We start from the raw sequence: 118,999 nt of genomic DNA on the forward strand, positions 1-118,999 counted from the left end.
TGATTTGCATGAATATAATATGCATGTGCTTGCTGCTCCTACTTGCAATTATTATGAGAGATAAACTACATCTCTGGCTCTCTATGTTTCCAATATGATAAAATTGCAAGAAACTGTTTATACTATGCATTGGCCTTTACTTGATGTGCATGAATTGTTCTTTTATGACATGCCGATGCATACAAAGAGAGTTAGACTTTGTCATTGCATGATATGTGTTTCTTTGTGCTCACTACTAAATCACAAATCATTGTTAATTAAAATTGTCTTTGATATACCTTGGAATCCGGGTGGATCATTTACTTGAGCACTTTATGCCTAGCTTAATGTCTTTAAAAAAAGCACTGCCAGGGAGACAACCTGGAAGTATTAGAGAGAATTTTATTCTATTGTGTGCTTTTAAAATGTTTTAAAATAAAAATAATGTAGAGGGAAACCTGCAAATTTTCAAAAAGAAAAGTGAAAGTGTGAAAGACGAACACCGTTGAAGTGGGGGACGTCCTTGAAATTTATTCATGCCCATGGGAACTTTGTGAATCTTGAGTTATAGAAACTTTTGAACAAAAATAATTATCCCCTTGTACAAATACATTGTATTTTTTAAATAATGTGCCAAGATTTGCCTTAGCATGTTTAAATTGCTTGTTTGGTATGTGAAGTACAAAACAGAAACTTTGGCTGTAGTGCGTCAATTTACATTTCTTACTGGAATGTCAAAAGTTTCTGAAATTATTACACAGTACTGCTATGCAAATTTTTTTTCCCTAATTTTTCAGAATTTTTTGAGTTACATAAGTATATGCACCATCTGCAGCTTTACAGACTGCCGTGTTTTCTTAGATTGTTGTTAGAGTTTCATTATTTGCTTATGTTTGAAATCTTGTTGAGCCCCGTTGACTTGGGAGACATAGAATTGTGATAGCATATAGTGGATAATGTTTGATTATAATTATACAATAATGTTACAGTAGGACATGATGGGACTTGATGTTATATGTACTAACCCCTCTAATAAAAAGTTCTCTTAAGTTTAGTGTTGATCAAGTGTTCGAAGATCGGGGAGGTATCAATATGAGGAGAATAAGGAGAGGCAAGAATTCAAGCTTGGGGGTTCCCAAGGCACCCCAAGTAAATATTCAAGGATACTCAAGCGTCTAAGCTTGGGATGCCCCGGAAGGCATCCCATCTTTCTTCAACAATATCGGTATGTTTCAGTTTTTGTTTTGTTCACATGATATGCGTAAATTATTCGAGCGTCGTGTGCCTTTTATTTTTATTTTAATAGTGCATCATGCTGGTACGATATAGTCCTTGGTTGATTTACAGAATGCTTCATGCACTTCACTTGTATCTTTTGAGTATGGCTTTATAGAATGCTTCATGGGCTTCGCTTATATCGTTTGAAGTTTGGATGCCTGTTTCTCTACATATAGAAACCCATTATTTGTAGAATGCTCTTTAGCTTCACTTATATTTATTAGAGCATGGTCTTTTGTAGAAGGAATTAAACCCTCATGCTTCACTTATATCTATTTAGAGAGTCAACATGAATTGGTCATTCACATGGTTAGTCATAAAATCTTACATAAAACTTGTAGATCACAAAATATGATATGTTTGATTCCTTGCAATAGTTTTGCGATATTGGGATGGTAATATATGGAAGGTACTAGTGAATAATTGTGGTTTAGTAATAATATTGGTGCTAAGGTTTTTGATTCCCGAAGCATGCATGTATAGTCTCTAGTTATGCTAAGAAGTTGGAGCATGATTTATTATTGATTGTCTTCCTTATGAGTGGCGGTCGGAGCGCGTGATGGTCTTTTCCTACCAATCTAGCCCCCTAGGGGAATGCACAGTAGTACTTTGCTTTGAGGGCTTTCTCAATAAGTATGTGAGTTCTTTATGACTAATGTGAGTCCATGGATTGTATGCACTCTCACCTTTCCACAATTTGCTAGCCTCTTTGGTACTGTGCATTGCCCTTTCTCACCTCGAGAGTCAGTACAAACTCCGCCGGTGCATCCAAACCCCGTGATATGATACGCTCTATCATGCATAAGCATCCTTATATCTTCCTCAAAATAGCCACCATACCTACCTATCATGGCATTTCATAGCAACTCCGAGATATCTTGCCATGCAACTTCCGTCATCATCATATATACATGACTTGAGCATTCATTGTCATATTGCTTTACATGATCATATAGCTAACGCAGTATTTGTGGCTCAGCCACCGTTCATCATTATCACACATGTGACGCTAGCATCATTGTACATCCTGGTATACTGCCAGAGGCATTCATATAGATTCATATTTGTTCTAGTATCGAGTTATAATGTTGAGTTATAAGTAAATAGAAGTGTGATGATCATCATTATTAGAGCATTGTCCCAGTGTGGAAATAAAAAAAGGCAAAAAAAGAGCTCAAAAAAGAAAAAGGGAAAAGAGGCCAAAAAGCGCCCATAAAAAAGAAAAAATGACAAAAAATGAGAGAAAAATAGAGAAGGGGCAATGTTACTATCCTTTTCCACACTTGTACTTCAGAATAGCACCCTGTTTTTATATAGAGAATCTCCTATGTTGTCACTTTCATATACTAGTGGGAATTTTTTATTATAGAACTTGGCTTGTATATTCCGATGATTGGCTTTCTCAATTGCCCGAGGTGTTCATGAGAAAGCAAGTTGGGTGCACACCCACTTAGTTTTCATATCGAGCTTTCATACACTTATAGCTCTAGGTACATCCGTTGTATGGTAATCCCTACTCCTCGCATTGACATCAATTGATGGGCATCTCCATCCCGCTAATTAGCCGCATCGATGTGACACTTTCTTCCCATTTTGTCTTCTCCATATTAATCTCTACCAGCGTATTCCATTTCACCCGTAGTGCTATATCCATGGCTTGTGCTCATGTATTACGTGGGAGTTGAAAAGACTAAAACGCGTTAAAAAGTATGAATCAATTGCTCGGCTTGTCATCGGGTTGTGCATGATAAATAATTTGTGTTAAGAAAATGGAGCATGACAAGACTATATGATTTTGTAGGGATAGCATTCGTTAGCATTTTTATTCTAAAAAGCATGACTTTTTGTTGGGATGCATGAGTATTGATGTCTTTATATCAAATTATAGACTATTTCTTTGAATCACTTGTATCTTAATATTCATGCCATGATTAGATTATATGATCAAGATTATGCTAGGTAGCATTCCACATCAAAAATTATTTTTTTATCATTTGCCTACTCGAGAACGATCAGTAATTAAGCTTGGGGTTGCTGATACGTCTCCGTCGTATCTATAATATTTTATTGTTTCATGCCAATATTCTACAATTTTAATATACTTTTGGGAAGATTTCATATTATTTTTGGGACTAACATATTGATCTAGTGCCTTATTCCAGGAACAGTTCATGTTTGTTGCATATTTGTTTGTTTCACAGAATATCCATATCAAATGAAGTCCAATCGCGATAAAAATTTATGGAAATTTATTTTGGAAATATGTGATTTTCAGGACGGTGCCCGAGGTGACCACAAGCCACCAGCGCGTGCCAGGGGGTGGGCGTGCCGTGGTGGCTTGTGACCCCCTCATAGGTTGGTTGATGCCCTTCGTTCGCCACAAGAAACAGAATATCCGGGAAAAATCATGTTAAAATGTCAGCCCAGTCGGAGTTATGGGTCTCCGGGAATTTAAGAAACGGTGAAGGGCCAGAAAATAGAAGCGCAAAACACAAGGGAAACAAAGAGAGAGATCCAATCTCGGAGGGCTCCTGCCCTTCGGGAGCCATGGTGGCCATGGACCAGAGTGTAAAATCTCCTCCCATCTAGGGATGAGACCAAGGAAGAAGAAGAAGGGGGGGCTCTCTCCTCCTCTCTCCTGGTGGCGCCGGACAGCCACCGGGGCAACCATCAAGACGGCGATCTACACCAACAACTTCGCCGCCATCAACACCAACTCTCTCCCGCTCTATGCAGCGGTATAACACCTCTTCTCCCCGCTGTAATATCTACTTAAACATGGTGCTTAATACTACATATTATTATCCAATGACGTGTTGTCATCCTATGATGTATGAGTAGATTTGTTTTGTCCTATGGGTTAATTGATGATCGTGATTGGTTTGAGTTGTATTGTTTATTTTGGTGCTATCCTATGGTGCCCTCTATGTCGCGCAAGCGTGTGGGATTACTGCTGTAGGGTGTTGCAATATGTTCATAATTCGCTTATACTGTGTGGCTAGAGTGACAGAAGCTAACACCTGAGTAAGGGGGTTGTTGCATATGGGAGTAAAGAGGACTTGTTTCTTAATGCTATGGTCGGGTTTTACCTTAATGATCTTTAGTAGTTGCGGATGCTTTGCTAGAGTTTCAATCATAAGTGCATAAGTCCAAGTACGGAAAGTATGTTAGCTCATGCTTGTCCCTCATATAAAATTGCAATAATCATTACCAGTCTATTTATCGATTGCTTAGGGACAAATCATTCTCTTCTATTACAAAAATCTTTCTACTAAAAAACTAACTTTTATTATCTTGCAAATTACTCCTAGTTTTATTCTCACTAAGTACATCTAGGTTTATTCTTGCAAACTTATCCTTACACCGACAAAGTAGTTTCATACTTGTTCTAGGTAAAGCGAACGTTATGCATGTGTAGAGTTGTATGGGTGGGCGATAAAACATGAAGGGAATGTTCTACCTTTAGCTCCTCGTTGTGTTCGACACTCATATTTATCGAAAAAGCTACAATTGATCTCCTATACTTGTGGGTTATCACTGTCCTAGGGGCTACACCCTTACGGTTGGGAGGTTGTAAAATCCTTGTTGAAGGGATCTGTACCAATGATCTTCACCGACTCTCCTTCTGCTGTTCTTCGAGCCAGTAATGATCAGATCAAACCTTGTATGCATATTCATAGTGGTCCTAGGCTTGATCGTAGTGTGCATTTTCTTTTTATTTTCTGATGGCAGGCACGACAGCAATGTCAGAGTAGACGGAGGAGGACAAGGGGCAGGGTAGTGGGGGGAGCCGCCAAGGACCACGGAGGGGGCTCCATCGATGAAGGGGAGAGGGGAAGGGAAAGTGATCACATGGGAGGGGGGGAGGAGAACCATCGATTTGAGATGGAGGCATTTGTACCTTAACCATAGAATAATTGCGATCATGTGGTTCTTGTTTTTGCGAAAATTATTAGATCTATTATCAAAGTTTACCGGAAGTAAAAAAGCATCTCCAACATAATAAAAACTACATCAAGATTCCGAGACAGCCGAATGGCCACTACTGCCGCCAGAACTAGGAGCCGACACGCCGTTTCGCCGCTCCATACCGGAGTCGGCTTGACCTAGTCGATGACAGTCGGGACGTCTTCATGCACGTGCCCCTAAAGACCAGCACTTTGGAGTCGCGTCGGCGCCATTGAACCCATGCATACATCTAAAGCACTAGACACCAAATCTCGCCCTAGGACGAGAAACTATAACCTCACCCTTGAGGAGACGGCGGGAATCTACAGCGGACATCTGTGGATTACGTCCGACCGAAGCAACTCGAGGAGGATCAAAGTCCGAAAGACAAACTCAAAGAAAAAGCGCTGCCATACACCCGAGAATCGCACCTGCAACGACTAATATATAAAACCTAACTTAAACTACTAACCGGAGCGAAGACACCGGGATCCCCCCCCCCCCCCCCCCCCCCCCCCGCCATCGGCCGCCGGAGCAGCAAACTGAGCCCTAGGGCCTAGGGTTATGGAAGAAAATGAGAAGTCTCACCGCTTGTTAGCGAATGGTTATGTGGTTCTTTTGATGTGTCTTTCTAGGATTAACGTGAAGGCTGTATGGTGCCTCCAATTATTAAGTATAAAAAATATTTCTTGTAAACCTCATGTACGTATCTGCATATGTCTTCATGTATCAGTCTTCCTAAGTCTCAGTCGTCTAATACTTCGTTAAGTCTCAGTCGATGCTATATTCATGAGATCTAATATTTAGATCAGTGCAAAATTTTGTTTTCAATTTTTCTTTTTCTCTTTTGCATGTTATGTCATTTGACTGAGACTTGGTTAAATCTCAGTCGACTAAGACAAATACATCTCTAAAAAGACTTATACAGTATTTATAGGAACGGAGGGAATATTTGTGTGTTTATTTTGCCAACCAAAGAGGCCCTGACACTCCTCCATAGAAGCATTCCTCCACGTATCTAGCAGACTCGGGACGTGACAGAAGAGCAGCGCCCCGGATTACCGCGTCCTCATCCCTGATTAGCCCCTACCATTGAAGTAATCCTCGAGGAGCCGCCCAACCATGGGGATCCTCCCACTACCACCGATGAGAATGACCTCGTCGATGGCTTCCTTGCGGCTCTGCATTTGGGAAGTGGGAGCACCTCCCATCACCACCGTCTCCACTATTTCCATTGCTCTCTCCATGAGGTCATGGTTCAGCTCCTCGAACTTGGCTCGTGTGAGCTCCTCGTAGATATCTGCTCCTTTTTCAAGAACCAATCCGATGTTCATAAGAACGCCCTCTCGGTCGCTCAGTAGCTTCTTGGCCCTCTCACAATCTGCCCTCAGCTTCCTGAGAGCGCCCTCATCCCCACGGATGTCCCGGTGATGCTTCTCCTTGATCAGCTCCACGAAATAGTCCACAACCCTGCCAGTGAAGTCCTCACCTGCACAAAATGAATTCAACCAAAATTTTAGCTTCTTCCATTATTTGTTGCCTTGAGATCTGTAATACAGTATATGACTACGTACCGCCTAGGTAGGGATCATGGCGTTCGTCCAGGAGATGGCCCGAGCCATCCTTGAACCTGAACTTGGCGGCGTGGCAGGTGCGGCCACCGAGATGGAAGACGAGGATGACCTTGCGGTCGCCCCTCTTCTCATGAAGGCGGTACGCAGCCGCCGCCGCGACCTGCTCGTCGACAAGCTTGGCAGTACGGAAGCCACCACGCCACTGGGCAGCTTCCATGACGAGCGAACTCCGTTGAACGCCGTTGAAGTGCCCGGGGACAGTGACCACGGCGTACCTGATCTTGCGGCCCAGATGCGCTTCCGCCATTCGCTTCAGCTCGGCTACAAGGATGCTGGCGACATCTTCGGGGAGGAATCTCTTCACGTTGCCTTCCTCAATCTCGATCTCGATGCCGCATCTTCCGAGCTGCTCGGTGAAGTGGTATGGCACTAGCTCGGCCTCTTTCTTTACCATCTCGTTGTACATCCTACCAACAAAAGAATCGGGATCGAGAGTCAAACCAAAGGATCCATCCTACCAACTGGATCAAACAATTGTACCATGCAAGCTAAAATCTACAGCCAACCAAAGCAAGGAAGAAAACTACTTGCCTGATGCCGAGGAGGCGCTTGAAGCCGGAGACGGCCGTCCCGGGCCTGACGGCCGCGTGGTTCATGGCGGCCTCTCCGACGAGGGTACCGTTGTCTGTGAAGGCGACCCAGGAGGGGATGCAGAACTGGTACGCGGTGTGCGGATCCAGGTGGCCCCCGTAACCCGCGACGCAGGACTTGGTGTTGCCGAGGTGGATAGCCGTCGTGTTGCCCGTCATGAACGGAGAGACCGTGTCATACGTCCGGAACACGGAGGCGCAGTGCCCGGGCCTCAGGCCCCGCGGTAGGCCAAACGCCGCCGCTCCCGACGTCGTCGATGCCGCTGGATGTCATGAAAATCAAATAACGAATTAGGCGAGAACGCAGCCGGAGTTCAATCGATATCAGAGGGAGATGAGGCAGACCCACGGCCAGGAGCAGTAGAACGCCGAGGTAGATCCGACGAGTCGCCGCCATTGGAGTTTCTGTTTCTCGGCGTGTTTTGGCGGAGTTATCAATGCCTCTAGCAGCGATTGTGCGTGACCGGCACAATGATCCATGTCACCGCGTCATCGAGGACCGTAGGATCTTTGCAGGCCGCGTCATACTCCAACACCAATCTGTAATCAATCCGTCAGTTCAAGCAAAACTAGTAACGTTGAAACCTACATCTTTATAAAAATCTAGGAGGACCCAATCACACCGGGAAAGGACAGCAGCGAACCCCCCCTCCCCCCGAAACATCGAGAAACAAGAATGCCAGTGATCCTCCCGGCTCCTCAGCCGTTTGGGATTCCTGGCCGTCGGATCGGCTGGCTTGATCGGATCTGGGCCGTCAGATCGACCGCGTGGAAGCCCTCGGCCGTCGGATCAAAAAAAGATACTGCTGGAATGAATAGTTACTCCCGTTTCGTGTCACCGCGCGTAAATAGCCTGCCCCGCCGGGGGCATTTCCGTCATTTCACTATTGGATATAAAAGCTCACCAGCTCCCGTAGAACCCTAGCCGCCTCCTCGATGGGGTCCTTCTCTCCCCTTCCTAGCCGCTCGCCCCGCCCTGCCGTCTCGCCCGTCCCGCTGCCCCGCCGTCTCGTCTGCCCCGCCCCGCCCCGCCCGTCCCGCTCGCCATGGCCGTGGCCGATGACCGCGGCCCCGCCGTCCCGCCCTGCCCGCCGCGGCGGCCATGGACGAGCTCGAGCTCGACGGGGGAGCAACGGGCCGCCCCGCCCGTCCCGCTCGCCGTGGCCTTCGCCGATGACCGGGGCCCCGCGCAGCACAGCACCGAGCTCGTCTCGCTCCGCTGCGTCCTCTCCTCCTGCAGGATTCGCCGCTCACGGCCACCACCGCTCACCTGCGACCCTGCCTCGTGGTTAGGGTTTTGGGTGTTGGCTCCAACATCGGCGGCCATGGGGTTGCGCCTCCTCTCTGCCTCTGGTCGGTTCATCCCCTCCCCCTCCTTCCTCCTCCTTCTCTTCCCGTCTATCCCTTTCTAATCCCTCTCTTCTTTTGTAGCAGCAGAGGAGAGGAGAGGGGATTGAACCTGCAGCTCCACATGTGCTTCAATTCGATTTGGAGTACCTACAGCTGCTGCAGAAGATAGGATGGACGAGAGCACATCATTGCAGGATTATTGTTGATGGGGTGTCGAGACATGTGACTGATGAAAGAGGGCAGGTGGTCGACCTCCTTGATATCCATGCCAGTAAGGATTATATATGTCTGTTTTAGCATTTTGTTCATATATATGCCATCAGTAATAACTGCAGTCTTGAGATATGGATTCAAGGATACTGCAGTGTGTGCTCTATGCTGAATATTATAATTTGGTATGAGGTGTTTGTGTGTTTGGATGCTCTTCAACTTTTCTGGTTATACCAGATACTAATCTACAATTCTATATGTGCCATGCTATTCGGCTTTTCATTTTCTTGATCTACCTGAATTGGTACTATAGAGATGTCTGATGTATGCGCGCATGTATGTTTAGGCAGTTTAGCCTCCTATTAGTTTCAACGATTGATTTTGAGTTTAGGAGAATCAAGGAGGTTCTGCTAGGAGAACTTGCTTTTGTTTTCCATGGTTAATTAATCCTGGAACTATTCAAAAGCAGGCCATCATTGCTATTAGGAGAATCAAGGAGGTTCTGATAGTCCTTTCTGTTTAGTGTACGATGGTCACATTTGTATTGACATCAAAATTCAGATTTAGTATGTTTATTGGGAGACCTTAGTTATATTACCGAATCATGAATATCATTTGATATTCTAAGCAATAGTTCTCCTGAATATTCCAAGTTATACCTGCTCATACATCTGTTATATTACAATTTATTTGCTTGTCAAATGTTCGTGGTTTCAGATTAGAAGTATGCAGTAGCATCCATATCCAATGTAACTAATGTGTTCCAGGCTTTAGTGTTTTATTTTGATGGACCAATGTGCATCTTCTCCCAGAAAGAAAATTAGGGGGAGTGATAGCTCTTGGATAGTTAGCCATTATGATAGAATAATAAATAAAACTGTCGGTTAATGGCTTATAGAACTGGTCTTAATAATAGAATTTCAACCAAGTCGTTGATGCGGTGAGAGCTCGGTGTCGTGTCCACCTGCTGAGTAGCAAGCCGAGCTACAACTCTCTAAACATGGTGGTTCTACTGTGAGGATCTCATGCCTCTCACTCTGTGTATCTCTCATCAGCCCGTTCCACTTTTTGCTAATCATTCATGCCCTTCATGATCACTAAGGCTTTTCTTGGTTTTGTAGTTATGGATTGTGATTAAGAATGATGACCCTGGTTAATTGTAGGATTTACCATGAGAGCATGCGATCTTTGCACCTGTATGTCTTACCTATTAGTCATTCTGCTAAATAGTAATTACTAAATAATTGTTTCTGATAAATAACGATGCCTTTCTTATACATGTTTTTTGGTGCGTTTGTGCTCGTCGGCGGGAAGGTGCAAGGCGCAACTCCGACGCGGTTCCTTGCCGATTGGACGGCGTTCACGCGCAACCCCGGCATGCACTGAGTACTGCCTCGGCTACAACCTCCTTCGGTGAGATCCATCTTCCTCCTGCTCCTCTGCTTCGGCTACTGTATGGGACATGGCCATGGCTATATTGATCCATCCATCCATCCAGAAATAAGAGATGAAGCATCCACCGAGCTCTCTCAGAGCTCAGGCTGCTTCAGTTTGCTCTTCCCACTCTCACTTACCTTCCCTCTCATGCATGTGCTTGGTTTCTTCCTCATGCAGGCAGGCTGGGTGGGCTCCTTGTTAGCGTCGGCTTTCCCTGCCTGCCACTCCTCTCTGATGGAGCGGACCTTTGGATGCTCCTGCGCCTCCGGTCGTGGGCTAGGTAACTCTCTTTCTTTAATGTGCTCGTGGATGTCATAGGATTTTAGTGCAGATTGTCATGGGACAGCTAAAACAAAAAATCTTTAAACCTTTCCTGGGCATTATAATTGAAAAGTAACCTAAAATCCTTAATTTCATCAAGCTTGCTATCTAAAAAATGCTTAGAACTATTACTAATATACCATCCTACGGGTGCTTAAAGATCTACCTATGAATCAGCTGCATTTTCCAATAGGCCAGCTCCTAATCTACGGCTGTTTCCGCTATTGGATCAGATATGTTTAGTACAGAGTAACCGCATCGAATAAATGTGTACAGAGCATACAGATTAAATATACTTTATAAATGAATATGGGTTAAGCAATGTCGGTTAGGTAATACTCCACTCTTGCCCACTGAAGGACAAGCTCGCTCTTGGGCTACCGCTAGGTGATCTAATTGACTCAGGGGTGTCTTTTCTCAAAAAAAAAGAGGCTCAACCATGAGAGCATGCGATCTTTGCACCTGTATGTCTTACCTATTAGTCATTCTGCTAAATAGTAATTACTAAATAATTGTTTCTGATAAATAATCATGCCTTTCTTATACAAGTTTTTCGGTGCGTTTGTGCTCGTCAGCGGGACGGTGCAAGGCACAACTCTGACGCGGTTCCTTGCCAGTTGGACGGCGTTCACGCGCAACCCCGGCGTGCACTGAGAACTGCCACGGCTACAATCTCCCTCGGTGAGCTCCATCTTCCTCCTGCTCCTCTGCTTCGGCTACTGTATGGGACATGGCCATGGCTATATTGATCCATACATCCATCCATCGAGAAAAAGAATGCCAGTGATCCTACCGGCTCCTCAGCCGTTTGGGATTCCTGGCCATCGAATCGGCTGGCTTGATCGGATCTGGGCCATCGGATCGACCGCGTGGAAGCCCTCGGCCGTCGGATCAAAAAAAGTTACTGCTGGAATGAATAGTTACTCCTGTTTCGTGTCATCGAGCGTAAATAGCCTGCCCCATCGGGGGCATTCTCGCCATTTCGCTTTGTCTGTGGGGGTGGTGTTCGTGCTAGGGCGATGATGATTAACTGTGGCTGGAATGAGTGTGCCTTTGAGCAATCAAGGCACCTATGGGTATCAAGTTGGATCCTCCATGTTGTCTCTATAATCCTTTTTGATCATGTGATGCCTATTGATCTGTCCTTGGATGGTCATTCTTGTTGAGTGATAACCAGGGCAGCTCCATTGTATAAACAGATTGATCTGGTGATAAGAGATGATGGGGGTAGGTTATATGATCGAGAAAAGGCGAATCTGAGCCCACTATGCAATGAACTCTAGACCCTTTTTTACTTGTATATCTAAAGGTGTTGCTTATTTATGCTCTAGTGTTTATAGCCATCTTCCATAAATCTGAGTCATTGAGTGGACATTTACTTTTGTTTTCTTTGGTTTGTTCTGAAGCTTTCCCCAATTCTATCTGTCACCACTGCATTTTGTGGATCATGCACCAGACTAAATGTAAGTGAACTTTGAAGGATGCATGTGTTGTTAGCTTTGTAACTTATTTCCTTGCTAAGTAAGCATTTGGGGTTAATTTGTTTTGTTGTCACCTTCTTTTTACATATAGTTTTGCATCAATTTGCCTTGCACTCTTCTCGACAAGCTTGTAATAGTGTTGAACTTTGTTCATTTAGGCATAGCAACTATTTGAATTATGAAAATTTGCTGCCATTTGGTTACCACCAGAAGTTTGTCTATTGATAAAACATGGTTCAGGAAGGCATTTTGTCTTCTATGTTTTTTTAATAGAATTCTGATTTGGGGCAACGATGATTGACCACTGCTAATATAAGTACTTTCTTGAGCAATCAAGCAATTTGCTGATATAAAACATGGTCCAGGAAGAAGACGAAGAATACAACTGGTTTCATATGTACTTTATGATCATTCCTTTTAATCTTCGAATGATATAGGAGATTCTGTTGGTGCTCTATTAACATGATTGTTGTGTGCGTTTCTGTTACGTAATAATATTGTTGACAAGATATTTCTGAAATTACGATCAGAAGTTGCTGCCCGCCGGGTTGGTCTGCAAGAGGATGCCTCGCTCTCTCTCTCTTGCTGCGTAATTAACATGAATTCAGCTAGGCGTTAATATGCAGTAAGAGGCAAGGTACCATCTCTCTCTCTCTCTCTCTCTCTCTCTCTCTCTCTCTCTCTCTCTCTCTCTCTCTCTCTCTCTCTCTCTCTCTCTCTTTCTGATATGATCTATTTAAGCTTCTATGTCTTAATCAGCAATTAGATTACCACAAATTAGGTATGCATTTTGAGGTTATAACGCTGCATGGTTCTGAGTTTTAGATTTAATTAGTCACTGTTGAACTATACATATTTTAGATCTTGGTTCTACTTTTCATTTCAGAAAAGTGTTATCTTTTAATTTATATTTATTGTTTTAAGAATGTGATATTTCCCTTTTAGGAAGAGTTGATCTCAGCTTCTTCCAAGTATAATGTGACTAAAAAGTAAAAAAGTGAGTGTCGTGTTTCTTAAATGGTCGCCATATTTTACTGTACTGTTTGTCATGTGAATAGAACAGGAAAGTTAAAGCCAAGCAGGTCAGATTCCACATGAAGAGTAACCTGTTGTTCTATGAAATTTCTGCCAATAGCAACTACAACTTTGAGAAGCCCTTCCTTTACCTCGCAAGGAAGCTGGCTAATTCTCTCTCCCCCCCAGTTCTTTCTCTTGCCCGTGACCTTGAATAATATATTCCTTTTTTATGTTCTTACTGATTATTATTTATCTTAGACGGTGATAATGATGCCAACATTCACTTTGTCAAAGCAGTGGCCCTTAAGCCTCCGCAAGTGACCTTCAACTTGGCCATGAGGCAACAGTAAGTGGCTTTCTCTGTTTTCTATCATTTGATTTGCCTTATGCTGGGAATGTGGTGTCAATGCTCCTCATGCTTAGGTTTAGTGTTTTGTTTCAATGAACACTTGGATTGTTGATTTCCCTTTGATACAACCTGTGCAGGCATGATTCTTTAGGACAATTATTTTGGTATCATTTATAATTTTTGTAGTACTGTAATGATACCCATGAGAAAGTTTATATGATGCTCCTTATTATCATTTTTCGAATTTTTCGTATTTTATTCAGTTAAAAACAATCATGTAATCTAATGTTCACTTTTCTTGCAAGGTCGATTCAATCCCCGGTCGATCACTTCATTGTACCAAGGGAAGGCTGTAGACACGCGCATGTCTGCCGCAAATGAAGAACAGTTAGTGAGGTTCTCATTATGGCCATTGTCGAGAAAGAGGTAGGCTGCTATTTACCATAAAGTTGAGCTATATATTGGTCCATGCTTACTTGCTTGGTCGTCTTGGCTGCTACTCATTAGATTTTTGTAAATTTTTAATACTTTTTTAGGGTCCTATGCTTATTTTGCTGAAGTAAAGAGACACCAACTTATTTTAGTTCTTGAGATTTTTCATAGGAATGGATTAATAATCTGCAATAATGCCCATGCTTCTCACATTTATTTGCAAGAGTGCTCCTGTTTTTTGTGTCGTTAAACAAAGCACGACATCTGCGCCTTTTTGGATAATCGATGATGTAGTACACATTCATTTTAAATGCTACACATGTTCTCAAACTAGATCATATATGTTTGATGAAGGTCATCTTAGTCCAGATGTTAAATGCCACACACTTATTTGATTACTATTGCCATATAGCAACCTAGCTGAACTAAAGCTAGACTACTGATACTTGTGTCAGTCATGTTTTGCTGGGTGGTTGATACTGATGCCTTATGCGGTTACCATGTTTGTTTAAACCATTATATTCAAAGCTCAGTCATGAATGTCAGTAAACCATTACCTATGTCCGGACTTGCCCCTGATAACAAAAAATGTGTCGAGTGTTTGCCGGTTCAATTCTGCCATATTACATTACCATGGATAACATGTATTAATCTGTTAAGCTTTTCTTGCTGCATAGGACTGCTTGTAGACTCGGTATGATTTAGTTGATTGTTGGTTCTTGTGCCTAGGACTAGATCGGTCCTTTGCTGTTGTCTGTGGCTTTAGTAGCTTAATATCTCCACCTATTCCTTTTATGGTGCATGCCCTATGTAGAAAACGTGTGTAAATGTATACCTTGCAAGGTACTGTTTACTCATGGTTCGGGTTGAAGAAGTGGAGCAAGAAGTGGAGCAAGCCATGTGAAGAAGTGGAGCAAGAAGAGTGAATCGGGAAAACTGGGAACACGTCTATTTTTTATGGCTTATCCTTAGGTTGTATTTGTTGTGGCGAATTGACCGAGTTTTCTTACCGCTGTCGATGCTGGCCAATAATGAATCATTGAGGAATGTTGAACCATTAAGAGTTGAATTAGGGTGTACTTATTGTCGTAGTATTGTATAGTTTTAGCATCTCCATTTCCTGTTGTTCTCTTATTAGCTTTTATAATCTCATCATGATCGTGTTGAATGTTTCTTCTTTCTCTCATATACCAGAAAACAATTGTCATGTCGAATACATGTGGTAAACTTACCTTTTTACTAAAGCATCATGCCATGTAATCTCTTGACTGTACTGAACCCAATGTTGCTTGCTTTTGTGACAGATTATATTTTATAATCTCATGACCGTGTTAAACTTGATGTTGTCTTGCATATGGTGCAGAGTGAATGATGATTTTTTATCTTGAACCATAAAATTAGTTCTTATGTTGAATAAATGTGCTAAACTTGCCTTCTCACTAATGCTTGATCTTTAATAATCGCTTGACCATGTGTTGGAACGGGCACCCGCGCCAAGGCGCGTTACCGATCTAGTTTGTGCTACTGAACATCTAAGTCCTATATATGTTATTGATTTTACAAAGAGATTTTTGTAGGTACTTCATTCTTCCTTTTCTTTTTCTTTTTATGCCTGATTGGGTCAATTAGGTGTGTGATAAATAGGGTACATCCAGATGTTCCATAGACAGACCCAGAATAGAAATTGGCATGTTATGTTCAATAAAACTGCCATAGTGTATATAATGAAACGAAAAGACTAACGCCCGCACGTGTGGGCGTCTGGCAACTCGCCCACACGCATGAATCCTCGTCCAACCAATTCTGCACGAATCTTGGCGCGTTCTAGCAGTTTTTGTGTGCCACGTAGGACTGGGCTAGTGTGTGGGCATTCATCCGGTCACCCACATGTCCTTTTTCACCACACGGGGGGTTGGTGTGTGGGCGTTTAGCAATTCGCCCACACACCAGTTTTCACCCACGCAGAGGGGCTGGTGCATGGGCGTTTATCACTTCGCCCACACGCCCGTCTCCTCACCCACACCCAAAGTTGTCAGTTGCCATGTGTTTCTGCAGGGTACATGGAAACTGCCCTAGCTTTGCTTGTAAGCAGATGGCAACTCTCTTTTACCCGAGTTGCCATGTGTTTTTGTATGGTATATGACAACTTCCCTAGCGTGCACGTAAGCAGATGGCAACTCTTTCTTTTACATGGCAACTGCCCTAGCGTGCTTGTGGGCACATGACAACTCTCTCTTTTACCCGAACATGTTCTTTTGCCATGCCTTTTTTGTAGTGCTACATGGCAACTGCCTAGTGTTAGTACGTGGCAACTCCTAAAGTTTTGAAATCATGGAAACTGCAGTAGACCAGACCATACATGGCAACTGCAGTTAGCAACCATGGCAACTGTAGATGTCCGACATGGCAACTGTAGTTCAGCGACATGGCAACTGCAGTTAAATTAACATGGAAGAGGGTCCAGACCATGGCAACTGTGGGGATACGTGGTGATGTCACGCGGGCGTGCGGGACCATAAGGTAGGAGGCCTGACGTACGGACGTGTGGGCATTATCTATTTTGCCCACACGTAGGCATGTGAGAGAGACCGCGAGGAAAAAAAGAGGCGTGTGGGCATTACTTGTTTTGCCCACCCGTAGGCGTGTGGGTTGATCCTCTTAAACACAAACACACAAAATATGTGGGCAGACCCTTTAACGCCCACACGTGTGGGCGTTATCGTCGTCCTAATGAAATTGCAACAGATAGTGGCTAATTTTCCATCATTAATATTAAAAAAATATAAAAACATAAATTTGCCGTATGTCATACTTCAATTTTTTTTAATGTTCACTCAAAAAGTATGGCAAAAACATTTTAGGAAAATATAAACATGTTTCGTAAAGGTCACGTGACAAAAAAAAAGAATTTTACCGTATGCTTTGTACATAAAGAATTTTCCACGATATGTACAATTAAATTTACATGCTAAGTTCAAAATAAAGAATTTGCCATGCTATTTACAAATAAAATCACATGGTGAATACAATTAATTTTTTACTATATGTACAACAAACTGGACATACTAAGTTCAAGAAATAAATCATCATGGCATATACAAATACAATTACATGATAAAACACGATAAATTTTCCATGCAAGTGTATTTAATTGTACAAAAGAAGGTCACATTGTAAAGATTTAAAAAATGTGGCAAAAATTTGAAGCATGGTGACATGGTAAATTTAGAAAAAATTGCTATAGTGATAATGGCAATTGTAAGAATACTCCATAGTGGACACACGACAATTTATGAAAAAAATGTTATTTTCCTATAAAGAACAAATCTTTGCAAATTTTCCGTGGGAACACATGTGAACTTGATGTAAAATAAATCTCATTGAAACATGGCAAAATATATATAAATTGTACAAGAAAAAGGTCACATGGCAACTTTGAAAAACTATGGCTAAAAATTGAAGCATGGTGACATGATAATTTTTTTTTAAATAAATGGTGTTGTGATCTGTAAAGAATAATTTGTAGTGGACACATGGAAAATTTGTTATTTTCCTATAAAGCCCAATCATGGAAAAATTTCCAGGGGAACACATGTGAACTTGCAGTAATTTTTTTGCCATTAGAGTATCCACAGAAAGTGTTGTAGGGTGGAACCATAAGATGGACCTTTTTGTGGGGATTTTCAAAATTGGGCAAGAACAAGCAAAATTAGGCTAGAAAACAAGGAGGGGGCTCCAATTTCGTGATCAAGCTGGCTTTGATACCAAGATATTGTAGGGTGGAACCCTAAGATGGATCTTTCACGAATTGGAGGGGTCATAGCCTTGTAGATTGTGGTGGGTTGTGATGACTAGGCGCCATCTCATCAGTTTTGCCTATGTGTCATGTCCATGTGTCAATTTTTTCCCTAGGTTGTGAAGCAACCTATATTTCTGTTATTCCAAAAATTCCCAAAAAAAATTCATAAATTGTTTGGATCATATCTTCATCAAATATGTCAAAAGCATTCCTTGCCTAGTTGAAAAATAACTCAACAATATTCATTTTCCTATTCTGTTCAGAGCAGCACTTTGTGAAGGAAGTACCACTTTGGCATGTCCAAATGGTATCCATTTTCTACAGTGCTTTCCTATGCCCAAATAACCATCCTCCACCAAATGCCATCTCAATCCATTCATTATTTTGAGCCCAGCTTCAACATTCGTATTTATGTCCAGTGTGGTACTTTGCAAAGCAAGTACCACCTAGGCTCCTCCTTTTAAGGTGAAAATTTGTGACCACGGTCTTCTTAGCAACTGATCATCCTCAGCCAAAACTCACGCCCATTATCCGTGTGCATTTCCCGTACCGCAAATCAAACACTTGGCTGCTTATTCATGTTTGAGCATCGATCGGTCTCCTTGTGAGAATCTTATATTGTGATTTTCTTCCTAGCACCTATCTGGGGAGTGCCCAACCCACTAGACATGCCTAGGCCTAGAACACATGGAAACGCCACGGTCACGCGGTGACCACGCGGCGGGCATGCGAGCTTACGCGCTCTAGAGTTGGGGCCCTCGGCCACCGTTCAAACCTCGATGTCTCGCCATCAAACCATGTATTTCTGATTAAATAGATACTTAATTACCTATAAATGATTTTTAGAAAAAATAAAGAGCAAACTATGAGGCAGCTGCCGTTCAAATTTGACCCGCTTCCAACTGAATCGACGGGAATTTGTCTTTTTCACCAGAGGTGGATCAAAACTTTTGACACCCAACCATTTTGTCAATTGTCCATTAAATATGGCCTAGTATTTTATAAAATTGATTTGGTCCAATTTTGCAACAAATATATGGTAGGTCTTTCACAAAAAAAAGTCATTTCGGGCACTCAAAAAATGGAAAATGTATTTTCCGTGAAAAGAAAATGAAAACTCCCTTAGGCAACATTGTTTGGAATTCCAAGATGCACCCTTCTGCACAATATGAGATTATTTGAAAAAACTATGCCATGAATGTGGCCATAAGATTGATCATTTGGCTTGAAAGCCATGAATCTTCACACTTGATAGCTCATTTCTGAGAACATTTTTTTAAAATAATTACCGTTTTACAAGTTTATTATTTTTTCTGGAAACTTGGTCATATATAATGACACAATGCGAAGGTTTTCCAATTTTTTGTTTTTTTTGAATTTTTATGCCCGTTTCAAAATGCGGTCAAAACGGCGGGCTTGACCGTTCCTCGCTAGTGGTTGAATCTTGGAAAACTTTTGATGTTTCTCTGATTAAATAGATACTTATGTACATAGAAATGATTTTTGGAAAAAATAAAGAGCAAACTATGAGGCAACTGCACTTCAAATTTGACCCGCTTTCAGCTGAACTGGCGGAAATTTGTCTTTTTCACGAGAGGTGGATCAAAACTTTTGACACCCAACCATTTGGTCAATTGTATATTAAATATGGACTAGTATTTTATAAAATTGATTGGGTCCAATTTTGCAACAAATATATGGTAGGTCCTTCCCAAAAAAACTCTTTTCAGGCACTCGGAAAATGGAAAATGTATTTTCCGTGCAAAGAAAATGATAACTCCCTTAGGCAACAATGTTTGGAATTCCAAGATGCACCCTTGTGCAAAATAATTAGGTCCAATTTAGCAACAAATATATGGTAGGTCCTTCACAAAAAAAACTCATTTCAGGCACTCGGAAAATGGAAAATGAATTTTCCATGCAAAGAAAATGAAAACTCCCTTAGGCAACATTGTTTGGAATTCCAAGATGCACCATTGTGCACGATATGAGATCATTTGAACAAACTATGCCATGAATGCGGCCATAAGATTGATCATTTGGCTTGAAAGGCATGAATCTTCACGCATGATAGCTCGTTTCCGAGAACACTTTTTAAAAATAATTTCTGTATTACAAGTTTATTATTTTTCCTGGAAACTTGGTCACATATAATGACACAATGCGAAGGTTTTCCAATTTATTGATTTTTTTTAATTTTTTATGCCCGTTTCAAAATGCGGTCAAAACTGTGGGCTTGACCGTTCCTAGCTAGTGGTTGAATCTTGTAAAACTTTTGATGTTTCTATGATTAAATAGATAATTATGTACCTAGAAATGATTTTTGGAAAAAATAAAGATCAAACTATGAGCCAGCTGCAGTTCAAATTTGACCCGCTTCCTACTAAATCGGCGGGAATTTGTCTTTTTCACTAGAGGTGGATCAAAACTTTTGACACCCAACCATTTTGTTAATTGTGCATTAAATATGACCTAGTATTTTAGAAAATTGATTAGGTCCAATTTTGCAACAAATATGTGGTAGGTCCTTCACAAAAAAACTCATTTCGGGCACTCGGAAAATGGAAAATGAATTTTCTGTGTAAAGAAAATGAAAACTCCCTTAGGCAACATTGTTTGTCATTCCAATATGCACCCTTGTGCACAATATGAGATAATTTGAACAAACTATGCCATGAATGTGGCCATAAGATTGAGCATTTTGGTTGAAAGCCATGCATCTTCGCGCTTGATAGTTTGTTTGTGAGAACACTTTTTAAAAATAATCACCGTATTACAAGTTTATAAATTTTGCTGGTAACTTGGTCACATATAATGACACAATGCGAGGGTTTTCCAATTTTTTGATTTTTTTTGAATTGTTTATGCCCGTTTGAAAATGCGATCAAAACGGCGGGAATGACCGTTCCTAGCTAGTGGTTGAATCTTGAATTTTTGTTGGTGTTTCTCTGATTAAATAGATACTTATGTACCTTGAAATGATTTTTGAAAAAAATAAATAGCAAACTACGAGGTAGCTACAGTTCAAATTTGACCCGCTTCCTACTAAATCGGCGGGAATTTGTCTTTTTCACGAGAGGTGGATCAAAACTTTTTATACCCAACCATTTGGTCAATTGTGCATTAAATATGTACTAGTATTTTATAAATTTGATTTGGTACAATTTTGCAACAAATATATGGTAGGTCATTCACAAAAAACCTCATTTCGGGCACTCGAAAAATGGAAAATGAATTTTCCGTGTAAATAAAATGAAAAATTCCTTAGGCAACATTGTTTGCCATTCCAAGATGCACTCTGATGCAATGTATGATATATTTTGAACAAATTATGTCATTTCAAAATGCACCCTCGTGCAAAAAATACAAGAGAAACAAATAGAAAAACACAATTACATAAGCTTTGTTCTTATTGGTTGAAGTGTTTGTGCGATGGATCGATGACATGGCATCCATCCATCCATCCATCCGTGCCATTTATCTAAAGAAAAAAATAGAAAGAAAGAAGAAGAACGCCACCCCCGGGCCGCCCAACCACCCAAACCCTATCCCCTCCCCAGATCCCTCGTCGTCGCCCCTTCTTCCCCCTCATCCCCTCCAACCACCCAAACCCTATCCCCTCCCCAGATCCAATCTCGTCGCCGGCCTCACTCTCCCCCCTCATCCTCTCCCGCTCGCGCACGCTCCCCCCGCGGTGGCTCCTCCCCATTCCCGATTTTTGACCGGCCACCGAGACACGGACACACACCCCCCGCGGCTTCGACCATGGCCGCCACCCTCGCGTCGCCGCGCACCGCGTGGCAGCTTGTCGACGTCCTCACCGCGCACCTCTCCCTTACTTCCCCCGCCGCTCCGTCCTCCTCTTCCTTCAGCTGCTGCCCCGTCCTCCCCTTCCTTCCCCCGTTTCGCCGCACACCTCTCCCTTGCCTCCACCACCCACCTCTCCCCTCCCCTCCATGGCTGCAAATCCACTCAAGATCCTCTCCCCCACCCCCGATTCATCTCCAATCCTGCCGCCGACACCCAACCCCACCCCCTCCGGTGACCGTCTCCCCCAACCCCATCACCACCGCGACCTTCCTCCCTCGCTCCCTAGCTCTCCCTCCCTCAGGTTCGACCGACCCATGGGCGGATGAGGCCCGACACCGTAGCCCTTTACCCACCCACCAATGGATGGATGGGGATGGGGCGATGACGGCATGGTGGCGGAGACGTCCATGGCGAACGCGGGTCGGCAGCCGGCCATCTCCGACAATTCCGGCAGTCGGCAGCCGGCCATTTCTTCTTCTCCTCACTTCTGATTCCTGCGTTTGTTTGTTTGTTTGTTTGTGTGCAGGTTGCTCTGGTGCTGCTGCTGCTCCCTCCTTTGCTCTGCCTCCTCCTCCTAGATGCTGCTCCCTCCTCTGCTCTGCCTACTCCTCCTAGCTACTGCCCATGGAAGGTTTGAAATCTCCCTCCCTCCCTCTCCTCTCCTCTCTCTCTCATGGAAGGTTCCGGTTTGATCTGACAAACCACTTCTTATTTGTTATTATGCGTGCAGCAGCGACAAGGTTCGTTTGGTACAACAGCAGAACGACGAGCTGCATCTTCAAGGTCAGCAGCAGCAGCTACATGGATGCAGGGACGCCACCATGGATGAAAGAGCAACTCAATTTGGTAGCCCCCCTCTCTCTGATGCATAAGTGACAAGTTTTTTTGCTGCTAGGACCAGACCACACCTACTATACTACTATCAGTTTCATTTCTACTAATTGATGAGCGTGGGAATTTTTGTTGTTGATGAGCACATGTTGCACATAGCAGCCGTAGCTACTCAAGTCCCTAGTTGCACGGCAGTGCTCAATTCTAGCCTCCTTGTATAGCTCAATAAGAACTGGATGCCAACTCCTCAAAAGCATTCTGTCAACATAAATAAACATCATTTTTCAGCAACTAGGCACATCATTTTACCACATAGAAATGCACTTCTGTTTCTTAGATTGCTACGACGCATTCGCCAATCCTGCCAACTAATAAAGTGTATTCTAGTTTGAAGGTTTACTGTTTCATAATAGCCAAATAAATAGCCTGCATTTAATAATTCTTTTGCTACTTTAAATATAATCATGTAGTGGCAAAATTCATGAAATCATTCTGGCAGTAAATACTGTAGTTCTAGTTGGCCCAACCTCAATTCTGGAAGTACAAATTATTGCTATTTTTCTCATAAGATTATAGCTTGAAACATACTATCTAGAAATTATTTCTCTATTGTCATTGCTTTCCTAACTGAATCTTCATTTCAGATTACATACAACTTCTTCCACTGGAAGAAGGGAACTCCATTCGCTGATGATCAAGGGATGTATAATAGATTGACTTGGTGGGAGCAAATGGACAAAGGCAAGTAGCTTACTCGCAACAGAAAATTTCTTGTTGTGGTTCATGTAGTCCTGTAAATGTTATTCTGTTTCAATTTTATTAATACTGCTTTTGGGAGCTTATTTGGCAAGGAACAACATGGCCAGATGTATGCACAAAGATTGATTCTGGCTAGTCAGAAATACCACACTTATTCATTAATTATGCAAATAACACTTGTTAGTAACATCTAGGTCTAACTTGCATATTCACGCCATTATACATGTGTAAGGATTGGGCATTGCTCTATTGCTCTATTCATGCCATTATACATGTGTAAGGATCTGGCGGCAGTACTATTGGTTATTATTTATAAGAAGTCATACTGATCATGAAAAATATGCCACAGTAAACTTTGAAACAATGCTGATAACAGTTTCACACAGTTGTGCCCCTTTATATTGCTTGCTCTCACTCAATAGGCACCATTTGTGCATTTTTGTTCCATATCTCTTACCCTGATGTTGAAAAAGTAATTAAGTCTTGAACTACTTGAATCATTGATGTGCTGTAAATCTATGCTCGGTTCTATATGCGAAGGTGGACACTATCTTTGCTGCTTGCGTCTTGAATAAATAAATTAAATTCTGTAATGATGATCTGAAATGTCACACAGGTGACCATTTGTGCTGTCACCGCCGTCGTGCCGGTTGGAGGTGCTGCTGCTGCATCTGGAGGAGCTGCAGCTGCCGCCCCAAAGGGCAACCTTCATCAAACACAACCCCATAACAGGGCCTCAAGGTTCCGTGCCCCATCGCCCCTCTTTCTAAATTACTGAAACGAAAATGGCTAGGCCTGATGTGCCTCTTGTATCTGTTGCTCGATTTGCTATGATTTGATTCACCAAGAGTGATTCTTCTACAGTCTTGTAGTATGGTTAAATGGAACAACAAGGGATGTTTCTAATTTGGTTATTGCTAGAATAATTCATCGACTTGAGATATGCTGGGATGTTTTGCCTGTCCTTACTGAAGAAGATGGGAATGGAATTTAATTGGATGGTCCCTTTCATCGTGCTTAATTATGTTCCGCTTGAGTTTACTGCCTTATTATGTTCTGCTTGAGTTGATACTATTTATGTCCAAACCTGGGTTTATACTCTTTGCTTGTCGTCATCACTCATCGGTTGGGCTGTTTACTTAATGTATTTGTTGTCCGATTGCTCCATCATATTTCCTGATGTACTTCTACATATATATATATATATATATATATATGTTGGTTGTAATCTGCTTGAACGATCCAAGTACTTGATATTCCATTCTGTTCTTGTAGGTGAATGGAGCTTGTGTTGTTGATAGAACACCGTGTTGATGACTTCTTCCTATGCTGAAGAGCATGTTCCGTGGTATCCAAGAGTAGCTAGCTTTAACTTGGCAGAGCATTTTATTTTTCAATCACAATATTTGTGATTGTGTGGAATATTGTATGGTTATGTACGTGAAGTTTTAAGTTCCTGGGCATGCAATATTTGTAGGGTTAAACTGGTTGTTGTGATGTGAACGAGTGTATGGAGTTTCACATGTTCTGTTCTGTACAGAATATATTGTAATAAACCTATTTAGTTGTTATTTGAAGATTTTCATATTCTTTTCTTCTTTCTGTTTGATATATACTGCTTAAAAAGCGATGTGGATCTACTGCCAGGAAAAATCTGACAATTGGGACCCATCTAAAAACTGGACCACAAAAAATCCTCGAAAATAAAATGAAATGGACCGCAAAAGGCCATGCCTAGAAAATAAAAAGGCCAAATTGTTGGGCCAGGCCCATGTAGCTAGAGAAAATTAATAGAGAAAATATACAGTAAAAAGGCCGAATTGTTGGGCTAGGCCCATGTAGAAAACCGAATTGGACCGGGCTGAATCTTGTGCCTCATCAGCTTGCCATGCTAGATGCCTACATGGCCTGGGGAGGTTGCTAGTGACCAAAAATTTGGCCGTGGAACCAACGACCTTTTACATATCACAAAGAAGGTCACTAATTTCAGTTTACGACCGCCAGATTTTGACCTTCTGCTTTTGGTCACAGAAAGGTCGCAAATGAAAAGCAATGACCTTTCAGTGACCAATAGCAAGGGTCACAAGTTGACATATTTCTTGTAGTGACGGGGGTCCCTGGGCACGGTACAAGCCCGTGCGCACGGGGTGCTCCAGCGCCAGCTTCCTCTGTAGCCCGTGGGCACGGGGTCTCGGGGGCCCGTGCACACGGGGTCGCATGGGACTTCTTGTCAAGCTCCTGTTAGGTTCCTTCTTCCTCCGTGCGGCCTTGGGGTGCTTCTCCTCCTCCTTCATGATGTTCCTTAGCTGCTTGAGAGTGGTGGTCTTTGTACCTAAGGACACATAGAGCATTTTGGTGAGGTAGCAAGCAAGTCCAATGTATATTCATGTCATTCTTGAAGAGGAGCAGGTTCACCTTAGGTTCTATAGGTCCACTTGGGGCTTGAGGTGCAATGAAGGTGAACATGGTGATGTCCATAGGATGCTCCGCATCAGAAAGGGTCATGGTAATAAAATTTGACATGGCTTAAAATTTGCCACGGAAGTAAAAATTCCCCTCAAAGCATAGATGTTGCTCACATCAATTGCACACAAAAATATGTAGACATTTTTCTGAGAACAAAACTATTGCCATGGCACCTATACATACTTGGCAAATTTTACTATGTTTCTTTGCCATGGCATCTATACATACATCAGAAATGATGACAAAAAATTGGTTATGTTTCTCTCTCATCTGAAGGAAACATGGCATGTGTTGCCATGGCAAAAACTTCAAAAATCTATTATAAGAACAACTTCTAAACTTGCCAACTGATCAGTACAAAAAAAATCTAAAATTGCCATGAACTAGAGAACATTTTCTTAAGATTTTGCCTTCACAAATGTGGACACATTAAACAAGGATTTTCCATGAAAATGGAAAATAGTACTAGCAGATAATGGAACACACGAAACTAAAAAGCGATGAGGCCCGTGGACTCCATGTGCTTCTTGGTGGAGAACATATCCTCCGTTGCATTGAAGCAAGCAGCTTGCTGGCGTGTGGCACTTAGAGGTCCCACCCAAGAAATCACGACGGGGAGGGGAAGAAGACACCGAGCATACATGCCCTATGAAATCCAGTTGGATAACAAAGGTATTCTTGCCCTTTCCCCAAGGAGTGATCCTGAGTTTATCAACCCAAAAAATAGGATGCCTACTATGACAGAGCCTCTACCAAGTCTTTGCGAGAGAATTAAATTTCAGTTTTTACAATCTTAGGGTGTAAACACTTATAATTAGAACAGGTATGGGTATGAGGACTTGGTTCTTACAACCTTGTATTTGTTATCGGTATTGTCATGATCTTAATCTATGCTCCTAAAGACACCCGTTAAGATGTCCTTGCAACAAGATGAACTGGGGGTGTCTCCAAATTACATATTGACCGGTTCACGGCCTGCATCAAGAGTCAGGTGTCCAATCGCAAGCCCTTACCATTGCGCGGGGTTACCATGGTTATTAAGAATAAATTAGGAAAAAAGCCTTGAGTGTTTAATGACTACACCTCATGTATCCCAGGGATTGCCTTTAAGCTATCGTGTTCAGAATAGTGTTCCACGTCGTCCCTGCTCCTAACCACCTCCTTGATCAAACCCTGAGATCTTGGATACATGCAGGGACAACTACGATGCAATTCTAACACATACATGACATTAATTCAAAGTTATTGCATCGATCACTTATACAAATACATCAAGTTGCAAGGCTATGGCCCAACTCATTGCCTTATCGAGTTACTCACACATGGCAAACGAATCATAAGAAGAAATCATTTGAGAAGAAATAGAGATGAATGCTTTATTGATATATATTATGTCTTACAATGTTTGCCGGATGCGATACGTGATTACAAGTATGGCTAACTTGGAGGTCGTTTGCTGCGAGGATGGTGGCTAGTGGCTACTAAGATGAGATGGGAAATGGCGGTGGCTAGGGTTGGACAACGGATTTTTGTTGCGGTGATGGAGGTTTTCGACGATGATCTTGTACGAATTTGCATTGACTCCTTTCCAAAAGTGGTTGAGTTGGATGCCACGGAGCCGCTGACACCTGTTACAAGCGCTGGTATGAGCGGGTGCGCTTGTACCACATGTTGTCTTCTTTTATATTTCACTTGTTGCGCCTAAAATTTATTTTCTTTTTTCTTTTGCTTCTTTCCTTCTAATTGATGATTTTATCGTATGGCCTCTTTTTGTGTGGAAACAAAATAAAGAGAGGATTTTGTGATCTCTCGCATTCATTAGTCATTAGTGGCAATATTGGAGTGATTTTATCGGATTTTCGAAGACATGGAGGTTTAAACAACGATGTGATGAGCATAAAAATTACACTCATCAGCCTCCCCAAGCTTAAACCGAACCATCATTATATAAACCGTCGGCGCTGCCACCATCACCATCGCCGCCGACATGCTCCTCTCCTCCACCTGTTCCATGTCGGCTTGTAACTTTCTCTCTCTCTCTCTCCCTCTCTCTCTCTCTCCCAATATTGAGTAGTTGTATTAGTCCGTGAGAATTTGGATGAACCCTTGCGTAATTAGTACTTAGTTATTGAATAAGTGGTCTGACTCTATATGTATTTCGTTAATTGTGTCATGGTGTTGTGAAGGGACCCCACACAACATTAATCGCTTATGAACTTGAGGTGATTTGTGTTGGTGAGCAGGCTGGTTGAGGTAGGTAGTGACAGGGCCTAACTTCCTTCGTCCCTAGTCAATGCAATAAGGACTAGTGGAGAACCCTAGAACTTGATGTTGTTTCCACAGGGAGACCACTCCCCTTAATCATTGTTGTGGTAACTGGAGTGGGACACGCGGTGGTGGCACGAGTCACGCAATAACCGGAATGGAGATGCATACTTTGTTGGCTCCGCCCACGCAAGATCATATACAAGTAGAATAGTGATACGATTATAGAGTTATGCTTCTGCATGTGTTGTCAGCATCATACTTGTGGTGATGACTCTAGATCCCTCAAGAAAGTTTACTACTTATGCATTGTTTTCTATAGTATAGTCCCCTTTGTTTTCTGCCTTTAATTTTCCGTTTCTAGTTTGGTAAACACTCCTTGTTATCTATCTTCCTAGCAACCTACTAAAATAGACTATTTTCAAATTCCGGTTTGGGTGCGTACGGAACTACATTAAGTGACAACGTAGTTGTTGGGTTTGTGGTACCATCCTATTCGCTCCCTGTAGGACTCGAAACTTACTTGTCATGGAAGTGCTACAATAGACATGTGCACTTGCAGGTCATCAGAGCTATAAACAAAGTTGCACGAAGAAATTGCAGCTCTTAAGAGGAAAAAGGAGAAAGTGCTTCTATGGAAAATAATCTACAGGACCCGGATGGAACGTTAAGTTTTTTCTTAAGACAATTGCACAACGGCTCTAATAACAACATGTCGCAGCCCCTTTTGGGGAGCTCTAATAACAGCATGTCGCAACCCCTTTTGGGGAGCTCTAATAATAGCATGTCGCAGCTATGATGGTGGTCTTCTTCATTGTGGAACTTTGGTTGAGGATATAGCTTATTTTTAGTGTTTTGGTCAGCTCAGGATTAGAGATTAATTAGAAATCAGGCGATTAATCGATTTTATCGGTCAACTATTAATAGGCTAGTTATTGCGTGCAATTCCAGGTTCCACACACTAATAAGGTAAAAATTACCGACTAAATCAGGTTCACCAGCTTTCGGACCCATATGTAACCAGCCACGTCAGCATCCAGTGAGCTCACATGTCAGGATCTTTGATCGGTCAAATCTGTTTGTTATTGATGGCCACGGTCACTGTTAAAACCTTGGCCATGCCCAGCTGTAAGTTGCGCATCGGCATCTTCTGGGCCGTATGTCAGAAACATTGGCTAGTTAAACATGTGGGTTGGTTATTAATGACCAGTATATCATCACCGAAAACTGCAATGAAGGAAGGGCGGGTCATATACAGTGACAATTTGGCCTTCATAGAAGATAGCTTTCAGCGACAAAATCAGGTTCGTCACGGAAAAGATGATCTTGCGTGAAAGAAAAGGTTGTACCGTCAAAGACTTATTTTCGACGGCGTTTCTGTGTCGACCGGGGTGATGGCTGAAAAACGTCACCAAACCATTTTTGGTGACGACAAATGGTTTTACGTGTCACAGTATGTCGTCACAAAATAGACTAAGTTTTGTAATGCCGTAAGTTGTTATCATTTGAGAGCGATTCCAATAAATCTATACCACATCTTTGAACAAAGTTCATAATTCTATGAAGGTGGTCTTACCAAACCAAACCAGATTAGAAAACCCGTAGAAAAACTGGGCCCAACCAGGGGATAAACTGGGGGGCACGTGTCACTCAGGAAAGTGCTCCTACCCAAGAAACGCATAGGAGGCACCCTAGATTAGCCACCTTTAAGTTCTTACAAGATTTAACATAAGCACCTCTGGAAGGTCTCGAAGCGCATCAGTCGGTGGTCCCTCTGAGTCATCATAGATGTAGCCGGAATGGCGGACGGGGTTGGGCCAGGAGCAAAGTGACAAGGAACCACTATGGTGGGTGGCCGCCGCGAGACGTGGAAGTCGTCGCCGGATTGGGAGCCGCGGAGCCGTAGGAGGGGGGACGACGGTGATCGGACCATGCTGTGGCGGGAGGGGATGAACGACGTGATCTGGCGGTGGCGGCCTGGTGGGGCGGTGGCGCAACATGGTGTCTCGATTGTGAGAGAAAAGGGAGGACCAGATGGACTGGGCTTACCCGACGCTAGACCGGCTGCCTGCGGGTGCATATGGCCCAATCAACAAGATAACTCATATTTTTCTACTCGAGTAGCTACCTTCTAGAACAGTCAGCCCGTTCGCAAAGAAAACACGCGATTAGGCAGCAATTAATTAACGGCCAAAACCCAATCTGGAGACACGATCTGACAGCTATGAAGTGTGGGTGCATGGGAGAGCAGGGATTAGGTGAGGTTATACTGTCCTAAATCTATCCAACACACCCTTTGAAACTAACCCCTTGTGATGTTAACTAGCAACCCCTGATTTACACTCATCATGTAAGCTCGTTTCATTGAATTTATCCCGTACATATAGATCTAGCTAGTATATTAGTCTTCCACTGGCGGTAGATTCATGGCAAGACAACGGTTACACCACTCGAACACTAGCCTAACTTTTAATGGAAGAACTAACGCCCACACGTGTGGGCGTTTGTAGATCGCCCACACGTCTCCATCACCATTTATTTTGCCACGTATAAATAGATGACATCAGCAGAAATATTTTTGGTTTTTGGCTTAAAAATGTTTTATCTCCTAAATGAAAAAGCGAACTAAAAATCCGTTTTCACCATTATATCCGTCTCGACGAGATCTTCAAAACTAGACCCCATATTGATATGTTTCGACAAATTTTTTTTTTTGCCCAAAAGTTGCCATGATGTTTACACTATACTTGCCATAGTGCTTAAACTAAAGTTGCCATGTGGCAATTTTAGTTTGTAGATCATGGCAATTTTAGTTTTTTGATGATGGCAATTCTTGTACTTTGACCATGAAAATATTTTTTATTGAATCATGGCAATTTTAAGTGCATGTATCATGGCAATTTTAGTTTATGGTGCATGGCAAGTCTAGTTTCTTAATTCTCCGTTTTATAATATGTTAAAATTTACTTTCAAATGTAAAAGAAAATAGTTGAAACATATCTTGGCAACTTCAGTGTAAATATGGCAATTCATGTGCAATAGACATGTCAACTTTTAACCAAAAAAAAATTCGCCAAAATATATCAATACGAAATCTAGTTTTGAAGATCTCGTCACGAGGGGTTTAATGGTGAAAACGGATTTCAATCGGATTTTTCATTTAAGAGATAAAACATTTTAAAAACTGAAAATCCAAAAAGATTCTTGCATGCATGCATGCGATGACGTGGCAATCTATTTGCATTAGAGACGTGTGATGCATTTCCTTTTCTGTCACACGTGTGGCAGTTATCGGCGTTCAACTTTTAATTAACCCGCTTATTATTAACACTAGCTAACTATTTGTGTGTTGCAACGAGGTCATAGAATCCAACATATACCTTACATCGACCATATTGAAGAATTTTGTAAGCTTTCATTTAACTTAAGTATGGGCAAGGAAAGACACGGAAAGTTCTAATTTTAGTTGAGATTTTGATAAGATTTGGTTTGATTTGAGTATAGATAGGGGAATGCAAAAAAAATCATTTAGATGAGATTTTAGTATGGTTTGATTTGATTGAGTATGGTTTGATTTTAATATAGTTTGGGAACGTATCGATTTACTATATTATGTTCGTTTTTGTTTGTGCAGCATTACCAATAAAATCAACAGGTGTATTGTGTTTTTTGAACACGGTACAGGTACAGGAGCAGACGCTCCACATATGCACATACACTTATTCTTATGAACACACACATGCACACTCTAGCTCTATGAGCACCTCCACAGATGTACCGATTTGATTTAGATTGTTCCAGATTACTATATTTATGTTGATTTTTAACTTTGTGCGGCATCCGTTAACATCATCAAAAAGAAAAATCAACAAGAGGCTCGTCGGGGACATTCAAGAAAAATAAATAAAGGAAGAAACCAAATAAGAAATAAAGGCTTGGAAGGAAAAAAAAAACAGGGAAGAAGGTGAGGCAAACCTACAACTCCTCTTAATATAGAGAAGAGGATTAATCTAGAGAAGAGATGCAGGAGGGTCACGATCTTTTTCCTGCGCACTGAGGAGCAACGGCGACGCCTGCTTCACCTGCTCCATCGGCCGCCTAACTTTGACCTAACCGAGACGTACTTGACTATAGTTGACACCAGAGACCTTTTCCTGCGTACACCGTCGTCACTTTGGAGTTTGCCTTCCACTGCCCCTCTTCACAAGATGATGCGCTGTAGGAGAGAATGGCTGCTCGCGCCGTGCGTCATCTCCGTGCTGCTGTTGGCACCAATCCTCTGCGAAGGATTGTTCTTTGGCGCAAGCGAGGTGTCGCCGCCTGCGCTGACGCCACCCTTCATCAAGCAATCAGGCGAACGGGTGAGCGTAATTTTTCGTTTATTTCATTGCACTTGGTGGTAACATCTACTTCTCCCATTTTTAAATATTTGTCTTTCTAAAGATTTCAATAAGTGACTACATACGAAGCAAAATGAGTGAATCTACACTCTAAAATATGTCTACATGCATCCGTATATGATAGTCCATTTCAAATCTCTAAAAAAACAAATATTTAGGAACGGAGGGAGTACTGTAGTGAGATGGTTGACATTACATGGTTCGTAATCAACAGCAAAGTAGTTTAAACGGGATGAAGGCCCATATCATATAATTTCCGCCTTTTTAAAACCATGGACGCGTTCGTGGCGGGTGTAAATGACCAACCTTCCCCATTAAGGCTCTTTTGATTCAAAAGAATTCTATGTTTTCTTAGAGGACTTGAATCCTTCAGAATTTTCCTACCGCTCAGTCAAAAAAAAAACATGGACGCGTTCGTGGTGGGTGTAAATGACCAACCTTCCCCATTAAGGCTCTTTTGATTCAAAAGAATTCTATGTTTTCTTAGAGGAGTTGAATCCTTTGGAATTTTCCTACAGCTCAGTCGTTTTATTCGCATGATCAGAAAACTTAGAAATGTCATATGATTCATTTGTTACAACTCTATTATGAAAAAAAAAATCATCCATTCAAACCTCATGGTAGGATTCTTTTGTTTTTTCTGCGCTGTCAAACACCCTGTCTAAATTACTATAGTTTTATCATCAACACATGATAATCTATTGCTATGTTTTTTCTATTCATGCGTTTTGAGAATCATGTGAATCAGAGATGTCCTTATTAATAAGAAACAATAAAGTTGATAGAGCTAGGAGCCACCACAACGTTAGGGCAACTCTAGTTGAACCCTCAAAAGGGTACAACTCCTCAAAAAATTAGCGTTAAAATGTACCTAGCCCAACCATCACCCAGTCTAACTCCTAAAAAAATTAGCGGTGCATCAGCTGCGCCGCAAATATGAGTGGTCACAGCCATTTCTCAGCAAAAAAAAATCTCCCCCGCTCACACTCATCCACGCTTGGCCACCCATCGCAACCCCGCAGCCCCCTTGCTCACACCCCCACTGGCACCGCAGCCCCCGCTTTCCTCCATCCCCACTTTGAATCGACTGCTGCCTCCCGCCATTGCCCGAATCGACGGATCTAGCTGCCACTGAATCGACAAGGAGGCCCACCGCCAAATCTGTGTTGCGTCTGGAATGGGAGCGCACAGCCGCCCCGAGTGAGATTCATGTCTCGGTTGTCGCCGTTGCCCGAATCTATAGAAGAAGAACAAGTGCCATGGCGTGCGTCAGCGGCCATGGGGCACTTGCCCCGGGGGGGGGGGGGGCATACGCAGTTCGGAGGCGCGAGAGAGGTGTTGGCTCAGCACTTTCTTGTCCGTCGCGCAGGCGGCTCGTGCGTACGACGTGGCAGCGATTTGTTTGTTCGGCGGCCGGGCAAGGTTAACTTCCTTGTCGGCAGCCGCAGCATCCCGGACTTCATCGAGCCTCGAGTTGTCTCCCGCTGAGAGGAAAGGATAATCGTGAGGCCTTCGAGCAGATCGAGGCCGAACGCATCGACGAGGCCATTATGGCTAACCTCATAAGGAAGCATCTAAACCTCGTGGTCGAGGAACATGCATTCTATGAGGCCTACAAGAAGCATAACAACAACGATGATGATGTCGAACCGTCCTCCACTGCAGGCGACTCCTAGGTGCATTGGGACGAGCTCATGGGGAATCTGAGTAGTTTTAAGTATGGCATGTAGTTTTAAGTTCTATGAACCCTCTAATGATGCTATGTATAATGTGCTATTTTTGTTTAATTAAGTAAGTTGGTAGTTTTCTTTTTTGTTTGAAATGAAAATTGTGTGCAAAAACAATTTAGGGAGTTAAGTTTAGGTCCGGCTAGGAACCACCGTTTCTAACTTCTCAAAATCTACTCTCGAGCGGACAGGGTAGCTACTCCTAGATTAAAACCAGATCGTGTCTCCAGCCGGCCCGTTCTAGATTGGCCCGGCCCGTTTAAGCGTTGTCTGTCTTCCCGGTTTTGGGAACATTCTAGAGGTTTTCAGCCGGTTTTTTGCGGTTTTCAAAAACTTCTAGAAGGTTCCTAAACCTGATATTTCTTATTTTCTGTTTTTCATTTCTTTTTTGTTTTCCTATTTCTTGTTTTTCCTTTTTCTGTCTATTTTATTTACTTTTTTCGTTTTTCTTTTTTTCCTTTTCTTTTCATTTTCACTTTTCTTTCTCAAATCTTTCAAAATTATTCAGGAATTTTCTAAATGTTCGCATTTTACAAATTTTGTTCATTCTTTCATAATAATGTTCATTTTTCAAATTTTGATCACAATTTCCAAAAAAAATCAAAATATGTTGGCTTCATTTCGGAAAATCAAAAAATGTTCACCTTTTTAATTTTTCTGCACAAAGCAGAACTATGTGGTTTAAAAAAAGTTCCAATTTTCAAAATTTGTTCAAAAATTCAAAAAAAAATTGTTCACCTGTTTAAATATTGTTCACAAATTAAAAAATGTTTCGGACGTTCAAAAGAAATTCCCGTTTCCCAAATTTTTTCACAATTTGAAAGATGTTCCTGAATTTCTAAAATTCTTCCTATTTAAAATTTTGTTCACAAATTGAAAATATATTTTCGTTTTTGAAATTTGTTCACACATGCAAAAAATGATTGCATGTTTAATTTTGTTCACCATTCAAAAATGTTGCAAATTTTAAAAAGTTCCATTCTCCAAGTTCGTTCACATATTGAAAACCGCTACAGTTTTAAATTTGTTCACAAATTCAAAAAATATTCTTGCTTTTCAAAATTATTTTGAAAATTTAAAAAATGTTTGAGTTTCATAAAACTAGTTGTAATTTTGAAAAATATTCATTTTATATTTCTTTATTGTTTTTAAGAAAATGTTTTGCGTTTCCAATAAGTAGTTCGTTATTTCAAAAAATCTTTCTCGTGTTCAATTTTTGTTCCTATTTGTTTTTAATTTTTTTGAGTTTCCCAAATAAAGTTTGCATTTCAAAAGGTATTTTCCTTTTAAAAAATCATGTTTGGCATTTTTAATTTTTGTTAATATGCCACGTATTATAGTTCATATATACTGGGCTGCCATTTTGCACACTAAACCTCAGTTACTGCAATGCTATAGACATGTTTTCCTTGCGGGAGTACTTGTGTTCAATCCCTCGCCCACAAGTTTTATGGAATTTTGCAAACTTGTTTTATTTTGTGCAGCTTCTTGTTAGGCTTTAAAGATCGCGCTGCCAATTTTCACACATAGCTCGCCAGGCGGAGTGGCTGGCGCATGGCGGGCCTGTTTGGTTGAATGCCTGGCCACCGTGCCTAGAAAAATGGGCTGCCTGGATACAGCCTGGGATGGTGTAAAAGTTTGCCTGGCCAGGCTAGCCTGACCCTTGTGTGTTTGGTTCGTGCCTGCTGTACATGAGAATTTGCCGCTGTGTGTCAGAGTACTTAAAACATTTAATTATTGCCAGGCAGCTACGCTAGCACCCCAGGCGCAGGGGATGGGACGCCTGGGCCAGGATAAGTGGCTTGCCTGGGTTAAGCGTTTTATTTTATTATATTTTTTCTAGTTGAGCCAGGCTAACCACAGATTGACCAGGCCAGGCATGCACTTTCTCAGCCAGGACAGCAAGCAAACAAGTACCAGGCATAGTCCAGGCACTGTCCAGGCCAGGTGGGCATTGGCGTGGACGCTAACCAAACACACCCGACATCCACCACTCCACCTGCCTTGCTAGCACGCTCTTTCTTTTTTGCATCCTTTTATTCCGCGCAGGACAGCGAATGGGCCAGCCTAGGGGAACCCCCTCCCATGCGAAACCGTTACTCCCTGCCGCAATAAGCGACATATAGGAGGTCCTGTGAATCGGTCCGCTACAGTCTAGGTGCATGGCTGGCCCAGTCATGGCTACCTGTGAAGTGAGGTTCCTATTGAATGCAACGAGCATCACATTGGACTTCTCGCCCACATTTCGAGTGATCCGCATTGTTTCTGCACTAGAATCCCCCACATTCTTCACCATCTATGCTCCAATCATTGCCACTGTCCACCCCAATTCTCACCCTTTTTTGCTTCCACCACCGCATGTATGCTTGACGAGCTGTCGGAGCAAGTAGAGGTGGAAGATCCACAGAACGCAAAGGCCCGGAGGATCAACTCGGCGACACGGGAATCCCGCTGCATCAAACAGAAGGGCGGCTGGAAGGGCTGGCGTGGCGGGGTACGGGTTTCGGGGGCTTGGCGGGGCTAGGACGTGGGGCGCCGCCGTCGCAGCCCTCGATGCACACATCGCCCTGACAGGTGCAATATGAGTGGTCGTACTTCTACGCCGCAAAGCATCTTGTCTAGCACCAGCAATCCCCGGCCTCTGTCGCTGGTACGTGGCATATTGCATCGGCGTGAATGCAGTGCTGCTCCATTTCCCCGACTCGTCACCTCTGCTTATGCGTTTGCAGACACACCGTGGATTAGGTTGGTGCCCACTCTCTGTTCATTGGTATGTCTAAGTTGGGTGAGACATCATATGACGACGCAGACAGGCAGATGATGGAGATCATCCACGGCGGAAGGGAGGCAGATGCTACTATGAGGAGGGCCAAGTGGATGACTTGGAGCCGGATGGGCATGCCCAGCTGGGCACCTAGTATGGCACGTACACCTAGCAGCCGGACTCGTCACCGAGCAGTCGGAGCAGGACGACAACAATGACCTTAATCTGGACGAGGGGCTGGACGATCCAAAGAAGAGGGGTATAAGTGAAAGTTTTAACATGAGACAAATTGTTGTGCGATGTGTGGTTGTCCACTAGCATAGATCTGATCCATGGCAGTGAGCAAAATGTCGCAACATTTTGGGCCAACATACATGTCATTTGCCCAGCTATGCTCTATGCTCCATGTCATTTGGCCGGCTATGCAATATGTATTTCCCTCGGCTATGCTCTATGCACATTGTTGACAATGTACTTTGTTGTAGACATCCCGTGCATGCAAATTGTTATTAAATATTGAGAAGAAGAACTTTGTCCTCATGCATTATTGGTCGAACTTCATCCTCATGCATTGTTGGTCAAAGTTCAATGGGCAGCCCAAGTAGAAAAATGGCATTGCCAGTTCCATCAAGAGCGCCAGCATTAGCAATGAGGAAGAGCGGGTGATCCAACCAACCCAACAAAAAGAGCCTGCCGAGAAGGTTAGAAGGGAGTTCCGGAGAAAGAAATGGGAGGAGAAGAAGGAGAAGCGAGAAGGGGCGGCGGACAAGATGACAGAGAGGTTTGAGGGCATCTCGGAGAAGGAGGATGCATGTGTCAAGCGCTCCAAAATGAAGGAGCAAAAGAAGGCAGAGAGGTTTACATGTTGATGGCGGTGGCCGATAAGAAGGCCGGGCTCAATGAGAGGAGAGTTGAGCCCACAACTACTTTGGCGGAGACACAAATGTTGACTTGAAAGTCGACGAGTTGTATACCGAAGCGGAGATGGTGAAGTGCTTGATGGCAAGATGGAGGAGACCGAGAAGAAGGAGGCCCGGATGGAGGCGGCTGATGAGGAGGATCCGGTTGCGGAGTGAGCGAGGAGGCTCAGACAGCCGGCCTCGCAGGGCAAAAATGTTTGTTTTTTGCACGGATTGTCGGACTGGATCTTTTGTGACCCGCCGCATGTCAAAACTTTGAACATCCGCGTCTTTTTAATTGTGATTGGCCTCTATGAACACCCTACTTCAATTTGATCCATATTGATATACATTTAAAATGAAAATTGATGCCATAATTGAGCAGACATTTAGGTGGTTGGATGCCCGGCTTCCGAAACAGTGTCCGTGGACTAGTCCGGAGCAGTCCACGCACAAATAGTATGTCAATTGTAGGGACCGTGTTGAAGATGCCCTTATTATCATCAAAACAACACATAGGCGCCTCCTTCCCTAAGAAGAGTCTATGGTTCCTTTGCCTCCCATCGGCACCGCCGTCGGTTTGCCTCATCTTCGGGTAGGCTGCTCACTGCCGAAGCAGGGAGGAGATGGCCGGAATGGCCGCGAATTTAAAAGTTGCTACCAACTGCCAGGAGCTTCTTGAAAGAGAACGCCGAGCGGAGCAAGAGGACCTGAAGAAGGCCGACGCCGAAGCCAAGGATGCCCGTAGTGCGATGCGGGCTATGAAGGAGGAACTGCGTCAGGTTCGAGACATTGTGGCTGGAAAGCCCTTTATGCTGTGCAGGAAGTTCACGGATCCGAAGTATGCTTAGCTGGGCCGATTGTATGGTACGGAGGATCCTTATCTGGACATGGCAGCGAGTGCGGCGGACGCAGTCGTGCACTTCCGAGGCCAGAAGGATCACGAAATGGAAGAGCTTTTCTGGTCTCAATCCCATAGTCCGGAGCGCCAACTTCCGCTGAGTGATCGGCTCGTTAAGTGGGCTGAGCTAAATAGATTGTCCGGACTTACCATGACGGATGTGGTCGCTCATTTGTGGCCGGGAAGGCCCAAGCCGAAGAGTTATTTTGGCTTGTTGCAGCAATTCCTTGGGGCGGTGCCGCGTATTGGGGCGATGAAGCGGTCGGCGTGTATAGAAGGTGCGCGGATGGCTCTTGCCCGTGGTAAGACATACTGGGGTGAGATGGATGCCACCGTTGTTGCATCCCGGGGTTCGGATAAAAGCCGGTTCCCCACCGAGCACTATTTTGAGGAAGTCCTGCAGGGCGCTCGTTTAATAGAGTCGCGGTGCTCAAAAAATATTATGTTTGAATGACATGTATGATTTCTGAGATCATGTTTATAATACAATAGCTTTTTATACTTGTGCGTTCAAGTATTTAACTATCTCCTGTGCGGCCGTATGTTTATGTATAATCTGAAAGATGGCAGTCTTTGGCTTCAGCCCCTACGCACATGGTGCGTGGGTGTTTGCAAAAAGAAAAATGTTTTTTCACACTTAATCCAATGTCTTGGTCCTTTTAAGGAGGTGATAGCATAGCAAACTAGGCAACCGGACTATAATGCTTTATCACTTTCACTTAGCCATAGGAGCTTGAATGTGGGGCTACTATATAGCCCCTGGCGGCACCGCTCATCTCCGAACTCGGGGTGTGTATGTGCCTGACCGGGAAGCGGCCCTTCGTCAAAGTGGAGGAATTCTAAACATTCCAATGGTCGATCGAGTGGTTGACCAGTCTCTCGCTACATCATGACAGTCGGTTTTCGGCTTTCTCTACTGAGGTGCTCGCCTGGCCGAACCGGGGCACAATCGTAGTAGTTCTCCTGGTGCCGCGTTAGCCGATGATACGGAACATAAGGCAGCAAAACACAGGAGCCGGGCAAACCCAACATTTTACCAAAGACATGATTCGGAGCTGATGCATATAAGGCCTAACTCGAGACACCGAACACTCCCTGAGGTGTTCGGTCTTTATGATAACGGGCAGAACAATGCCCTAAGCCCCTAGTGTCCAAGTACAGACGGGAACTTCTGACGTGGCCGATGCCAAAACGCCAGCCTCCTCCTCGGCTATGGTAGGAAACCGGGGGATGTATATCAACAAGAGACAGTAAGAAAGGTTTACGCAGGGTCTTAATCTGAAAAGAATCCTTGCAACGGGTCCCTGCTGCACGTCTACGCCTGTGTCTCCATTGTGCTGTGTCCTGGACGGGTGTAGCACGTGCTTCATCTGTAAAATAGAAGGACTTAGTTTCTAAGAAATATCGTGCAAAAGTTGTGTTAAAATAAAGTATGCTTTGGTAGACAAAGAAAGTTGAGCTTTATTGGCTCTCATTGCTGAAACGCCCTGCCCCTTATAAAGGGGGTATGCGGCTAGGAAGCCCCTTGCTGGACTCGCCTAACCGTGTCCGGGGTCTGAAGGACCTGTGTTTAGGGGCCCCACGCTCTCCATGGTCGAGGAACACTTGTATTTACTCTTTAATGAGATTATGTCTTGTGGACCGGGCATTGTAGGTATAGGAGACGTGCAGTGTGGTATGGCGTTAAAGCGGGCGAAAGCTTTGCGTCCCAGTAGTGCTTGATGGCCACTGTATAATGGGGCGCGATGAAGAGTGAGCTTTTCGCGACGGCGGTTGTCGGATGAACCGAACACAACCTCTAGTGGTACAGAGCCCGTATAATTGGCTTAAAGGCCTGACATCGCTCCTTTAAAGGGAGTGTTGTTATGGCGAATGTTGGTAGGGTCTATCCCCATTCTGCGGACAGTGTCCTCATATGACAGGAGCCGCGCTGTGTTGTCGTGTTATCACATGAAGTGAGTTCACTGTTTTGACATCTAGTGGGAAAGTCTTCTGTTTTCCGGAGTGCTGCTTTTGGGGATCGTCACTTTCGCTTGGTGTATCGAGCCCCTTGTGTTCGGCATTAAGTCGGCCGGACTGCTTGAAGACCCAACAATCTCTGTGGGTATGGTTTGCAGGCTTTCCGGAGGTACCATGTATTTGACATAGTCTGTCTAGAATCTTGTTTAGGTTGGATAGCTCGTCACCGTTGTCCTTGAGGGACAGCGTTTTGTTGTTCGGCCGCGAGTTTTTGAATCCGGCGTTGACCGCCGTACTGTTTGGGCCATTTTCCTTATTCCGGCGCTGATCCTTTCTGCGTCGAGATTTCCCATTTCCATCCATGACTTCGGATGTACTCGGGTCGCTGGTGCTGCATCTAGCTAGCCAGCTGTCTTCCCCCGCGCAAAAGCGGGTCATGAGGCTTGTTAGTGTGGCCATTGTTCTTGGTTTTTCCTGGCCGAGGTGTCTGGCGAGCCACTCGTCCCGGACGTTGTGTTTAAAGGCTGCTAAGGCTTCAGCGTCCGGACAGTCGACTATTTGGTTCTTTTTAGTGAGGAACCTGTTCCAGAATTTGCGTGCTGACTCTCCGGGCTGTTGAGTTATGTGACTTAAATCGTCTGCATCCGGAGGGCGGACATAAGTCCCTTGAAAATTTGCTCGAAACGCATCTTCAAGCTCTTCCCAACTTCCAATGGTATTTTCTGGGAGGCTTTTAAGCCAATGTCGAGCTGGCCCTTTGAGCTTGAGGGGTAGGTATTTTATGGCATGGAGATCGTCTCCTCTGGCCATATGTATGTGTAGGATATAATCCTCAATCCAGACTCCAGGGTCTGTCGTTCCGTCATATGCTTCTATGTTTACGGATTTGAATCCCGCTGAAAATCCATGATCCAGTACCTCATCAGTGAAACATAGTGGGTGTGCGGCGCCCCTGTATTTGGGTGTGCCGTTGTCTTCAAATGCTCTGCGGGTTATGTTGCTTCCTGGAGTCTTCTTTTTTGGCCCATAAATAGATCTGACTGGGTCGTCCTTTTTTCGAGGATCTTTATGCTGTTCGTGTGCCGGTTTGAGTGCGGCGCCCCTTGTTGCTCTTGGCCTGTCATCTGGTTGTCTATCCGGCCAGGCGGCTTCTTTCTTTTTTGACTGTGGGGGCTCTAAGGCCTCCTCGTCAAATTCGGGCAACAGCTTTCGCTTCGGGTAGCTCTTTGTCTGGTGACTAGCGCCATGTTTATCTGCGCTGTTGAGCACTTTGCTCCATCTTATTCTAAGTGCGTCCTTCGCTGTTTTGAGCTTCTGCTTTTGCTTCTTCAAGCTTCTTGCCGTGGCGACGAGCCTTTTATGAAGATTCGTATGCTCTGGTGATGTGAGATCATCTTTGCCAGGGATGAGTTGCCTGTCCAGTTCATCATGTTCGGATGGCTGCTTGGTGGCATGTGCGTCGTCCACTGCTTCGCCCTGCTCTAAGGCTGGGTCCGTATGGGTGTCGTTTTTATCGAGGCCGGTCTTCGGGCGGCGCTTGCGTCGCTGTTTTGGTTGTTTGTTGGGGGAGTTGTCCTTTGCCACGTCCCGTTTTTCCTCATTGTCACTTCCTTTTGGTGCATCCACCATATATACGTCGTGAGTTGGGGTGGCTTTCCCGTGCCCGGTAGGCGCTGGTTCTTGGTCGTCTCCGGCATCGTCGTCCATACCGTTGATGTCTTCGGAGTCATAGTTTAGCATGTCGGTTAGATCGTCGACAATGGCTATTAATTGGGTGGTGGGTGGGCTTTGAATTTCTTCGTAATCCGCATCCCAACTGTCCTGGCCGCAATCCGGCCAGGGCTCTCCTGATAACAATAGGCACTTTAGCGAACTCAAGATGTCGCCGAAAGTTGAGTGTTGAAAGATGTCCGAGGCAGTAAACTCTATGATCGGCGCCCAACCGGATTCGATTGGTGAGGGCGCGGGAGGTTCAGAGTTCGGCAAGGAGTCCGGCACCTCGGAGTCATGAGCTATGCGAGGGACAAGATCAATGTTCGGCTCTATCACCGTAGAGGTTGCAGCCCCTGAGGCGATGTCTAGCCATCCGTCCTCAATTTGCGCAGCCGGCTCCAAATTGAAGATCGGAGCGGGTTCGTGTGCGGCCTCCAGGGTACTGTCCGGCTGCAGAGCTAAATCATGCCCGTCGTGACAGTGCGGCACGCTCGGCTGTGACTCGAATCCCTCGAGGATCAAGTCCCCGTGGATGTCAGCCGTGAAGTTCAAACTTCCAAATCTGACCTGACGGCCAGGGGCGTAGCTTTCGATCTGCTCTAGATGGCCAAGCGAATTGGCCCGCAGTGCAAAGCCGCCGAATGCAAAGATCTGTCCGGGGAGGAAGGTCTCACCCTGGACTGCGTCGTTGATGACGATCGAAGAAGCCATCGAGCCTATTGACGACGACACAGAGGAACTCTCAATGAAAGCACCAATGTCGGTGTCAAAACCGGCGGATCTCGGGTAGGGGGTCCCGAACTGTGTGTCTAGGCGGATGGTAACAGGAGACGAGGGACATGATGTTTTACCCAGGTTCGGGCCCTCTTGATGGAGGTAAAACCCTACGTCCTGCTTGATTAATATTGATGATGTGTGTTACAAGAGTAGATCCACCACGAGATCAAGGAGGCTAAACCCTAGAAGCTAGCCTATGGTATGATTGTTGTTCGTCCTACGGACTAAAGCCATCCGGTTTATATAGACACCGGAGAGGGCTAGGGTTACACAAAGTCGGTTACAATGGTAGAAGATCTACATATCCGTATCGCCAAGCTTGCCTTCCACACCAAGGAAAGTCCCATCCGGACACGGGACGAAGTCTTCAATCTTGTATCTTCATAGTCTTGGAGTCCGGCCGATGATGATAGTTCGGCTATCCGGACACCCCCTAGTCCGGAACTCCCTCAGTGGCCTTAGGGCCCTGGCGGCGCGATGGATCCCGTTCCTTGCCGGCCGGAAGGCTATGTTTTTAGAGTTTTCTTCGAGGTTTGGTAAGGTTTGTGTCCTGTTCAGAAAGACGAGACGGTGGTGGCTCCTTGAAGATTGAATAAGGTTCTCCCCAGCTAGCCCCCGTCCAAATGGTGTGTCTAGCATTATTGGTGGGCGTGTGGATGCGTGTCTCCGGTGGATCTGTCATTGGTGGATTTGCTCGGATCTGGTCGTAGTTCGTCTACGTTCGTGTGTCTTCGCGTTGGGTCATTTCGATATACGCCACTCTTCATCGATGGCGTTTGTTGTTCTGTTGCGCTAGTCCTATGAGGTCTTAACACGACGAATTCCCGACTGTCTACTATAACAAATTTTGACCGGCTCTAGTGAGGAAGAGGTTATGACGACGGCGCGCCTTTGGATCGCTTCAGTGCTTGTAGTCGTCGCTAGGTGGTCTACGGATCTGTATGTAATTTTTATTAATTTTTATATTCGTTGTACTGTGATGATTGAAGATAAATAGATTGAAAGTTTTCTCGTAAAAAAGAAAAAGGAAATAAGATGCCCTTATTAGCCTCAAAATATGCACATGTCTAAATTCAACTGTTCAAAGCAGGGAATACCGCAGGCTGTTGGCGTCGTTTGGCCGGTCGCCTTCCTCCTCACATCAATGACATTGGTTTTGCTTATCAAGGTAGCATGTTGCCTACTGAAAGTTTACTCCAAATTAATTATATATATCCAACGACTTAACTTTGCCCTATTTTATTTCTTCTCCGAGTCAAAATATGGATTCAACGACCGTCAATTCCACGGTTCATTGGATGATCAACCACGGTAACTGGTGTTTTAAGAACACATTTAGTGCTAGCATTGACCTTGTGTGATCTGCGTAATAAGAGTACTAGTTTATTTGTCGATGTGTTTACTGTAATTTCATTGTTGCAGGTCGGTACACTCTCTAAGCATCACGGTGTCGTTTGTAGAGATTGTCAAATCCATTGGCATCTTGCCATACAACACCGGGTACCTCAAAGTGTTACTCCTCTTCATCCTTGCACCAACTACGGCGTCTTCCACCGGCTGCCCCTCCCCAACCTTCGGTAATTTTGTGTCTCTCTCTCTTTTCTGCAAAAATCGTTATTAGTTACTACTCGCTCCGTTTCTAAATATAAATCTTTTTAGAGATTCCACAATAGACTACATACGGAGCAAACGTTTATATACATTCGAATGTAGCCTATAGTAAAATCTTTAAAAGGACTTATATTTATATTTAGGAATGGAGGGAGTATCTCTGTAATTTAATATAAGGCGTTTTTGCGGAAATCCCTTTTGGAGCTCGGCCTCCAGTGAGGCCTCCAAATTTAAATTAGAAATTTCATCGGAATTCATATTTTTACATTTCAAAAAATTCTGAAAAAAATATAGATGTACATGAAGGCATAACACACATGTGTGTAAGTTTTCAGTTCAAAATACGTTGAAATGAGGGTTGTGCAAAAAAGACAAATCTGAGATTATTTAACACATGATACTATCCATCCTTCCAGGCCATGAATTTGTTTTTTTTACAGGTCGCAACTCAAGGTATTTCATCATGAATTTTTACACACATGTGGGTTACATCCTTACATGGATGCATATATTTTTCCAGAATTTTTTAAACTATAACAGTTTGAATTTGAATATTTCAAAAATAAAGACCTCTATGAAGCTCGGCCTCCAAAACGTCTCTCTCGCGTTTTCGGCACTATGAAAGCGTAAAAAAACATATTATATTAAGTTACAGAGGGAGTATTTCTCAATGGACCTCTTTCGGGGGGAGTACTTTTCTATGGACCTCTTTTGGATGCTCATAATTAAGCAGAGTCTCCGCTTAAATAAAAAAATGGGCCAGGTAACGGGCACCAAGTTACTGCTCTCTAATCAAGTAGCCTTGAATCCCCGACACACACACACCTTTTTTGGGAAAGAAGGATATACCCCGGCCTGTGCATATGAACGATGCATGCAGCCATTTTATTAATTATTCTCAAAAACCTTACAAAGTACATCAGTATGCCTGAAGCCTAGAGCTACAATCCAACGGCAAGAGTTCCTCAATATCCTAACATCTAAACCGGATGCCCCAACCAAGCCACAATGTCGGAACTGGGTCACACACTGGTCTGACGCACTCTCATAGGCCGCCGCCACTTCCAACCGCTGATCCATCTCCAGAGCAGGTATTAACGCACCAACCTTGTCAGGCCTGCCGTCGACACCACCATGGTGTCAGACAACGCCACCATCATGCGCGTGTCCATCCACATGCGCCCATCGCCGAAATTCCGCAGCGTCGGGCCACCGTGATCTGTTGTTGGCCTTGCGGTAGATGTAACACCGCTCCTCCTCTTGTCACCTCCAGCCATCACTTGCTCCAAAACGATGCCCCTAGAAGGGGAAGCAACACTGAGAACACCATCATCGTCCGATCTGGGAGACCCAGATCTAGAGTTTCCCCCGGAGCATCCCGAGCCTGGTGACGCAAACTACAACGACGATGCCTCGACAAGGAAACGAAATCAAAGACGCCGCCATCGTCCACCATGACCATAGTCGGCGTGATTTTCATCGGCAATTGTGCCATCGGGTGTGCGCCGCCAGCGTCGGTACTCCCTTCAGCAGGAGCAAACTCCAAAACGATGCCCTGAAGAGGGGCTACGACGCAAAAGCACCGCCATCGCTCGATCCCAAGGAGATCTAGGGTTTCCCCTGGAGTTGCTCGCGCTGACAAGGACCAGACAAGGATGGAATCTCGCAGATCCGCCCAGCTGCCAACGTGTCGCACCCACCACTGCGCCAATCGTGACCCGTATGTTGGGGAACGTAGCATGCACCTACCACTGCACCAATCGTGACCCGTATGTTGGGGAACGTAGCATGCAATTTCAAAAAAAATCCAATGCTCACGCAAGATCCATCTAGGAGATGCATGGCAACGAGAGGGGGAGAGTGTGTCCACGTACCCTCGTAGACTGAAAGCGGAAGCGTTAGGTTAACGCGATTGATGTAGTCCAACGTCTTTACGATCCAACCTATCCAAGTACCGAACGTATGGCACCTCCGTGTTCAGCACACGTTCAGCTCGATGACGTCCCTCGAACTCTTGATCCAGTAAAGGGTCGAGGGAGAGTTTCGTCAGTACAATGGTGTGGTGACAGTGTTGGTGATGTGATCCACGCAGGGCTTCGCCTAAGCACTACAACGCTATGACCGGAGGAGTAACACTACAAGAAATATGTCAACTTGTGACCACCACTATTGGTCACTGAAAGGTCATGGTTTTTTATTTGCGACCTTTTTGTCACCAAAAACAGAAGGTCAAAAGCTGGCGGTCGTAAACTGACTATAGCGACCTTTTCTGTGAGAAGGTCGTAGACGGTTACGACTAAAATAAGCCTACTGTTTTGTTTTGGTCACTAGCTGTCTAAGCAAGCCACGTCGGATCCGACGTGGCAATCTGACGTGGAAAAACTACGACCAATTGAAAAGGTCAAAAATTAGAATCAGCCCGGTCCATTTCGGTGCTTTAGATGGGCCGAGCCCATTAATTCAGCCTTTTTACATTTTTTTCCTATAAATTTTAGTCAACCACATGGGCCAGGCCCATCATTTTAGCCTTTTTATTTCCAGGGCCGTGATCCATTTTTAGACCATTTCTTTGTTGGGTCGCATCTATTTCTCAATTGGGCTTCAGCCTTTTTATAGTCCATTTCCTTAATTTTTAGTTTTTTCCCTGTGAATATTATTTGGAAAATGCCCTTTTTATATGCAAAATACTATTAGGTCCCACTTGTCAGGTTCTAATTAAAGACAAACCAAGTTTCAATTTCCACACAATTATTTCAGTGAGAACAACAAAGAAATGAAAATTGTCAAACCACATGCCAATTTTGGCTAATAGCACAATCTTTACATAATTCATTTCACCATTACATGTGATACTATCACAACATATAACTACTACTACAAATATACTCCAGACTTCTTCACTTTCAAGCCGGAGCTCCTTCAATGAGAGGAAACACCAATTCTGGATATGTTCGTATAGGCTGAACAAAGGCATCTAACAATAAACCAAAAGAATTAGAAACAAAATAAAAACAAATATAGAAAGCAGTTAGGGACTAAATCATGAAGCATCTCTACATGTAACATGTAACAGTAATAACCACAAGAACCAGCTCACAGAAACAACACAGACAAGAACGCACAGTTGTTGCATGAATACCAAAACTCCCAGAATGGTTCTAGAAGTTGAACGCAGAAAATGATTCAATCTTAGATGGTTCATTGAGCATGGCACGAACAAATTAAGATAACAAGATATATGTTCTACACTAATTTTACACAAATCATTATCAATTTCAATTTACAACAGACTCAAAATAAAACACCATAGCTTCTGCATCACACAGGGAATCAACACAATAATATATGTGGCTCATCGACCAAGTAACAAAAGAAAATAATGCGATAGACCGTAGACTTATCTAGTTGGAGAAGATAGCGTTGATGCAGTTGCAGCACGTCTACCTCAAGACTATGAATGTGGTGCCATGGTCGGGGTTGATGCGCTCCAACAAGGTAAGCATCATGGCCTCATCAGGACTATGAGAACAACCGAGCAAGGTGTGGGTCAGCAAGCATGAAGGGAGTGTCATCAATGCTGGAGCATTAAACTAGCAATGAACAGTTCTACTTTTATATCGAACCAATGATCATGTTCAACCAGCAACAAATGTGTGGAACACCACAATGTATAATAATATAAACATGCCATATAGAAATGCCGAGTTACAAAAACTGCATGACAAATATGATTTGCCTCTGGTGTTTGCCAAACAACAATAACAACACTAGTACAAAGGTGTTGTAGTGTACATGTGAACAGAGATATTCTACAAAACTAGTCAATTTGAGGGAACCACAACTAGTAGATACGACAATAGCAGTAGTAAAGATTGTGGTAATAAGTATGCAAGGAAACGAAACATGGGACAAATGCTGATAGCAACAAAACATGTCCAGGAAGGTCATCCAATGGTTTCAACCACATCCTAATAAACATGCAGCATTCTAATACTAATTCTCTCATTGGGTTGCAATTTCAACATACATAACATAAACTTCATGACAAACACCAGCAACACCAATACATATGTGATCATCAACCACATAAGCACAAGCATGCAAACACACATCTCATCCAAACCTAAAACTAGAAACAGTAGCAGCCATTCATTTTTTACAAATGAAAATGGTCAAATTCTTGGGAGGATTCTTCATTTGGTGAACAAGGAGGCTATGCTCACAAACACTATTGACTAGTTTACTGAACAACGAGCGAATTGCAAAAACAGAGCAGTGGTAACTTGACACAAAATGCTTATTGGGTGCGAGCGACCTTGTGCGGGGTTGACAACATCGCCGTGAGGTCCAGGTCGTTGTCCTCCTCGTCCATGGAAGGACGGCACCTGCTGCATCCAAACCAAACAAATAAATAAGCAAGGATTAACAAACAAAGCAAGCAAGAATTTAACTTATAATGCTATGTATTGCCCTGCTGCATATACATATCAATTGTGTCATGATGGGGGGTTCAGAATGTACACAACATATTTATGTAAAATGGTTGATTTTTTAGAGAAGTTAAACTAAGTGTAGGTCACCCAAAACTGTATTTCTTGCAATCCAAACAATACAAACAACATGGAGATGGTTGCACAGATACAAATCAATGTGGTAGCGGCAAAATTGACTAATATGGAGCTCATCTTCTCTCTCTCTGTGTGTGTGTGTGTGTGTGTGTGTGTGTTTGGTACTAACTAAATAAATAAATAAACTGGACTTGTTCATACAAATCCTTCTTGAATTCCTTGACACAACCAGGATTTGCATCAACTATTCCTCAACTTAGCAGCAGTAGCAAGCAGAGGAAGATGAGAGGGAGATGGAGATGCTACCTGTCATGGTGGGTCGGCATGGACATGCTTGAGCTCAAGGCAGGACCTCTTGGTCACCCTAGGAGTAGAGGAGCAAACCCCTCCCGCCCCTCCTGCTCGAGCAGAGCACAACACAAGAACCCACCTCCTGCATCTGAGGTTGGTTCTCCAAAACCCACCTCCTGTAGCAAGATCCATGGGTGTCCTGCAGAACAAGAAGAATAGAGCAACATACACTGCGGTTAGTGTTCATCCATGGCTGCAAGATAGGATCGAATCGAAGAGAGAAGGGAAAGGGAAGGGCTACCTTGAGGATCAAATCTAATCAGCACCGCCGCCTTAGCTGCTACTGCTGCTGAGCGTCATCGTCCTCTCCTGCATGGCTGCATCTGCTGTGGTCGCTGCTGCTGCTTGTCCTTGGGCTGAATGGAAGAAGATGTTGTTGCCGCTGCTTGTCCTTGTGCTGGGACCCTGAGGAATACTTGGCGTCGGGGGCTGCTTGTCCTCCTCTCCTTTCCTCGTCCGTGGAGGTCACCTACAGCCCCAGATCGAATCAATTGAGCAAAGGGGGAAATGTTGGAATCAGAGATTGAATGAAGGAAGGGGTTTGGATCCAGGAAACAGAGAGCTCACCATGCCATGGCCATCGATAGAGGTTACAGGAGGGAGGCCATTGCTGCCGCACACGAGGACACAACCAGCCCAACAACATCACCACCGTCGGAGCCCTCACCACTGTCCAAGCTTTATTAAGCTCCCTGTAAACTACATTTCGTGTTCAAGAGGGAGTGGAGGGTTGGGGCTCGGGGGTCGGCGACAGCGATCGACGTAGGAGGCGTCGACGATCGGTGAGGGAGGCGGCGGCATTGGATCTGGATCTGGATCGAGGGACTAAGGGGGAAGGGTGTGCCAAGCCCGTGACTGAGGGAACGAGGGAGAGGTGCTGGATTGAGGGACTGCGGGAGGGTGTGGACGGCTCAGATCGAGTACAGTGGGGGGTGATCCGTGGGCTACCTCCTGATTGGTTCGAAATATGAGGTATTTAAAATTATTTCTTAGACCTAAAAATAGGGTATTTTGTGAAGCAGCTACCAAAACTATTTTGCAAAATGGCATCACTAAAATTTCACGTAATTTAGACCACATTTTATGGGTGATAACCAATTTTATGCATTTTCGATCCTTCTAGCTATTTTTTGCCATTTAAAAAAATTCTTGTTGATTCAGCACGAAGCGGGTTAAATTTGAACTACAACCCCCTCATAGTTTGCTCATGATTTTTTCCAAAAAACATTTTTAGGTACAAAAGTAGCTATTTCATTAGAGAAACACCAAAAGTTTTTCAAGATTCAACCACTAGCTAGGAACGGTCATTCCCGCCGTTTTGACCGCATTTTGAAACGGACATAAAAAATAAAAAAAAAATCAAAAAATGGGAAACCTTCGCATTGTGTCATTACATGTGACCAAGATACTAGAAAAAATAATAAACTTGTAATACAGTAATTATTTTAAAAAAGTGTTCTCAGAAATGGGCTATCATGCATGAAGATTCATGGCTTTCAAGTCAAATGATCAATCTTATGGCCACATTTATGGCATAGTTTGTTCAAATGACCTCATATCGTGCACAAGGGTGCATCTTGGAATGACAAACAATGTTGCCTAAGGAAGTTTTCATTTTCTTTGGACGAAAAATTCATTTTCCATTTTTTCGAGTGCCCAAAATGAGTTTTTTTGTGAAGGACCTACCATATATTTGTTGCAAAATTGGACCTAATCAATTTTATAAAGTACTAGGCCATATTTAATGCACAATTAACCAAATGGTTGGTTGTCAATATTTTTGATCCACCTCTAGTGAAAAAGACAAATTCCCGCTGATTCAGTTGGAAGCGGGTCAAATTTGAACTATAGCTACCTCGTAGTTTGCTCTTTATTTTTTATAAAAATCATTTATAGGTACATAAGTATCTATTTAATCATAGAAACACCAAAAAAATCCAAGATTCAACCACTAGCTAGGAACGGTCATTCCCGGTGTTTTCACCGCATTTTGAAACGGGCATAAAAAATTCAAAAAAAACAAAAAATTGGAAAACCTCCGCATTGTGTCATTATATGTGACCAAGTTTCCAGGAAAAATAATAAACTTGTAATACGGCAATTATTTTTAAAAAGTGTTCTCAGAAATGAGCTATCATGCATGAAGATTCATGGCTTTCAAGCCAAATGATCAATCTTATGGCCACTCATGGCATAGTTTGTTCAAATGATCTCATATTGTGCACAAGGGTGCATATTGGAATTCCAAACAATGTTGCCTAAGGGAGTTTTCATTTTTTGCACGGAAAATACATTTTTCATTTTCCGAGTGCCCGAAATGAGGTTTTTTTGTGAAGGAACTACCAAATAATTGTTGCAAAAATGGACCAAATCAATTTTATAAAATACTAGGTCATGTTTAATGCACAATTGATAAAATGGTTGGGTGTAAAAAGTTTTTATCCACCTCTGGTGAAAAAGACAAATTGATGCTGATTCACTTGGAAGCGGGTCAAATTTGAACTGCAGCTGCCTCATAGTTTGTTATTTATTTTTTAAAAAATCATTTCTAGTTACATAAGTATGTATTTTATCATAGAAACACCAAAAATTTTCCAAGATTCAACCACTAGCTAGGAACGGTCAAGCCCGCCGTTTTGACCGCATTTTGAAACGGGCATAAAAAATTCAAAAAAATCAAAAAATTAGAAAACCTCCGCATTGTGTCATTATATGTGACCAAGTTTCCAGCAAAAATAATAAACTTGTAATACGGCAATTATTTTTAAAAAGTGTTCTCAGAAACGAGCTATCATGCATGAAGATTCATGGCTTTCAAACCAAATGATCAATCTTATGGCCACTCATGGCATAGTTTGTTCAAATGATCTCATATTGTGCACAAGGGTGCATATTGGAATTCCAAACAATGTTTCCTAAGGGAGTTTTCATTTTCTTTGCACGGAAAATACATTTTTCATTTTCCGAGTGCCCGAAATGAGGTTTTTTTGTGAAGGAACTACCAAATAATTGTTGCAAAAATGGACCAAATCAATTTTATAAAATACTAGGCCATGTTTAATGCACAATTGACAAAATGGTTGGGTGTAAAAAGTTTTGATCCACCTCTGGTGAAAAACACAAATTGCTGCCGATTCAGTTGGAAGCGGGTCAAATTTGAACCGCAGCTGCCTCATAGTTTGCTATTTATTTTTTACAAAAATCATTTCTAGTTACATAAGTATGTATTTTATCATAGAAACACCAAAAATTTTCCAAGATTCAACCACTAGCTAGGAACGGTCAAGCCCGCCGTTTTGACCGCATTTTGAAATGGGCATAAAAAATTCAAAAAAATCAAAAAATTGGAAAACCTTCGCATTGTGTCATTATATGTGACCAAGTTTCCAGGAAAAATAATAAACTTGTAATACGGTAATTATTTTTGAAACATGTTCTCAGAAATGAGCTATCATGCGTGAAGATTCATGCCTTTCAAGCCAAATGATCAATCTTGTGGCCACATTCATGGCATAGGTTGTTCAAATGATCTCATATTATGCACAAGGGTGCATCTTGGAATTCCAAACAATGTTTCCTAAGGGAGTTTTTATTTTCTTTTCACGGAAAATACATTTTCCATTTTTTGAGTGCCCGAAATGGGTTTTTTTTGTGAAGGACCTACCATATATTTGTTGCAAAATTGGACCTAATCAATTTTATAAAATACTAGGCCATATTTAATTCCCAATTGACAAAATGGTTGGGTGTTAAAAGTTTTGATCCACCTCTGGTGAAAAAGACAAGTTTCCGTCGATTCAGTTGGAAGCGGGTCAAATTTGAACTGCAGCTGCCTCATAGTTTGCTCTTTATTTTTTTCAAAAATCATTTCTAGGTAAATAAGTATATATTTAATCAGAAATACATGGTTTTTTGGCGAGACAACGAGGTTTGGACGGTGGCCGAGGGCCCCAACTCTAGAGCGCGTAACCTCGCATGCCCGCCGCGTGGTCACCGCGTGACCGTCGCATTGCCATGTGTTCTGGGCGGCCTAGGCATTTCTAGTGGGTTGGGAACTCCCCAGGTAGGTGCTAGGAAGAAAATCACAACATAAGATTCTCACGAGGAGACTGATCGATGCTCAAACATGAATAAGCAGCCAAGTGTTTGATTTGTGGTAAGGGAAATGCACATGGCTAATGGGCGTGAGTTTTGGCTGAGGATGATCAGTTACTAAGAAGACCGTCTTCACAAATTTTGAGGGAAATCAAGAATATATAGATAACACTTCCTTCACAAAGTGCTGCTCTGAACAGGATAGGAAAATGAATATTGTTGAGTTACTTTTGAACTAGGCAAAGAAGGTTTTTGACATATTTGATGGAGATATGATCCAAACAATTTATGAGAATTTTTTGGGAATTTTTGGAATAACAGAAATATAGGTTGCTTCACAACCTAGGGCAAAAATTGACACATGGACATGACACATAGGCAAAACTGATGAGATGGCGCCTAGTCATCACAACCTACCACAATCTACAAGGCTATGGTCATCTATATTGGTCGTTAACAACTAGAAATAAGGCAGCGGACTAGCACTATTTGCTTTGTGACCATTTCGTGTAAGGAAATTATGACCTTTTTGACCAAAATGGTCGCAATGGTTTAGGGTTTGGAGCCCCCCGGACAGCTTTTGACGTCATAGATCTATGACCAATTCTTCCAGGGACACTGATAGAAGGTCACTAGTTGACATATTTCTTGTAGTGTAAACTGTGGAGGGGGGCACCGCGCACGTCTAAGAGAACAATTGAACCATAACTCATAATACAAATCGTCATCGAACGTTAAGCGTGCGGACCCTATGGGTTTGAGAACTATGTAGACATGATCGAGACACATCTGCGATCAATAACCAATAGCGGAACCTGGATGCTCATATTGGCTCGTACATATTCTACGAAGATCTTTAACGGTCAAACCGCACAACAACATACATTGTTCCCTTTGTCATCGGTATGTTACTTGCCCGAGATTCAATCGTAGGTATCTTCATACCTATTTCAATCTAGTTACCGGCAAGTCTCTTTACTCATTCAGTAATGCATCATCCCATAACTAACTCATTAGTCACATTGCTTGCAAGGCTTATAGTGATAAGCATTACCGAGAGGGCCCAGAGATACCTCTCCGATACACGGAGTGACAAATCCTAATCTCTATCTATGCCAGCCCAACAAACACCTTCGGAGACACATGTAGAGCATATTTATAATCACCCAGTTACGTTGTGACGTTTCATAGCACACAAGGTGTTCCTAGGTATTCGGGAGTTGCATAATCTCATAGTCAGAGGAACATGTATAAGTCATGAAGAAAGCAATAGCAATAAAACTTAACGGTCATTATCCTAAGCTAACGGATGGGTCTTGTCCATCACATCATTCTCTAATGATGTGATCCCGTTCATCAAATGAAAACACATGTCTATGGTCAGGAAACATAACCATCTTTGATTAACGAGCTAGTCAAGTAGAGGCATACTAGGGATGCTTTGTTTTGTCTATGTATTCACACATGTACTAAGTTTTCGGTTAATACAATTCTAGCATGTATAATAAACATTTATCATGATATAAGGAAATATAAATAACAACTTTATTATTGCCTTTAGGGCATATTTTCTTTAGTCTCCCACTTGCACTAGAGTCAATAATCTAGATTACATAGTAATGATTCTAATACCCATGGAGTCTTGGTGCTGATCATGTTTTGCTCGTGGAAGAGGCTTCGTCAAAGGGTCTGCAACATTTAGATCCGTATGTATCTTGCAAATCTCTATGGCTCCCTCTTTGACTTGATCGCGGATGGAATTGAAGTGTCTCTTGATGTGTTTGGTTCTCTTGTGAAATCTAGATTCATTTGCCAAGGCAATTGCTTCATTATTGTCACAAAATATTTTCATTGGACCCGAGGTACTAGGTATTATACCTAGATCGGATATGAACTCCTTCATCCAGACTCCTTCATTTGCTGCTTCTGAAGCAGCTATGTACGCCGCTTCACACGTAGATCCCGCCACGACGCTCTGCTTGGAACTGTACCAACTGACAGCTCCACCATTCAATATAAATATGTATCTGATTTGCGACTTAGAGTCATCCGGATCAGTATCAAAGCTTGCATCGATGTAACCATTTACGACAAGCTCTTTGTCACCTTCATAAACGAGAAACATATCCTTAGTCCTTTTCATATATTTCAGGATGTTCTTGACCATTGTCTAGTGATCCACTCCTGGATTACTTTGGTACCTCCCTGCTAAACTTATAGTAAGGAACACATCAGGTCTGGTACACAACATTGCATACATGATAGAACCTATGGCTGAGGCATAGGGAATGACATTCATTTTATCTTTATCTTCTGCAGTGGTCGGGCATTGAGTCTGACTCAACTTCACACCTTGTAACACAGGCAAGAACCCTTTCTTTGACTGATCCATTTTGAACTTCTTCAAAACATTATCAAGGTATGTGCTTTGTGAAAGTACAATTAATCGTCTTGATCTATCCATATAGATCTTGATGCCCAATATATAAGCAACTTCACCGAGGTCTTTCATTGAAAAATTCTTATTCAAATATCCTTTTATGCTATCCAGAAATTTTGTATTATTTCCAATCAACAATGTGTCATCCACATATAATATTAGAAATGCTACCGAGCTCCCACTCACTTTTTTGTAAATACAAGCTTCTCCAAAAGTCTGTATAAAACCATATGCTTTGATCACATTATCAAAGCATATATTCCAACTCCGAGAGGCTTGCACTAGTCCATAAATGGATCGCTGGAGCTTGCACACTTTGTTAGCACCTTTTGAATCGACAAAACCTTCTGGTTGCATCATATATAACTTGTTTTAAATAAATCCATTAAGGAATGCAGTTTTGACATTCATTTGCCAAATTTCATAATCATAAAATGCGACAATTGCTAACATGATTCGGACAGACTTAAGCATCGCTACGGGTGAGAAGGTCTCATTATAGTCAACTACTTGAACTTGTCAAAAACCTTTTGCAACAAGTCGAGCTTTGTAGACAGTAACATTACCGCCATTCTCAGTCTTCTTCTTGAAGATCCATTTATTTTCTATGGCTTGCCGATCATCGAACAAGTCCACCAAAGTCCACACTTTGTTCTCATACATGGATCCCATCTCAGATTTCATGGCCTCAAGCCATTTTGCGGAATCTGGGCTCATCATCGCTTCCTCATAGTTCGTAGGTTCATCATGGTCTAGTAGCATGACTTCCAGTAGGATTACCCTACCACTCTGGTGCAGACCGTACTCTAGTTGACCTACGAGGTTCGATAGTAACTTGATCTAAAGTTTCATGATCATCATCATTAGCTTCTTCACTAATTGGTGTAGGAATCACTGGAACTGACTTCTGTGATGAACTACTTACAATTCGGGAGAAGGTACAATTACCTCGTCAAGTTCTACTTTCCTCCCACTCACTTCTTCCGAGAGAAACTCCTTCTCTAGAAAGGATCCATTCTTAGCAATGAATATCTTGCCTTCGGATCTGTGATAGAAGGTGTACCCAACAGTTTCCTTTGGGTATTCTATGAAGACGCATTTCTACGATTTGGGTTCAAGCTTATCAGGTTGAAGCCTTTTCATATAAGAATCGCAACCCCAAACTTTAAGAAACGACAGCTTGGGTTTCTTTCCAAACCACAGTTCATATGGTGTCGTCTCAGCGGATTTAGATGGTGGCCTATTTAACGTGAATGCAGCCGTCTCTAAAGCATAACCCCAAAACGATAGCGGTAAATCAGTAAGAGACATCATAGATCGCACCATATCTAATAAAGTACGATTATGACGTTCGGACACACCATTACGCGGTGGTGTTCCAGGTGGCATGAGTTGTGAAACTATTCCACATTGTTTCAAATGAAAACCAAACTCGTAACTAAAATATTCGCCTCCGCGATCAGATCGTAGAAACTTTATCTTATTGTTACGATGATTTTCCACTTCACTCTAAAATTCTTTGAACTTTTCAAATGTTTCAGACTTATGTTTAATTAAGTAGATATACCCATATATGGTCAAATCATCTGTGAAGGTCAGAAAATAACAATACCCGCCACGAGCCTCAACACTCATTGGACTGCATACATCGGTATGTATTATTTTCAATAAGTCAGTGGCTCGCTCCATTATTCCGGAGAACAGAGTCTTAGTCATCTTGCCCATGAGGCATGGTTCGCAAGCATCAACTGATTCATAATCAAGTGATTCCAGAAGCCCGTCAGCATGGAGTTTCTTCATGCGCTTTACACCAATATGACCTAAACGGCAGTGCCACAAATAAGTTGCACTATCATCACTAACTTTTCATCTTTTGGCTTCAACATTATGAATATGTGTATCACTACGATCGAGATTCAACAAAAATTGACCACTCATCAAGGGTGCATGAGCATAAAAGATATTACTCATATAAATAGAACAACCATTATTCTCTGATTTAAATGAATAACCTTCTCGCATCAAACAAGATCCAAATATAATGTTCATGCTCAACGTTGGCACCAAATAACAATTATTCAGGTCTAAAACTAATCCCGAAGAAAGATGTAGAGGTAGCGTGCCGACGGCGATCACATCGACCTTGGAACCATTTCCGACGCGCATCGTCACCTTGTCCTTAGCTAATCTTTGTTTAATCCATAGCCCTTATTTCGAGTTGCAAATATGAGCAACAGAACCAGTATAAAATGCCCAGGCGCTACTACGAAGATTAGTAAGGTACACATCAATAACATGTATATCAAATATACCTTTCACTTTGCTATCCTTCTTATCCGCCAAATACTTGGGGCAGTTCCGCTTCCAGTGACCAGTCCCTATGCAGTAGAAGCACTCAGTTTCAGGCTTAGGTCTAGACTTAGGCTTCTTCCCAGGATTAGCAACTTGCTTGCTATTCTTCTTGAAGTTCCCCTTCTTTCCTTTGCCCTTTTTCTTGAAACTAGTGGTCTTGTTAACCATCAACACTTGATGATCCTTCTTGATTTCTACCTCCGCAGCCTTTAGCATTGCGAAGAGCTCAGGAATTGTCTTTTCCCTCCCTTGCATATTATTGTTCATCTCGAAGCCTTTATAGCTTGGTGGAAGTGATTGAAGAACTCTGTCAATGATGCTATCATCAGGAAGATTAACTCCTAGCTGAGTCAAGTGGTTATGGTACCTAGACATTCTGAGTATGTGTTCACTGACAGAACTAGTCTCCTCCATCTTGCAGCTATAGAACTTGTTGCTAACTTCATATCTCTCAACTCGAGCATTTGCTTGAAATATTAACTTCAACTCTTGGAACATCTCATATGCTCCATGACGTTCAAAACGTCTTTTAAGTCCCGATTCTAAGCCGTAAAGCATGGCATACTGAACTATCGAGTAGTCTTTAGATCGAGCTTGCCAGCCGTTCATAACATCAGCATCTGCTCCTGTAGCAGGCCTTGCACCTAGCGGTGCTTCAAGGATATAATTCTTATATGCAGCAATGAGGATAATCCTCAAGTTACGGACCCAGTTTGTGTAATTGCTACCATCATCTTTCAACTTAGCTTGCTCTAGGAACACATTAAAATTCAAGGGAATGGTAGCACGGCCCATTGATCTACAACAATATAGATATGCAAAAAAAACTATCAGGACTAAGTTCATGATAAATTAAAGTTCAGTTAATCATATTACTAAAGAACTCCCACTTAGGTAGACATCCCTCTAGTCATCTAAATGATCACGTGATCCATATCAACTAAACCATATCCGATCATCACGTGAGATGGAGTAGTTTTGAATGGTGAACATCTCTATGTTGATCATATCTACTATATGATTCACGTTCGACCTTTCAATCTCAGTGTTTCGAGGCAATATCTGCATATGCTAGGCTCGTCAAGTTTAACCCGAGTATTCTGCATGTGCAAAACTGGCTTGCACCCGTTGTATGTGAACGTAGATCTTATCACACCCGGTCATCACATGGTGTCTCGGCATGACGAACTGTAGCAATGATGCATACTCAGGGAGAACACTTATACCTTGAAATTTAGTGAGGGATCATCTTATAATGCTACCGCCGTACTAAGCAAAATAAGATGCATAAAAGATAAACATCACATGCAATCAAAATATGTGACATGATATGGCCATCATCTGTTGGGGAACGTAGCAGAAATTCAAAATTTTCTATGCATCACCAAGATCAATCTAAGGAGATTCTAGCAACAAGAGAGAGAGGGAGTGCATCTTCATATCCTTGAAGATCGCTAAGCGAAAGCGTTACAAGAACGCAGTTGATGGAGTCGTACTCGCGGCGATTCAAATCGCGGAAGATCCGATCTAGCGCCGAACGGACGGCGCCTCCGCGTTCAACACACGTACAGCCCGGGGACGTCTCCTCCTTCTTGATCCAGCAAGGAGAGAGGAGAAGTTGAGGGAGAACTCCGACAGCACGATGACATGGTGGTGGTGGAGCTCGTGTTATTCTTGCAGGGCTTCGCCAAGCACTACGGAGTAGGAGGAAGAGTTAGAGGAGGGAGGGGTTGCGCCAAAAGCAAGGGTGTTGCAGCCCTCCCACCCCCCCCCTCTATTTATAGGGTGAAGGGGAGAGGGGGCTGCTACGTCTTGAGCTAGCGTTGGTTTTCCCCGAAGAGGATAGGGTGATGCAGCAAAGTGTAGCGTTTCACTAGAGGCTTCTCTCGAGAGAAGAAAAGTAAATTGAAAGAAAATATGATAAGAGATAGACCCGGGGGCCATAGGTTTCACTAGAGGCTTCTCTCGAGAGCATAAGTATTATGGTGGTGAACAAATTACTGTCGAGCAATTGATAGAAAAGCGAATAATTATGACGTTATCTAGGCATGATCATGTATATACGCATCACGTCCATAACAAGTAGACCGACTCCTGCCTGCATGTACTACCATTACTCCACACATCGACCGACTCCTGCATGCATCTAGAGTATTAAGTTCATAACAACAGAGTAACGCCTTAAGCAAGATGACATGATGTAGAGGGATAAACACATGCAATATGATATAAACCCCATCTTGTTATCCTCGATGGCAACAATACAATACGTGTCTTGCAACCCTTTCTGTCACTGGGTAAGATCACCGCAAGATTGAACCCAAAGCTAAACACTTCTCCCATGGCAAGAAAGATCAATCTAGTAGGCCAAACCAAACTGATATTTTGAAGAGACTTGCAAAGATAACTCAATCATACATAAAAGAATTCAGAGAAGATTCAATTAATATCCATAGATAAATCTGATCATAAACCCACAATTCATCGGATCTCGACAAACACACCGCAAAAAGAGATTACATCGAATAGATCTCCACAAGAGAGGGGGAGAACATTGTATTGAGATCCAAAAAGAGAGAAGAATCCATCTAGCTAATAACTATGGACCCGTAGGTCTGAGGTAAACTACTCACAACTCATCAGAGAGGCTATGGTGTTGATGTAGAAGCCCTTCGTGATTGATTCCCCCTCCGGCAGAGTGCCGGCGAAGGCTCCAAGATGGGATCTCGCGGATACAGAAGGTTACGGTGGTGGAAATTGTGTTTCGTGGTGCTCCTGGATGTTTTCGGGGTCCATGGACATATATAGGAGGAAGAAGTACGTCGGTGGACGCCCGAGGGGCCCACGAGACAGGGGGCGCGCCCTACGAGGGGGGGGGTCCTATCTCGTGGGGCCCTCGGAGCTTTCTTGACTTGCACTCCAGGCTCTCTGGATCAGATTTGTTCCAAAAATAACGCTCCCGAAGGTTTCATTCTGTTTGGACTCCGTTTGATATTCCTTTTCTTCGAAATACTGAAATAGGCAAAAAAAACAACAATATGGGCTGGGCCTCCGGTTAGTAGGTTAGTCCCAAAAATGATATAAATGTGTAGAATAAAGCCCATAAACATCCAAAACAGGTAATATAATAGCATGAAACAATCAAAAATTATAGATACGTTGGAGACATATCAAGCATCCCCAAGCTTAATTCCTGCTCGTCCTCGAGTAGGTAAATGATAAAAAGAGAATTTTTGATGTGGAATGCTACCTAGCATAATTCATAATGTAATTTTCTTTCATTGTGGCATGAATGTTCAGATCCAAATAATACAAAATAAAAGTTCATAGTGACATGAGAAATAGTAATACTTCAAGCATACTAATCAAGGTAATCATGTCTTCTCAAAATAACATGGCTAAAGAAAGTTATCCCTACAAAATCATATAGTCTGGCTATGCTTCATCTTCATCACACAAAGTATTTAATCATGCACAACCCCGATGACGGGCCAAGCAATTGTTTCATACTTTAATAATCTCAAACTCTTTCAACTTTCACACAATACATGAGCGTGAGCCATGGACATAGCACTATATGTGGAATAGAATGGTGGTTGTGGAGAAGACAAAAAGGAGAAGATAGTCTCACATCAACTAGGCGTCTCAACGGACTATGGAGATGCCCATTAATAGATATCAGTGTGAGTGAGCAGGGATTGCCATGCAACGGATGCACTAGAGCTATAAATATATGAAAGCTCAACAAAAGAAAACTAGTGGGTGTGTATCCAACTTGCTTGCTCACGAAGACCTAGGGCACTTTTGAGGAAGCCCATCATTGGAATATATAAGACAAGTTCTATAATGAAAAATTCCCACTAGTATATGAAAGTGACAACATAAGAGACTCTCTATCATGAAGATCATGGTGCTATTTTGAAGCACAAGTGTGGAAAAAGAGATAGTAGCATTGTCCCTTCTCTCTTTTTCTCTCATTTTATTTATTTATTTCCTTTTTCTTTTTCTCTTTTTTTTCTTTGGCCTTTTTTTGGCCTCTTTTTTTCTTCTTTTTCTTTTTTTTCTTTTTGTAAAGTCCAAAGTCTCATCCCGACTTGTGGGGGAATCATAGCCTTCATCATCCTTTCCTCATGAGGACAATGCTCTAATAATGAAGATCATCACACTTTTATGGATTTACAACTCAAAGCTAGAACAAGATATGACTCTATATGAATGCCTCCGGCGGTGTACCGGGATATGCAATGACTCAAGAGTGACATGTATGAAAATTATGAGGGTGGCTTTGCCACAAATACGATGTCAACTACATGATCATGCAAAGAGCAATATGACAAAAGTAATATGTGTCATATGAACGGAACAGTGGAAAGTTGCATGGCAATATATCTCGGAATGGCTATGGAAATTCCATAATAGGTAGGTATGGTGGCTGTTTTGAGGAAGGAGTATGGTGGGTGTATGGTACCGGCGAAAATTGTGTGGCACAAAAGAGGCTAGCAATGGTGGAAGGGTGAAAGGGTGCGTATAATCCATGGACTCAACATTAATCAAAAGAACTCATATACTTGTTGCAAAAATTTAGAAGTCATCAAAACCAAAGCACTACGTGCATGCTCCTAGGGGGATAGATTGGTAGGAAAAGACCATCGCTCGTCCCCGACTGCCACTCATAAGGAAGACAGTCAATAAATAAAATTGTGCTCGAACTTCATCACAAAGTGGTTCACCATACGTGCATGCTACGGGAATCACAAACTTCAACACAAGCATTCTTTAAATTCATAATCACCCAACTAGCATGACTTTAATATTACTACCTCCATATCTCAAAACAATTATCAAGTATCAAGTTGATCATAGCATCCAATTCACTTCCTATGATAGTTTTTATTATACCCAACTTGGATGCTCATCATTCTAGGACCAACTTTGTAACAATAGCAAATACCATGCTGTTCTAAAAGACTCTCAAAGTGATATAAGTGAAGCATGAGATACTAGCAACTTCTTCGAAATTAAGACACCACCGCCGTGCTCTAAAAGATATAAGTGAAGCACTAGAGCAAAAACTATCAAGCTCAAAAGATATAAGTGAAGCACATAGAGTATTCTAGCAAATTCTAATCAAATAGGCTTCTCCCAAAAGGTGTGTACAGAAAGGATGAGTGTGGTAAACTAACAAGCAAAGACTAATATAATACACGACACTCCAAGCAAAACACATATCATGTGGCGAATAAAAATATAGCTCCAAGTAAAGTTACCAATGAATGAAGACAAAAGAGGGGATGCCTTCCCGGGGCATCCCCAAGCTTAGGCTTTCGGCTACTCTTGAATATCTTGGGGTTCTATGGGCATCCCCAAGCTTAGGCTCTTGCCACCCTTTATTCCATAGTCCATAAAGGCTTTACCCAAAACTTGAAAACTTCACAACACAAAACTCAACAGGAAATCTTATAAGCTCCGTTAGTGAAAGAAAACAAAACCACCACATAAGGTACTGCAATGAACTCATTCTTTATTTATTTTGGTATTAAACCTACTGTATTCCAACTTCTTTATGGTTCATCAACTAATTTACTAGCCATAGATGCATTGAAATAAGCAAACAACAAGCGAAAAACAGAATCTGTCAAAAACAGAAAAGTCTGTAGCAATCTGTAACTAACGCAAACTTCTGGAACTCTAAAAATCCTACAAAAATAGGATGTACTGGAAAATTTGTTTATTGATCAGAAGCAAAAAGAATCAATGCAAAATCACGTTTCCGTGATTTATTGAATTTTTTCTCGTGAGTGCAAAGTTTCTGTTTTTCAGCAGAATCAAATCAACTATCATCGTAGGTTATCCTATAGGTTCTACTTGGCACAAACACTAATTAAAAGATAAAAACACATCTAAACAGAGAGTAGATGCAATAGTTATTACTAAACAGGAGCAAAAACAAAAAACATAAAGAAAAATTGGGTTGCCTCCCAACTAGCGCTATCGTTTAACGCCCCTAGCTAGGCATAAAAGCAAAGATAGATCTAACTAGTGCCATCTTTGGTACTTGTCTTTTTAATGGGGTTATGGTCATGTCCGGGAGGCTCTTTGCATTTCCCTTCATGCTCAGAGATCCTAAGATCTAAGGCATCCAACCGCTTATTGTAGAGTGTGATCAAATTATTCATGCGGTTGATACTTGCAACAATATTCTTAAAAGGTTCAACAAGTTTTTGCAATTCAAGGAGTTTCTCTAAAATTTGGGTTCCTTCAAGAGATAAAGATTATCTTTCTTGTCGGGGAAGTATTCCTACTATCCCCTCTAAAATTTCATAAGCGGAACTAGGATCAATCTCAATAAATTCCCCTTCTGGGGCAACATCAAGGAGTTGTTTGTGGGGCAAGGTTAACCCAATGTAAAAATTGCGAATTAAAATCTTGAAATCTCCTTCTAGGGCACAACTATGATAATATTCTAACATCCTAAATCAAGTATCTTTCAAATTTTCACCTTGTCTTTGTTTGAAGTGGAGAACTTCAAAGTCGGGAGACGAAGGGATAAAAACCGAGCTAGCCATGATGACAAGGTAAACGAGCAAGCACACGGGCAACGGAAAAAGGCAAGCGAAAAGAGAGGAGGAGATTGGGAGAGAGAGGGCGAATAAAATGGCAAGGGTGAAGTGGGGGAGAGGAAAACGAGAGGCAAATAATGTAAATGCGAGGGAGATGGGTTTGTGATGGGTACTTGGTATGTCTTGACTTGAGCGAAGACCTCCCCGGCAACGGCGCCAGAAATCCTTCTTGCTACGTCTTGAGCTAGTGTTGGTTTTCCCCGAAGAGGAGAGGGTGATGCAGCAAAGTGTAGCGTAAGTATTTCCCTCAGTTTTGAGAACCAAGGTATCAATCCAGTAGGAGGGTCCTCAAAAGTCCAACGCACCTACACAAACAAATTGAGAACTTGCAACCAACACAATAAAGGGGTTGTCAATCCCTTCACGGTCACTTACAAAAGTGAGATCTGATAGAGATAGTATGATAAGATAAATATATTTTTGGTATTTTCTGATATAGATGCAGAAAAGTAAAGATGCAAATAAAATTAAATTGAAAGCAAATATGATAAGAGATAGACCCGGGGGCCATAGGTTTCACTAGAGGCTTCTCTCGAGAGCATAAGTATGACGGTGGGTGAACAAATTAATGTCGAGCAATTGATAGAAAAGCGAATAATTATGACGTTATCTAGGCATGATCATGTATATAGGCATCATGTCCATAACAAGTAGACCGACTCCTGCCTGCATCTACTACTATTACTCCACACATCGACCGACTCCTGCCTGCATCTAGAGTATTAAGTTCATAAGAACAGAGTAACGCCTTAAGCAAGATGACATGATGTAATCTAGTTCACATCACTATGTGATTGTAATGAATCCAACACCCATTGGGTTTGATCATATCTCGCTTGTGAGAGAGGTTATTAGTCAATGGGACTGAATCTTTCAGATTCGTGTCTGCTTTATAAATCTTTATGTCATCTCCTGGATGCAGCTACCACGCGCTATATGGAACTATTCCAAATAACTTCTCTACTATACGAATCCGGTCTACTACTCAGAATCATCTAGATTAGTGTCAAAGTTTGCATCGACGCAACCCTTTACAACGAACTCTTTTACCACCTCCATAATCGAGAAAATTCCTTAGTCCACTAGTTACTAAGGATAACCTTGACCGCTATCCTATGATCCATTCCTGGATCACACTTGTACCCCTTGACTGACTCATGGCAAGGCACACTTTAGGTGCAGTACACAACATAGCATACTGTGGAGCCTACGTCTAAAGCATAGGGGACGACCTTCGTCCTTTCTCTCTATTCTGCCGTGGTCAGGTCTTGAGTCTTACTCAATATTCACACCTTATAACAAAGCCAAGAACTCCTTCTTTGCCGATCTATTTTGAACTCCTTCAAAATCTTGTCACGGTGCGTACTCATTTGAAAGTACTATCAAGTGATTTTGATCCATCCTTATAGATCTTGATGCTCAATGTTCAAGTAGCTTAATCCAGGTTTTCCATTGAAAAACACTTTTCAAATTACCCTATATGCTTTCCAGAAATTCTACATCATTTCCGATCAACAATATGTCAACAACATATACTCATCAGAAATGCTATGGTGCTCCCACTCACTTCTTTAGAAATACAAGTTTCTCATAAACTTTGTATAAAACCAAAATCTTTGATCATCTCATCAAAGCGTATATTCCAACTCCGAGATGCTTACTCCAGTCCTTAAAGGATTGCTGGAGCTTTGCATACTTGTTAGCATCTTTTAGGATTGACAAAACATTCTGGTTGTATCACATACAACCTTTCCTCAAGAAAATCATTGAGGAAACAATGTTTTGACATCCTATCTGCAAGATTTCATAAATAATGCAGGAACTGCTAATATAATTTCAACAGACTCTTAGCATCGCTACGAGTGAGAAAGTCTCATCGTAGTCAACTCCTTGAACTTGTCGGAAAACATCTTAGCGACAAGTCGAGCTTCCTTAATGGTGACACTTACCATCATTGTCCGTCTTCCCTTTTAAAATCCATCTGTACCCAACAACCTTACGACCATCAAGTAGTTCTTCCAAAGTCTACACTTTGTTTTATACATGGATCCTCTCTTGGATTTTATGGCCTCGAGCCATTTGTCGGAATCCGGGCCCACCATCACTTCTCCACAGCTCGTAGGTTCATTGTTGTCTAGCAACATGACCTCCAAGACAGGATTACCGTACCACTCCGAAGCAGTACGCGTCCTTGTCGACCTACGAGGTTTGGTAGTGACTTGATTCGAAGTTTCATGATCACTATCATCAGCTTCCACTTCAACTGGTGTAGGCGCCATAGGAACAACTTCCTGTGCCCTGCTACAGATTGGTTGAAGTGATGGTTCAATAACCTCATCAAGTCTCCACCATCCTCCCACTCAATTTTTTCAAGAGAAACTTTTCCTCGAGAAAGGACCCGTTTATAGAAACAAACACTTTTGCTTCCGGATCTGAAATAGGAGGTATACCCAACTGTTTTGGGTGACCTATGAAGATGCATTTATCCGCTCTGGGTTTGAGCTTATCAGGCTAAAACTTTTCCACATAAGCTTCGCAGCCCCAAACTTTTAAGAAATGACAGCTTAGGTTTCTCTAAACCAGAGTTCATATGCTATCATCTCAACAGAATTACGTGATGCCCTATTTGAAGTGAATGCGGTTGTCTCTAATGCCTAACCCATAAACGATAGTGGTAATTTGATAAGAGATATCATGGTATGCACCATATCCAATAGGGTGCAGCTATGATGTTCGGACACACCATCACACTATGGTGTTCTAGGCGGTATTAGTTGTGAAACAATTTCCACAATGTCTTAATTGTATACCAAACTCATAACTCAAATACTCATCTCTATGATCATATCATATACATTTTATCCTCTTGTCACGATGGTCTTCAACTTCACTCCGAAATTACTTGAACCTTTCAATAATTCAGACTTGTGTTTCATCAAGTAAATATACTCAGCATCTACTCAAATCATCTGTGAAGTAAGAACATAACGATATCCACTGCGTGCCTCAGCACTCATTGGACTGCACACATCAAAATGTATTACTTCCAACAAGTTGCTTTCTTGTTCCATCTTACTGAAAATGAGGCTTTTCAGTCATCTGGCCCATGTGGTATGATTTACATGTCTCAAGTGATTCAAAATCAAGTGATTCCAAATGATCCATTTGCATGGAGTTTCTTCATGCGTACATACTAATAGACATGGTTCGCATGTCTCAAACTTTTCAAAAAAAATGAGTGAGTCCAAAAGATCAATCAACATGGAGCTTCTTCATGCGTTTTATACCAATATGACTCAAATGGCAGTGCCACAAGTAGGTGGTACTATCATTACTATCTTATATCTTTTGGCATGAACATGTGTATCACTACGATTGAGATTCAATAAACCATTCATTTTATGTGCAAGACCATTGAAGGTATTATTCAAATAAACAGAGTAACCGTTATTCTCCTTAAATGAACAACATTGTTGCGATAAACATAATCCAATCATGTTTATGCTCAACGCAAACACCAAATAACAATTATTTAGGTTTAACACCAATCCCAATGGTAGAGGGAGCGTGCGATGTTTGATAACAGAAACCTTGGAAATACTTCCAACACATATCGTCACCTTGCCTTCAGCTAGTCTCCGTTTATTCTGTAGCCTTTTATTTTGAGTTACTAACACTTAGCAACCGAACCGGTATCTATTACCCTGGTGCTACTAGGAGTACTAGTAAAGTACACATTAATATAATGTATATCCAATATACTTCTGTCGACCTTGCCGCCTTCTCATCTACCAAGTATCTAGGGTAGTTCTGCTTCAGTGACCGTTCCCCTCATTACAGAAGCACTTAGTCTTGGGTTTGGGTTCAAACTTTGGGTTTCTTCACTAGATCAGCAACTGATTTGCCGTTTCATGAAGTATCCCTTCTTTCCCTTGCCCTTCTTGAAACTAGTGGTTTCACTAACCATCCACAATTGATGCTCCTTGATTTCTACTTTCGCAGTGTCAAACATCGCGAATAGCTCAAGGATCATCATATCTATCCCTGATATGTTATAGTTCATCATGAAGCTCTAGTAGCTTGGTGGCAATGACTTTGGAGAACCATCACTATCTCTTAAGGAAGATTAACTCCCACTCGATTCAAGTGATTGTAGTACTCAGACAATCTGAGCACATGCTCAATGATTGAGCTTTTCTCCCTTAGTTTGCAGGCTTAAGAAACTCGTCAGAGGTCTCATACCTCTTGACATGGGCACGAGCCTGAAATCCCAATTTCAGCCCTTTGAACATCTCATATGTTCTACGACGTTTCAAAATCGTCTTCGGTGCCTCAATTCTAAACCGTTTAACATTACTAAACTATCACGTAGTCATCAAAACGTGTATGTCAGATGTTCGCAACATCCACAGACGATGTTCGAGGTTCAGCACACCGAGCGGTGCATTAAGGACATAAGCCTTTTGCATAGCAATGAGAATAATCCTCAGTTTACAGACCTAGTCCGCAAAATTGCTACTATCAACTTTCAACTAAATTTTCTCTAGGAACATATCTAAAACAGTAGAACTAAAGCGCAAGTTACGACATAATTTGCAAAGACCTTTTGACTATGTTCATGATAATTAAGTTCATCTAATTTAATGAAATCCCACTCAGATGGACATCCCTCTAGTCATCTAAGTGATACATGATCTGAGTCAACTAGGCCGTGTCGGATCATCACGTGAGACAGACTAGTCATCATCGGTGAACATCTTCATGTTGATCATATCTGCTATACGACTCATGTTCGACCTTTCGGTCTCTTGTGTTCTGAGGCCATGTCTGTACATGCTAGGCTTGTCAAGTCAATCTAAGTGTTTTGCTTGTGTAAATCTGGCTTACATCCGTTGTATTCGAACGTTAGAGTCCATCGCACCCGACCATCACGTGGTGCTTCGAAACAACGAACCTTCTCACTGGTGCACAGTTAGGGGGAACACTTTCTTGAAATTTTAGCGAGGGATCATCTTTTTATGCTACCGTTGTTCTAAGCAAATAGGATGTAAAAACATGATAAATATCACATGCAATCAAATAGTGACATGATATGGCCAATATCATTTTGCTCCTTTTGATCTCCATCTTCGGGGCACCATGATCATCATCGGCACCGGCATGACACCATGATCTCCATCATCATGATCTACATCATCGTGTCTTCATGAAGTTGTCTCACCAACTATTACTTCTACTACTATGGCTAACGGTTTAGCAATAAAGTAAAGTAATTACATGGCATTATTCAATGACACGCAGGTCATACAATAAATTAAGACAACTCCTATGGCTCCTGCCGGTTGTCATACTCATCGACATGCAAGTCGTGATTCATATTACAAGAACATGATCAATCTCATACATCACATATATATCATTCATCACATCCTTTTGGCCATATCACATCACACGACATATGCTGCAAGAACAAGTTAGACGTCCTCTAATTGTTGTTGCAAGTTTTTACGTGGCTGCTATAGGTTTCTAGCAAGGATGTTTCTTACCTACGCCAAAACCACAACGTGATATGCCAATTGCTATTTACCCTTCATAAGGACCCTTTTCATCGAATCCGATCCGACTAAAGTGGGAGAGACAGACACCCGCTATCCACCATATGCAACTAGTGCATGTCGGTGGAACCTATCTCACGTAAGCGTACGTGTAAGGTCGGTCCGGGCCGCTTCATCCCACGATGCCGCCGAATCAAGATAAGACTAGTAACAGCAAGTAAATTGACAAAATCGACGCCCACAACAACTTGTGTTTTACTCGTGCATAGAAACTACGCATAGACCTAGCTCTGATACCATTGTTGGGGAACGTAGCAGAAATTCAAAATTTTATACGCATCACCAAGATCAATCTATGGAGATTCTAGCAACAAGAGAGAGAGAGGGGGTGCATCTTCATACCCTTGAAGATCGCTAAGCGGAAGCGTTACAAGAACGCGGTTGATGGAGTCGTACTCGCGGTGATTCAAATCGCGAAAGATCCGATCTAGCATCGAACGGACGGCGCCTCCCTGTTCAACACACGTACAGCCCGGGGGCGTCTCCTCCTTCTTGATCCAGCAAGGAGAGAGGAGAAGTTGAGCGAGAACTCTGACAACACGACAGCATGGTGGTGGTGGAGCTCGTGGTATTCCTGGAGGGCTTCGCCAAGCACTACGGAGTAGGAGGAATAGTTGGAGGAGGGAGGGGCTGCGCCAAAAGCAAGGGTGCTGCAGACCTCCCAACCCCCCTCTATTTATAGGGTAAAGGGGAGAGGGGGCCGGCCCCTCTAGATCCCATCTAGAGGGGGGGCGGCCAGGAGGGGAGACTTGCCCCCCAAGTAAGGTGGAGGCGCCCCCTCCCCTAGGGTTTCCAAACCCTAGGTGCCTTGGGCCCTTGGGAGGGTGCACTAGCCCACTAGGGGCCTGGTTCCCTCCCATATTCAGCCCATTAAATCCCCCGGGGCAGGTGGCCCCACCCGGTGGACCTTCGGACACCTTTCCGTGGTCCCGGTACCATACTGATAACCCCCGAAACCATTCCGGTAACTGAAACTGGACTTCCCATATATAAATCTTCACCTCCGGACCATTCCGGAAGTCCTCGTGACTTCCGGGATCTCATCTAGGACTCCGAACAACATTCGGTAACCACATACTAATTCCCATAACAACCCTAGCGTCACCGAACATTAAGTGTGTAGACCCTACGAGTTCGGGAATCATGCAGACATGACCGAGACATCTCTCCGGCCAATAACCAACAGCGGGATCTGGATACCCATGTTGGCTCCCACATGTTCCACGATGATCTCATCGGATGAACCACGATGTACAGGATTCAAGTAATCCCGTATACAATTCCCTTTGTCAATCGGTACGTTACTTGCCCGAGATTCGATCGTCGGTATCCCAATACCTCGTTCAATCTCGTTACCGGCAAGTCACTTTACTCGTTCCGTAATGCATGATCCCGTGACTAACTACTTAGTCACGTTGAGCTCATTATGATGATGCATTACCGAGTGGGCCCAGAGATACCTCTCCGTCCTACGGAGTGACAAATCCCAGTCTTGATTCGTGCCAACCCAATAGACACTTTCGGAGATACATGTAGTGCACCTTTATAGCCACCCAGTTACGTTGTGACGTTTGGTATACCCAAAGCATTCCTACGGTATCCGGGAGTTGCACAATCTCATGGTCTAAGGAAATGATACTTGATATTATAAAAGCTCTTAGCAAACGAACTACACGATCTTGTGCTATGCTTAGGATTCGGTCTTGTTCATCACATCATTCTCCTAATGACATGGTCCCGTTTTCAATGACATCCAATGTCCATGGTCAGGAAACAATAACCATCTATTGATCAATGAGCTAGTCAACAAGAGGCTCACTAGGGACATGTTGTGGTCTATGTATTCACACATGTATTACGGTTTCCAGTTAATACAATTATAGCATGAACAATAGACAATTATCGTGAGTAAGGAAATACAATAATAACCATTTTATTATTGCCTCTAGGGCATGTTTCCAACATCATCATCTTGTGCCTTTGATCTCCATCTCCAAAGCACCGTCATGATCTCCATTCTCACCGGCTTGACACCTTGATCTCCATCGTAGCATCGTTGTCGTCACGCCAACTATTGCTTCTACAACTATCGCTCGCTTAGTGATAAAGTAAGGGAATTACATGGGGATTGCATTTCATACAATAAAGCAACAACCATATGGCTCCTTCTAGTTGTCGATAACTTTGTTACAAAACATGATCATCTCATACAAAAATTTGTATCACATCATGTCTTGACCATATCACATCACAACAAACCCTGCAAAAACAAGTTAGACGTCCTCTACTTTGTTGTTGCAAGTTTTATGTGGCTGCTACGGGCTTCTAGCAAGAACCGTTCTTACCTACGCATCAAAACCACAACGATTTTTCGTCAAGTGTGATGTTTTAACCTTCAACAAGGACCGGCCGTAGTCAAACTCGATTCAACTAAAGTTGGAGAAACACACACCCGCCAGCCACCTATGTGCAAAGCACATCGGTACAACCAGTCTCATGAACGTGGTCATGTAATGTCGGTCCGGGCCGCTTCATCCAACAATACCGCCGAATCAAAGCAAGACGTTGGTGGTAAGCAGTATGACTATTATCGCCCACAACTCTTTGTGTTCCACTCGTGCATATCATCTACGCATAGACCTGGCTCGGAATGCCACTGTTGAGGAACGTAGCATGCAATTTCAAAAAAATTCCTACGCTCATGCAAGATCCATCTAGGAGATGCATAGCAACGAGAGGGGGAGAGTGTGTCCACGTACCCTCGTGGACTGAAAGTGGAAGCGTTAGGTTAACGCGGTTGATGTAGTCGAACGTCTTCACACGATCCAACCGATCCAAGTACCGAACGTATGGCACCTCCGTGTTCAGCACACGTTCAACTCGTTGACGTCCCTCGAACTCTTGATCCAGTAGAGGGTCGAGGGAGAGTTCCGTCAGCACGATGGCTGGTGACGGTGTTGGTGATGTGATCCACACAAGGCTTCGCCTAAGCACTACTGCGCTATGACCGGATGAGTAAACTGTGGAGGGGGGCACCGCACACGGCTAAGAGAACAATTGATGTGCCTTTGGGGTGCCCCTGCCCATGTATATAAAGGAGGGGGGAGGGAGGCCGGTGGCCAGGAGGGGCGCGCCATGGGGGGAGTCCTACTTGGACTCCTAGTCCAAGTAGGATTCGGCCCCTCCTTTTCCTTTCTCCACCGGAGGGAATATGAAGGAGAGGGAGAGGGAAAGGGAAGGGACGCCGCCCCCTCCTCCTTGTCCTATTCGGACTCCCTACGAGGGGGGCGCGCGGACACCCCCCATGGGCTTCCCTCTCTCTCCCTTAGGCCCATGTTGGCCCAAAACTTCCCCGGGGGGTTCCAGTAACCACTCGGTACTCTGAAAAAATATCCGAATCACTCGGAACCATTCCGATGTCCGAATATAACCTTCCAATATATGAATCTTTACCTCTCGACCATTTTGAGACTCCTCGTCATGTTCGTGATCTCATCTGGGACTTTGAACAAACTTCGGTCACCAAAACACATAACTCATAATACAAACCGTCATCGAACGTTAAGCATGCGGACCCTACGGGTTTGAGAACTATGTAGACATGATCGAGACACATCTCCGATCAATAACCAATAGCGGAACCTGGATGCTCATATTGGCTCCTACATATTCTACGAAGATCTTTAACGGTCAAACCGCACAACAACATACGTTGTTCCCTTTGTCATCAGTATGTTACTTGCCCGAGATTCGATCATTGGTATCTTCATACCTATTTCAATCTAGTTATCGGCAAGTCTCTTTACTCGTTCCGTAATGCAACATCCCGTAACTAACTCATTAGTCACATTGCTTGCAAGGCTTATAGTGATGAGCATTACGAGAGGGCCCAGAGATACCTCTCCGATACACGGAGTGAAAAATCCTAATATCTATCTATGCCAACCCAACAAACACCTTCGGAGACACCTGTAGAGCATCTTTATAATCACCCAGTTATGTTGTGATGTTTGATAGCACACAAGGTGTTCCTCGGATATTCGGGAGTTGCATAATCTCATAGTCAGAGGAACATGTATAAGTCATGAAGAAAGCAATAGCAATAAAACTTAACAATCATTATGCTAAGCTAACGGATGGGTCTTGTCCATCACATCATTCTCTAATGATGTGATCTCGTTCATCAAATGACAACACATGTCTATGGTCAGGAAACATAACCATCTTTGATTAACGAGCTAGTCAAGTAGAGGCATACTAGGGACACTTTGTTTTGTCTATGTATTCACACATCTACTAAGTTTTCGGTTAATACAATTCTAGTATGAATAATAAACATTTATCATGATATAAGGAAATATAAATAACAACTTTATTATTGCGTCTAGGGCATATTTCCTTTATCGTACACCAAGCCCATGCCTGGGCCCAGATTCGGCCGCGCCGTCGCCGATCCGGTCACGCCGCCACCGTCCCTAGCGACCGCGATGCCCCAGATGGAGACCCAAATCAAGATCGAGACGACCCCGACCGAAACCCCGCCACCAGCGCCATCGCCTCCTAGCGGAGAAGTCGCCGAATCCATCCGTCCCTGCCGCCGGGAATCCAGCCGGACGCCGCCGCACAGCCGACCCACACCGCCGCCACAATGACCAGGGGAAGGAGGGAGAGACCTCGCTGCCGCCCGCGCCGCGCGGGCTTCGCTCGGGAACGCTCTCTGGCGGCGGCGAGGGCGAGGAAGCGTTGGAGAGGAACGAGTCACCGGCGGCCGATCTAGGGTTCCCGCGACGCGCGCGGGGTGCGCGTCGCGGGAGCGGGCGGGGATGCAAGTTAGTTTTGCAGCTTTGTGAAAAGTTGGAGCGCTGTTGACAAAATGTAGGTTTAATAGAAGCCACTATTTTATTTCTACAATGTTTAGCCTTGACAAGTTGCCACAGATCCATTTTGAGTCTCCAATTTCCACCACCACTTCACAAGGAGAATGATATTTTGTTTTCTAATAACCTTTCATCCCAAGACCAACTTTAATCTGGATCTAAAAACTCTGGTCCATCTCACCATATGATATTTCTTCTGCCATAAAAATGTCCTCCAATGTTTGTACCATTTTTCAATTTGAGTTTTATTCATAAGGAACATGGACAACACAGGATTCAACAGGATATTTGTATACCCCCACCCCATTGACATATCACTACCCTTGTAGTCATCACCAGTTTTGATGATTTCTTTTCCGCAAAATCCCAATCCGCCATTTTTAAACTACTGTAGCTAATACGGACCCCAAGTACTCCCTCCGTCTGAAAATGTAAGACTTTTTTGACACTATGATAGTTCGCCCAACGTAACAATTGAACATTTCACCGTATGTGTTGGACTGATGGAATCATCTCCACCAATACAAAGGACCTTACTTTTCATGTAATTTATTTTAGCCCCAAACATGATCTCAAACAAATACAACTGTAATTCAAGTTAATGGACTTCTCTATATCATGTGAAATACAAATAATAGTGTCGTCAGCACACTGTAAAAATGGCAACCACATTAGAGATCAAATCAGCAGCTAGACCAGTTAGGAGACCATTTTGTTGAGCTTTCATTACCATCCAATTTGCAACAATGTTAAACAGGAAACAGGATAGGGGGTGTCCTTGTCTGACCCCCTTTGCACTTTGAAATTAAGTTTCACTTCCAGTCTCGTTATTAAGCTTAGTCCCATTAAACACTTTGACCATTTTTCATCGAACCCTCTCAAAGTATCACATTCAAGTAGGTAATCTCAGTCCACTTTATCATAAGCCTTCTCAAAATCAAGTTTGGATACAATTCCAACTTGTTTCTTTACATGATTGCAATGTGAAATTTCATGCAACACCATCACCCGATCCATAATGTTTCTCTTCTTTACAAAAGCATTTCGATCAATGCTAACAAGTTTGTCCACAAATGGTTCAAGCCTAAGGTCATCACCTTAGTGATAAGTTTATAAATGCACCTAAGAAGGCAGATAGGTCTGAATTGTTAAATCTAGTTAGCAAAGAAAATCTTAGGTAATAGTGTTAGAAGGGAGAGAGAGGTTTGGTGGAATAATGTTGTTGTATTGCTTGAGCCTCGTGGGCATATATATAGGAGTACAATGATCTACTTGGAGTACAAGGCAAGCCAGAATATTTCCTAGTCTAACCTATGTTTCCTATACAATCACGTTACTCAACATCCCCCCGCAGTCACAACGGTAGCGGTGCAGACGGTGAGACTGGAGAAGAATCCGAAGGCAAGCCGACGGACACCCCCCACAGTCGTAACGGTCGATGCATCGCAGAGTCGTGGCTGGAGTGGAAACCAGGTTGCTCAAGCAGGCGGTAGCCCTTTGTGCCGTTTGTCGATGTAGCCGAGAGCGTGGGTGGTGGAGCCATGGTCGAGGTAGCCGTGCGAAGAATGCCGTGGTCGATGTCGAGTCGGGGTAGCCGGTGTCGAGGAAGTCGCCGTGGAGCCGCGGGCGCAAGGGGGCGCCTGAGTTAGCATGGGCGCAGTGGTGTCGAAGTAGTGGTGCGCCAGGAAGTAGATGATGTTGACGACGCGTCGCGGCGGGTTTGCCAAGCCCGGGGACACATCATGGACGAAGGCACGCACCGGTGTTGCCAGCACCGGGCATGCGTAGACGGACGAAGACGAAGTTGACGAAGCGCCGCGCCAGGCTTGCCAGGCCCGGGGACACGTCGTGGACGAAGGCACGCGGCGGTGTTGCCGGCACCGGGCATGCATAGACTGGGACCTGCACAAGCTGTACGCCATGTCGAAGAAGTCAGAGAGGCCAGCAGAGAAGGACTCGACGACGGTTGCTGCGCCAATCGGCACGGGGCCAATGTCGCACGTGGTTGTCGGAGTAGATGAAGCGGTCGGGGTAGATGACGGCGACGCTGGCGACGGGCTGGTGCTGGATGAAGAAGAACGGGGTGGACGGGCGGCGGCAGCGGCTACGGGGGTAGCGGAGGCGGCCGCGGCCGAAGAAGAGCGGCGGCAGCAGCCTGATGGCGGCGGCGGCGGCTAGGTTATGGGCGCGGCGGCGATGCTCGAAGTAGGCAAAGAACCCTGATGGCATGACGAAGACCGGCGCGGACGGTGGCGTTCCCGCGCCAAAGGAGGTGCTGCGGTGCATGCCACAGGAAGTCGACGCGCGGGGACGGCAGTGGACCGCGGGCCGCGGCGCTACGGCCCGAAGGGGCGACGCGGCGGCGGCGGGCAGGTCGGGGTGACGACGGAAGACCTCGGGACGGTCGCAGGGACCGCGGGCCGCGGTGCTACAGCCCGAAGGGGCGGCACAGCGGCGGAGCGCGGGGTGGTGCAACCGCGTGGACGGCCTCGAGACGGCGGCGTGGACCGCGTGCCACGCTCGCTACGGCCCGACGGGGCGACGCAGTGGCGGCGCGAGGGTCGGTGCAGCCACGGGGACGGCCGGGAGTGGACGGCCTCGGGGCGGCGGTAGACCGCGGGCCGCGGCACTACGGCCCGAAGGGGCGACGCAGCGGTGACGCGGGTCGGTGCAGCCGGGAGAAGAACCATGGGGCGGCGGCGCTGCGGCTACGGGGGTAGCGCAGTGGCAGCCCGTTGCTCGATCGACGGAGGGGCGCGCTGAACTCGGAGACGATCTTCACGGGACCTGCGAAGGCGCGCGTAACTGACGGGCCAGGTCGGTCGCGCGGCGTAGATGAGGCGGATCGCGGCGGCGAGCGGGTGATCAAGCCGATCGCGCGCGAGGTCGGGGACACCGCTCGGTGAAGGCGTGGTGGCGGCGGAGTCCGAGATGAAGCCGGCGGCGGCGGGCGGCAGGGCGGCTATGATTGGCCGCCGCATGGCGCGAGGCTGCCGGGTCGGGGTGATGCAGGAGTCCCGGTCGGAGCAGGCGGTGACGGCCGGCGTAGATCGACGGGCGGGCCGTCGCGCGAACGGTGGCGGTGAAGGGCCGCCGCATGACGCGAGGCCGCCGGGTCGGGGCGACCGGCGGGTAGGCCGCCGGGTCGGTGAAGACGCCGGTGTAGTCGATGCCGAAGTCGGAGTAGAGGCGCACGGGGTCGACGGCGGCGGTGGGCGACGCAAACCGGATCACAAAGACCGGAAAACCAAAAAGTAGACGCCGATCAAAGCGACCGGCGAGAGAGAGAAAACCCAGATCAAAGGATCGGGAAAAAAGACTCTCTAGGGCAGCCGGCCAACACGGCCAGCGGACGAACCCTAGGTACGGGCGGCGCAGCCCCCGGCGGCGGTCATGAAGGCCGACCGCCCCGGGGGCGGCGCGCTGGTGCGGAAGCGGCGGTGGCTAGGGTTTAGGATCGACTTGCGATAGATACCATGTTAGAAGGGAGAGAGAGGTTTGGTGGAATAATGTTGTTGTATTGCTTGAGCCTCGTGGGCATATATATAGGAGTACAATGATCTACTTGGAGTACAAGGCAAGCCAGAATATTTCCTAGTCTAACCTATGTTTCCTATACAATCACGTTACTCAACAAATAGTGTGATTACCCCATAGTATAAACACTGCACATCTAAAGTGCCAGCATATGTGTTTGCTTGATATATACATCATTTTGTCTTCTGTTGATATGTGTTGTTCAAGATAGTTTCTCATCGTGCTTATGTTTTTTGCACAATACACATATCCACAGGGACGGAGCCAGGAATTTGACATAGGGGGGGCGAGTTTCAGACTAGAGCTCTTATAGACTGATGGGCATCGGATGATCACTCAGAACTTTAAAGTGTGCAAAGAAACATAATCCCGGACTCGTATTTTCGTTAGTGTAAACAGCTAAAGACTACAAAATTATTATGAAAGTATTCATCTTTGACAAAAAAGTATCTAAATTAGTTATATTACATAATTTGGCCGACGGTACTATGTTGAATTGACCAACTCTGATTCTCATGTCAATCAATTAATTATCTTCATATTAACCAGCAAAAAACAGAGATTTGAAGCTAAGGTTAACTATTGAGAATGGCGTGCATCGTCGTCTCCGTGGTCGCTCATGGTGGTGGTGCTTTTCATAATCTCCTTACTGGCTGACAGGAATGATCGATTGGGGTCTATAGGGTTGGACAGTTGGACGCAAATGCTCTTGGCAAACATTTTTCAGTTTCTCTTCCTCGTCTTATCTATACACGAGTATAAAAATATAAGGGCAGCCAATATGTTGTAATTTATTTCTGATGTTTGTAGTTTCTGTATGGCACAACCACACAAATTTGAACAAATTGAAGATCATGCAGGTGCAGGTGCCGTGCTCCTCTCCTTGGCGGACAGCTTTGCCGGCCGCGACGGCAGGCTCTACTACGGCGAGCGGTGGGTGGAGATTGGATCGCACGACAGTTAGGAAGATTGGCGGCGCTAAAATCGTGACGATCGCAACAGCAGAGAATCAAAGCGGTTGTGTACGTGCTGCTGCAGCCGCAAGTCCCACGACCAATGGACCCTGGCCCCTTTTCTCTTCGATGGTGGGCCTTTTCTTTTTTCTTGGTTTTGATCTGCTATGTAGTGTACATGGGCTAGGCCGGCCCTGGGGGTTTCACGTGGTTATGCGCGACAGCCGGACAGGGGGGGCGAATTGAGGAAAATCGAGTCAAAACACTGCCTAAATACCAGCCTGCCTAATCGCTAATGAGGTGAAACAAGTTTGTCAGGGGGGGTCTAGCCCCCCCTCGTCCCCCCTTGGATTCGTCCCTGCATATCCAGTAATTTTGCACACAAGTAGTCAAGTAACGTAAGCGCATGTTCCAGATTGTCTAGAAATTCACAAAAGCACGTTTTCAAAACCTGAAAACCAGTTGGGTGACCGACTAGTCGCACAAAATCTAGACTCAACAAATAGCAAGTTGTTCGCTTGTTTCAGAAAATATTTTCTTATTGTATTTGCATTTAACTATGAGTAGCTTACGATTATGTGTCTGGCCTGTGTTTAACAGATCATGTTGTCAACTTAGACGGAGCACTTGAGTTCCCGTTGTTTCACAGGGACCATCCATGCGTCCAGCAACACCTCGGCAATACGAGGTCATCTGGAAACATCGTTGAGATGGACCTGCCGCTGCCGATTGACTTGATACAGAATGACGATATAAGCAACTTCCTCTTTCTGATGCCCATCAAGCTGGGCACGCCACCGGTCTGGAATCTTGTGGCAGTTGACACTGGAGCCTCACTTTCTTTTGTTCAGTGCCAACCATGCACTCTCCGGTGCCACAAGCAATCTGATGCCGGGGAAATATATGATCCTAGCAAGTCGGAGAGTTTCAGTCATGTTGGGTGCTCAGAAGAGAGCTGCCGCACGGTCCAACGGGCGCTTCGTCTCCAATCCAAAGCATGCATGGAGAAAGAGAACAGTTGCCTCTACAGTATGACGTTCGGAGGAACATCTTCATATTCCGTCGGCAAGCTAGCGAGGGACAGGCTCGCAATCGGGCAGTATGCCAAGGGATACAGCTTCCCTGATTTCCTCTTCGGATGCAGCTTGGACACGGAGTATCATCAATATGAGGCTGGCCTAGTCGGATTCGCTGACGAGCCGTTTTCATTTTTTGAACAAGTGGCACATCTGGTCAACTACAAGGCCTTTAGCTACTGCTTTCCAAGCGACAGAAGGAAGACGGGGTACCTGTCCATTGGGGATTACCCCCATGTCAACTCCACATCCTATACTCCCTTGTTCCTGGCTCGGCAACGATCACATTATGCACTTAAGCTGGATGAAGTGGTTGTCAATGGGATCGCGCTGGTCACAACCCCCTCAGAAATGATTGTAGACTCCGGGTCCAGATGGACATCACTGCTGTCCGATACCTTCAACCAACTTGACGCAACAATCACCAAGGCTCTGCAACCTCTGGGATATAATCGCAGCTATTATAGGGGATCAGATTATATCTGCTTTGAGGACGCGCACTTTCAACAGTTTAGCAATTGGGCCGCTTTACCAGCAGTGGAGCTGAAGTTCGACATGGGCGTTACACTGACTCTACAACCCCAGAGCTCGTTCCATTTTCACAACGACTATGGACTGTGCACATACTTCATGAGGGATGCCAGTCTGGGAAGTGGTGTGCAGATACTAGGAAACACGATGACACGGTCTGTTGGCATCACATTTGATATCCGAGGGGGTCAATTTGCGCTCCGCAAGGGAGACTGCTGATTTGGCCCATGTAACTATGTAAGTATTTTTCTTGCATCCTTAGCTGTATAAAGTTGGGTCATCTATTTTGGAACGGAGGGAGTAGTTCAGAATACCGCTGTTGTGTTCCCAGACAGATGATTGGCCCTGATGCATGTATGCTTGATTCCTTGTTTGCAGCCACATCCTTGACGGTGCAGGCTGCGTTCCACTGGAGGTTGCCTTGAAGGTAGCGGCGGCGGAGCCTGAGCTACATGGGTTCTGCTGCCACTCCCACTCGTCGTGTTCCTGCTGCATACCTGATTCCCAATAATTGTATCAACTGATTATGGTCCAATTGAGCCTATGTACTGCTATGCTATTTATCGAAAATGTACTGCTTCGCCATTACTAGTGAAGAAAATCTTAGCATACCTTGTTGTCTCCAAGTTACACCTGTGTCCCCACATCAGCTTGCATTACGTTTGCAGGCAAGTGAGCAGCCGCAGCGCCGATCGCATGGCGTCAAGCCTCGTGTCGCTGTAAGCAAAACAAGTGTGTGTTCACCCATTACTATTAGGTTTCTTCATATGCTAAATATCCAAGGTTGGGCTAATCCACTGATGGACATTATCCAGTAACCAATATACCAGATTAGATGGTGAAGACTGATGAGCATAAACATAAGCAGCTTTTAACAAATTAATCTACAACATGCTTGTATCAGGATTACTGTCTATAAATTCATTAGAGTGGTTATAAAAGCCAAGCAATGAAGTATGAAAGACGGAGCACCTGTAAAACTAACATGTATTAATATGCATTTTAGGCATGCACTGGGTCACACAAACTAAGGTCTGATCTGATGCTACAACTCTTCTGGTATGGAGCCCATTGTACTCAAACTAGTGATTGGGGCGCCACCCTGTGGCGCCGCTTGAGAGGAAGCTGTGCACACGTTTTCATTAAAAAAAAACGTAAAGTCTTCGCCTCCGTCTAAAAAAACATCTAAAAAAATCCTCATCTTCATCTAAAAAAGAGGTAAAAAGAAAAAAAGAAAAATTACCACACCAGCCTACCAGCGAGTGCCATTTTGCTTAACCCTCCATTTAAAAAAATACCAGAGGTCCTCATCTCCATCTAAAAATATATATTTAAAAAATAATCCACACGTCATCTAAAAAAATTGCAAAAGATTTCTCCACGCGTCATCTAAAAAATTGCAAAAGATTTCTCACCGTGGCCAACCAGCTTGGGCCACATGGACCTCTGGTATTTAATGTCATTTTTTTATTGGCAAACTTGCGGCACTTTGTTTAACAAAGAAAAGGCATTATAAAGACTTGCTTTGGTAAAGTCTGGAGTGAACACCTAAAGAAACAAAAACTGACAACTCACTTGCCCGAGCTAAAAGATGTGCTGTCTTGCTCGCTTCCTGATTGACTTGGACGAAGGAGATCAAAAAGAAAAACGAGGCTTCAATCTTGATGTTCATGACATGGCCCCAAGTGTGGAGCGAACCTAGCAACTCCAAAGTAGACGCCACACCATCCAAAGGTAGTAAGATGCCACACTCGAATCACTGGAACTATTCTCCAGCACGAAAGTGGGACCGTCGAACGGCCTCAGCTTCAGTTAGACGTGATTACTTAGCAGTCATATAAGGGCAACCCCACATATTTCCTCTCTGCAATTTATGTTGTCCCTGCCTGAATATCATGAGAGTCGCAACAGAATCCCAGTTAAAGTGAGTCAGAAGAGAACCTCCCAGAGCATGGGGTCATAACTTAATCAGCAAACAGCCAAGCCCAGCTGCCCAAGAAGAAAATATTTCCTGTTGTGCCATGTTCCAAACACTGTTGTCCTGATCCGGGCTTCATATGCCACAGGTTCGATCATATATTCTCACTAACCACTACACCAATAGGATTCTAGAGAATGTTAATCATGTATTCGAAGGTCAACTGCCCTGCCATAACCAAACCATGAAAACAAGTAGTTTTTCCGGCAACAATCTGGAGTACCTCGTCTGGGTAACAATTCCCGTATCATGTTCAATACTAAGGATTTCACCGATAGTTCTGGTGTCATGCTTTATGATAAAATTTCACCAATAATCCCTGCAACTGCAAACACCTTGCTTAAATGTGTGGTACCTAATGACATCCCTTACCGCAATCACGATGCTGGCATACTTGAAGAATGCATGGCAGTGGGCACATATCCTAAAGCTCTTCGCTATTCTCAGCATCTTCCCTGATGGCACAGACCCACTAATCAATCCATACCCAAGGGCCTTCCACTGTGATGCCATAGCCCCTCATCTACCTCCTTGTAGGAAGTATCCTAGCTTCTCTACCTCTGTAATCAATTCATTTAACTTGTCATATATATCGAACAATTTATCTTGCCTCCTCTCAATTAGCGACAAACACATGCATGTACCTATCCTCTCACCTCAACCCAACTTCGACCGACTTCTTTTCTGACTTCGCAGTGCCTCGTTGCAGTCCATGCCTCAGCCACCTCATCCTTCCTTACTGTTGTGGAGTCGACATTGGCAAGCATCACATTGGCTGAATCATCCTTTGGGTCAATCTCCAATAGGCACTGCCCCATGATCCCCGCCATATCATCCTTACGGTGAACCACGCAGCCTGTTAGGAGTGTCCGCCACACAGCTGCGTCTGGCTTGCATGCAGTGGCGGAGCGTGACAATCAACCAAGGGGGGGTCAATTTCTAACAAGAAGTAAAATATGCATGACCGCAACAGAAATTACCAATTCCACCAACATCAGGAGTTTTTTTTTAATGAAAAGAGCATCAGGAGCTGGTAGTTGTAAAAGGAAAACAGTATAATCAATATGAATTTGGTCGTTGACGTCAACGGATAAAGGTTAGGGACAGCAGCAGATGTCGACGGATCAGAAGAACGGCAACGATGGGGAAATAGTTGTGAAGAAGCTCCCTCCATCGCATTGGCGTGGGAGTGAGCCGCTAGGTTGCTTGCGGCCACGGAAGCTATCGTCCATCTGGATTTGGGTGCGGGCCAAAGGAGGAAGATACGTGAGCGGGGCGGGGTGAGGTTCCTCCGGCGATGGCGTTGTCGCCGCTTGCTTGCGGCCGTCGTGTGGCCGTGTGGGGCGCGTGGGAGGAGAGGTTCTGCCTGGGGTATGGCGGCAAAGCAGTGAGGGTATGGCGCCTTGGACGAGGCCGTGGACGCTGTGCACTGCTGGCCATTGCGGCTTGCTTTGGTGATGTTGCTACCTCGCGATACACTGCTCCTATCTCCCTCTCTCTCAGTACTCCGTCCAATGGACTAGTTATCTTCTGGCCAGAACGATTAGTATCTCTACTACTATTTTTTCGATAAAGGGCTTTTCATTGAATTGAAATATCGAGTTGATACAATCGCATCAAAAAATCACCCGGCCTCTGCATAACTAGATGCACACAGCCAAAGTTCGCAGAAGTAAATGTCTAGATAGTCTGGCGAAGAACCATAATAAAAGATAAAAATAAAAAGTCCAGCCTATAAAGGTACTGAATCAATCCGAAGATCACACCGCCAACCATGGGGGTAGAAAATTTCCCGGGCAGAATGCTCCAGCCTGGTAGACGCCATCAAAAAAAGGTCTCTGTCCTCCGGCTTCTGCAGGATAGACCATGTACGGAGCCATCGCGAGCATATATGGATAACCTGCAAAGGAGAAGGAACAGATGCATGGTTAAAAACAATATCATTCCTGGTGAGCCAGAATGCCCAACATAAGGCAGCCGCCCCCACAAGAATGTGAGCAGAAAACTGTTTATCTATACCCCTCAACCAATTGCCGAATATATTACGTGCACTACGTGGGGGATATAAATTGGAAGCTATTTGTACAATGGCCCAAACAGATCGTGCGAACTTGCATTCAAAAAATAAGTGTTTAATCGACTCATCATGATGACAGAAAACACATTTTTTGCAACCTTGCCAATTTCGTCGTGCCAAATTGTCCTTAGTTAAGATAACCCCCTTATTAAAGAACCATAGGAAAATTTTCACTCTCAGAGGGATCTTAAGCTTCCACAGTTTTCGATTATCAATTGGAACCTCGTTATGTACCAATGCTTCCACAGTTCTCTACTACTATTAAACAAGCAAACGTTGTCTTCTTTAAGTGCATCCCGTCTAACATACACACAATAAGACCAAGTAATCACAGCCTCACGATTAGGCTAACTTATTCCAATCTAAACGTCAAACAACAACTAAATATCCCAAAAGGTACGTTTAGCAATTTAATGTGGCGGACGAAAACTCTGCGAGGGAGCGAGCGAAAAAAATAGAAAGGTTCAATCGGCAACCACGTAATCGCACCCTTAATTACCGCTAACTGCCCACCAAATCCCACCTCGAAATTAGCGCTAACCCAAAATTTAACCCTCCCAGATTTTGGTCTCAGGAAATCCACGGGCGCGTCCCTGCCCCATCCAGCCGCCTCCTCCATGGCGCGCGAGAACCGTGTCCAGAGGAGGACGAGCACGACCATGAGTTCCCCGTCGTCGTCTCTCTCCGTGCTTAACCGGTGTGCCGACACCCCTCCCAAGCTTCGCCTGCTGCTACCCCGACACGGCAGCATGGATCTGACGTCTCCCGGCCGTCCCGAAGCCGCGGCCCATGGGATCCGAGCAAAGAAGAGGCCTCGCGATGGCCTTGGTTCTCCTCTTATGCAGGCTAGATCTTGTTGGCCTCAAGCAGCACCACCAACAGGATCCAGGCGAGCATGCGCGGCTGCTCCTCCACCGTCATGTGACTCGTGTAGTGGCCGTTCATCAGGCGAGACCCAGCTCCACGATCACCACCACTCACTTGATATGCAGGTATACGCCCAACCACCCCATCTCCCTCTTAATCCATCCTTTTCTGCCCTCACATGGCTGCGTGTAGAGGTAGAGATTAGAGAGCATGCACTTGCAGGCCTTCCGTGTTGAAGACATGTCTTGGAATCAACTGACTCATGGTACCATTATGTCACCGTTTATTTAGACATCTGCATATTACTGTTGCCACTAAAACTCACACTCATTGCCTCAACGCCGCACACGGGAGTTGCTGCCCCCGCGAGGATGTGAACGCACGAGGGCGGCCGCTGGCAAACGAGGCTGCACTCGCGCCCACATGGGAACGGCCACATCAGTTGTACGCTTGCTTTCATATATGAGTTGTACTGAATTTTGCTATATTCAAATTGATTTGGTCAGTTAGCAGCGTGCCTGTCTCTTGAACTGACATGTGTTTGCTTAATTTAGTGAGGCTCATTATATTTGGTAAATGCAAAATTCAGCAAAGTATACTTTGTGTGCAGGAACTTACCGAGGTAGGCTGACTTACGCACGCCCTATAGATGCAAAATTCAGTAATGTGTCATACATCTCAAGGTGCATGCTTTATGTGGGATTTACCTGATTGTGCAGTACAAGGATTGGATTATTTTTCATTGACTTGTTTGAGGACAGGACTTAGGCATTGTTTGTGTTACGCTCTCACCTCTCACTAACGCGACGCCGGGCATCGATCGAGTTGCAGGTCCACACGCCATCGACAAGTCGACCCGCGAAAGAAGCTGGCCCTACCGATCAGGATGACATCGATGAGGAGGAAGCAATGGTGTGACGTCATGGATCCCACATGTAAGTGCGTGAGTGTGTCGCAACAGTTTTCTACAATATTGTGAAAACCACAATTAATGTGTTTGGCAGTCACAGTATTTGCCACTATATTTGGTGATCTGGTCATCAATATGTTCATGTTCTACAACCCTATCGGCCCCGGGCAAAGAATCACACACGTTATCATAGGCGAGGACTGGTCGTGGCTATATGCAAGTGTGGTCGCCGACACCCAGGCAGGCTCAACATATAGCATGCATACACGGGCTCTTTTCTTTATACTATGCACCTTGAATTCTGTGAGATATACACGTACATTGCTCCCAAGTCATATAGAGGTTAATGCTCAATCTTTATTTTATTTTTATTAAGAAACTAATTGGTGATGCTTTGTACATAATAGTCAGGATCTGGTTCACATGACTATATGTTGCCCTGCATAAATGATCTTCACCACTCTCTCTATACCCTTTTATATATTGTTTGACTTTTTTACTTTTCTATCTGCAGATGAGTAAGAGAAGAAAAATGGATGTGCCCCTGTTTACATCAAGAGAATGTACCCCATTTAAGGACCTAACAAACACAACTATGGATGGTAGTGCTAATATCCCACATAATCAAACGGACGATCCTAAAAGGAAAAGTGTTCAATCATGGTGATGAGAAGAAAGCAGAATACAACGCGAAGTGTCATATATCATGACAACAAACGAGAGTTGCAGCTCTAGACTGTCTTAATCAGGACCAATTATCACAAACATGTGTTTCTCCGTTAGACTGTGCTATGGTTCATCTCTACAACAGTTTTCCTATCTAACATCATGTGTATCTCAGTGCAGCTTCTGGTCAGGCCCCACTTGTTTCTGGCGATCCCAGGTTCCAGTCAAATGCAATAGGATATGTAATGCTTATTTGTCACATTCATTCATTATGTATTAACTCTTCTCTCCTGTGACGGTAATGTGTCACAAATTCATCAAAAAATGTGCCACTCCCTCCTAATGCTCCCTCATGGTGCTAGAAAAACTCCCAGGTCAGAAAAATTATCACGGTTGCTTCAACATTTATCTCTTTGAGCTGTAATAAGAGTTTTGCGACAAGGCTGCCTTGCAACATTTTATACGACCATATTATTTTCTGGAGATTTTATATTGCCTGACCATTAATTTGGCTTCAAATGCTCCCGATGAGGCTTGAAAGTTCGTTAAGTGTGGTAAGACCACTCTCACATTCAGGTTTATTCACCCTTTATATTTCTATAAAGGGGCTTGCCAATCCATCTAACACACCATAGAGAAAAATAGTGTCTTCCAGATAACATGACAATTGAAATGCATCTTACACACCTTTGGGCAGGGGAACTTTGTGAAACACGGCATGGTCATGAAAATTTCTTAGAAAATGAATTTATAATGAGAAGTTATGTTCTAATTTGCTCCAGCTTTACAATTTTTGAAGATGTCAAGCCTCGAGGCCCTTTTGTTCAGTGTTGCACATGTCAAGCGTCGGTCCTAAAAGAAAGAAACAACTTTAGTTTCTCGAAGATAATATGTACATATGTACATTCTTGAAACAACTTTAGTATCTAGAAGATACTATGTACATTCTTTATTATTTATGGTCCACATTTACTTTTTGTGAATTGAGATCTAATTTTTTGGATGAAGTTGTGATTATTCCCACAATTATTCAATGTCTTTATTACCTCACTTACATTTTTGTTCATTTTATTGATATATTTTCTTCCTATGATGGTTGATAAAAGCACGTGCATGTTTACTAGTATGTAGTAAATTTTCTGTTGCATTTTTGGAAGGGGGGGTCGTGGCCCCGTTTGGCCTCCATGAGGCTCCGCCAATGCTTGCATGGAACTGTAGATGCAATGATACCCGCATCCTCAAGGCGTCCCACCCGAGCCACTCCAGCAATCACACATGTGTAATGTTCAAGGCCAGGCTTCACCTTGTACTTTGAATGCATTGCTTCGTGTTAGACTGAGAGTAACCAGCCGAGCTGGTCTTGCGCCAGATGAGCTGGCCATGCATGCGCTCCATGCGCGACCGCCCTTGCATGGGCCATGCACGAGTCAGCCGCTCCTATCCATCCACAGAAATAGGATCAGCTGATAGTTTGTTAGCGTGTGCGTGCGTTGTATCTTCTTTCCCTCTCACATGTACTCTCTTATATATATGCTACCCCTGAGAGGATGAATACAAGTTATGTTTTGAGCTCAATCTAGTTGTTCAACATGGTATCAGTTTCGATCTAAACCCGCTTCCGCCATGGCCGAGGAGATCTCCGACGACGCCGCCGCCGCGGCCGCCGCCGCCGGCACCCCGGCCACTCCACAAGCCTCTTCCTCGCCACCTACTCCCCCACTTCCGGCCACCCCCTCTCTGCAGGTCGCCCCATCCACCCTTCCTCTCCTTGCCGCTTCTCCTCTCCCTCACTACAAGACGGCGGCGCAGCTCCACGCCGAGCGTGTCGAGGGCGCGAACATCCTCCATCGCGTCCGCGTCGTCCTCGACATACATGGGAAGAACTACTCCATCTGGCGTGGGCTGATGGAAGAGGCCTTTGATCAATACGACGTGAACGCCCACGTCTCGCCAGACTTCTCCAACCATCAGGGCGACCCGACGTGGAGCATCATCAACAAAGCGGTAAAAACCTGGTTCTGCAACACCATGAGTACTGAACTTCTCGGCTTCGTTCAGGACCGGAAGGCCACGGCCTTTGAGCTCTGGTCCAAGCTGGAAGCGCTCTTCCTCAACAACCAGCGCTCCCGGCAGTTCCATCTCAAGACGGAGCTCTACGCCGTGAAGCAGGACGCCTCCACCATCCCCGTCTTCTGCGCCCGGCTCAAATCGGTCGCGGACACCCTCCGCAACGTCAACAAGCCGGTCGACGACGACGAGTTGGTGATCCAGCTTCTTCGTGGCGTCAACCGGGATCGCCACGGGATGACGGCTGCAATCATCGAGAAGTCGACGAACCCCGTGCCCCTCGAGCAGGCCGTCAGCATGTTCCTCCACGACGAGATGACCTCCGGCGGCGCCTTCCCGGCCGGTCATCACACCGCTCTTGCGGCCCATGGCCGTACGCCTGCTCCGTCTCCGGGAGGCCCCTTCGGCAGCGCCAACAAGCAGCAGGGCGGCGGCGCCAAGCCCGGCACTCCCTCGCCGAACCAGGGCGCCAACAAGCGGCGCCTCTACACCAACAACGGCGGGTACCAGGGGGCGTCCAACTCCGTCAACCCCTGGACCGGGCATGTGTACGCCTACCCCATGCAGCTCCCGCCGCCACCACGTCCGCTCCCGGGCCTCCTTGGCCCGCGTCCGCAAGCGCACACGGCTTTCGGCGCCCCGCAGCAGTACCTCCCACCTGCTTACGGGAACCCCTTCGGTGGCTCTCCTATGCAGCTGCACCCGTCGGGGTTCTACCCGCAACAGCAGCAGCAGTACCTCCCGCCTCCCCAACAGCAGCAGCGGTACCTCCCAGCTCCCCAGCAGCAGCAGTACCTGCCTCCACCGCCCACGACGGACACCGGCGTCGACCACGCCGCATTGATGGGCGCCCTCCACAACCTCTCCTTGCAGTCCCCTAGCGGCGGCTGGGTTGCGGATTCCGGTGCCTCCACTCACCTCGCTGCTGATCCCGGTAAGCTCTCGTCCGTCGCTCCTGTATCAAATTATCCCCAACCAAAACTCGGCCTCTCTTGCTGCACCAGCATTGCTACATGCTGTGAGAAGAGCAAGAAACGTCAGCCCATCAGGCTCAAAGCACGACTCCATCATCTCATGGAACAACCCGTTAACCGTCTGGACATCCCCCTGCTGTGCAGCCAGCATGACATTCCACGTGATCAAGTTCCGATCATCACCCAACCCCTCAAACACCTTCCGTGCATCTTCCACAACCCCAGCCTTCCCATATGCATCCAGCAGCGCGGTTCCGAAGACACATTTTCATCAAGTCCAATCACCAATGCATGCGCATGAATCCCACAAGCCTGCTCTAGAGCATCAAGTGCCGCGGCCGCCCGGAGTGCACCCGACAGTGCGTACCTGGTGGAAGCAACGGCATTGGATCGCATACAAACAAAGACGGACAGAGACTCCCGCGGACGGCCGTTCTGTGCGAGGCCAACGATGCTGGAGGAGTAACAGAAGGGGTCTCGATAGGCCACAGGGATTTCGTCGAACAGGTGGTGTGAGGCGTCAGGGAGGCGGGATCGGGAGTACATAGTTATGAGACAGGAAGCTGAGATCGGAGACGAGGCGAGAACCAGCTTGAAGGCGAGGGCGTGAACACGTGGCGCCATGGAGGACGGCATGGAGCAGAGGAGGGGGGAGAGAAGGGGGCGTGCTGAGGAGGTGGCGGAGGAGCGGGAGCGCGGAGGACAGGGAGGAGGAGGAGGAAATGGAAGACAGGGAGGAGGTGGGCGAGGAGGCGGTGGGGCGGAAGGGGAGGCGGGAGAGGAGGGGCTGCGAAAGCGACAGAGGAGAAGGTTATAGGCGGAGCTAGAGGCGGAGGTCTTGACGAGGACCGCATGGAGCACCGCTGGGTCGCCGCCGGCCGTGACGGCGGCGGCTGCATGCGCGGGGTGAAGGACCATGGCGGCGGCGGCGGGCTGGGACGTGAGGCGAGCCGGCGGTTTTTTTGCGATTGCGGGGAAGCCGGTGGCTGCTATTTGGATCGACCCCAAAAAATGGGCGCTGCTACAGATCATTTCGGGTAACCAAGGTGCGTTTGTGCCCCGGAGATTGATTACAGATAATATCTTGATGGCCTATGAGATCTCACATTTCCTGATGAACAATAGAGGAGGAAAGAAAGAGTATGCTGCGGTCAAGGTAGATATGAGCAAAGCTTATGACCGGGTCGAGTGTTCTTTCCTTGAAGCAATGATGATTAAGCTGGGCTTTGACCGACGCTAGGTGAGACTTGTGATTAAGTGTGTGTCAACGGTCAGGTACCGGATCAAGGTGAATGATGATCTTTCGGAACAGTTCGAGCCATCCAGGGGACTTCGACAGGGCGATCCAATATCACCGTACCTATTTGTCATATGTGCAGAGGGGCTGTCAGCTTTGCTTAATGATGCTCAGCGAAGGGGAGTGTTCAGCGGCATACAAATCTGCCCCGGGGTGTCATCCATATCGCACTTGTTCTTTGCTGATGATTCGGTACTGCTTATGAAAGCTACAGAAAGTGAAGCCGAGGAGCTGCAACGTATTCTGCAAATATATGAGCAATGCTCGGGCCAGTGTATAAACCACGAGAAGTCGGCAATCATGTTCAGTAAGAATTGCTTACCACAGTCCAAAGTGGCGGTACAGGCCATCCTAGACATATCTAGTGAGGCATACAACGAGAAGTACTTGGGACTTCCTGTGTACACTGGACGATCCAAAAAGAAGGCATTTGCATATTTGAAGGAGGCCATCTGGAACCGAATGCAAGGCTGTAATAAGCGAACCTTGTCTAGACAAGGCAAGGAAATCTTGGTGAAAGGGGTGGCGCAGGCTATCCCCACATTCGCTATGTCCGTTTTCTACCTGACCAAGACCTTGTGCAAGGAGATCGGTGCCATGATTGCCCGGTACTGGTGGAGCCAACAAGATAAGCAGAACAAAATCCATTGGGTGGGATGGCAGAAACTTACTAGGTCGAAAGGGCGAGGTGGTCTCGGCTTCAGAGATATCCATGACTTCAATATTGCAATGCTTGCCCGTCAGGTGTGGAGACTGCTTCAGGAACCCGAGAGCCTATGTGCACAACTAATGAAGGCCAAATACTACCCTCACAGCTCGGTTTTGGAAGCGGGAGCAGCCCCAAATATGTCATATGCATGGCGTAGTATCTGCCATGGAATAGAGCTCATAAACAAGGGTATAATCTGGAGGGTTGGAGATGGGGCGAATATCAGGATTTGGGAAGATCCATGGATCCCGAGGGCTTGGTCGAGAAGAGTTATTACGCCTAGAGGAGGCAGTTTACTAACCAGGGTGTCGGAACTAATTGATCCGGGTACCGGCCAATGGGATACAGAGCTTGTTCAAGACAATTTCTGGGAGGAAGACGCTGAGCTGATTCTTCAGATGCCACTACGAGATGGTGCGGTCGACTTTGCGGCATGGCATTATGACTCCAAAGGGCTCTTCTCAGTTAAACAAGCGTACAAACTAAGCGGAGCCCTTGTGGAAGCCGATGAGGGACAAGCTGGGGAGCGCCAGCACGAGGCTGACTCGCTGAATGAGGGGGGTCAGGACAAGTGGAAGAGAATTTGGCGTATGGCCTGCCCGGGGAAAATCAAACACTTTTGGTGGCGATTGGCGCACAACACTTTAGCCACCAAGGATATCTTATGTAGGAGGGGCATGACTATTGAGAATCATAAGTGCTTCATGTGCAACTCCGAAAATGAATCGGGTAAACACCTGTTTGTGGAGTGCAAGGAGATCAAACAGGTGTGGCGGGCTCTTAATCTCGAGCATGCCCATCAACAACTAGAAGAATGTGAGTCTGTAGGTACAACCCTGGACACTGTGTGGACATTACCGAAGAAGGATCGGATTCTGATTGTCGTCATGTGGTGGCAATGGTGGACGCAGCGAAACAAAGTGAGGGAGGGCGAGAAACCGCTGGAGCATGGTCAATTCGCCTGTAGGGCTGCATGCACTTTGGAGGAGTATCAGGGTTATTATTGCAAAACAGGCAAACCACATGCAACACCGCAGCTCTGGCGCCCGCCACCGACCGACGTCCTCAAATTCAATGTGGATGGAGCCCACATCCCTGGCGAACAGACTGGTGCATGGGGTGTAATAGTGCGGGACAGCGAAGGGGCAATGGTGGCAACTCGTTCGGGTCGAAGCGATCATGTCGCTGATGCTTTTGGCGCAGAGCTGCTCGCCGTCCAAAAAGCGATTGATATTGCTTCGGAGCTGGGTGTAGTGCGCCTAATTGTCGAAACTGATGCTCTGTTAGTGGAACAAGCCCTTAACAGAAGAGGTCTGGACTTCTCAAAGCAGGCACAGTTGATTGAGGATCTCAAGCTTCAAATGAATCTCTGGTTCACCTCGTGCGATGTGCTCCATTGTAGACAGGAGGCAAATGTGCCGGCCCACCAATTAGCCAAGCTAGGGTTATCTCTCCCCACTGGAGGAGTGCGTGTATCTGATGATGATGTTCCAGCTCTTGTAGCTGACGCTGTAATGGGCGATTTAGCCCAAGTCGTTGCTTAATAAAGCTTAATGCTTGCTCTCAAAAAAAAATAAGCCGCCTCCACAGCCATCCAATTAGAAGCTCTGCAGCCGTATGACCAGCCAGCTCACATGGACAGCACCACTCAGCGTAGCAGCTCGATGGCAACACCTCGCAGCACTGACTGGCGCCAGAGCTCCAACGACCCCCGCGGCGCCTCACTGCAGCTCCGGCGGTGCCCGGCGGCGCTTCATTGCAATCTCGCCGGAGCTCCAACGACCCATGCGCGCCTCACTGCAGCTCCGGTTGTGCCTGGCGGTGCTTTCCTGCAGCTCCGATTGCGCCCGCGCTTCATTGCAACCTCGCCAGAGCTCGAACGACCCTGCACTGCAGCTCCGGCAACGCCCGGTGGCGCTTCATTGCAACCTCGCCGGAGCTCCATGACCCTCGCGACACTTCACTGCAGCTCCGGCGGTGCTTCATCGCAACACCAACGGCGTCCGGCGAGCTCCATTGTAGCCCCACGTGGTGCTACGACGCAACGCCACGACGTCTGGTGAGCTCCATTGTAACCTCAACGGAGCTCCATTGCAACTCCGGTCGAGTCCATTGCAGCCTGGTGGAGCTCCAACGCAGCACCAATGCTCCGGCGAAGCAGCTTCGGCCGAGCTCCACTGCAGCACCGTCGACTCTGGCGAAGCTCCATTGCACCTTGGGTGGAGCTTCAACACAGCACAGGCGCGTCCGCGAAACTCCATTGCAACTCCGACCAGGTTTCACTGCAGCGCTGGCTATGCTCCCGGTGGCTCGACGTTGCTCCGACAGCTTCAAAGGCAATATCACCGAAGTTGCAAAGCCTCCGTCCGCCACTCGCCACGATCACCATCGCAGCACCGTGTGACGCTCCATTGCAGCTCACGAAGGAATCCATGGCAGGCGGTGGGCAACGTACAAACTACTCGCTATTCATGGTGTCCGCAGCACCGGCTGCCTCCGTCGCAGATGGCCATGGCAACGCTCCTCTCTCTCACGAACGGCTTTTGGTGGCGGGGCTTGCAGTGTCCCTCAAACGGGACCGGGGACGAGGGGGCGGTGGGAGGGGGGCGAGGGAGGGGAAGGAGGGGGAGAAGTCTCCGACAGCGGCGATGGCCCTGGCCGGCTCTACTTCGTCCCCGGCGATCTGTATCAGAGAGACGAGAGGGAGAGAGATGCTCGAGACTCGAGAGGGAGACGTTGATTGAGGTTATACGTGGAGAAGGGGTGGAGAGGATAAGAGTAAGTCTAGTAGAGCCCTTAAACCTTCAAACCCCTAAAAATAACCGCTTTTTTACAGTGTTCGCTGAAAAAAAGCCGTAGACTAGAACCTCTAAACCCTCAAACCCGTAAAAAAATTTAGAGGTCCAACCATCAAACTGTTTTCCAACCTGTAGAAGTGAGGGTTGGGAGGAAAAACTCCCCCCAACCCGCACTCCTCTTTCCTCTCGCAAGGGAGGGAAATTTCATCCCCGCCTCCCCGGCTCCTCCCGCCGCCTCCTCCCGCCGCCTCGCCCCGCGTCGGCCATGGAGGCCTCCGCCGCCGCCGCGCCCCCGCCCGCCGCCGCACCCGCCCCGCCCGACTCGAGCCCCGCCCCCGCCCCTGCACCCGCACCCACCCGGCACCCAACCGTGGCCGACATGGTGGCGGCGACCCACGTGGGGGGCCAAGCTGCGGCGGGCGGGCCTCGCACCGCCTCCTCCCGCTCCTCGGCTCCCGCCCCGACCCCCGTCCCCGCCCCGCCGCCCGCCCCCGCCGCCGCGCCCGCCCCCAAGAAGAGCCGACCGAAGGCGGCCTCCCCCGTGGGCCGTGAGGAGCTTCCTCCAAGATCGCTGGCTCGTCCCGGCCGTGAAGAAGCCGCGAAAGAAGCCCGCGGCCCCGCCCGCCGCCGTCGCCGAACCTCCTCCCTCCGCGCACGAGGTGTTCGAGGAAATGGCAACCCCATCCTCGTTCATGGACCTCCTCCAAGACGCGGAGGTGGACCTCGGGGCTCCGCCTATAGAACCCTTTAGGGTTGGTGACGACTTGGAGGAAGATGAGGAGGATGAAGGGGATGACAAGGAGGAGGTGGCCGAGATAGGGGAGGAGGCATTCACCGCTGCTTCCCGCCCACACGCGCGGTCGACAAACTACACGAGGCAGAAGATATCCTCTTGGTTCATGCTTGGGCAGCTGTGGGGATGGATGCAAGCACCGGCACCGATCAAGCCGGTAAACGGTATTGGCAAAGGATCGAGGACAACTATTGTAGGATCAAGCCGAAGAATAGTGGGTTCATCTCTCGCACTTACCGGTCTCTTCAAGGCCGGTGGGAGTTGATGAAGCCCGCTTGTGCTCGTTGGAGTGCGGCCATGGACCAAGTGAGGGATGCACCACCTAGTGGAACTGTGGAGAGTGACTATGTGAGTACATATCTCTTCACTATTTTGATTATGTGTGTGTACTATGCTATTGGTGGGTTCTTATGTGATTATGTGTGGTTGATAGGAGACAATTGCCGGCATGAGGTACAAGGAGATGGCCGCTTCCAAGGGCAAGCCATTCCCATTTAAGCATGCTTGGGCAATTCTTCAAACCTTTGACAAGTGGAAGTTGAGGGATCAAGAGACCGCACCCAAGAAGTCGGCAATGCTTAGGATGGATGATAGTGAAGATGAGGAGGAGAGGAACTTGGGCAAGCCCGAGGGAACCAAGAAGGGCAAGCTAAGGGTGAAGATGGAAGGAGAGGCGTCAAGCCTAAGGGAGAAGATGGAGCACATGATGAAGGCAAGAGAGGAATTGACAACGAAGACATTGGAGACGAAGCTTCTTATCACCGAGAAGAAGAAAGAGGTCAAGCTTGCACAAGTTGAAGCAAAGCGTGAAGAAGCAAAGCGCAAGGCCGACTTGGAGGAGAGGATGATCAAGCTCTAAGAGGCAAAGGTATGGAAAGAACTCATGGTGGAAGAGAAGGAGCACATGATGATGTCCAAGAAGGACATGGATGAAGACCAATTGCAATGGTGGAAGGACTACAAGGAGGACATCACGGAGAGGAAGAGGATGTTCCGTGGTGCGTCCTCTACTTTTCGAGGTGACACTCCGATGAGTAGTTGTGGCGATGGCGATGTGGACGACTCCACCGGCGCCTATGGAGATGCTTGATGGAGCCCGCATGTGGTCTAGAAGATGGCGCCGAGGTGCAACTTTTTGGTGATGGTGCCGATGAGAGGGGGAAGATGATGATTTTATGATGTAAACTATTAAACCATGCATCAATGATTGTCATTTGGTAGTTTGTTTAGAGGTTGATTGTGTTCTTGTAGTCATAAATTGTGAGATGTCAAATGATAGATATAAAGGTTGGGGTTGAGGCAAAGACTAGAACTCTCAAACCCAACCCTTAAAGCAGTTTAAGGGTTGGGTTTGAGGGTTCTAGTCTTTGCCCTTGTTTTTCAACCCTTAAAAGTGCCAAACACTGGCACTTCTCAACCCTTAAAACTGCTTTAAGGGTTTGAGGGTTCTACTAGACATGCTCTAAGGCTGGGTTGATGTGGAGGGCAGGCCCACGAGGGCACGTGTCGATCGGAGGAGCAGGTTTACGAGAGAGAGAGAGAGAACATCCGGTTGATTCTAATCGTTTTCCCAAAAAATTGGCTCGCCCAGCAGAGTGCTTCGCCAAAAATTTGACGTGGTGACTGCAGTGGATGATTGGTGGGCCCTGCATGCATGCAGTAGGATCTGGCGAATACTTTGGCGTCTATATGCATCAATTTTAAAAAATCTGCATGCAACATGGCGTTGCACACAATAAAGCTACTTCCAACTGCGGAAATTCGTTGGTGCTTCAGTCTCAACTGCCAACTGCGGCATCTCTCTCGCTTGTAATTTATTAGAGGCTGGGGCGCCACCTAAGGCGGGCCTGTGCGCTCCCATCCTAATTATGCACATGGTTTAACAACTACCATTATGTACGTGAACACTGGCATGAGAAAATAAAAAGACTCACAATTTCTTTATGCAATCACCAGCAAGTAAATTAGGCAAAGAAATGCCACAGACTAGTTTAGCATCATTTTGCTTCATTAATACGCAGTCAGGTTCAGAGGTTTACATGCCCACAATCTGAAGACATGTGATACAAATCATATATACCAGAAATGCGTGTTTGATCTCCTTCAATATCTCGCCGAGCAACGCAGAGGCCTCGGATAGGCTTTCACACATCTGGCAGCAATCAACGCTTCCTCGGCTTCCCCGTAGCTTAGCTACTTTCCCGATGTGCACAAGTACAGCTCTAGAAAGATCGTGGATGGACTGACAGCTCCACATTTTTTTTCTCCCCTCCTATGCGTCCCACACACTTGCCTAAATGAGATGCAGGGTGAGATCAAGACGGGCAGCAGCGGCTGTGCCTCGCCGGAGCAGAACCAGCCGGTGTGAGTGACAGGAGCCACCACCTACATCAACACGTGGCTCGTCTGCACCGTACTCCCGTAGGGCCGCCGTGTCCACGGCATGGTGAGGGACCTGGATGTGCCACCTATTCGTTTGCATCCCTATATTGAAAATCAATCAACAATGGAACCAATTCAACACCTGATTACGAAACAATTAGAGCAAGCATCTTGAGTTTTGGTAACCATTCAGAAGAAACCACAAGTTGGACAGCATATAGACTACAAACAACTTTTTGTTTGAGAAAAAATAGAAAAGTCCAACAAGCAACCCTTCAGGAAAGCAATATATAACCAAAAAAACTAAAACAACGCCAAAATCTTATAGACATAATCTATTTGAACTAGTAGACTGCCCGTGCGTTGCCACGGGCCAACGAATAAATTTGTAAACAATGCTCAAGTTACCCTTCCCAAACGAAGACATTGCACGCAATGTTCAACCAAAACACAAATGCAAGTATCTTCTCTCTATTCCAACAAACGCCATGCACCCCATCTAGCCTCTCTTTTCTATTGAACTTCTCCCTAGCACTCTTTGTCCATACATCAACCATCCTCTCAATCTACTGCCCCTTATTCTTTATGTGGCTTCTATGTCATTGTTTTGTTGTCTCGCTCTACTACGTATGTTAAAAATATAGCATATACAAGGCACCTCACCTTAGTAGAAATGGTAAGAAAATGTGCCATATGAACATGAAAACATTCTTTCCACAAGTTCATTCACAAACTAATAATGCTTTGTTTATCTCTCTGCTCTACTTCCATCTCCACCTAAGATGCATATCCCCGTCACTTTATCTCACTAATACATTTTTTCCTACGAGCCTCAAATATACATACAAGAATCACACTACGAGGTTGCGTCATTGTCATTCCATCTCTTCTTTCACTTCGGCACTTTTGGTAGAACGGCCGTGCGTTGCCACGGGCCTTTTAATTTTTCGGCCCTGAGAACAAATTATGCATTTGTGCTCAAAATCAATGTATTCTCATGCTAGACCCTGTATTCTATTTCCCCTTGACATTTCCAGGTTCAGACAAAACTCTTAACAAAAAAAGGTAGACATATCCATCTATCGAACCAACATCACCTTGATTCAGAGGAGATCCATTGTCTCCTTAGGGGCGAGTCATTTTTTTCTTCCCTGCCACAAGTGTGCTTCATTCACTCATACTACCACTTCCGGTACTGTGCATCAAGTTGCATAAACTTCACTACTGAAATAGTAATATTCAGCTATCTTACCATACGACTTCAATAATCAGTAACAATTTCCAATCGAAGTTCCCAGTTCAAAAAGTAGAGTGGTCTACTTCATCATGCTCTCGCAGGGTGGATTTCCTCATCCATTATATAAACTTTATTTATCATGCACTCTTTCTGATGGATTTGGTTGCATAAGTCTAAAATAGCATCAGATTAAATCAAACAGCATTATACATAACAAGCTGCAATTCTACAGAATCTGCTTACCTCTATAGGTGCATGATATCCCGGACGTCATACTGGCCACCCTTAGATGGGGCCACCTCGTCGTCAACCGCTCCCGCATCCCTCACCCTGTCAAATCCGGTCGCAGCATACTCGGAATTCAAGAATGCCCGTGCGGCGTTAGTGAAATAGATTAGCACATTCTAGCCAAACGTAGCGCCTTCCAGCAGTCCTGTGGTCATTACGAAGGATCGATGTCCCTGCCCCTATTCCACTTTCAATATGATGCATCCATATTCTGTTTATAATAATTCCTCGCAGATTTCAGTTGCATAATCAACACTTTTATTATGCGAACCAATTAATGAACCAGAGAAGGATTTTTATTGTTACCTTTGGCTTTAAGTCATGTATGTTTACGGAAAAAGGCTTTCGCCCCGCTTTATATATAAAGCACCGTTCAATATCACCCAGTACAAACTCACGCCCACACACCCAAGGCAAGATACATAAGCGCTGAGCGCGGCAATACCATCCCTAGCACTACGTGAAGAGGTGAAACCACATATGATGAACCCGTGGGCTCCTAGGCAGCGCCTTCATGAAGGGGACGACACCAGAGCGCCGCCGCCGCTCGATCCGAGGATAGAGTTTCCCCCGGAGCAACACAAAGGGCAATGAGAGCCGCGACGACGCCTTCAAGAAGGGAACGAGTCCGCCGCCGCCGGTCCATTCGAAGAAAGAGCGGGTTTTCACCCCGGCCACCATTCACCGCCGCCGAACGCCACACCCCGGCTACCACGCCGCCCACACGGCCATGGCAACTGGGCAGCACCAGGTCACGGGCTCTGCGCAAGAGCTTCACGGAGCCACCATCAGGGCCGCCACCCCGACATCCAAGACCTTGACACCTCCTCACACGAGATCAGCCGCTACCCCGACCAAAGACACGAGCGGAAAGGACCTGCCTTTCGCACCCGCGGGCTGCCCCCAGTGCCAAGACCCAATAGGCTGGCCGAGGCTAGCCTCCATCACCCCGTCCTCGGCACCGGGCGCGAGACGAGCTCGGTCCTGCTGCCTGGCGCGAGACGAGCATGGTCCTGTTGCCGGGCGTGAGACGGGCTCGGTCCTGCTGCCGGGCGCAAGACAAGGTCAGTCCAGCTGCCGAGCGCGAGACAAGCTCGGTCCCGCTGCCGGGTGCGAGACGAGTGATGGACCGTCACTGGGGAAGGGCCAACCGTCGATGAAGATAGCGGACGGACGCCCGAAGAGAAGGATTGAAGGTCCACACAGGCCACACACCGACAGGCCAACGCCGGATAAGTCCAGTCGCCGCAATGAACGACCCGCACCACCGCCATGAGCCACCACCTCGAGGAGGAGACGATCATGGCAGACCACCACCGCGCCGCCGCCACCACCAACCAATGCAGGGCGGCCGCCCGCGGCCCAAGCCGCCCACGACACACGCCGTCACACGGCGTAGCAAGCAAGCCAGCCAACCCCCGCCCGCCTGGACGCGCACCAACCACCGCCACGCCTCCATGGCCCTGCTGGCCACAGGCCACAACCCTCACCGTCGGACGGGCCACCAACACTAGATCCGGCCGGATCAGACTGGGACCGACCCACACGAACCGCCCGAAGGACGAAACTCCGCCTCCACCGCACAGCCGCCGCGGCACCGACGAGCGCCCATGCCACCAGCGTCGTGACCCGCAGCCCCACCGCCGCGCCCTGCACACAGCGTCGCGCCCCACTGGATCCGCAGCACCCCGCGCCGCCGAAGACAAACAGGGAGGAGAAAGCCCCCGCCGCCACCCAGGCTTCGCCCGGCGGCCGGCGTGGGTGGTGGCGAGGAGGGCGGAGTCAAGGGGGGCCGGGGAAGACGAGGCCCGCCCGGCCGCCGCGGGGTGGCGGCGCGGACGAGCGGGAGGGCGGAGTCGCGAGACCAAACCCCGCACCAGTCAATGTAGAGTCATATATGTTTCAGCGGTGCTATTTTTTCTTTAGGCGGCTTCCAAAACAAGTGATAATTTTTTTGGGGGCCTGCTTTCAAAATGGGTTGGGCCATCTGTTCAACGGGTTTTACATCCAACTATAGGAGTGTATTCACCATCTCCATTGGCATGAACGGAACTTATGAATCAGAAAAGATAGAAAACAAACTTTAATGTTAAAGATTAAACGAAGGAAAAAATAATCCAAGTAATTAGATTAGGAAAAAGAAATACATTCGAGTTGTTTCAACAATTCAATAAGCACATCAGTAGGACATTATAATCATGGTCGCTTCCTTTTCGATGCTATAGATACACATACAGGAAAATTTGCAACAATAAAAAACAAGATGGTTTTTAGCTCACCTTCTCGTTCCATGGTTGCTTTATCGTGAGATCATCGGAAGTGAAATTAGCCTACAAAAATGACATTACATGTTGAACACACGACAAAAACACAAGTTGAACGCATCGGCTTTTGAGATCCTTGGCGGATGCCATTACCCATTAGGTTGAGAAATTTGATGTTATGAACAAGGCATGAAGTGAATTGTGTGTTGGCCAACATTTGCAGGAGTAAGCTGGCTCAAGGATGAGTTTTTGCCTTCAGTAAACAGGGACTTGTCCAACATACTAAATTCCAAAAGTTACATACAGCTGATTTCTCATTTTTTTTTCTCAGGATAACATTCTTCTAAAGATCCAAGAAAAGTACTCCCTCCGTCCGGAATTACTTGTCGTCAAAATGGATAAAAATGGATGTATCTAGAACTAAAATACATCTAGGTACGTCCATTTCTCCGACAAGTATTTCCGGATGGAGGGAGTACACAACTATCAACCATGATCAATGTATGATCTCACACAGTGCTTACCTAGGAAATGCAAAGGTCAGATAGCAAAGAAATAGAAATTCAGAGTCTTAGGCTGGTGTCATGAACTATTTTCACTTATATCAAGACATCAAACATATATGTACGTATATGTTCAATAAAAGGAGATTACCACCATCCATATTTTTCAATCATATTTATGGGTATCCAAGGTTTTATGTCTTGCTCATCAAGAATATATGCATGGATAAATAACTTGATAGGAGCAACCGCAACCGAAGGACAGCTAAACACAAGCATTGCTTGTGCAATACAGTCAAAGTGTATGATTACCATTTAGGAAGGACATTGAGAACCCAGGTACCTGCCCATTTGCTGCCAAAATATAAGCATGGCACATACGAAAACTCAGGTGCCGAAATATGATGGTGTAACAGCTGACCAAATCTTGGTAATCTTAATACCTTCAGGAAAATGCCCGCAGCTACATCAGAACAACCGTGTCAAGATTTAAAATTTTCAATAACATTAGGTGAAAAGCCACCACAAATCCTGCAGGTAAAAATATGTTAATCCGTAGATCAAACACAAAGGCCTTTACATTGCTCTCCCTTAATTTCATAATGGCTTTCTTAATGGATCCTGGAATAGGATAATCAAGTAGTGTGATCATCAGAGCTTAACATCTAAAAAATGATAAATGCATAATAAAGAAAGTAAGACCGGGCAAGAGCCAATTCAAACCTGCAGCATTTCGGAACCTTGTTAGTTTGATGTATTTGGTCTTTGAGCCATCCTCTGAACCTAGAATCTGACACATCATTGACCTCATCAGGTTTAAAGTATATCTTTCTCTCCTGGCATATACTTTGTATTAAATTAAGATGAATGAGCATCAACCACTCTCCAGTCTCAAGTAAAAGAATGGAACATTTCTTCTGAAGGAACTACAAAAGAGTGGTGTGCAGGAGCTTACTTCTCCGCCGGTAAAAGAATGTAATCTACTCAACAATCTGATAGTTTTGAATATAGTTCAGGTAAGCGTAAGCCCACCATAGTTCTCTATCAAGCAAAAAAAAGGTGAATTAGCAATGGAATCTTATAAAAACTGTAAAGTAAAACACACATCACTGAATAAATCAATCTTTAAGAAAAGATAGTACCTTAGTCAACACAACTATCACTAAAAAGTAGTTCCCAAGTATAAGTGATGGCCAAACCTCATTTATTTCCAACGGGCCATCGTATTGACAAGTAGCGGAAATATAAATCAAGTCGCTGCCGACTCTGTATGGAGAAAATATCAGATATAGCCTGCACATATGGATTTGGAGTGTCCATATTAAGTGCAGGTGGCATTTTCCGAAGGACACTTTGCAGAATAGAAGATTTCAATACTATGGGAATATTGTATTGCATAACTGACCATTTAATTATTCGGAAATCCATAATTCAAGAAGCACAACAGATCAACATTTTGTATGAGGATTTGACATGTATAGTCTTCACACCCTTTCCCTGAGTACAGATGACAACAAAACCTCCGTTACTTGTTGAGTACCTCAAAGGAATTGACTGAACCTGCAAACGAAACAGTATACTTCTATATTACCACAGGGAGGTAGAAGTGCAGTTTTTTATTTAGATATGTACGAATTTAGCGAAGCTAACAACTGATCCAGTTCAATCTACAGTACCCTGCCGCAGTGTCAATTCCACTCGTATAAATTCATCTACAGTTTCCGCGCAGGTCCCAGCCGTGGTGGACGGACGACCGAAGCCTTTGGCCTCGATCAAGCCAGGACCCATGAGGAAATCACACCGGGGGATGGCGCCGAAGCCCCTCAGTGTGGATCTGGGAGAGGCGGAGAGCTGAGCGAGGATTCCACAAAAGCCTGACGGCCTCGATCTGGGCGAGTTGGGCGGGATTTGGTCGAAGCCCGGAGCCGTCTCGTGAAGGAAGAGAAGGAGGACGTACGTCGCCGGCGCCCTGACGCATGCGTCGGGGTCTTGCCATGAGAAGCTCCAGCAGGACATATCTGATGAGCCTCAACTCACGATTTATCTGATGAGCCTCAACTCACTACGTGCACTCATCGTTGTGATCCATTTTCTGCAATCACAATAAAAAATACTTCCTCTGCCCGAAAATAAGTGTCTTAACCTTAGTACAACTTTACACTAAAGTTAGTATAAAGTTGAGACACTTATTTTGGGACGAAGGGAGAAGTTAAACATCCCATACTCAAATTGTTCAAACAGTAATTCAAAAATGAATGCATAAAAAGTTATCTTGCAATTTTATAATACCGAGCCGAAACTCAAGTAAGCTAGGTGTTAGCTTAGGTCTGAAGTATGAACAACTCATCTAGCTTAACATAACTATTTAATAGGTTCAGATTCTATTCCTGTCAAATCTGAATATAAATACCACAATAAGTGTAAACTCCATGGCTTATGTATCAGCACCATAGAAACTTTCTGGAGTTTGGAGTTTGCCCACTGACACTCCAAAGTAAAAAGGTACAGTATACATTTTTCTGAAGTGTTGATGAAATTTCGCAATAACAGCAACCCATTAATATTTGGAAAAGAGATTTGAGGTTGTCAGATTTTCAAGCAAGTTAGTTCTCAATCATGTGTCAGTCATATAACACATTACTTCCTCAGGGTCGCTAGAACTGAATTTAACAGCATGAATAGCTAAGAGAGGTGGTTTCTGATGGTCATCACAATACAGCCAAACCAAACAAATACAACATCTTTGAGATGACAAAATTACAGTAAATTAGCATTATGATTAACTAAACAAATAGAGCATCTTTGTGATGACGAAATTACAGAAAGTTAGCAGCATGATTCTATCTGCATCAAACATAACATAGCCATTAGTTAAAGCTTGACCAAAAGCAGGGCAGCTGAAGAGATGGTATAAACCGCTCAAGTACAGAACTACAGCTTAGATAATGCAAAGGATATTACAGCGCACAGAAAATATCAAGATAAATCTGATCTATCATTCCACTGGCTCCACTCATCAAAGCTTTGTATAAATCTTTAAATTAAAAGGCATATCTAGTCAGTAATAATTTCAGCTACACTGAAGTGCTATCTAACAAATGTCTACTGTCGGCAACAACTATATTTGCTACAGTAAACTGACAGAATAATCCCCTCCACTGAATACACCTCCTAATCCTATTTTGCTAGGTGCATTTAGCATATCTATTCATGTGTATGCAATTAAGCTAATGATAACTGAAGAAAGAGCAGAATATATGGAACTTGGTTCTTAGCAACATTAAATTTCTTGGTTCAATCCTTGGCTAGCAACAACAATTTTTCAGATTAGCCGAACGTCCTTGGCCTCCACCTGAGTTGGATAGGACGCCTTTGTCACCTGCACGCACACACACAGCAGAGACATCAAAACCAGGCCAAATCAAATTGAGCTCATGAAAGAAGCGCTCCTTAACATCGACTAAAACAAGAGGGACAAAAAACTATAATTAAAATGTTTAAATTTAAACCACCTTGAAAAAGAACTGTCTGTTTGGTAAATCATACTTCTCACTGCACACTATCAGTGCAGAGAAACCTGGCAGAGCCACCATTTGTCACTATAGGAAGCAGCTTGCCTACGAATGGCTCTTGACATTAACATGCCATGGCAGTAACTCCGTATGCAAATATATGCAATGCTACAGCATCAGCTTCCAGTATGTTCTCCAGGATTACCAATTTTTTAGAAAAAATAAACAGAAACAGGGGCATGTAGCGCTGATTAGCTGAAACATAATGCAAAATACATAAAAACAGAGAAAGTAGTTGGTTTAATGCCTCCGGTTATATAGTTTCAGTTTTGGTCATTTTCTTTCTCTACTATAGACCATTCTTTTCTAAATTATATATATGTGTCTGCTACTCCTAAGATAGTTGTTAAATCTGATCTGCAGTTTCTAGAATATGTGGATGACTGAACCATGTCAAGATTTGGCCTCATGTACGCTATCTTCTATTTCTAACCATGGAACATTGTGGTACCTTTGGAACGCTAGCGACGGCCACTAAAACTTTCATGAACCTAAACTGATAACTACTGATAAGCGTATAGCGAGAATTTGGTATCCTAATACAGTGAGTTCCATTCTTCCCTGAACAATGTTGACCTCATTTTTTCATGGGTGGCATTGACTAATTTCTCATTTGTTAGATGATGATGACCTCATCTCACTATTTTACTTTTATGGAAATAACATGATGAGCATTGAAAATGACTGTGAGTGAATCCCCACCACCACCTAACTGAAAAAGTTCATCAATGTTATACGAACAGAGCACCATCTAAAGGAATTTATAAGGAATGTCTCAGTAGTAATGTGACTCGGCAAACACTATGTGCTACAAGCCTACAAATCTCAATAAAGCATGTGCTTCATATATACTTACTGTGGATTATATAAAAAGCAAAGAGATTAAACTTGCACTGGGCTCTGAAAACCTCGACATCATATCAGATCAAATCAAACAAAAAATACTGAGTCTACTTGGTCAACCCCAACTGCTTTTTACGCATGATGACACACTGGCAAGCACGCGCTCGCTGGACTTGACTTGCATAGTCAGTCCATCTTTTATGTCTTTCTTCACTACATCGGCTTCCTAGCCCGCAAGCAAACGGCATAAATGTCATATGAACAGATATATTATACTATTAAGACTTTGCAAGAAGGCGTCCAAGAACACAAGGGTTCTGCCAGCCGAGCGGAACAAGCAGTGGCAGGGACGCGGGGAGGGGATGGAAGCCCTACAAACCAATCGATCAATCCAGCAAAGGGGGCAGACTCGATTTCCTCGCTACGCATGCTCGCGGAGGGCATGAAGCGGGACACGGAGGGGAGGGGGTGGGGGGTCCTCCGCGATGGTGGCGACGGGTCCCGGTCCCGGTCGATGCGATCATTGGCCATGGCGAGCGGGACAGACTCGACGGCGGGATTCAGACGGCGGAGCATGGATACAGGAGATGGTGGCGCATCGATGGGAGATGGGTGCGGGCGCGGCTGCGGTGGGCGGAGCGTCGGCGGCGGGCGGCGCGTGGTGAGGCTGGGCGGGGCAGGGCAGGAGGTGGCGGCGGGACGGAGGTCGAGATGGGATCGAGGAGGAAGGTCGTGCGGGCTGGGTTTTTTTTTTCTCTTTTCTCCTCCCTGTACCGGTTATATTGAGCAGAGGTGGTAGAATGACGAAAAAAAAACGATGATGGAAGGATGACAAAAATAAACCAGCGAAAAAAAACCGCGCGGATTATTCACTCCATTAGGAGTAGAGATAAAAATTCAACTCCTTATTTTGTTATCAGGATTTAGAGCATATTCCAAAAGGTCACATTCTTCATATTTTAGCAAATGTAACTACAACTATCAATTCTGTGGGGGAAAAGATTTAAAAAGTTGTTGTTGTTGGCAATCAGGTATGTTGCCATGAGATAATGAAATGGTTCCTTCCCGAAAAAGATCATGTACTCGTTAGTCTTTACTCAAGCTCCTCAGTATACTCCAGACTCCGGACAAGATATATCTAAGCATGTTTTCCTGCAAGTGATATGATTAAGAGAAAGATAAACATGAAAAATGTTCAACTATGGCTAATACAACTTGCAATCTATTGATACTAAATTTGTACATCTCAATAGTTTCATAAATAGTTTGCATACACGCAATCAAAACTCACAAACTAAAACATCAGCGACTGGCGTTGGGCATTGTTAACCACGTGGCCGGCGGCAAGATCCTAGTTATACATAAGGGCTTCGCTATATCAATCCAAATAAGCACAACATTTGAGTGTCTACATTAAGAAGCCAATATAAGTTATCTTTCCAGGATAACTTGTCACCAATTTCAAAGTTGTAAAACTCGAGAATAACTGCAGAAAAACACATACAAGTGTTTAGCACTTGGTTAACTGGTCGAAACTTACATCAAGAACATCAGTACCCTTTTCCATTAAATTGTTTTTTGTGAGCACACCAAACATTCTTTCACCTAAATCAAGAAAAAGTGAAGTCCAAACTCAAAAACGAGTAAAATTGCAGCAATGGTACATGAAATTAGATGAAATTACTATATGTGAGCTTCCCTTTTCTTCAACAGAGTTAGCCCACAATAGGTTCATAAAAAAAATCAAACATATCAACCAAATAGTGATTGCTAACATAATATGGCTGATATCCACAAAGATAAACTAAAAGCATATGTCTCAGCAGTTTATCTTTATGTCTGCTATTGGTCCAATAAATAAGGTGAATATAACATAGTTTGAATCTTTGTGGCATATTAAAAGTACAGAACCCGGGATAATAAGCTTTTTAAGACATTAGTCATTGGGAACATAATGGCATTAACCACATTACCCGAAATGCAGTCCACCAAATCGGCTGCAACAAAGTCATACCTTTTGGGTTAGCTTCCCGTGAAATCTTGATAGCATCCAAAGTCGTAAGGTCCTGATTGGCTGGAGAAACAACCAGAGTGATATAGCTGGGTCGAGAAAAGACCAAAACAGTTGTTGTTTACACAATGCATCTCATCATAATTCTAAATCAAACTTTCTATTATATGGGATATGGTTGAGAACAGAGCATGTTAGACCAAATATGCATAACATGAATACTAAATTTGTACATAACCATGAGTCATATAGCTGCGGCGCTGGATAGGACATTTTTTGGTTGCTTTATTTCGTTCTAGGCAGCACAAGTAGATGCAACTATTGTTGAACTTAATCACGCCTTCTAGTCCTTTTCTGTCTACTTGCCAGCATATTTAGTCTACTTGTTGGAAAACATGCACCTTGAGCCTGATTAGCATTCTGATTAGGTTTTATTGGAGCACTAGCATGACAATGAGTCATGTGCATTAATTAATATACGGCTGATGTATATCATCAGGGTTGCTTCAAATGTCTTCAGAGCAAATCTTTATGGTAGGGATGTCATCTAGTAATTCTTGAAGTGTACTAAACCTTTATTTTATGGAAATAGGGAAATCTGCAAGGAGAAAAAAGAAATGAAATGACCACCTCTTCAGTTAGTTTTGAATCAAGCTTTCAGAGTCTAGCTATTTTTCACATCTGGAAGGATTTAAGTGAGATCATATAATCTATGTACTAAAAATGAAAAACGCCAGTCTTCCATCAGATATACACGAGGATTAACAAATGCCTTAAAGTTTGGATAAAACACCTGTACTTCATGAAACAAAGTACATAGAGGCATGAATGCGCAGAGGGGAAACCTATCGCCTCCATTACCTTATCCCGGTCGGCGGCAACGCTGGACGATGTATGTGACATGGAAGAGTAATCCATGATCCTAATCGATTGTGCATTTGCATTCAAAGGCAAATTTCTAATAATGCACAAGTTTAGGGGGGAGCTCTTACTTATCACATACTTCTCAAAGCGACGATGTATTTCTTTGATTATATCATTTGTCGAAGTTTTGATCTATATGTTGTCATCAAATACCAAAAAAGGGGAGATTGAAAGTGCAACTAATCCCCAGGTGATTTTGGTAATTAATAACAAAATATAGGTCATTGATCTAATTCTCATTGATAATAGTTTTCAGAGAACATCAAGGATTGGCATGGCAAGGACTAGTGACTGTGGACCCCTGAAAATGTTAAGGACAAGAATTGGCAAAGCTCCAAGACTCTACATTTCTGGTTAAGTGATTCAAGATCACATTGAGTCCATAGGAAACCCCATACTATTAAAAGGGGTGAGGTTTGTTCAGGACTCAATTGGTCAAAATTGCTCCAAAATCGTCAAACACTTCTCCACATCACATATGTCCAAAACCCTAAAATGTCCATCTCAGTCCCACCGAAATATTCCCATCTAGAACCAGCGAGATGAACCCATACATTGCCACATGCCAAATCCTAACTTTTCGGTACAGCCGATGTGGATCTCGGTCTCACCGAGATGGTCTGACCAAGTTTCTATAATGAACTTGCTTCATTTTGGAATCACCGAGATGAACCGATCGAAAATTCCAAAACGGGGTCCTGCCCTAGCTATTGCACATCAGCCTCACCAAGATGTTTAGTTCGGTCTCACCGAAACCTCCAACATTCAAATCTTTTACAATAGTCGGTCTCACTGAGAATTCAGTTTGGTGTCACCGAGTTTGGTCAAAGACTGTAATAGTTGGATCTTTGGGTGTAGGCTATATATACCCCTCCACCCCACCTACTCTTTAAGAGAGCTATCAGAACGAACCACCACTTCCACTACTCATTTTCTGAGAGAGAACCACCTACTCATGTGTTGAGATCAAGAGATTCCAATCTTACCATTTGAACCTTGATTTCTAGCCTTTCCAAGTTGCTTTCCATTCAATCCCCTCTTCCACCAAAGCCAAATCTGTGAGAGAGTGATTGAGTGTTGGGGAGATTATTATTTGAAGCACAAGAGCAAGGAGTTCATCATCAAAAACACCATCTATTATCATTTGGAGCATCCAGATTGGTTAGGTGTCACTTGGGAGCATCCAAGAGATCGTGGAGTTGAACCAATGAGTTTGTAAGGGCAATGAGATCGCCTACTTCATGAAGATATACCTGAGTGAGGCTAGTCCTTCGTGGACGTAAGCCATGATAGAATTGACAAGGTTGCTTCTTCGTGAACCCTTCGTGGGTGGAGCACTCCGTGGACTCGTGCAACTGTTACCCTCCGTGGGTTGAAGTCTCCATCAATGTGGATGTACGATGGAACCCCCTATCGGAACCTGATATGTCTCCAACGTATCTATAATTTTTGATTGTTCCATGCTATTATATTACCCCTTTTGGATGTTTATGGGCTTTATTTTACACATTTATATTATTTTTGGGACTAACCTACTAACCGGAGGCCCAGCCCGTATTGCTGTTTTTTTACCTATTTAAGTATTTCGAAGAAAAGGAATATCAAACGGAGTCCAAATGGAATGAAACCTTCGGAAGCGTGATTTTTGGAACGAACGTGATCCAGAGGACTTGGAGTGCAAGTCAAGAAGCGGCTGAGGCAGCCACGAGGGTGGAGGGCGCACCCCCCCCTACAGGGCGCGCCCCCTGTCTCGTGGGCACCTCGGGCGGCCACCGACGTACTTATTCCTCCTATATATACCCACGTACCTCGAAATCATCCAGGGAGCCAACGAAAAACAATTTTCACCACCGTAACCTTCTGTATCCGTGAGATCCCATCTTGGAGCCTTCGCCGACGCTCCGCCGGAGGGGGAATCGACCACGGAGGGCTTCTACATCAACACCATAGCCCCTCCGATGAGTTGTGAGTAGTTTACCACAGACCTTCGGGTCCATAGTTATTAGCTAGATGGCTTCTTCTCTCTCTTTGGATCTCAATACAAAGTTCTCCTCGATCTTCTTGGAGATCTATTCGATGTAACTCTTTTTGCGGTGTGTTTGTCGAGATCCGATGAATTGTGGGTTTACAATCAAGTTTATCTATGAGAAATATTTGAATCTCCTCTGAATTCTTTTATGTATGATTGAGTTATCTTTGCAAGTCTCTTTGAATTATCAGTTTGGTTTGGCCTACTAGATTGATCTTTCTTGCCATGGGAGAAGTGCTTAGCTTTGGGTTCAATCTTGCGGTGTCCTTACCCAGTGACAATAGGGGTTGCAAGGCACGTATTGTATTGTTGCCATCGAGGATAAAAAGGTGGGGTTTATATCATATTGCATGAGTTTATCCTTCTACATCATGTCATATTTCTTAATGCATTACTCTGTTCTTATGAACTTAATACTCTAGATGCATGCTTGATAGCGTTTGATGTGTGGAGTAGTAGTAGATGCAGGCAGGAGTCGGTCTACTTGTCACGGACGTGATGCCTATATACATGATCATGCCTAGATAATCTCATAATTATTCGCTTTTCTATCAATTGCTCGACAGTAATTTGTTCACCCACCATAATACTTATGCTATCTTGAGAGAAGCCACTAGTGAAACCTATGGCCCCCGAGTCTATCTTTTATCATATAAGCTTTCAATCTACTTTTATTTGCATCTTTACTTTTCTTATCTATATTATAAAATACCAAAAATATATTTATCTTATCATACTATCTCTATCAGATCTCACTTTCGCAAGTGGCCGTGAAGGGATTGACAACCCCTTTATTGTGTTGGTTGCGAGTTCTTCTTTGTTTATTTGTGTAGGTGCGTGGGACTTCTGAGGAGACTCCTACTGGATTGATACCTTGGTTCTCAAAAAATGAGGGAAATACTTACGCTACTATTGCTGCATCACCCTTTCCTCTTCAAGAAAAACCAACGCAAGATCAAGACGTAGCAAGAAGGATTTCTGGCACCGTTGTCGGGGAGGTCTTCGCTCAAGTCAAGACATACCAAGTACCCATCGCAAACTCATCTCCCTCGCATGTACATTATTTGTCATTTGCCTCTCGTTTTCCTCTCCCCCACTTCACCCTTGCCATTTTATTCGCCCTCTCTCTCCCAATCTCCTCTCTTTTTCGCTTGCCTTTTTATGTTTGCTCGTGTGTTAGATCGTTTACCTTGTCATAATGGCTAGTTCCTTATCCGCTCCTATGTCTCCCGAGTTTGAAGTTCTTCACTTCAAGCAAAGGCAAGGAGAAAACTTAAAAGATGATTCGTATAGGATGATGGAATCTTATCGCAATTGCACCCTAGAGGTAATTTTAGAATTCTTCTTCGCAATTTTTATGTTGGGCTAAACATGACGCATAGACAACTCTTGGACTGCATTGCCAAGGGAAATTTTATTGAAATTGATCCTAGTATTGCGCATGAAATTATAGAGGGAATAGTGGGAACACTACCTCAAAAGGGAGGACCTCATCCTACCCAAGAAGAAACACAAGTGTTTGGAAAGATTTGCAAAGTAACAAAAATATTACAAAAGTCTCTTGAGCCTCTTAAAAGTGTTAGCGGAAATCTTCACCGCATGAATATGTTGATTACTCTTTGCAACAAGCGGTTGGATTCTTTAGATCTAAAAATTTCCGAGTATGAAGGGAAAGGTAAAGAACCTCCTGGACTCGAGCATGACTCCGCTAAAAAACTGAAAATCAAAGATGGCACTACTTAGATCTATCTTCGCTTTTATGCCTAGCTAGGGGCGTTAAACGATAGCGCTAGTCGGGAGGCAACCCAATTTTATTTGTGTTTTTTTGTTTTTGCTTCTGTTTAGGAATAAATTTTTGCATCTACCTTATGTTTAGATGTGTTTTATGCTTTAATTAGTGTTTGTGCCAAGTAGAACCTATAGGACAACTTATGGTGATAGTTAATTTGATTCTGCTGAAAAACAGAAACTTTGTGCGCATGAAATTAGTTTTGTTAAATCAAAGAAACGTGATTTTGCGTTGATTCATTTTGCTGATGATCAATAGACAAATTGTCCAGGACTTCCTATTTTGGTAGGATTTTTAGAGTTCCAGAAGTTTGCGTTAGTTACAGATTGCTACAGACTGTTCTGTTTTTGACAGATTCTATTTTTCGTGTGTTGTTTGCTTATTTTGATGCATCTATGGCTAGTATTAAGTGGTATGAACCATAGAGAACTTGGAATACAGTAGGTTTAACACCAAGATAAATAAATAATGAGTTAATTACAGTACTTTATGTGGTGGTTTTGTTTTCTTTCACTAACGGAGTTTATGAGATTTCCTGTTGAGTTTTGTGTTGTGAAGTTTTCAAGTTTTGGGTAAAGATTTGATGGACTATGGAACAAGGAGTGGAAAGAGCCTAAGTTTGGGGATGCCCATGGCACCCCAAGATATTCAAGAATAGCCAAAAGCCTAAGCTTGGGGATGCCCCCGGAAGGCATCCTTTCTTTCGTCTTCGTTCATTGGTAATTTTACTTGGAGCTATATTTTTATTCGCCACATGATATGTGTTTTGCTTGGAGCATCGTGTATGATATTAGTATTTGCTTTTTAGTTTTCCAAACTCATCCTTGCTGTACACACCTTTTGGGAGAAGCCCACTTGATTAGAATTTGTTAGAATACTCTATGTGATTCACTTATATCTTTTGAGCTAGATAGTTTTTTGCTCTAGTGCTTCACTTATATTTTTTAGAGCGCGGCGGTGGCTTAATTTTGTAGAAATTGCTAGTCTCTCATGCTCCACTTATATTATTTTGAGAGTCTTTTAGAACAGCATGGTATTTGCTAAGGTTATAAAATTTGTCCTAGAATGGTAGGCATCCAAGTTGGGTATAATAAAAACTATCATAGGAAGTGAATTGGATGCTATGATCAATTTGATACTTGATAATTGTTTTGAGATATGGAGGTAGTGATATTAAAGTCATGCTAGTTGGGTGATTATGAATTTAAAGAATGCTTGTGTTAAAGTTAGCAAATCCCGTAGCATGCACATATGGTGAAAGTTGTGTAACAAATTTATTGCATGGAGTGCTCTTTTGATTGCCTTCCCTTGAGTGGAGGTCGGGGGCGCGCGATGGTTAACTCCTACCAACCTCCCCCCTAGGAGCATGCATAGTAGTACTTTGCTTCGAGGGATAATAAAACTTTTGCAATAAGTATATGAGTTCTTTTGACTAATGTTGAGTCCATGGATTATACGCACTTTTACCTTTCCATCATTGCTAGCCTCTTCGGTACCGTGCATTGCCCTTTCTCACCTTGAGAGTTGGTGCAAACTTCGCCGGTGCATCCAAACCCCGTGATACGATACGCTCTATCACACATAAACCTCCTTATATCTTCCTCAAAACAGCCACCATACCTACCTATTATGGCATTTCCATAGCCATTCCAAGATATATTGCCATGCAACTTTTCACCATTCCGTTATCATCATGACACGCATTACTTTTGTCATATTGCAATTGCATGATCATGTAGTTGACATCGTATTTGTGGCAAAGCCACCATGCATAATTTTTTATACATGTCACTCTTGATTCATTGCACCATCCCGGTACACCGCCGGAGGCATTCGTATAGAGTCATATCTTGTTCTAGTTTTGAGTTGTAATTCATATGTTGTAAATCAGTAAAAGTGTGATGATCATCATTATTAGAGCATTGTCCCCAAAAAAAGGCCAAAAGAAAAAAAAGGAAGGCCCAAAAAAAATAGAAAAAAAGAAAGAAAAAAATAAAAAAAATAAAAAGGGGCAATGTTACTATCTCTTTTTCCACACTTGTGCTTCAAAGTAGCACCATGTCCTTCATATAGCGAGTCTCATATATTGTGCTTCAAAGTAGCACCATGTTTTTCATATAGCGAGTCTCATATGTTGTCACTTTCATATACTAGTGGGAATTTTTCATTATAGAACTTGACTTGTATATTCCTACGATGGGCTTCCTCAAATGCCCTAGGTCTTCATGAGCAAGCAAGTTGGATGCACACCCACTTAGTTTCTTTTGTTGAACTTTCACACATTTATAGCTCTAGTGCATCCGTTGCATGGCAATCCCTACTCCTCATGTTGACATCAATTGATGGGCATCTCCATAGCTCGTTGATTATCCTCGTCAATGTGAGACTTTCTCCTTTTTTGTCTTCTCCACACAACCTCCATCATCATATTCTATTCCACCCATAGTGCTATATCCATGGCTCACGCTCATGTATTGCGTGAGAGTAGAAAAAGGCTGAAGTGCATTAAAAAGTATGAACCAATTGCTTGGCTGAAATCGGGGTTGTTCTTGATGGGAGTATTTTGTGTGATGAAAATGAAACATAGCCTAACTATATGATTTTGTAGGGATGAACTTTCTTTAGCCATGTTATTTTGAGAAGACATGATTGCTTTTATTAGTATGCTTGAAGTATTGCTATTTCTTATGTCAATATGAACTTTTATTTTGAATCATTTGGATTTGAACATTCATGCCACAATAAAGAAAATTACATTGAGAATTATGCTAGGTAGCGTTCCACATCAAAAATTCTGTTTTTATCATTTATCTACTCGAGGACGAGCAAGAATTAAGCTTGGGGATGCTTGATACGTCTCCAACGTCTCTATAATTTTTTATTGTTCCATGCTATTATATTACCCTTTTGGATGTTTATGGGCTTTATTTTACACATCTATATTATTTTTGGGACTAACCTACTAACCGGAGGCCCAGCCCGTATTGCTGCTTTTTTGCCTATTTCAGTATTTCGAAAAAAGGAATATCAAACGGAGTCCAAACGGAATGAAACCTTCGGGAGCGTGATTTTTGGAACGAACGTGATCCAGAGGACTTGGAGTGCAAGTCAAGAAGCAGCCAAGGCGAGCACGAGGGTGGAGGGCGCGCCCACCCCTACAGGGCGCGCCCCCTGTCTCGTGGGCCCCTCGGGCAGGCACCGACGTACTTCTTCCTCCTATATATACCCAGGTACCCCGAAAACATCCAGGGAGCCAACGAAAAAAAAATTCCACCGCCGTAACCTTCTGTATTCGCGAGATCCCATCTTGGAGCTGATAACCCACAAGTATAGGGGATCGCAACAGTTTTCAAGGGTAGAGTATTCAACCCAAATTTATTGATTCGACACAAGGGGAGCCAAAGAATATTCTTGAGTATTAGCAGTTCAGTTGTCAATTCAACCACACCTGGATACCTTAGTATCTGCAGCAAAGTATTTAGTAGCAAGAGTGGTATGATAGTGGTGGGAGCGGTAACAAAAGGAAAGACAACAAAAGTAATGTTTTTGGTATTTTGTAGTGATTGTAACAGTAGCAACGGAAAAGTAAATAAGCGAGAACCAGTATATGGAAAACTCGTAGGCACCGGATTAGTGATGGATAATTATGCCGGATGCGGTTCGTCATGTAACAGTCATAACATAGGGTGACACAGAACTAGCTCCAGTTCATCAATGTAATGTAGGCATGTATTCCGTATATAGTCATACGTGCTTATGGAAAAGAACTTGCATGACATCTTTTGTCCTACCCTCCCGTGGCAGTGGGGTCCTATTGGAAACTAAGGGCTATTAAGGTCTCCTTTTAATAAAGAACCGGAACAAAGCATTAGCACATAGTGAATACATGAACTCCTCAAACTATGGTCATCACCGGGAGTGGTCCCGATTATTGTCACTTCGGGGTTGCCGGATCATAACACATAGTAGGTGACTATAGACTTGCAAGATAGGATCAAGAACACACATATATTCATGAAAACATAATAGGTTCAGATCTGAATCATGGCACTCGGGCCCTAGTGACAAGCATTAAGCATAGCAAAGTCATAGCAACATCAATCTCAGAATGTAGTGGATACTAGGGATCAAACCCTAACAAAACTAACTCGATTACATGATAAATCTCATCCAACCCATCACCGTCCAGCAAGCCTATGATGGAATTACTCACGCACGGCGGTGAGCATCATGAAATTGGTGATGGAGGATGGTTGATGATGACGACGGCGATGAATCCCCCTCTTCGGAGCCCCGAAC

The 118,999-nt window shown here is 44.5% G+C and overlaps 1 protein-coding gene and 2 pseudogenes across 2 annotated transcripts; 1 reads left to right on the top strand and 2 right to left on the bottom strand.

Annotated features, from left to right (window-relative positions):
* Window positions 1–6,114: 6,114 nt before the first annotated feature.
* Window positions 6,115–7,975, bottom strand: LOC123089505 (heat shock 70 kDa protein BIP2-like; annotated as a pseudogene).
* Window positions 7,976–32,085: 24,110 nt separating this feature from the next.
* Window positions 32,086–82,317, top strand: LOC123093737 (aspartyl protease family protein At5g10770-like). 2 transcript variants are annotated; one of them, XM_044515770.1, is made up of 6 exons: window positions 32,086–32,317; window positions 44,187–44,264; window positions 44,352–44,407; window positions 44,519–44,673; window positions 80,716–81,959; window positions 82,101–82,317. In XM_044515770.1, the coding sequence occupies exons 1-5, from the start codon at window positions 32,165–32,167 to the stop codon at window positions 81,939–81,941; spliced, it is 1,668 nt and encodes a 555-aa protein (XP_044371705.1). In that variant the 5' UTR covers window positions 32,086–32,164; the 3' UTR covers window positions 81,942–81,959; window positions 82,101–82,317. The 2 variants fall into 2 exon arrangements, with proteins under 2 accessions (XP_044371705.1, XP_044371704.1); XM_044515769.1 differs by having other exon boundaries at window positions 44,187–44,407.
* Window positions 82,318–84,006: 1,689 nt separating this feature from the next.
* On the bottom strand, window positions 84,007–92,179 carry LOC123090309 (pentatricopeptide repeat-containing protein At2g03880, mitochondrial-like; annotated as a pseudogene).
* Window positions 92,180–118,999: the final 26,820 nt, after the last annotated feature.

Source organism: Triticum aestivum, chromosome 4B (genome assembly GCF_018294505.1).
Source record: "Triticum aestivum cultivar Chinese Spring chromosome 4B, IWGSC CS RefSeq v2.1, whole genome shotgun sequence".
Classification (NCBI taxonomy): domain Eukaryota; kingdom Viridiplantae; phylum Streptophyta; class Magnoliopsida; order Poales; family Poaceae; genus Triticum; species Triticum aestivum.

Bases quoted from the DNA above. Each gene is read 5' to 3' on its own strand.
- LOC123093737 (XM_044515769.1), top strand. From the start codon at position 32,165: ATGATGCGCTGTAGGAGAGAATGGCTGCTCGCGCCGTGCGTCATCTCC. The intron at 32,318-44,186 runs GTGAGCGTAATT...TGTTCAAAGCAG, and splicing joins TCAAGCAATCAGGCGAACGG to GGAATACCGCAGGCTGTTGG. The intron at 44,674-80,715 runs GTAATTTTGTGT...TGTGTTTAACAG, and splicing joins CTGCCCCTCCCCAACCTTCG to ATCATGTTGTCAACTTAGAC.